Source organism: Bufo gargarizans, chromosome 1 (assembly GCF_014858855.1).
Source record: "Bufo gargarizans isolate SCDJY-AF-19 chromosome 1, ASM1485885v1, whole genome shotgun sequence".
Taxonomy (NCBI): Eukaryota; Metazoa; Chordata; class Amphibia; order Anura; family Bufonidae; genus Bufo; species Bufo gargarizans.
The window spans coordinates 703,743,787-703,866,569 of NC_058080.1; the positions used below are offsets into that span (position 1 = coordinate 703,743,787).

General features: G+C 45.0%; 1 protein-coding gene across 1 annotated transcript; it reads left to right on the top strand.

The window, feature by feature from the left end:
- The first annotated feature begins 61,022 nt into the window (after window positions 1–61,022).
- On the top strand, window positions 61,023–120,658 carry LOC122924823 (aquaporin-7-like). Its single transcript, XM_044276291.1, has 6 exons — window positions 61,023–61,318; window positions 97,894–98,020; window positions 98,463–98,600; window positions 104,786–104,904; window positions 108,362–108,579; window positions 119,626–120,658. The coding sequence occupies exons 1-6, from the start codon at window positions 61,211–61,213 to the stop codon at window positions 119,798–119,800; spliced, it is 885 nt and encodes a 294-aa protein (XP_044132226.1). The 5' UTR covers window positions 61,023–61,210; the 3' UTR covers window positions 119,801–120,658.
- Window positions 120,659–122,783: the final 2,125 nt, after the last annotated feature.

The following is a 122,783-nucleotide window of genomic DNA, read 5'->3' on the forward strand; positions in this document are numbered from 1 at the left end:
CATTCCCCATATGTCTACTTTGTGTTGGCATCATTTTGGAAATGTCATTTTATTTTTTTTAGGACGTTAGAAGGCTTAGAAGTTTAGAAGCAATTCTTCAAATTTTTAAGAAAATTGCCAAAACCCACTTTTTAAGGACCAGTTCAGGTCTGAAGTCACTTTGTGGGGCTTACATAGTGGATACCCCCATAAATGACCCCATTGTAGAAACTACACCCCTCAAGATATTCAAAACCGATTTTACAAACTTTGTTAACCCTTTAGGCGTTCCACAAGAATTAAAGGAAAATGGAGATCAAATTTTTAAATTTCACTTTTTGGGCAGATTTTCCATTTTAATCAAATTTTTTCTTTAACACATCAATGGTTAACAGCCAAACAAAACTCAATATTTATTACCCAGATTCTGCGGTTTACAGAAACACCCCACATGTGGTCATAAACTGCTGTATGGGCACACGGCAGGGCACAGAAGAAAAGTAACTCCACGTGGTTTTTAGATGCCATGTCCCATTTGAAGCCCCCTGATGCACCCTTACAGTAGAAACTCCCAAGAAGTGACCCCATTTTGGAAACTAGGGGATAAGGTGCCAGTTTTATTAGTACTATAGTTTTTTTTATTTTTATTAGCTATATTTTTTTTTATTTTTTGAGAGATTTTCTTATGTAGGGGCTCATTTTTTGCGGGATGTACCATTTTGTGGGACATACGCGTTTTTGATCACTTGGTGTTGCACCTTTTGTGATGTAAGGTGACAAAAATTGCTTGTTTTGACACAGTTTTTTTTTTTTTTTTACGGTGTTCACCCGAGGGGTCAGGTCATGTGATATTTTTATAGAGCTGGTTTTTACAGACGCGGCAATACATAATATGTATACTTTTTTTTATTTGTTTCACTTTAACACAATAATAGCATTTTTGAAACAAAAAAAATGATGTTTTAGTGTCTCCATGTTCTAAGAGCTATAGTTTTTTTAATTTTTGAGAGATTTTCTTATGTAGGGGCTCATTTTTTGCGGGATGAGGTGACGGTTTTATTGGTACCATTTTGTGGGACATACGCATTTTTGATCACTTGGTGTTGCACCTTTTGTGATGTAAGGTGACAGAAATTGCTTGTTTTAACAACGTTTTTTTTTTTTTACGGTGTTCACCCGAGGGGTTAGGTCATGTGATATTTTTATAGAGCTGGTTTTTATGGACGCAGCGAGCGCTGTGTATGCAGCGATCTAGAAGGCAGGGACACCTGGGCACTGTCCCTGCCACTGACAGCGGGCAACCCGATCAACAGCTGCACGATTAGCGTGCAGCTGCAGTTTCTGAACGGACGTTTTAACACGTCCATTCAGAAATAGAGATCCACCTCCCGGACGTTTATATCCTATGGGCGGACGGGAGGTGGTTAATGTAAACAGAAGACGGAGGGACGGTCCTTCACACTGCATGCCTGCATTAGGCTTCAGAGTGAGGAGGCGTGTTTTCAGTAACCTAATCTGATTGGCTGGCAGGGAACTGCTGGCTACAGAAAGTGTGCATGGGAAGTTAAGGGAAGGCAGTTTTGTCCTCAGAGAACTGGCAGAAGAGCCATTTTGAGAAGGTCCTTATATTTTAAATGTTTAAACAGCCGTAACTAAGAGGAAAACGCAAGGACAACAGTGGTATGTGAAGAAACTAAAGATTGCTTTATGCATAATGCTGCTGCAGCAGTAACATATGCAAACATTTATTTTTTGATTAAAACATGACAGTTACCCTTTAACTTTATGCCTTTTGGAGATCATTTCATCTTCAGCTTGTTTAACTGTTCACAGAAACAGTAATTTTCACCAGGGGTGCTTATACTTTTGCATGCCACTTGTATATGTGTTCTACCAAAAGTAGAACAGGGGTTTATTACACCACTGACCTCACACTGTTATTTGTTTTACTAGTCAGAGGTGCACCCTGCACCTATTGGACATTTATGGCATATCCTCTCGCTGTACTCCTCTGTAGATGTAAGGTAGGCACCCCATAAAAATAAACTAATATAGATAACCTTTCCAGCTTCAACATTCACAGGAGACTGGCTGGAATAATTAGAAAAGACAAATTCACGACATTTCTTTAAATAACCAGTAGATGGTTTAAAGCCTGAATACAAGCACAGTTCCTAATAACATGGGAACTTTAAAATAGAGATCTCTAGTTCCTAGGAGACAGTATAGACTGTTACCATCATGCCTCTTACACTCAAGGTCATGTAATTGTTTCTTGCAGGTAAGAGAACACACATTAAGAGTAATAAACAGGGTAAAATGATGATATTCAGGTCCCTGTAACCAGCTAAAGCTGCTGGTAATACAGTGTGAGTAGATAACACACTGCATAAATGTTAGTGAAGTACACAGACATGTCACATGGTACTAATGCATAGTGAATGCGATTGTTATAGGAGCTGATGCCCATATATATGATTATACTGCACTATTTGCTTATTGTGATGCAGGTTCAGTAATAACAGAGCTGCACACGATAATTATTATATCTTATAGGAAGGCTATATCCGTTAATGTCAGTATTGAATAGATAGATGTATATTAATATGTGTGGACAGGATAGACTGTTCCCATCCTGCCTCTTACACTCAAGGTCATGTAATTTTGTCTTGCAGAAAATGTTCAATAAAAACACTTCTGGTTTTACCCAGCCCGCTCCCTTCACACATTGGAATTAACCATACTTTCAGCATATGTGCAACATAGACTCTGTGCAGGAAATACCTATACTGTTTTCAACAGCCTTATGCTGTATCTTACAGTAAAAAGGGACTCAATTTTAGACAAAAAAAAACTTCTACAACTGCAGTATTCAACATATTAAAAATGAATAAACACTGCATACGGCTTATATGGAGACTACCGTATGGTTGCAGACTACAAACAAACACTGTATAGTCTAATTTTGCAAACTGAGACAGGTTTTTTTTATAGTTTGTTACATGGGGACACATAGGATTCCATAGGGGCAATGTCCACAACTATGGGACATATTTATAAAAAAAAAAAAAAAAAAAAAATTTTTTAAAGGATGCAAACTCTTGTAGTTACCTTTTTATTACATGCCATGTATTCCACTAAGTTTCTGGTGGTAGCCTAAAACTGTTCAATCAGTGCTTTTTCATAATCAGATTTTTTTCTATAGCTGTCTCAACATCTGTCTCAACATCTGTCTCATACCAGGAACCCAGCTCTTTCTGGGTAACTACCATTTAACAGAGCTGAGCAAAGAAAAATGGCTTATCTGCCTGAGAGACCTTGGTTGCGGTACTGTTTCTTCTTATAGAAGGCACAGAATATGCATGAGGCGTATTGTAAGCCAGTCAATGCTCCTCTGGGTTTCTGGGGAAAAAATATATGAAAATTAGCACATCTTACCTCTGCTGGCATCAGATAGACTTAGGAAAGTTATTTTGAATATCTTTGCCAGAAACCCAGGAGAGCGTTGGCTGGCCTGCAATACTCCGCACATGTACTATGCATACTAGGTGCTCTCTGTAATGAGAGTTTCCCCCAGACAATGCATACTGTATATATTGTCTAGAAACTCAGCGTATTCTTATTCTCGCTCTTACCTGTCCAAGCTCCAATGACGCAATCCTCAGCCTCGGCATGGCCGTCCCAGGAGAGACACCCTGCTGAGCCATGCCCCCTGGTGACGCAACAATATCTTTAGCAATAGGATGCAATGCTCTTTTTCTCTCTGCAGCGGGCATGTGCTGGAGGAGATTAGTAGTGGGTTGATTGCTCAGCTGCTCTATTCCTGTGTGCTAGTGTTTCTGACTAATGGAGTGCTGAGTCATGGACCTATCAGGTTCTGATCCAGGGACTCTGCGATCTATTTAAACCCTTTCCTGGCCATACATCAGTGCCAGTGATAGTCATGTTTGGGCTCACTAGCTAGGTTCCTGGTTCTTGTGCCTATGCTGATTTGGATTGCTTTCTGGCTTGTCTTTTGTCTCTGATTTGTACTGTGCATCCCATCTGGTTCTGACCTTGACTCGTCTTTTGACCATCCTCTGTCTTTCATTTTTGTATTGCATCATCCTCCTGGTTCTGACCCATCTATGTACGATTCTGTCTTTGTGTCGTTTGTCTCTAGGTGTTTGTCTGTCTCTGCACCTTAGTAACATAGGGACTGTCGACCAGTCGTAGTCTTTCTACCTCGGATTTGCACTGCAAGTAGGTAAGGAAAGCGGGCTGGATTCTAGGTTAGGGCTCACTATCCGTGTCTGTCCCTACCTACGGGTGTTACACTCTGATTCTGGATGATAAATCAGGCACACCTCTGCACTGTCTAATCTAGTTAATTTAGATGCATTTTTTGGAGTACATTGTCACACAACAAGGCACACTCCCTTTCTGATAAGCCACTCACGTTTTGGTTAAGCCACAACCCTTTGGACAGGCTGAAAAAAGTGTCCAAAATACTTAAAGGGGTTGTCTCATTTCAGCAAATGGCATTTATCATGTAGACAAAGTGAAGACAAGGCATTATCTAATGTATTGTTATTATACATATTGCTTCCTTTGCTGATTTTTCCATCCCATTATACACTGCTCATTTCCATGGTTACAACCACACTGCAATCCGGCATCGGTGACTGTGCTTGCACACTATAGAAAAAAGCACTGACCTCTCTGGTAGCTGGGACCATGGGAATGCTCATAGGCCAGCGCTTTTATTTTTATAGTGTGCAAGCACGGCCACCGATGCTGGATCGTAACCATGGAAACGAGCCATGTACAGTATATTGTGATGAAAAAATTAGTCTAGCCATCAAAGGAAGCAATATGGATAAGACCAATACATTAGTAAGAGGCTTAACTTCCTTACTTAAAGGGATTCTGTCACCTCCCCTAACCCAAAATCCGATTTTAAAGCAGCCATGCAGCACAGCTTACCTTGATTAGGCTGTGCTCTTTTATCTTGTAATCCGTCCAGTAGTTTCTGTAAAAAACGACTTTTATGGTTATGCAAATGAGTCCTGAATGTGCCCAGAGGGGCGTTTTGTTCCCCTTAGAGAGCCCAGTACCGCCCCTCTTACAGTGCCCAGCCCGCCTTCCTTGCGACTGTCTAACCGCCCCCAGCCTGCCACAGCCTCTCCTCCCTCTCCTCCCCCTCCCTCACGGCCGAACGAACTCTCGCACAGGCACAGTACCCACTGAGGGCTCGCTCTTCCCTCAGTCAGCAGGGAAGAGCGAGCATCGGACGTCACTGGGCTCGGCGCATGCCCAGTGACGAGGATGAATCTCCTGCCCTCAGTCTCCTGCAGATCGCACAGGCGCAGCCCTCAGTGGGTACTGCGCCTGTGCGAGAGTTCGTTCGGCCGTGAGGGAGGGGGAGGAGAGGCTGTGGCAGGCTGGAGGCGGTTAGACAGTGCAAGGAAGGCGGGCTGGGCACTGTAAGAGGGGCCGCGGTACTGGGCTCTCTAAGAGGAACAAAATGCCCCTCTGGGCACATTCAGGACTCATTTGCATAACCATAAAAGTCGTTTTTTACAGAAACTACTGGACGGATTACAAGATAAAAGAGCACAGCCTAATCAAGGTAAGCTGTGCTGCATGGCTGCTTTAAAATCGGATTTTGGGTTAGGGGAGGTGACAGAATCCCTTTAAAGGGGTTGTCCCATGAAAAATATTCAACAGTTTTGAAACCAGCACCTGGATATGAATACTTAATTGCATGTAGTTAAAAATTTGGTATAGCCACAGAGTTATTCAATAAAATGTATCTGTATAGCGCCATCTACTGTTTGTTCTTTTTCTTATTTCTTTGACCTGCTCACTGAGATGGCCGCACATGCTCAGTTTCATCCTTCAGCTGCCTCCTGGGCTGTGATAGGGAGAGCGTGGACACGCCCCCTAAACTGTGATAGGGGGAGAGCGTGGACACGCCCTCTTAGCTGCAGCAGAAAAAACACTCCCCTTGAGCTGTCAGCTTGATATAAATCTAGCAGAGCAATGCATGTCGAGATCTCTGGATCCATGTGAGGTGCAGGGCTGGTACTAGCTTTGTTAAAAAGAGATTGTCATGGACCATATGGTGTCGGATTTTTATTTTTTACATTAATCATGGGATAACCTCTTTAATGCCATTTGCTGAAGTGAGACAACCCCATTAATAAATGTGGTGCAAAGCATGTATGCCAGTTTTTAGAGGAAATTATGCCAAAATTGTTGTGCATTTTGATTAATAAATCCCCTCTATTGTGTATCAATTATAACTAAGCAATACCTTCCTGAGGATCCAGAGTCCTCATACAGCAAGCCCTTGAGGAGAATGGGAGTGGTAGTAGCTCTAACTATAGGATGTGCCACATTGGTTTTCCCTAGGCCATTGCTTCCTAGGGCAAAGCAGTGAGAGGAGGGTGCACCTTTTCTTCCCTCTGGCACCCCCTGTAGTTGGAGCTCCTGCCTGATGGTAATTTGGGATGCCCTTGATGTTGATGGTTGTACGGGTGCCTGGCAGGAGGTGTAGTAGAGCAATGGCCAGCGTATGGGGACGGGGGATGGGGGGGGGGGAATAAGTCAAGAAATCAAGTAGAACATCTCTTTTTACTTGAGTTCAGTACAGTTCAGTATAGGAGTTGTAGTACATCCAACCATAATCTGTACACAGTGCAAATCCTGTTCCTAGATGTCACGGTATGTAGGCTGGCAAAGTAGCAAGTAATTGCACCCTTGATATGCTATCTTGCTAAAAGTCTTTCTCTAGAATCTCTGGCAAGCAACTGTGATCTGGCAATTGTGGCTCTAGACGTTTAGAGGCATGTCTGGCTAGGGCTTAGTTAAGTGCGATGGGTGTCTTAACTGTAATCCCTCATAAGCAGCAAAATCTGCATAGCTGTAGTCACAGGTTACCTTGCTGACTCCTACACTTTAAGCATGCAGATTCTGAGGTCTTGTCTTTGCTTTTTCCTTTTTTTCTTTCTTGCTGTAGTAGAAGTGGTAAATCTCACAGAGATCTGTTGGAATAAAATGTATTATAGAATAGACCACCAGAGATATAAACATTCACCCCTACAAGACGCAAGATCACCATGGGCGGAAGGTTGGATATTATGTATGAACCCCTTATAGTGGGCATCTTCAGGATGTTGCTTTATTAAGCTATTACACTGACTAAGCCACATACAGAGAGCACTGGCTCATAAGATATATTACTGTAACAACAGGCAGCCACCGACTTAAAGCGTTTGTCCAGGATTCTGATAGTGATAACCTATTCTCAGCATACAGTATCAATATCAGATCGGCTGGGGTCTGACACCTGGCATCCCAGCCAATTAGCTGTTTCCAATTAGACATCCGGTGGAGGATGTCAAACCCCTGTCAATCTGATATTGACCTATCCTGAGGATAGGCCATCAATATCAAAATCCCGGACAACCCCTTTAAAGGGTTTCTGTCATCAGAAAAATCGTTATGTAACTGTATGACTATATCTCCCTGCCTGCCGCCATTCGCGCTAAATAATGACTTTTATAATATGCAAATGAGCCTCTAGGTGCTAGTGGGGCCTTGCTGCAGCACCTAGAGGCTCCGTTCTCTCACTGTTTGGCACGCCCTTATAAAGGTGATTGACATCCTCGGTCTCCTCCGTGCCGGCAAATCCCGCACCTGCGCCATCTATTTTAGTATTAGGCGCAGTGAGTCACCTGATTAAAGTGCTCGTTTCATTGATGCCAACTGTCCTAAATTTGCACGGAAGGTACCAGATTTTCAGAGACATTCCTGGCAAATTTGAGCTGTCCCGGGCTGAAAATGGGCGAGGCTAGTGCAAATCAAGTGCAAAAGTGGGTGTTCCAGGATGGGTTTGGGCTATTTCTGAAGACAAGGTTTAGATGCTTTAAAGGGAGTCTGTCACCTCCATATGGCCATATACAGCGCTTACATGGCTCTGTAGCACACCTATACAGGATTGTAATGGTACCTTTGTTCTTTTCTTTAGATTTGCACCAGCAGGAAAAATGAAGTTTAATTCATATGCAAATGAGCACTCGCAAGTGCCCAGGGGCGGCATTCAGTGTGTAAGTGCCCAGGCTGCTCTGCCTTCTTTTCACTTTACTCCTCCCTAGTCTCTGCCTTTGCCCGCCCTCCAAGTCTCTTGCCTCATCAATAGGTCTTGGAGGGCAGAGGCTGGGGAGGAGTAAAGTGAAAAGAAGGCAGAGCAGCCTGGGCACCTACACACTGAACGCCGCCCCTGGGCACTGCTGGTGCAAGTCTAAAGAAAAGAACAAAGGTACCGTTACAATCCTGTATAGGTGTGCTACAGAGCCATGTAAGCGCTGTATATGGCCATATGGAGGTGACAGACTCCCTTTAAATTTATCTCCAATAACAATTCATGCAAATAGGTAGCCGCAATTAAAACTTAACATTTAATTAAAGCTACGTTAAAAGATGTGGGCCCATGAATCAAAAATTATTTATTTTAAATTTTAGCATTCTTTCCTTTTTGTTTTCAAAAGGAATGTAGCCTAAAGCCTACTGGCTACCATACGGTAAATATCATATAAAGGTGACAGAGGGTTGCTGTCATACGCAGGACGCCACATCATGCTGCGGCCATAAGCAGGACTTTACACTACCTGCTGCCACATGCAGAATATCCACTGCTGAGCCATATTTGAGGAACTTTTGGACAGCTAAGTACACATTGTATATTGCCTTGTGAATTTTCCAGGGACCCCCGACTGGGTTCCTTGGTATAATAACATCCAGGGGCGTCGCTAGGTTAAAACATTCGGGGCCTGAGCCCCGGATGTTTTCTCCCATGCCCCGAATGTCCTGCCTGCCTGCTAGATACAACTGTATTGCCGTACACAGAACGGCAATACAATTGAATTTTACACTGGGAGGAGGTGAAGGACCTGTGGTGACATCACAGGTCATGTGATCAGCAAAACAGGCTGTGATAGGATGACCTGGATGATGTCACCATCATGTGACCAGTGCAGGATTGGACCGGAGTGAAGAGGAGAAGGAGCCTAATGGTGATGTCTGTACAGGAGAGGTAAGTGAAGGGAGAGGCAGAGCAATGCTGGGAGTTGTAGTTATTTAACTGGGATGTATTTTAGGGCTGAAGGGAGGGATGTTATTGACATGGAACTGTGTGCTTGAGGTGGCTGGGGGAGGGAGTGATGTTATTTACATGGGACTGTATGTTGAAAGTGGATGGTGGGGGAGAATGATGTTTATGTACATGGGACTTAATGTTTAGGCTACGTTCACACTTGCGTTTGGGGATCCGCTTGTGAGATCCGTTTCAGGTCTCTCACAATCAGCCCCAAATAGATCAGTTTAACCCCAATGCGTTCTGAATGGATGCGGATCCATTCAGAATGCATTCGTTCGGCTCCGTACGGTCCCCCGTTCCATTTTGCAAGCAGCGTTTTTGTGTCCGCATGGCCCCGCGGAGCCGAACGGATCTGTCCTGACTTACAATGTAAGTCAATAGGGACGGATCTCTTTGCCTTGACACAAAATGGTGCAATTGTAAACGGATCCGTCCCCCATTGACTTTTAATGTAAGTCAGGACGGATTCGTATTGGGACGAGTCGGTCCTGAACGGATGCATTAATTTGTATTATATCCGTGTGGATCCATCCTGTACAAGTACAGGACAGATCCGCACGAACGCAAGTGCGAAAGTAGCCTTAGGGGGTGATGTTTACATGGGATTGTGCCTTGGAGGCGGCTGGGGAGTATTTCTACTGGGGACTCTGTGAGGGTATTAATAATATGGGAGGGCTCTTCTAATAATGGGGGCATTGTTGAGGAGCATTATCACGGTTGGGGCAGTGTTACTAATGAGGGCATTCTAGAAGGGAATTAGTATTGGTGGGACTATGAGGGCAGTAATGTTTCTTTAGGATAGTATTTGGGGGTATTGGGGAGGGGTTGAGGTTTTGGCACAGCAAGCAGCAGGATAACACTGTGGGGACTCCAGTTAGGGGATAATGATAGAATGTGAGGAAGCTAAGATGTCTGTGTGTCACACTCTGCAGAGACGAGACGGCTGAGAGAAGTTGTCCAGACCGAGTGGAGAAGATGATGACAGAGAAGATCTACATCAGAGGAGACGTCACCTGGAGGCCCTGGATGTGACAGGTAAGTGCTGCTGTATAGCAAGTACAGCAGTACAGCATAGTGCGGGGGGGGGGGGGGGGGGCCCCACATATTTATTGGGGCTTGTGCCCCGGATCTTTTGAGACCCTAGCAACGCCCCTGATAACATCATTTTTTGAATTGGTCTCCTGAGGATTTGGGAGAAGCCAATGAAACACGTTGGGACAATTATGTTGCTTTTATTTAAGAGTCACTTCTTCTTGTCCCTGTTTCCGTATTACTTGACAAAACTGGGCAGTCATGGTTACTTTGGAAGAGGGATTTCAAGGGTCATCTAGAGGGTCTATTGGGTAGATACAGGGACACATAGGGCTAGCCACCCAGTATCCCTGTCTCTTAAATATCTATTCTTTTCTACCCTCTGTCACCTTTATATGATATTTACCGTATGGTAGCCAGTTGTCGCATCTCCTAGGCTTTAGGCTACATGCCTTTTGAAAAAAAAAGAAAAGAATGATAAAAATAAAAATAAATAATTTTTGATTTATGGGCCCACATCTTTTAATGTAGCTTTAATTAAATGTTAAGTTTTAATTGCGGTTACCCATTTGCGTGAATAGTTATTGGAGATACGGTTACCGCTTATAATACATAGCTCTGACTATAGCAATTTAGTTGTGTGATTTTCGCTTTAAATTTATCAAATAAATGTAAATAAGTATGTGTTTTTCTTTTGTTGATCCAAGGTTATTTTTCAGAGTTGTCACACTTTTTCCAAAAATGCAGATTAGTGTTTGATGCCGATGCAGTACCCCAGAAAGACTACTAAAAAGGGTTAATTACTATTGACAAAGTTAATGCAATGTTTCTTTGAGTTAACTGTTGTGATTTGTTATGTACATGCTCTGAATGGCATTTTAAGGACAACATAAGTTGATTAACAAATTCACAAATTGTTTTAGGTTGTCAGGAGATGGACTAGGTCCGCCTCCTGGCTAGTTAGTATTGAGGCAGTCTAGTTTGAACAATTCAAGCGAGAAGACATGTGTTACAGCTACTGTAGAGCAAGGCCCAAGCTCAGAGAAACCTACTTCTGAGACTACAACTGACTAGAAAGCAGCATACTACCAGAGTACTCCAGAGAGAAGGAGATTTGAAGAAATACAAGGCACTGGATTCAGAAAGCAAGGTATTGCACTCGTTTACAGAAGAAAGGCTTTCCTTCTGTGGAAGGGAATATTTCTTAAAGCACCTCCCATACTTTGAGACAGATTGATGGCCTGTATCTTATACTGTATCTGCACCCCTAAGTCTGGGAACTGCAGAAGGGCCTTAACAAGAATCGTATTGCCTGGCAATGGATCTGCTGAGAGACTGCAAAGTATCTTTAGCTAAGGAGTACTAGAACCACCATCATTGTCTTTGTCCATATACTGCTATTAAGAGAATATTGTACTGCTGCTATTTGTACTACAATCCCTATAATGAACTTAGTAAAGAGAGAATTTATCACAAGCAACAGGCCTGATCATTTTCTCCATCGTTCACTGGTCCTGCTTTGCACCCAGCAAATCATCCAACATCAAGGACCCCCTTATCAACACCAGGCAGGAGTCCCAGTATCAGGATGTGCTCCGCAGGAAGAAAGGGTATTCCCTCTAGTCACTGCATGGCCCCAGAAATCGCAAGAGTGGAGATTACCACTGTGATCTGTGAGTACTACCACCATCCTCATAGCCACAACTACCACTCCCCAGCGATTCATGCAGTGGCCAGTCGAGGTGTCACCATGTGTTACTGCTCTCCAGAAGGGGTGGTGCACCCCAATGGGAAATAAGTCCAGAAAGTCAGGGTCTGCAGTGAACCAGCGTGCATCTTTACTGGAGGAACTCAAGCGCAAAACAAAACCGACAAGACACCGGGCTGGCTTTGCCAGTCTCCACCCAGGCATAAGAAGGGTTCATGCTGAGAAAAGGCCTGAGCTAGCTGTCCTCTCTCTCTCTCTCTCTTTCTCTCTCTCAGAAGGCCGTTACCCTGGAAAAAGGCTGGAGCCCCACGGTCTGTGGCTCAGTATTCCGGCTGGCTTCTTGGTCACAAGGTTGGTGACCCATGGTCTGTGGCTCACTGTCCCCATCTCAGCGTCTTCCTCTGCTCACTCATGCAGTCTGGCATGAGTCTCTTCGATGCACTGATCCCTAACTGTAAAACTTTAGGGGCTCTGACTGCTCTCCTTATATACAGTTTGTGGCTAAACTAGAACCTTCTAGTGGGAGGGGTGGAGTGGAGAAACTCAGCACAAACAAACACAATGTTAAAATTCTGGTCTCTCGTAGACTTACATTAGAGCTTCAATAATACTCAATGGCAATGACACAGCAGTTTTTCCAGACAAAAACAGGTTTTCAGATATAATAACAAACTAAACCAGACATCCAAAAGGTCAGTCTGCCTAGTTTTGGTGGTAAACAAGTCTTGCTTTTTCCCACCAAAACATGATTTTCTTTAACCCTTACGGTACCAGTGGAAAATCACCAGTCTCTCAATATTAGCTAGAAAGTCCCAAAAGTCTCTCAGTGTTCCTTAACCCTTTCCATAGTGCCATGCAAACACAGTGCAAATGCAACAGGATATATAGCACAACATACATATAAAATGCTGTTACACAGTATTAAACAGTATAAAGCAGTGTAAGTTAACCCTTTAGAGTGAAAGTAAGGAGTACCCCTTATCCAGATCACTACAGTTTGCTGCATAACAAAGCCAAATCATAATTGCTCTAATTGCACCCCAACTCCACTCCTTTCTGTAGCCAGCCCCTCTCTTGCTGCTTTGACTGACAGGGATAAGCATTGGCAAAGCAGCGAGGAGGGCTAAGGGGGTATTTAAAATTACATTTTTTAATGCTGATTTGTACTGTAACAGCTGACTGACATATCTATGACCACATGAGGGTCATACATAATACAAAAAATTTAATTCATCAATATTAACTATACCACAGCTTCTAGCCTTTTCCCGATGATCATAAACTATATAACCCCCAAAATCAAAATTAATGCTGAGAAAAGGAGACATAATTATAATTTAGACAAGTATTTTAGTTGCTATAAAAAAATGAAAAATGGAAAAACATACTAGTTTTCCCTATATTTTACATTCTGACAAGTATAAAAAATAAAAATTCTAAAGTGAAATGAAGTATAACTGAAAAAGTGCGCAAAAATCACTGACATATCGGAATGGAATAAAGCTATGGATTTCAAAGATGCATGTACTAGAAAAAAATGGAAAATGCATCTGGTCAGGGGAGGGGGGGGGGGGGGGAGTTAAATGGCCTGGTCTTGTACTGGTTACCTGCTCAAAGTCATCCATTATCTGAAATATTGTGAGCGACTTCAATGGTGGATAGTGGGTGGCATTCATTAGCATGTCTCACATCCATGTAGGGATTCCTAAATTGTAGCCTTCGGATAAATACACAGTAGCCTTTAAGTGGTGGAAATCAAAGTAATAAACGTCTTTTATTGTTGGCACACCACAATTCAATAGGCAGCAGTGATCAGCTTACTTCAGCCGACACTTAAAGAAAAAACAATTCAGTCCCGAATCTGAACAAATCACATAGTACTATAACTGGCTATAACTTTAAAGGTAGCTTTTCTTAAGGGCACCGCCTCAGGGTATCGGGTAGCATAATCCATTACCACTTATATATATTGGTGCCCCCTAGCAGATTTTACCAAAGGCCCGACTAAATCCATCGCAATTCTCTCGAATGGTATCTTGATAATTGGTAATGGTATTAGAGGGCTGCAGAAGTTTGCGACTGGAGAGGTTATTTGGCACGTAGGGTAGGATTGGCAGTAATCCTTAATTTCTCTGTAACACCAACTAAAACCTCTGCAAAACCCTTTCAAGTGTTTTATCAGCCCCTAAGTGTCCCCCTAATACATGGCTATGTGCCAGGTCCATTACCATGCGTCACGATCTGTTCTACTAATTCTTCCCGGATTTTAGTCACCCAATACAACAAGTTTTCATTCATTGCAAAGTGAGGGTACCTTTTTATCTGCCCCTGGCTCTTGAGGTGCCCCATTGACTACCCCTACATTGTTTAAGGCCCCTTTTAGAGTCTCATCTCAGAACTGAGCAGTCCCAAAGTTTCCACAAGACACCTTTAAGTCAGGGACCATCTCCTCAAGGGCAGACTCCTCCTCATTCTCGCTTACCATGGCCGAGAACGGAAATTCAGAGACCCTCTCAGGGTCAAGGAGCATGGGGCTGTCTGTGGCCCCACGGCGTTGTTGCGGTACTGCCTTGGCCCACAGGTCCCAGAACACAGGACAGTCTTGGCCAATAATCATCTCGTGCATCAACCCCTGCACGACCCCTACCTGGTGGTATACCGTACCCTCTTCTGTTTTAAAGGTGACCTGGGCTATTGGGTAGATCTTGGTATCACCATGAATGCAGGTGACTCCCAAGGTCTTCCCAGGAACCAACTTATGAGGAATACGGGCCGTTAGGAGCGCAACCAGGCTCCTCGAGTCCAGAAGTCCCGTTATGGGGTTTTCATTCACATTAATTTGCACAAAAAGGAAGTCTTTCCTCAACATTAGGAACCGCACTACACGCAAACATTGAGGTTCGTCTCCCCACAGAACAGTCCATTTGTTCTGGGTGGATGGGACATTGGGCTGCCATATGTCCCAGGCCATAACCTCTCTTAAGGACGGTTGTGGCGTTGGTTCTGGTAGACTCTTGGCCTCATAACGTTTTAGTCCCTTTCTCTGCACTTCAGAGTCAACCCGCGCCTTCCAGTACGGGGAGTTCAAGGATCCTGAGGCAGCTAGGGTCGGGCTCTATGGCATAGTACCTCTCTACCAAGCCTATTAAGTCATCTGCAGTCTGCGGATTTCCTTGTGCAACCCAGCACTGTACCGGCTTAGTGAGAGCATGCATGAATCGGTCCATTGCGACCCGCTCCACCATTTTGGCTGGGGAACAGACATTCGGCTGTAGCCATTTTTTTGACGAAGTGCAGTAGATCAAACATTTGGGACCTGAAACCCCCACTAGTTACCCCCAGACGTGCCAATAGTTCTGCCTTTAGTCGGGAGTATTCCTGTGCATCCTGCAACGATAAGTCATAATACGCCTTCTGGGATTCACCTGAGAGAAAGGGGGCCAGCACCTCGTCCCATTGCTCAGCTGGTAGTCTCTCACACTCAGTGACCCACTCAAAGACTGTGAGGAAGGCTTTTACGTCATCCTCTGCGGTCATGTTTTTGTAAGGCAGATTGCACGTTTTTTCTTCCATCCACATTCTGTTCAGCCACATACCCCACTGGTTATGCTACCACCCTCTCTCTTAGGGTTGCAATTTGCTCCGACAGTAGGCGGTTCGTCTCCTGCTGTTGGGCATTAGCCTGCTGTTGAGCCAGCAAAGCCTCTGCATGAGCGCTTTGCTGCTGCAGATTGCTCTGCACCATCTGCTTGATAAGATCCTCCATTTTCACCGACTCTTGTTGAAGCTCTGCTGCTGCTTTAACCCAGGACATCAATTGGAAAACTTCCTTTCAACAAAAAAAGTCCATTCAGTCATTTAGGCTACTGGTCCTTTAAGAGTCCAAATAGAATTTTAAAAAAAACTACTTCTGACATTTAACTTGTTGCTGCTTCAAGCAATCCTGGGTGTGCCCGCATCCGACACCAATTGTAGGGATTTCCCAAATGGTAGCCTTCGGATAAATACACAGTAGCCTTTTAGTGGTGGAAATCAAAGTAATAAATGTCTCTTATTGTTGGCACACCACAATTCAACAGGCGGCAGTGATCAGCTTACTTCAGCCGACACTTAAAGAAAAAACAATTCAGTCCCGAATCTGAACAAATCACATAGGAAGGATTAGGGCACAGAACCGTAGAAGTGCAGTAGAAGTGAATAGGGCTGCGTGAAAAACTAATTGCATCCGCAAGCAAGTGCGTATACAAGGTGTTTTTCACTGATGGTTGCTAGGAGATGTTGTTTGTAAACCTTCAGTTTTTTATCATGCACGTGAAAAACGCATCAAAACGCATTGCCCTACCGCGGAAAGAAACTGAACGCAATCGCAGACAAAACTGACTGAACTTACTTCTTGCGAAATGGTGCGAGTTTCCCTGAACGCATCCAGACCTAATCCATATCGTTTGTGTGCAAGAGGCCTCATGCACACGACCGTTGTTCTGGTCCGCATCCGAGCTGCAGTTTTTGCGGCTCGGGTGCGGACCCATTCACTTCAATGGGGCCGCAAAAGATGCAGTCAGCCTGAATGTAAGGAAGCCTGAGTGTTGGGTGTGTAACAGGCCTTACATGGGGGTCAGTTTGAATTTCCAAATGAAAATCTTCAACTTTCCAAACCCACAGAAAAGCCCTTTTCAGAAGAGCAAGTTCCACGCATCAGACTCACAGTGTGAGTATGAGGTAGCTCCCGTCCTGATCTTCCAGCTGTCACAGTGAGCTCTGTGCTGAGTTGAGGACGGCCAGGGCGCGCTTGCGTCATCAGCCCGCCCGGCCTCGCCCGTTCCCATGGTAACCCCAATGGGCCTAACCGCCGAGCTGCTCACTTGGCGCTCGGCTGTATTAGAACTCAGGAGTCATGCGACGCTGGCCACGTCACATGACTTCACCAGCGCCCTATTTAAACAGGCAATCTGCTGGCCACAGATTGCCTGTTATTGAGGTCCTTCCTACGTTTATTTACCTGGTTTGCTGTTCTCCTGCTCGTGTTAGACTTCCATCCGTCTCATCCCTTGGTCTTGGCGTTCCCTCCTAGTTCTGACTTTGGCCTCCTCCTGACGATCCTCTGCTTGCTCCTCTGGTACCTTGCTGCTCTCCAGGTTTTGACTCGGCTCATTTGACTGCTCTGTTGTGTGTTTGTCTGTCTTCCCTGCACTTATCCTAGTTGAGGGTTTGTCGACCAGTTGTCCCTTGTCACTAGGACTTGCGAGGCAAGTAGGCAGGGACAGGGGTGCGGGTTGAGCTCAGTGGTCACTTCCCTACCCCCTGTGTGTGTGACACCAGCACTTACGAGGTCGCATAGCTTTATATTGATTTATGATGCTGTGTAACCCTTAGAAGTTTGGTTGTAAATTTTTGTTTTATTGAGAAATGTATTGGATAACACTGACATAATGCTGTTAGTGTTATTCTACATTCCAGAACTGTAAGGCTGTTTTCACACAGGTGCAATGCATGAGGTGAACGCATTGTACCCGGACTGAATCCAGACCCATTTATTTCAGTGCAGATGAGCGGTGATTTTCACGCATCACTTGTGCGTTGAGTGAAAATCGCAGCATGCTCTATATTGTGCGTTTTTCACGCAACGCAGGCCCCATAGAAGTGAATGGGGCTGCGTGAAAATAGCAAGCATCCGCAAGCAAGTGCGGATGCGGTGCGATTTTCATGCACGGTTGCTAGGAGACGATCTGGATGGAGAACGATCATTATTATTTTCCCTTATAACATGGTTATAAAGGGAAATAATAGCATTCTTAATACAGAATGCATAGTAGAATAGGGCTGGAGGGGTTAAAAAAAAAGAATTTTTTTAACTCACCTTAATCCACTTGCTCGCACAGCCCGGCTTCTCTTCTGTCTTCATCTTTGCTGTGCACAGGAAAAGGACCTGTGGTGACGTCACTACACTCATCACATGGTCCGTCACATGATCCATCACCGTGGTAAAAGATCATGTGATGGACAATGTGATGAGCGCAGTGACGTCATCAAAGGTCCTATTCCTCAAAGAAGAAGAGAGAAGCTTGGCTGCGCAAACAAGTGGATTAAGGTGAGTTAAATTATTATTTTTTAACCCCTCCAGCCCTATTGTACTATGCATTCTGTATTAAGAATGCTATTATTTTCCCTTATAACCATGTTATAAGGGAAAATAATACAATCTACAAAACACCGATCCCAAACCCAAACTTCTGTGAAGAAGTTTGGGTTTGGGTACCAAACATGGCGATTTTTCTCACGCGCGTGCAAAACACATTACAATGTTTCGCACTGGTGCGGAAAAATCACGCATGTTCCCGCAACGCACCCACATCTTTTTCCACAACGCCCGTGTGAAACCAGCCTAAGGGTTACATAGCATAATAAATCAATATAATGCTATGCGACTTCATCAGTGCTGGGAGGTCAGGACGGGAGCTCACCCTGCGAGTCCGATGCGTAGATCTCAAAGGGACCAAACAGTTTCTGAAAACCTCCTTTAATTTAGGAAGAGAATGAGGCAGCATGTTGATCTATGCATTGATCGTACCAGGTCCAAACCTCAGAGAATCAGAAATACTGTATATCACATCACATAAATTGATGCTTCACCACTAGCAGTGGCCTAGTCAGACACTGCAAGTACTTTAACCCCTTAGGGACTAGACTGTTTTGGGCCTTACTGACCAAGCGATTGCTTTTTATTTTTTTTATCATTGCCTTCCAAGAGCTATTACTTTTTCCATCTATGTAGCCATATAGGAGTATGTTTTTTGCGGGACAAGTTGTATTTAATGGTGCCATTTTGAAGTACACATAACTTACTCATTACCTTTTATTCAAGTCAATGGGTCCGCAAAAAAAATAAACTAACACATACGGAAATGCATCCGTATGTCTTCCGTATCCGTTCCATTTTTGGGAGAAGGAGAACAAAAGGGTGGTCCCTAAAGGGACCACCTGACAGACGCCGATACAATAGGCGGCTAGTCAAACTACACTGCCGTCTCCCATGGTACTGGCCACACGCGTTCCATGATCTCAATAGTATCCGGGCTGATTTGGACCACACTGGTCTAGTCAGGTCTGCGCAACCTTTATGGCTTCCCCTTTCCCATTGCTCCCCTTAGCCGTATAATCACCACAGTGGGTTAAGGGCAGAGACATTCTCCTCCACTCACGACCCCTGTCCCCTGAAGAGTTAGGGGGTCCCCATCCTGTTTTTGTGAAGTGGAGGTATCCTCTATAGTTTTGATATATTCTCTAATAAACGAAACGCGGAGGGACTTCGAATATATCCACCATACTAGTGTATTTTTACCCTATTAGCGACCATCACCCATGGGGCCAATCCCTTTGTCCCTATAGGGCCATTTAGGGTTCATTTATTAGGGTCAGGTTCCGGACGAGGCCACCCCTTGCGGGGAAAGGACCCCGTGTTAGGAGGCACCTAGGGATTCACAGGCCAAGTAGGGCATTAACAGGGACAGCTTCTCCCTGCAGCCCCTGGCACCAGGTGAAATTGAATAGAGGACGTGTTTTTCGGATCCAAGAAGCCCCTCCACCTCCAGGGTTTTGGACTATAAGGTCCTGACTGGCACCACCGGTAAGATCCACCCTTTTATTTGCCTTATGGCATTACCATTAGTCTGTTGCGTCTTGCCAAAAGACTGCATTTAGTGTTTATTTGTCGATCAGTTCCGCTTCTTTGTACAATTGTTAGCGGACTTGACCGTTGGCGACTCACCCACTTGGGTCTCATATTGTTGTTTGTTGTTTGTCTGGTTTGTCTGGTAGGGGCTTTTTCTTAAAACAGTCCAAATAAACTTTAGGTTTTAATACGTTACTGCCCCTCACTTTTTCTACATTTTTGGGAGAACCATCTATTGAAAATGTTATGCCCAGCCCAATATTTTCTATGTAATTACTGTATACTGTATATGCCATATGGAAAAACGGAACCAAAAATGGAAACAAAAAACTGAAAAATTGATCCGGAAAAAACACTGAAAAAGCCATACGGTCGTGTGCAGGAGACCTTACAATATGGATCCAGCGTAAAGGGAGGAAGTTTTTCTTTATAAACCAGTATTTAATATACTGCTCTACTTATCATAAAATCAATAATTAACAGGTAATAATCCATAAAAGATGATTGCTGTAGGATCCTACATAGTCTAGTGGTAATAAAAAAGTCCATTATATGTGTGTAATAAGTCCACATTCTGTAAACGTGAGGTCACAGGGCACAAAGCACGTTCAGACTTTTACTGCCACTCATTGCATTATGTTCACAGCATCTGTCAGATACAATGTAACAAGTCAACATTGTTTTATGTCTTTATGAGGAACAAGCGCTGACATATCCTGAGGTTACCTGTGGTTGAGTACCTCAGGGTCAGACGCTGTCACTTGTCACAATCACTTAGCTGTAAAACGATTGCGATAACATGTTTTTTCTTGCTTAGAGGCCAATATGACCCTGAACCCCAAGATTATCCTGCATAATTTAGAAGCTTATATGTCTTTTCTCAGGGAGCGTGTCCTTTCTGCTGCAGTTGAAGGATGGAACTGAGCATGTGCTTCCATCAGAGTGAGCAGAACAGAGAAATTAGAAAAAGAGTAAACAGCAGGTGGCGCTATACACATGGAGTATAGTGAGTAACTCAGTGGCTATACAAAATGTTTAATTACATGCAGTTACAAAAGTATTCAGATCCAGGGGCTGGTTTTCTTATGACACATTGTACTTCATGACAGTGGTAAATTTGGGTCAGTATATTTGTAAAAAAAAAATATATATACAGTACAGACCAAAAGTTTGGACACACCTTCTCATTCAGAGTTTTCTTTATTTTCATGACTATGAAAATTGTAGATTCACACTGAAGGCATCAAAACTATGAATTAACACATGTGGAATTATATACATAACAAAAAAGTGTGAAACAACTGAAAATATGTCATATTCTAGGTTCTTCAAAGTAGCCACCTTTTGCTTTGATTACTGCTTTGCACACTCTTGGCATTCTCTTGATGAGCTTCAAGAGGTAGTCACCTGAAATGGTCTTCCAACAGTCTTGAAGGAGTTCCCAGAGATGCTTAGCACTTGTTGGTCCTTTTGCCTTCACTCTGCGGTCCAGCTCACCCCAAACCATCTCGATTGGGTTCAGGTCCGGTGACTGTGAAGGGCAGGTCATCTGGCGCAGCACCCCATCACTCTCCTTCATAATCAAATAGCCCTGGAGGTGTGTTTGGGGTCATTGTCCTGTTGAAAAATAAATGATGGTCCAACTAAACGCAAACCGGATGGAATAGCATGCCGCTGCAAGATGCTGTGGTAGCCATGCTGGTTCAGTATGCCTTCAATTTTGAATAAATCCCCAACAGTGTGACCAGCAAAGCACCCCCACACCATCACACCTCCTCCTCCATGCTTCACGGTGGGAACCAGGCATGTAGAGTCCATCCGTTCACCTTTTCTGCGTCGCACAAAGACACGGTGGTTGGAACCAAAGATCTCAAATTTGGACTCATCAGACCAAAGCACAGATTTCCACTGGTCTAATGTCCATTCCTTGTGTTCTTTAGCCCAAACAAGTCTCTTCTGCTTGTTGCCTGTCCTTAGCAGTGGTTTCCTAGCAGATATTCTACCATGAAGGCCTGATTCACACAGTCTCCTCTTAACAGTTGTTCTAGAGATGTGTCTGCTGCTAGAACTCTGTGTGGCATTGACCTGGTCTCTAATCTGAGCTGCTGTTAACCTGCGATTTCTGAGGCTGGTGACTCGGATTAACTTATCCTCCGCAGCAGAGGTGACTCTTGGTCTTCCTTTCCTGGGGCGGTCCGCATGTGAGCCAGTTTCTTTGTAGCGCTTGATGGTTTTTGTGACTGCATTTGGGGACACTTTCAAAGTTTTCCCAATTTTTCGGACTGACTGACCTTCATTTCTTCAAGTAATGACGGCCACTCGTTTTTCTTTACTTAGCTGCTTTTTTCTTGCCATAATACAAATTCTAACAGTCTATTCAGTAGGACTATCAGCTGTGTATCCACCTGACTTCTCCACAATGCAATGATGGTCCCAACCCCATTTATAAGGCAAGAAATCCCACTTATTAAACCTGTCAGGGCACACCTGTGAAGTGAAAACCATTTCAGGTGACTACCTCTTGAAGCTCATCAAGAGAATGCCAAGAGTGTGCAAAGCAGTAATCAAAGCAAAGGGTGGCTACTTTGAAGAACCTAGAATATGACATATTTTCAGTTGTTTCACACTTTTTTGTTATGTATATAATTTCACATGTGTTAATTCATAGTTTTGATGCCTTCAGTGTGAATCTACAATTTTCATAGTCATGAAAATAAAGAAAACTCTTTGAATGAGAAGGTGTGTCCAAACTTTTGGTCTGTACTGTATATCCAAAATTTACAGAAAATTTGCCAAAATTAGCAATTTTCTAAATTAGAATTTCTCAGATTTTAAGACAGTGACTCACAAAATAATTAATTAATCAATCGGTTAACATTTCCCACATGTCTACTGAATGTTGACATCATTTTATAAATGTAATTTTTTTGGGGGGGAGGGGGACGCTTGAAGGTTTAAAATTTTGGAAACAATTTTTCTAATTTTCCAAAACATACTTTTTTAAGGCCCAATTTAGATCTGAAGTTACTTTGAAGGGCTTACATAATAGAAACCAGAAATATATGACCCCATTTTAGAAAAATACATATGTTAAATTATTCAAACCTGATAATTAAGCTGTTAATGAAATCAAAATGGAGGTGAAATTTAAAAAAAGAAATGTTTTTTTTTGCAGATTTTCCACTTTAATCTATTTTTTCCCTTTCATCCTCGAGGACAGCATACCATGAGAGATGACCCGCCTCCAACCAGGTAGGGACAGGAAGTATAAATTTGACCCTCCTTCAGCTCTTCCTCAGTGTCTTCCTGTCCCTCCAGGTAGGAGAAGGATCCTCCTCATGGCACATGCTATGAGCCCGTTCTGTTTCAGGCAGGCAGTGCGGTAAATAGAAAAGAATGCCTTATCTGCACATGAGGGAGCAACAGCACCCATGCCCTAGTTGGGTATTGAGGTACTGTGAAGATGGCCGGGATCGCTGCTCCTTACCTCCCGCTGTGTGCGTCGGACGCGGAAGTCCATGTGTGACCGGACACTCAGTGAGTCCCTCTGGTTTTCAAAGCTCCTCATCGCGATCCGATAGTTTCGGCTCTCGCGATGATGCCACCGTGCGTTCCAAACGGTACTTCCGCTCTGTGGAACGCACGCTGAGGAGGCGGAGCTACAAGTCGGCTCGCTGGATCATGGAGGAAGTTGCCCACTGATCTGAGATCTGCAGTTGAGAGTATTTAAGAGGGGATTTAGAGGGGATGGTGCAAACATGTCTGAACAAGCTGGTCAGATAGAATAGTCTCAGGGACCATCTATCAGTGAGAAGGATGTAGCTCAGAAAAAAGCTAGTCCAAAAATTAAAAAATGTGTTATGTGCTCAGCTAGACTGCCCTACACATATAATAAAAAGCTCTGCAAGAAATGTACCTCTAATATGGTGAAGGACTTAGTCCCATCAGTTAGAGAGGAGCTACGAGATGTAATAAGGGAAGAAATGAGATCTGCCATGGCAGAAAATCCTGTAGTTACCCCTGGGACATCTAGCTCAAAACACAGAGATACTAAAATGAGTATCTCCGGGTCATCATCCTTTGACTCAGAACTGGAATCGGAGTCAGAGGATCAGGATTCTGAGGTCTCTTCTGGGTCTGATTCAGAATATAAAAACATCCTTTTTTCCTCTGAGGACACAAAGGAGTTAGTAAAAAGCTATCAGGGCTACTATGGGGCTTTCCGACGAAAAAGTGCAGAGGTCCGTTCAGGACCAAATGTATAGCTGTCTAGAACAAAGAAAAAAGACAGTGTTTCCGGTCCATAAAAACATGATGGAACTAATTAAAAGAGAATGGAAATCTCCAGATAAAAAACTGTTTATTCCAAAGACGATTAAACGTCGCCTTCCCTTCTGTGAAGAAGATGAGACCCTATTAACAACTTGCCCCAAAGTTGACGTATCTCTATCCAAACTAGTTAAAGGGGCTAATGCTCTCCCATTCGAAGATATGGGGACTTTAAAAGACCCCATGGACAAAAAGCTGATCGGGTGCTAAAAAAAGGTCTGGGATGCTAGCACGGCGCTATTTAAGACCAATCTGGTGGCCACATCCATATTGAGATCTTTAAAAAGGTGGCTGTTACAGTTAGAGGTTCTCCTAAAGGAAGGAGCCTCTTATGATACACTAACATACTCCTTTCCCCTACTAGTGAAAGCCGTCGATTTCCTGTCGGACTCCACTGCAGAGTCAGTCAGAATGGCAGCTAAGACCTCGGGCCTAGCAGTAGTAGCTAGGAGAGATCTCTAGTTGAAATCCTGGTGTCACGGAAGGTGTACAGAAAACTAGAAGACACAAAATGAAGATCCGACTGACTGGATCCAAAACTAAGGAACCAAAGGGAGAGCCCTGCAACAGACCTGGCTCTCTCCCTAACTGCTCAGCCTATGCAAAAATCTCAATGGTAGATGATCGCATATCCTCGTTCCTCGACTGTATAACACCTGAACACCCTATAATAGTGAGGGGACACGACCACCGGCTCCCTACACTTGATACGGAAGGAGTCAGGGTCACCTGGGATCCAGCAAACAGGAAAACACAAATGAATGAACAAAACCTTTCTGTAGAAGACTCAGTAGTAGCATCCAGCATGCACACACTCCAGGAAGTTGTATAAACCGCAAAGTGATGCAGTATGGGAAGGGATTTAAAGGGATGCAATCAGTGCAACTACATGACAGCTGAGAGAGGCTAACAAGATGAGAAAACGAAAGCAAAACAAAAGGAACCTCAAGGAGGAGGTTCTGAAGAACGTCTGTCAGAGCTTCTCAGATGTCTGGTGGTGACACCTGGTCTATGGCGATACCAGTTCAAAGACGAGACTTTGTAGTTTACCCTTTCATGGGAACCTACTGTTTGTCCAAGACCTTGAATCTATTTTAGAGAAGGCCTCTGACTCAAAAAAGTCCTTCCCTAAAGATACAAACAAAAGGAAATTTCTAAAAGAATTGCAAAGGCTCTACTGACTTGTAAAACACGGCTAGGTGCTCTCTCCAAATAAGGCAGTACCAATTGCCAAAATGTTTGATAGGATATAGTATATAAAAGATGGAGGGCACTCAGATGTCTGTATACATAGAGAGAGAAAACAATAAGAATAAGGTATATCTCTTTTCTTTATTATTTCTAAAGTTATACCTTTCTATAAAAATATCAATATGTCAATAGAAAAATGTTCTTCAAGGATAGTAGGACATAGAGGAGTAAAATCTTAATTCACAACGGTACAGATTTCTCAATTTATGTCAGGAACACTATGGTCCTTCCTATTATGACAAAGTGTATCAAATAAAATATTTAAGATGCTTGGAATAGATAAAATAAGTCCTTATATGACTGAAAACCTACTCCTGCAGATGATCAGTCTGCCTGTAGGGGTCATATATCCTGTATTACAATCCTGGGGTAATAGGTCCGCTTATGTCCTGAGAACGTATTTACTTTTAGTAAAGAGCCGGAACAGTCTTACCCCGTATAGGTGAGTTCCAAGGCGCGGCTGTAGGGAGATCTCCTTACTGTGTTGTCCGGTCCTCTGTGGTATGTAGCGGTGGTGCGCACGTGTTCTCCGGCGTCTTCTGTATCTTCTTCTCAGATCGCTCTGTTCCTCTCCGCTGGACCGGAAGTGATGTTCCTATAACCGGAAGTCTGTTGTTCCGACCAGCTGACCGATTTAAACAGCGGAGTGCGGATACTGTTCACCTTTATGTTCTAGGATGGACTTTTTTCATTTGAAAAGTCAAAGTACTATTCTTATATAAAACCCAAACGCGTTTCGGTGCACTCTTGCACCTTCCTCAGTGGTGAATAGTACTGTTAATCTACCTCCTTTTATAGGGGAGGGATCATTAGAATGTCCAGGTTAAATCCAAGCTGTGGGACAGAATTCCATGAGTCATAAGATCATGTAGTGATACACATACTGAATTCCTTTCTAAGTAAAAATAATAGTGTTACGGAGCAATGGTTAAAACGGAGCAGTGTTTGAAATATACAACCTTACAACATCAGGGTATATAATCCTAAACAATAAAAATGTATCATTATAAATATTATTAAATATCTTAAATATTCGACACCAATGTTATTTTACTACAATGATATATATATATATATATATATATGTTTCCATATGTTACATTCATCTGACAGTCTAAAATTCATAAAACATGTTAAAAAATATGTTAAAAAAATAAATAGATAATAGGAAATCTATAGAATGTATAAAAATATAAAATGTAGAAATATGCTGTATTTGATAGAGTATAGGTTATTAGGATACTTTCTTCTTTTTGTTGGTCTGGATCTGGGTCTGAATCTGTTCATATGTCTGTCTTGATTATGTAAATATGCAGGAAATTTCCCTTTCGGAGAGTTAATAAAGGGAGTTCTTTCCAGGCCAAAAGAACATCTAGGGACACCTCCTTGGTCAAAAGGAAAAAATAAAAAAAGTGGTAACAGAGGTTTCCTATTTACCCCAAGAAATACAGACTCTACCAAACAATGACGCCAGGGAGGTAGGAGGAAGACTGAAGTTTTTCTTAAAAGAATGGAAAGATATCACAGTAAATCCCTGGGTGTTAAATATTATTTCAAAAGGTTACAACATTACCTTTCGCCTTCCTCCTCCCCATCCAAAGATCGTCTGTCTTACAGAAAAAATTGGAAGAGGGAATTCGGGATCTGTTGGCCCAAAAGGCCATTATTCCGGTTCCTCTCTCACAAACAGAGGAAAGGTTATTATTCGACTATTTTCCTTTAAAAAAAAAAAGGGACGGAAAATCTCGACTAATAATAAACTTTAAAAGATTAAACAAATTCATAAAATACGTCAGGTTCAAAATGGAAACGATAAGATCTATAATAAACCTGTTAAAAGATGGAGATTTTTTAGCATCAATAGACCTAAAAGATGCTTATTTCTATATTCCGTTTTGCGAAGAACTTCAAAAATTTCTCCGCATAGCGTTTTTTTAGGGAAAAATCTATGTCATTTCTATTTTCAAGTACTCCCATTTGGAATTACCTCCGCCCCAAGGGTTTTTACCAAGATAATGCTGGAGGTAGTGGCTCACTTAAGAAGACGAAACATCTTGATATTTCCCTACCTAGACGACCTGTTGATCGTAGGCAATTCAGAGACTGCTCTCGAAAACAATCTGTTTCTGACTTGCCAGACACTATATCGAACAGGGTGGCTAATAAACTGGAAAATGTCAAATCCCTGCCCATCTCAGAGTTTAACCTTCCTGGGGGTTTCATCTACATACGATTCACCAAGAGACAGTTCTTCCAACCCAGACGGTGATTGGCATAAGCGAAAAGGTAACAAATTTCCAAAATCAATCTGTATGTACAATCAGGGAAGCAATGAAGCTACTGGGCTCCCTGACCTCATGCATCCCGGCCGTAAGATGGGCACAGTTCCACACCCGGATCCTGCAACAATGGATTTTAGAGTGTTGGAACAGAAGCCCGGATTCTCTAGAGATAAAAATTCAAAAATTCAAATAAAAATTCAAGTTCTGCTGTTGGTGTATCTAGGAAAAAACTTCTTCTCATAAGTTCTCAGTCCAAGCAGTTCTAGGTTTTCTGCAGTCAGGCTTCGAAAAAGGATTACGCCCAAACACTTTAAGAGTGCACATATCAGCCTTAAGTGCAGTATTTGGAGAAAAAATTGCGGAACATCCATGGTTATCCGTTTTCTAAAGACTTTATTCTTGGTATCAATTACCTCAGCGCGTAGAGTGAGTGAAATTCAAGCTCTAAAAAAAGTGGAACCTTTCTGCTTCGTGTTCCCTGACAGAATTGCATTCAGATTGGACAATTCTTTTCTTCCTAAAGTGGTATCAAACTTCAACAGACAGGAGGAGATTATTGTCCCATCATTTCGCTCAAACCCAAAAACAGAAGGGGAAGTGAATTTCCACAAATTAGATGTACGTAGGGCCGTGTTACTCTATCTAGAGGTTACAAAAACGTTCAGGAAAACAGACTATCTATTCGTCCAATTCAGTGGAACACATAAAGGGCAGAAAGCCACAAAAAACTCTTTATCCAAATGGATAAAAATGGCGATTTCTGAGTCATTTAAAGTGTTAGATATTTCTTCACCAAAGTCCTTTACAGCACATTCCACAAGATCTGTGGCTGCATCCTGGGCTGAGAGGGCAAGTGCCTCATTAGAACAGATATGCAAAGCAGCAACATGGTCAAGTCCTCATACATTTAGTAAACATTATAGGAGCTCGCTTTCGGCAGGAAGGTGCTTCAGGCCATAGCCCCCCCCCCCCCCCTGAATAAGAGTATTAATCTGTTATATCTCATGGTATGCCATCATGGAGGATGAAAGGGAAAAACCAAATTACTTACCGGTAATTCCCTTTTCATGAATCCTCCATGACGGCACGGATTTCACACCCTAAAGTACGTATATGGATAAATATATGTAGGGATATGTATATATAGACACACATATAGGCCAATAAATAGGTGAAGGAGTGTGTGGGTGTGAATGCAAAAAAAAAGATACCCCCCATATGTAGTGATAAACTGCTGTATGGGCACATAGCAGGGCTCAGAAGGGAAGGAGCACCATATGGTTTTTGGAGGGCAGATTTTGCTAGAGTGGTTTCTGGCCATCGTGTCGCATTTGAAGAGACCTTGAGGTGCCCCTACAGTGGAAATCCTCAAAAAGTTACACCATTTTGTAGACTACACCCCCAAACAAATTTTCCAAGAGGTGTATTGAGCACTTTGACTCCACAGGTGTTTCATAGAATTTAAAAACAATTGCTTGTGAAAATGACAATTTTTATTTCTTCCAATAATTGCTTTAGCCCCAAAAGAGGTTATAGGAGAAAAAGCACCCCTGAATTTTGCTGCATATTCTTTTCCCCCAAGTTTAACAATACCACCTATGAGAGTAATGAAAAAGCCACCTATCTGGTCATACACAGCTGTTTGAGCACACTGCAGGGTTCAGAAGAGAAAGATGCCATGTGTATTTGAGGACTAGTTAGGTGATTTATATAGCACTGGCCAACAATTGTACAGGGTCTGTGGAAAAAGTAAACAAAAAAACCTCCCAAAGAAGTGACCCAATTTTAGGAACCTCACCCATCACAGAAATTACCAAGGGGTGTAGTGTACATTTTGACACACAGGTGTTTTGCAAAAATTAATGCACAGCAGATGATGCAAAGTGAAAACTGCAATTTTCCCCCAATTTTACTAATTCAGTGACCAATATGTTGTTTGATCAAAACATTTTTTTTTATTGTTTTTGTATCACCATTTTCTGACAAATTCTGTCGATAATCTTGTGTTTTTGCGGGATGAAGTGACGTTTTCATTGGTATCATTTTGGGGTACATAAGACTTTTTGATTCCTCAATAATTTTTTGGGAGGTGTTTAATGGTATTCACCTGACGGGGTAGATCATGTGATATTTTTTATACAGCAGGTGGTTATTGATATGGTGATACAAATAATAAATTGCTGATTTCTCCTGTAACTCCAGCATTGCACTTCCTCATCTGTATACCCAGCTCTCATTGAGGCTAATCTAGAATCTATGTAGAGGTGGGTTAGAGGAGTGAAGGTGCCTATGGACTCTGGGTACCAGAAGCTTAGGAGGAACCCTGCTGGCAGACTCAAAAAACTTAAATTCTCTGGAAATCAAAATAATATCTGAGTACGGAGTAACGAGCGAGCGAATGTGAAAAACAGGAATATGCCGCAGGAGTGGGGGTTGCATGGAAGTTGCTGGGATGGGGGTGGGGGGGTTCGAAAACTTGCTGTTGGGCCCAGTTGGCACCGATGTCAGCCGTTTAACCCCTTCCATGCTGCGGTCCATAGGGACCGCTGTATGGAAGTGGTTAAGAGATCGAGGGAGCTCCCTCCCTCACCCATCGGGCGCTGCGCTGCTGTGGCAGCGTCCCGATGGTTACCATGCTAAAGGCAGGAGCCTGATCAGGCTTACTGTGAGTGACAATGCACTGCAGTACACTATACAGTGTACTGCAGTGTATTGTAAACCATCATACCCACTGGATCTTCAAGAACCATGTGGGTCTGGGTAAAAAAAAATGTAAAAAAAAGTAAAAACAAAATCAAATTTCTTTTTATAGCCACACATTTTTAATTGATTAAAAAATAAAAATTTAAAAATACACTACACATGTTTGGTATCATCGCATCCGTAACGACTTGATCTATAAAAGGATCACGTTACTTTCCCCGCATGGTGACCGCCATAAAAAAAAAGAAAAACTATGAATATTTCCACCTCACTTAACAAAAAAAGGTATTAAAAGTGATCAAAAAAGTCCTATGTACCTCAAAATGGTAACAATCAAACCGTCACCGCATCCTGCAAAAAATGAGCCCCTACATGAGACAATCGCTGAAAAAAACTGAAAAAAATATGGCTTTCAGAAAATGGAGACACAAAAACATGTATTTTTTGTTTCTAAAATGCTTTTATTGTGTTAAAGTGAAATAAATTTTAAAAAGTATACATATTAGGTATTGCCGTGTCTGTAACAACCGGCTCTATAAAAATATCACATGACCTAACCCCTCAGGTGAACGCCATAAAAAATAAAAACTGTGGCAAAAAAGCAATTTTTTATCACCTTACATCACAAAAATTGTAATAGCGAGCGATCAAAAAGTCATATGCACCCCAAAATAGTACCAATCAAACCGTCACCTCATCCTGCAAAAAAAATAATATATGGCTTTCAGAAAATGGAGACACAAAAACATGATTTTTTTTTCTAAATGTTTTATTATGTAAAAGTGAAACAAAGAAAGTAGACAAATTTGATATCATCACATCCGCAACAACCTTTTCTATAAAAATATCACATGATCTAACCAGTCAGATGAACGTTGTAAAAAACAAAAAAATAAAAACTGTGCCAGAACAGCCATTTTTGGTAACCTTGCCTAACAAAAAATTTAACATAGAGCGATTAAAAATCATATGTAGCCCAGAATTGTATCAATAAAACTGTCACCTTATCCCATAGTTTCGAAAGTAGGGTCACTTCAGGGGCGCTTCAAATGGGACATGGTGTCCAAAAACCATTATGCTGACTTGTCTGCGATGAAATGACACCTGAGGCGCTGCTGTTACTATGGTATCACAGTTGGCCAGGGATGTCATGTGACCGCTCCTCTGAAGATGCTTGCTGTGATGCATGCTGGGATTTTTACTTTCACTTTGCAGCTGCTCCGCCCACACTGCCTCTCATCTATGGGAGCATGCTTTGCTGAATTATACATACACAGTATATCTCTCATTATACTAATACCTCGTGGCTTTAGTTATTATCTGGGGCCATTTTTTTTTTTTCCTATGCCTATGGTGGGCAACCCCTTTAACGCTTTCCTATAATTAAATAAATCTAGGGCATGTAATGAGATGTGGCTATAGTAAATAACACAGCCTTTGCCGCCATCTAGTGTTCATTTTAAGGTAATGCCAGCTAAAGATTAATCAATGCATTTGTTCTACTGAAACTTCTATTAATTGCTTTAAAAAAAAAAAAAAAAATTCACAGCTTTCAAAATCTTTATTATTAATTTTTTTTTTTAAGTCATGTAATACAGAAATGTCTTGTTTCTCCTGCATTGGTGGTGCAAGGAAATTAAATGGCTGTGCAATGGCATAATACGGATGACCTACTCTCAGGATAGGTCACAATATCAGATTCGTAGCCACCGCTACAAAGGAGACGTCATGCAGGTAAACATTGAAGAGGTCACAAGGCTTGTGTGAGTGCTGCATCCTCTTCAATCAGCTGATCAGCGGGGCTGCCGAGAGTCCAACTCCCATTGATCTTAAACTGATTATCTATCCTGAGGGTAGATCATCAATATTATACCACTGCCTAGCTGCTTTAACCCTTTGGATACTGGAGTTTTTATTTTTCTTCCCTATCTTGCTGGAGCTATAACTTTTTTATTTTTCCGTTCACATATCCAAGGGCTTGTTTTTTGCGGAACAAGTTGTACTTTCTAATGCCACCATTTAATATGTAGTGGGTAAAAAAATTCCAAATGGGGTGGAAAAATAAATAAATTCCTGCACTGTTTTATCCCTACGGAGTGACCATTGTGGCAAAACTGACCCATGCCCTTTGTTCTCTGGGTAAGTACAATTACAATGATACCACATATGTATAGGCTTTTCATGTCTAAATACTGCAAAATAAATTAAAACTTTGAAAACTTTTTTTTTTTTTAATGACCATCTTCTGACCACCATAACCTTTTGATAGTTATGTCTACTGAGCTGGTGCTAATTTTTTATTGATACCATTTTGGAGTGTGTGTGCCTTTCTGATCACATTTTATTAAATTTTTTGGGGTAAGAAAAGTGATGAGAAAATGGTGAATCGGCTATTTTTTAACATTTTACGTTATGTCATTCGCCGTATTTTTTATTTTAATAGTACGGGCATTTTCGGATGTGGTAATGCCCATGATGTTTATATATATATATATAACACCACAGATGATGCAGCAGCACAGTCAGACGTTGTGCACTGGGTGCAATGTTCTTCAGAGAGGCTGGCTTGTCCTCCAACATATATATTCACCGAATGAAGAGGCAGCACTTCCAGTTATGGGTGATAGGGTGACGACCCCAAACTTTATTCCCAGCAACGTTTCGCCTTTCTCACTGAGGCCTTTGTCAAGCTCCATATGCTATATATTTTTTATTTATTTTTATTTATTTTTTTATTCTACGGAAAGGGGCGTGATTAAAATTTTTATATTGTTTTACTTTTCTTTTTTTTTCTATTAAAGTCAATTGCTGGCATCCCCATTGGCCACAGGGGGATGCCAGTGTTAGATGTCACGGCATCAAAAGGCTGTAATGACCGCAATCAACATTATTACCGATCGCGGTCATTAGCCGTAGCTCCACGTCTGAGTGGGCGCTATATTTACCCATTGCTCCAGCGCCATACATGTCCGGCGCTGGTAGCAAAATGTTTAAACACTTGAGGGGTCATTTATTATGACCGGCATTTTAAACGTTAGTCTTAATGAGCTCCTGCACTGGCGGTGGATCCATCGATGTAAGGTAGAGTAGTCGGCCTCTATCCTGCACCAGTGTAAGGCCTCATGCATCATGCATGGGCCGTTCACTTGAATGGGTCCGCAATTCCAGAGATGCGGAACAGAGGAACGGAACACCGGAAGCACTTACGTGGTGTTTCTTTCCGTTGTTCCGCACCGCAAATAAATATGGGTCCGGCCTGCTGCACGGATGTTGCCCGTGCATTGGGGACCGCAATTGCGGTCCCCAACGCACAGAACGGCTGCACAACGGCTGTGTGCATGAGGCCTAAATGTAAGACAGCTTCCTTGCTGGCTTAAATTTAGACCATTTTCTACGCCTAATGACCGCCTGGTTCCTCCACAGACTACAACTGACTACTGGGAGTCCTAACAGCAAGTCATCATGGGGGGAATTTATCCTGAACTCCAGGATTCTAGCTTCAAAAAGTCACAAAAGTAGGGCTTTGCAACTTTTGGGCTTATTTGTGAATAGTGATGAGCGTCAGGAGTCATATATTCGAATTCGTGATATTTTGCAAATATTTTGTAGAATATTCGTTGAATATTTGCGAATTTGAATATTCGTTATATTCTACATTCTTTTTTTTTACTCGAAAATCGGCAAGGTAATGATCGCGTAATATGCGAATAATTCGCGATCAATACAGGCGTGGGTCAAAAACGAATATATAGCACTATAGAATATAGTGCTATATATTAGTTTTTTAGAATATTCGTCATTTTTTCCCATCTGAAGTCATGATTCCTCCCTGCTTAAGTTGCTTGTGGGCCAATGAGTCATTGGCCCACAAGCAAGAAGTAGGGAGGAATCATGTGTTCAGATGGAAAAAATGACGAATATTCGATATAGCGAATATATAGCACTATATTCGAAATATTCGCTAATTCTCGAAGTTGCGATATTCGAGATAAAAATTTGTAATTCGAATATTCGCGCTCAACACTAATTGTAACATTTTGGGATGTTTTTCACTTTTACACCACTCACACACAAGTTGGAATTTTGCACGAGTCACGGTCGCAGCATGTCGCAGTCTGACACCATAGACTATCATTACAATAAATATTGCGCAACGCATGTTGCAGTGTAGCTGTACCCCTCTGTCGCCGAGTAGCCCTAGACTTACACCCCCCACACTTCTTTTAAAGGATAACTGTCACACTTAGACCCTAATTTCAATTTTCATATATGTAGTTACTAATAACATACTATTCCAGAATCAGTTACTATTAGACTGACTTACCCCATATTTAATAAGATTCAGCCCTTAGCAACCAGTCTGCATAAAACTGCAATCTCACTATTCAGTTAAGATGGCCGCCACTGCCCTCACCCTGAGGCTAATCCCGCCTGCCCTCACTAGCCAGTAACAATTGCCCCCCAAAAGTGTCAGCAACCAGATCCCTCCCCCCTAAAGGGTTAATCTCCTGCAGCAGAAAGGGGTCCTCTTACCACATGTTGCTTTCATTTATACTCTGAGCAGACGGCAGATCTCCCTTCCCTGGTCTGCGCTGCTTCGGCTCTGCATTGTCCAGCTCTGCTAAGTGAGGGAGCGTCTGCCAAGCGCAGGGACAGGGAGAAGTGCACACAGCCCAGGCACTGTTATCAGCTGCTGGGGAGGACCTGGCTTTAATCATTTACACACAGTCCCTGGCTGTCTGTAATCTTACCTTGCACGCTGAGTGCCTCTGCGTCCTCCGTCCTTCCCCTGCATAGCAACCTGATTTTAAGCACAGGTAAAAGTAGGCAGTACAGGGATCAAAACTGTGGAATTAAGGGGTAATTGAATACACAGTGAAAAGTTGAAATAGGGCCACCAAGGAGATATTAATCACCACAATCCAATACTCCAAAAAAAAAAAAGATGACAGTTATACTTTAACACCCTCTCCCCCCCCCCCCCCCTTAGGCCTCCAACTCATACTGATTAGCCTGAGTTCATTTAAGCAAAAAATACTGTTTTAGTGAGTGCTGCTCGGGCTGAGTTTTTTTCCGTTTTGCATAATGGAAACCAGACTGATCTGTTATGATTCCCATAGAATTCTATTATGACGGATCAAAACAGAATGCCTCTTAAAGGCTTACGTTTTGACTTCCGTCCTATGTATTCCATTATTTTCTGTTATAACCATGTTATAGCGGAAAACAAAAATGGAAACCATAATGTGATGTGAACCCGGCCTAAATAACATAATCCCCTCCCACAGTCCCATTCAATATTCAGTCCCATGTAAATAACATCACTCCCTCCAACAGCTGCCATCAACACACAGTTCCATGTAAATAACATCCCTCCCTTCAGCACTAACATACAGTTACCGTTAAATAACCACAACTCCCAGCATTGTATAAAAGGAGGGCACTCTGCTATCTGGTGTTGCACAGATTAATTTATATAGTAAAAAATATAGCAAACAGAAATATTTGCTATATTTACTCTATATTCAACTTTTAATTTTAATTTTCAGTTTCTATTTTATTGGCTGATAATAAATATTTGTTTATTTGTTTATAAATACGCATTTGATTAATCTGTGCAACACCAGCTAGCAGAGTGCCCTCCTTTTTATACATTTCTAAATTACTAGGTGGACGGTGGGTGTGTCGTGTAGTGTGCACCTGGACCATAATTTTACGCTGGTTCAGCCACTGTCACTTTGACTCATTCATTGTGCAATGAGCAGGACACTGGGTCCGTGGGGTTGCTATGCAGTGGGTCAGTATATATTGTAATAGTTTGTGATGCCAATTGCAGCTTGCGCAGGTACTGTAGCAGGGCCCTTTAAGATGTTATAGCCCATATACCAGGTGAGGAATGCCAGGTGCTCATATACCAGGTGAGGAATGTATTGCTCACTTGCAATACAATTGAGTGTGGTTAGTAGGAGTAATTGGGAAACTTTAGTAGCAGTAAATGAGATCCAGACGGGTGATCTGATCCAACTTGTCTTTACTGAATGGCAGCTTTATATCCATACAAGTTACAGCTTTAGTCTTGGGTCCCAGCAGGTTTTGGCAATATGTGGCAGGAATTTATATATATATTCTGCTTCTTGTACATAGGCCTAGTAGAATCTGGCAGGTAATCGATCTTTCGAACAGAGATCGGCCACGCTACACTAGAGGTGGAGGTGGGAGTAGAATGAGAGTGACAAGGGGGGAGGGAGGGGGGGGGGGGGGAATAATGAGAGTGACAAGGGGGGGGGGGTGGAATAATGAGAGTGACAAGGGATGGGGGGGTGGAATAATGAGAGTGACAAGGGAGGGGGGGTGGAATAATGAGAGTGACAAGGGAGGGGGGTGGAATAATGAGAGTGACAAGGGGGAGGGAGGGGGGTGGAATAATGAGAGTGACAAGGGGGGAGGGAGGGGGGTGGAATAATGAGAGTGACAAGGGGGGAGGGAGGGGGGTGGAATAATGAGAGTGACAAGGGGGGAGGGAGGGGGGTGGAATAATGAGTGACAAGGGGGAGGGAGGGGGGGGGGAATAATGAGTGACAAGGGGGGAGGGAGGGGGGGGGGGAAATAATGAGAGTGACAAGGGGGGAGGGAGGAGGGGGAATAATGAGAGTGACAAGGGGGAGGGAGGGGGGGAATATTAGAGTGACAAGGGGGGAGGGAGGAGGGGGAAAATAATTAGAGTGACAAGGGGGGAGGGAGGAGGGGGAATAATGAGTGACAAGGGAGAGGGAGGAGGGGGAATAATGAGAGTGACAAGGGAGAGGGAGGAGGGGGAATAATGAGAGTGACAAGGGAGAGGGAGGAGGGGGAATAATGAGAGTGACAAGGGAGAGGGGGGGAATAATGAGAGTGACAAGGGAGAGGGGTGGAATAATGAGAGTGATGGGGGGGGGGAATAATGAGAGTGACAAGGGAGAGGGGGGAATAATGAGAGTGACAAGGGACAGGGGGTGGAGAGAGTGACAAGGGACAGGGGGTGGAGAGAGTGACAATGGAGTCCCCAGAGCCAGATTGCAGCCAGAGACCAGATCATCTTATTGTCCTGGTGGTAAGTAGACAATGCAATATGTTTATTATTTAATTGTTTAGTTATTAATACTACATTGGAAACTAATTTTCTCAGCTGGACACCGGCCGACACTGTGCATGCGCTGGGAACCTCACCAGCGGTTAGGGTAGGGAAAAAGCACTGGCCCGTACGTAATTTTTCCCTTCCCTAACCGCTGGTGAGGCTCCCGATGCATGCACAGTGTCGGCCGGTGTTCAGCTGAGAACATCCATCCGATCACTGCGCCTGCGCATTGGCCCATAGTTTTTCCCTACCCTAGCCGCCGGCGAGGCTCTTGGTGCATGCGCACTCTGCTGTGAAATTTCCCTAACCTGTCGTTGTGCGCCTCCTCACGTCATGTCCGGTGTGACCAGAAGTGACGAGGGTAGGGAAATCTCACGAAGTAGGGAAGTATAACATTACACCGGCCTTTGGGGTGTGTGGGCTGGTAACTACTTGGTTGGATAGTCAGCCAGCCTATGGCACGATGCCAGCAAGAAGCAGTGTTTTTTTTTTTGTTTTTTTTTTGGGGGGGGGGGGGGCCACAAGGTTAGCTCGCACAGGGCGCCTGAACACCTAAGGCCGGCCCTGCTGGCAGGTATCTATCTTCTGCTCTGTCTTTAGTCTGCTTATAATGGGCCTGACTAGCTGAGAAGGAATTCGGCTTCTCCTGGACTTGGGATAAGTACTCACAGGGTATGCTTCTTCCTGGAGGCTGGAGGTGGCTGCTTCTCTTGTCGTCCAGCTGAGGCTGATAGCTCAAGCTGGGAAGATGGATCATTGCCTCAGCCGAGGCGGGATCCAGGGTTGGGATCCCTGGTTCTGGGAGCTCCTACTAACACAACCTACCCCAGCAGGAGGTGGCTGGTACACTGCCTAGAACTTTCCTTCATCCCCATGAGGTAGGAAGTGGGAACATTCCACTCCTCCTCAGAAAGGGGGGAGCTAGCCTGGAATGAACTATTCCAGGCTAGAGATACTAACTATGACCTGCTACATACTGCTGCCACCTGCTGGTGTACATGGAAAATTACAGCAATAATATAAAGCAGACATAGAAAATACATAGAATGGAAAATGCAAAGCAAGATTACACAGGATGATAATAAATATACACTTAACATATTATAAGTTTAGTGACATACTTCAGGATGTTACAATTGTAAACTCCCACTATTGCTCTGCCTCTCCCTTCACGTACCTCGCCTCATATACAGACCTCACCATAGCTTCTTCTCCTCTTCACTGCTGTCCTCTCTTGAACTGGTCACATGATGGTGACATTGTCGCAGGTCCTTCTCAACCACTGCCTGTTTTACTGGTCACATGACCTGTGTTGTCATCACAGGTCCTTCAGCTCTTCCAGTGCATTAGATTCAACTGTATTACCGCTCTGAACACTTACAGTTGTATCTAGCAGGACATTCAGGGCTCAGGACAAATAAACAGGGCCCAGGACCCAAATGTTTTAACCTAGCAATGCCCCTGGTGGTAAAAGTATGTGAACCTTTGCCTTCAGTATCTGGTGTGGCCCCCTTGTGCAGCAATAACTGCAGCTAAATGTTTCAGGTAATTGCTGATTAGTCCTGCACATCTGCCGGGAGGAATTTTACTCTATTCCTCCATACAAAACAGCTTCACCTCTCTTATGTTGGTGCTTTCCTAACATGAACTGCTCACTTCAGGATCTTGAACAACATTTCTACTGAATTAAGGTCAGGACTTTGACTTGGCCATTCCAAACTTAAAGGGGTATTCCCATCACATACAATGGGGGCATATCGCCACCCCTGGGACCTACACCTACAACGTGAACATAGTGGGGAGAGAGGTGGCTGGAGGACCCCGGATTTCCTGGGTTCCATCCACCACCAAGCACTGCTCCCTGCTGCTCCCATAGAAGTAAATGGTAGCGCACCGCTAGCGCCACTGCTTCCATTCATTTCTATGGGGCAGAGGGAAATAGCCGAGCCAGCGCTCAGCTATTTTTAGCGGCCCCATAGAAGTAAATGCGCATGCGCAGTGCGCCCTACATTTATTTCCCCACTCCGTTCTCATTGTAGGTGCGGGTCCCAGAGATAGTGATATGCCACCATTGTCTGTGATAGGAATGCCCTTTTAAACTTGATTCTTCTTTAACCATTCTTTGGTAGAACGACTTGTGCTTAGGATGGTTGTCTTGCTGCATGACCTATGTTCTCTTGAGATGCAGCTCATGGACAGATGTCCTGACATTTTCCTTCAGAATTTTCTGGTATAATTCAGATTTCATTGTTCCATCAAGGATGAAAAGCGTTCCTGGCCAGGTGCAGCAAAACAAGCCCAAACCATCATGTTTCACAGATAGGATGAGGTTTTTATGCTGGAATGCAATGTTTTCATTTCACCAAACATAACGCTTCTCATTTAAACTAAAAAGTTATTTTTTGGTCTCATCTGTCCATAAAACTTTGTTCCAATAGCCTTCTGACTTGTCCAGGTGACGTTTAGCAAACTGTAGATGAGCAGTAATGTTCTTTTTTGAAAGCAATGGTGTCACAGTGCTGTTCGTGTTTGTCACGAGGGTGTCACATCCTATCGCTGACCCTGTGGTGCCTGGGGTCAGAAGGTCGCAGCGGGTGGCTACTCACCCGATTTCAAGGGATCGCTCCATGACCTAGTTGTGGGAATGGATTCCGGTCCAGGTTTTCCTGTTTTGGTTTACTACCCTTTTTGTCCTACCTAGGTCTTGGTAGTCTTCCTTTCAGCTGTTCTGGGTCTGCCACTCCCAGCCACTATTTAGTCTCTCTTCCTACTTCCCTTGTTGCCAGCTATAGACCTTCCTTTCAGGTTATCTATTCCGACCTCAGGTGGTGTTGCTGGAGCAGTTGGAACCAGTGCAGTTGGATCTCCGGTCCTCTTAAGTTTTTGTATACTGTTTGTTGTCTCCCTTCGGTGTTATATGTGGTATTTTTACACTCCCTGTTGTTACCCTAGGTGTCAGTGGTGAGGACTAGTGCTCCCACCACCCTACTCACTACCTCTGGCTTCTTCCAGGGTAAGTCAGGGACGAGGCACGTGATCGGCGTACGGGTGAGCAACCCGTCTAGGAACATCAGGGTAGCCAGGTGCCAGTGCTAGGTGAGTTAGGGGGTCACCCTAGGTGTCAATAGTGAGGACTAGTGCTTCCACCGCCCTACTCACTACCTAGGGCTTCTTCCAGGGCAAGTCAGGGATGAGGCACGTGATCGGTGTATGGGTTAGCAACCCGTCTAGGGACATCAGGGTAGCCAGGTGCCAGTGCTAGGTGAGTTAGGGGTCACCACTCCTCCCTCTCCCTTGTGTTAGGGCACTCGGTTTCCTGGAACCTAAGGTTGCTCTCCCTGACAGATTTTCTGGAGGAAGAGACAAATTTGTGGTGTTCCATGAAGCCTGTAAATTGTATTTCAGGCTGCGGCCAAATTCCTCAGGTAATGAGGAACAGCGGGTGGGGATTGTTATCTCCCTTCTTCAAGGGGATCCTCAATCCTGGGCTTTTTTGCTGCCAGCTGGTACCCAGGCCCTGCAGTCGGTAGAGTTTTTTTTGAGGCCGTGGGTCTCATATACGATGACCCTGACCAAGTCTCTCTAGCTGAGTCCAGATTACGGTGGCTTCAGCAGGGAGATCAGTCAGCAGAGGTTTATTGTTTTGAATTTTGAAGGTGGGCCACGCATACTAAGTGGAATGACCCGGTCAGTCAGTTTTGCCAAGGGTTGTCAGAAAAGGTAAAAGATGCGCTTGCGCTGTACGAGACTCCTATATCCCTGGATGCCGCTATGTCGCTATCTATAAGAAGTGATAGCTGAGGAGTTCTTGTCCCCCACCAACTTTTCTCAAGCAGGAGTCAGCTGGTTCTATGCAACTAGGGGGATCCACTCGTCAGGTTGGTCCTCCTGGGGCTCGTCGTAAATCTGGGGTTTGTTTTTTCTGTGGTTAGAGTGGTCATTTCATTGGTGTTTGTCCATCTGTACCTAAGAAAAAGAAACAACTGTCAGAAAACTACTGACCCCAGGTTGTGCGGAGGATGACAACCTGGGTGTATACATTTCCTCCATACGTACGTCTCAGTTTGTTTTGCCAGCTACGGTAGTTTCAGGTAATAAAACTGAGAAGATTTCTGTTTTCTTAGACAGTGGGGCGGGGGTCAATTTGGTGGATGCTCACTTTGCTCAGACTTTGGGTTTTACTTAGATAAATCCCCATATTTGCTATTGACTCTGCTCCTCTTACTCAGGGGAACCTGACACACATTGTACATAACATTTGTCTTCGGGTGGGGGTCCTCCATAATGAGGTTATTTCTTTCTATGTCCTGGAAGGGCTTCCTACTCCTATGGTATTAGGTCTTCCCTGGTTGGTAGCGCACAATCCTGTTGTTGATTGGCAGGACAAAAGAGATATTGGAGTGGAGTGAGCATTGTAGGGACAATTGCTTAAGTAGCAGTTGCTCGGTCACCTTCATTACAACCTTACCAACATTCATAAACGATTTTGAAGATGTTTTCTCTGAGAAGGGTTGTCAAGAGTTACCACCCCATCATCCGTATGATTGCCCGGTTAACCTGCTCCCTGGAGCAAATTTACCTAAGACCAGGTTATATAATCTTTCTGGCCCCGAAAGACAAACCATGAAGGTTTATATTTCCAAGAGTCTGGCTAAAGGACAGATCAGACCCTCTTCTTCACCCATGGCTGCAGGGTTCTTCTTTGTGAAGAAGAAAGATGGGTGCCTGCGTCCGTGCCTAGATTTTCGTGAGCTAAATCGGATAGCTATCCGAGACCCCTATCCCCTCCCTTTCATTCCCGACCTATTTAATCAGATTGCTGGTGCAAAGTATTTTTCCTAGATGGATTTGAGGGGAGCCTACAGACTATTAAGAGACTTTATTAAGATTTTTTTATTTTATGTATTAAAAACCCATACAACTTAAAAAAATAAAAAGTTTATGTTTTTTTCTATGAAAAATTATCCAGCTGATCGCTTTTAGTCTGATCATAATGAAGCAACGGCCTTATCATATGGGGTGTGGCAAAATTGCCAACACACTCATAGAGGTTATGATCGCTTCATTGTGATACGCAAACCCCTTCACCACAACAAGGTACCGATCACGAAGGGGAATTGACACATGTGTGTGCCTTTTTTTTTGTTTGTTTTTGCAGCCACAGTGCAGCACCAGAGGCCAGAAAAATGAGGCATGTACACATGCCTGAAAAACTAGGTATTGTTGCAGCCGCTGCTGTAGCAGCGGCCGGAAAAATTAATGTTTTCCAGGCAGAAAGGTGACTAAAATATTGCGGCTTGGACCCTAGTTGGTGGCGGAGAATTCACGAAAGTCATCCGGTATGCAGACATTAAATACATCAGCGTGGGGACCATTTTGAGGCCAAGGCAGGTCATTTAGGCCTTTTGTTAGTCAAGCGTATTCCCCACTGTCAGTCCCTTCTGGATCCATGCCTCATTCATCTTAATAAAGGGGGAGGTAATCAACACTTTTTTGACCGAGGCGACTTCTTTTGTCAGTGACAATGCCTCCTGCTGCACTAGGTCCTTTCTGACGGGACACTTGAAGCGGGGCAGGCCAGAAGTTCTATCGCAAACTGGGATAGCTCAGGCCACAGGTCAAGCCTGCACACCCAGTAGTCAAGGTGTTCATCGCTCCTCAGAGTGTCGATATCTGCAGTTAAGGCGAGGTAGTCTGCTACCTGTCGGTCGAGTCGTTCTCTAAGGCTGGATCCCGAAGGGCTGTGGCGATGTGTAGGACTGAAAAATCTCTGCATGTCCTCCATCAACAACACATCTGTAAAGCGTCCTGTCCTTGCCGTCGTGGTCGTGGTAGGAGGAGGATTACTTTCACCTCTTCCCCAGTTAGATTCCCGTTGTGCTGTGACATCCCCCTTATAAGCTGTGTAAAGCATATTTTTTAGTTTGGTTTTGAACTGCTGCATCCTTTCTGACTTTCTGTAATTTGGTAACATTTCCGCCACTTTCTGCTTATACCGGGGGTCTAGTAGCGTGGCCACCCAGTATAGGTCGTTCTTCTTCATCCTTTTTATACGAGGGTCCCTCAACAGACATGACAGCATAAAAGTCTCCATTTGCACAAGGTTGGATGCCGAGCTACTCATTTCCCGTTCCTCCTCCTCACTGATGTCATTGACGGTCTGTTCTTCCCCCCAGCCACGTACAACACCACGGGTCCCAGATAGGTGACAACAACGAGCACCCTGGGATGCCTGCTGTGGTTGGTCTTTGTCCTCCTCAAAGCCACATTCCTCCTCTGACTCCTCTTCCTCATACTCCTCTTGCAGCATTGCCGCAGGTCCAGCAAGCGATGATGACAAGGCTGTTGGTGGTGATGGTGACCACAACTCTTCCTCTTCACGCTCATTTACAGCCTGATCCAGCACTCTTCGCAGGGCATGCTCCAGGAAGAAAACAAATGGGATGAGGTCGCTGATGATGCCTTCAGTGCAACTGACTAGGTTTGTCACCTCCTCAAAAGGACGCATAAGCCTATAGGCATTGTGCATGAGCATCCAGTAACGTGGCAAAAAAATTCCCAGCTCCACAGAGGCTGTTCTAGCACCCCGGTCATACAAATACTCGTTGACAGCTTATTCTTGTTGGAGCAGGCGGTCGAACATTAAGAGTGTTGAATTCCAACGTGTCGGGCTGTCGCAAATCAAGCTCCTCACTGGCATGTTGTTTCGGCGCTAAATGTCTGCAAAGTGCGCCATGGCCGTGTAGGAACGCCTGAAATGGCCACACACCTTCCTGGCCTGCTTGAGGACGTCCTGTAAGCCTGGGTACTTAGACACAAAGCGTTGTACGATGAGATTCAACACATGTGCCATGCACGGCACATGTGACAACTTGCCCAAATTCAATGCCGCCAACAAATTGCTTCCATTGTCACACACCACTTTGCCGATCTCCAGTTGGTGCGGGGTCAGCCACTGATCCACCTGTGCGTTCAGGGCAGACAGGAGTGCTGGCCCGGTGTGGCACTCTGCTTTCAGGCAAGTCAACCCCAAGACAGCGTGGCACTGTCGTATCAGGGATGTGGACTAGACCCTGGGGATCTGGGGGGATTCAGTTGATGTGCAGTCAGACGCCGCTGCAGAAGAGGACTCAGCCGAGGAGGCTATCGAAGAGGATGGAGTAGGAGGAATAGAGGAGGTGGCAGTAGGCCTGCCTGCAAGTCGTGGCGGTGTCACCAACTCCGCTGCAGAGCTACGCATTACATGCTTGGCAGCACTCAGCAGGTTGACCCAATGCGCAGTGTAGGTGATATACCTGCCCTGACCGTGCTTTGCAGACCAGGTATCAGTGGTCAGATGTATCCTTGCCCCAACACTGTATGCCAGAGATGCCATGACTTCCTTTTCAATCACTGAGTACAGGTTTGGGATTGCCTTTTTTGAAATAAAATTTAGTCCGGGTACCTTTCTCTGTGGTGTCCCAATAGCGACAAATTTTTTGAAGGCCTCAGACTCCACCAGCTGGTATGGTAAAAGCTGGCGGGCTAAGAGTTCCGTCAAGCCAGCTGTCAGACGCCGGGCAAGGGGGTGACTCTGTGACATTGGCTTCTTACGCTCAAACATTTCCTTTACAGACACCTGACTGTGGGCAGATGAGATGGAACTGCTGAAGGTGAGAGGCGGAGTGGCGGGTAGTTGAGAGGATGCAAGGAGGACAGCAGTGGTTGACGTGGCTGAAGATGCTGGACCAGGAGGAGGATGGTGGTTTTGAGCTTGTGTGCTGCTTGTACTTATGTGTTGATCCCATTGGCGTTTGTGATGTGAGATCATGTGCCTTCGCAAAGCAGTTGTACCGAGGTGGGTGTTGGACTTCCCATGACTCAGTTTCTTTTGGCACATATGGTTGCAAATGGCATTGCTGTTATCCGAGGCAGACACACACAAAAAATGCCACACTGCTGAGCTTTGCAATGATGGCATTCTGTTGGTGGCAACAGTGGCATACTGTACGTCCATGTGTGTAATGCTGCCTGACTGAAACATATCCATGTTATCTACATCCTCTGACAATAATGGTTGCGCATCACTAATTTCATCCAACTGATGTGTAAATAACTCCTCTGAGAGATCAAGTGAAGCGGCTGTGGTGGCTGTGGTGGTAGTGGTGTTGGTGGCGGCGGCGGGAGAGTGGTAACTTGAGAGCAGGTGACCAAAGCTGAGCTGGAGGAGAATGGTGCGTCAAGGTTCTTAGCGGAAGCTGTTGAAGATTGGGTGTCCTGTGTAAGCCCGTCAACTATTTTCTCAGAATTTTTGGGGTTCAGTGTACGTGGCCTCTGAACACTGGGCATTATTCCAGGGCCAGTGGAAATCACAGCACCACGACCGTGACGGCCCCTGCGGGGTGGCCTGCCTCTGCCTGTCATTTTTTTTTTAGATAAGTGGTACTATGCGTGCAAGGTACTGTGCCACCCTATATAAGTGGTGGGCAGTGGGCACAGTACAGTCTGTGTGGGCCTGACACACACTGGCTTGCAACTGGGATTATATCACAGAAAAATCTTAAATATCATTTTTTTTATCTGAAAGGTATTTGTGAGTGAGTGACACCCTGTAATGGTATGAGTGGAGGCCTAGCCAGTGGCCACAGTACAGTCTGGGGCCAGACACACACTGGCTTGCAACTGGGATTATATCACAGAAAAATATTAAATAGAATTTTTTTTATCTGTAAGGTATTTTCTGTCACACCCTGTATGAATGGTGTGCACACATTACTGTCTGTGACTGAGCCTGCAGCCTCTCACACACAGGCAGGCAACTGCAATTCAATATATATATACAGTACAGACCAAAAGTTTGGACACACCTTCTCATTCAAAGAGTTTTATTTATTAATATGACATATTTTCAGTTGTTTTACACTTTTTTGTTATGTATATAATTCATAGTTTTGATGCCTTCAGTGTGAATCTACACTTTTCATAGTCATGAAAATAAAGAAAACTCTTTGAATGAGAAGGTGCGTCCAAACTTTTAGTCCGTACTGTATATAAAAAAAAAAAAAAGAAGCAGACTGATGTACCAGCCCTGAAAAGGGCTTTTTGGGGTGCTGTCAGGACGCTGTCCTTACAGCAGATGAGTCTGTGGACACAGAACACTGCCCTAGATAACGCTTTCCCTATTAGATCAGCAGCAGCACTGTCCCTCCCCTCACTGAGAATGCAGCTTCCGAATGAATCTAAAATGGATGCTGTTCAGGAGGTGGAAGGGTCTGGGAGGGAGGGTCTGCTGCTGATTGGCTGGAATGTGTCTGCTGACTGTGAGGTACAGGGTCAAAGTTTACTCTATGATGATGTATAGGGGGCGGACCAAACATCGCATATGTTCGCCCGCTGCGGCGAACGCGAACAAGCTATGTTCGCCAAGAACTGTTCACCAGCGAATACAAACCGGATTCCAAAAAAGTTGGGACACTATACAAATCGTGAATAAAAACTGAATGCAATGATGTGGAGGTGCCAACTTCTAATATTTTATTCAGAATAGAACATAAATCACGGAACAAAAGTTTAAACTGAGAAAATGTACCATTTTAAGGGAAAAACATGTTAAAATCAGAATTTCATGGTGTCAACAAATCCCCAAAAAGTTGGGACAAGGCCATTTTCACCACTGTGTGGCATCTCCCCTTCTTACAACACTCAACAGACGTCTGGGGACCGAGGAGACCAGTTTCTCAAGTTTAGAAATAGGAATGCTCTCCCATTCTTGTCTAATACAGGCCTCTAACTGTTCAATCATCTTGGGCCTTCTTTGTTGCACCTTCCTCTTTATGATGCGCCAAATGTTCTCTATAGGGGAAAGATCTGGACTGCAGACTGGCCATTTCAGTACCCGGATCCTTCTCCTACGCAGCCATGATGTTGTGATTGATGCAGAATGTGGTCTGGCATTATCTTGTTGAAAAATGCAGGGTCTTCACTGAAAGAGATGACGTCTGGATGGGAGCGTATGTTGTTCTAGAACCTGAATATATTTCTCTGCATTGATGGTGCCTTTCCAGACACGCAAGCTGCCCATGCCACACGCACTCATGCAACCCCATACCATCAGAGATGCAGGCTTCTGAACTGAGCGTTGATAACAACTTGGGTTGTCCTTGTCCTCTTTGGTCCGGATGACATGGCGTCCCAGATTTCCAAAAAGAACTTCGAATCGTGACTCGTCTGACCACAGAACAGTCTTCCATTTTGCCACACTCCATTTTAAATGATCCCTGGCCCAGTGAAAACGCCTGAGCTTGTGGATCTTGCTTAGAAATGGCTTCTTCTTTGCACTGTAGAGTTTCAGCTGGCAACGGCGGATGGCACGGTGGATTGTGTTCACTGACAATGGTTTCTGGAAGTATTCCTGAGCCCATTCTGTGATTTCCCTTACAGTAGCATTCCTGTTTGTGGTGCAGTGTCGTTTAAGGGCCCGGAGATCACGGGCATCCAGTATGGTTTTACGGCCTTGACCCTTACGCACAGAGATTGTTCCAGATTCTCTAAATCTTCGGATGATGTTATGCACAGTTGATAATGATAGATGCAAAGTCTTTGCAATTTTTCGCTGGGTAACACCTTTCTGATATTGCTCCACTATCTTTCTGCGCAACATTGTGGGAATTGGTGATCCTCTACCCATCTTGGCTTCTGAGAGACACTGCCACTTTGAGAAGCTCTTTTTATACCCAATCATGTTGCCAATTGACCTAATTAGTGTTAATTGGTCTTCCAGTTCTTCGTTATGCTCAAATTTACTTTTTCCAGCCTCTTATTGCTACTTGTCCCAACTCTTTTGGGATTTGTTGACACCGTGAAAATTTGAATCAATGTATTTTTCCTTTAAAATGATACATTTACTTGGATTAAATGTTTGATCTGTCATCTACGTTCTATTACAAATAAAATATTGACATTTGCCATCTCCACATCATTGCATTTAGTTTTTATTCACAATTTGTTTAGTGTCCCAACTTTTTTGGAATCCGGTTTGTAGTTCGGGCCATCACTATTCGCCATACAGGAGGTACAATTCCTGGGGTATCTGCTATTGGCTTCGGGGTTCCATATGGATCCAGAGAAGGTCTGTGCCATTCTAGAATGGGATCTTCCAGAGAACCTGAAAGCGCTGCAGCATTTTTGGGGTTTTGCCAATTTCTTTAGAAAATGTTTTAGAACTATTCAGTGATTGTCAAACCCCTTACTGACATGACTAAAAAGGGGACTGATTTTTCTAAATGGTCTGACACTGCTAAACTGGCTTTTTCCTCTCTGAAGGAGAGGTTCACCACGGCACCAGCCGGATGTTTCTCAACCTTTTATTGTGGAGGTTGATGCATCAGAGGTGGGGGCTGTACTGTCTTAGGGTCCAGTCTCCAAGGAAATGGCGTCCTTGTGCTTTCTTTTCTAAGAAATTGTCGACAGCTGAGCGAAATTATGATATAGGCAAAAGGGAACTTTTAGCTATTAAATCAGCATTTGAGGAATGGTGTCCTTTTTAGAGGGGGCAGCTCATCCTGTCATGGTGATTACAGATCATAATAACCTGTTGTACCTTAAATCTGCTAAACGTCTTACCCCTAGACAAGCTAGGTGGTCTTTGTTTTTTACCAGGTTTAATTTTGTTATCACCTATCATCCGGGGGCAAAAAACACCAAAGCTGATGCGTTATCCCAAAGTTTTCCTGGAGGGGGTGAGGTTGTTGATCCGGTGCCGATTTTACAATACGGGGTGGTTGTCTCTGAGTTACATTCAGAACTAGAGGGGAGGGTGTTGGAAGCTCAGGGGGACACCCCGGTCTCCTGCCCCCCAGGAAAGTTTTTTATGCCTTCAAACTTCCGCCTTGAAATATTAAGAGAACATCATACCTCTACACTCTCTGGGCACCCAGGTAGTAGGGCAACCTATTGTCTCGTCGTTTTTGGTGGCCGAGGTTGCATCAGGATGTAGTTGATTTAGTGTCCACCTTTACAACCTATACACGCACTAAAGTCTCTCATACTCATCTGGCAGGGCCCCTGTTACCACTGGTCATTCCCAACAGGTCGTGGACACACCTGTCAATGGACTTTATCACTGACCTACCTGTATCTGCGGGTAAAACTGTTATTCTGGTGGTTGCAGAAAGGTTCAGTAAAATGGTGCATTTCTTTGCTTTACCTGCGTTGCCAAATGCTAAAACCCTGGCTCAGGTTTTTATCAGTGAAATTGTGAAGCTTCACGGGGTCCCATCTGATATTTCGGTTCGGGGAACCCAGTTTATTTGTAAATTCTGGAGAGCTTTTTGTTCTCGTCTGGGGGTACATTTGTCTTTTTCCTCAGCCTTCCATCCGCAGTCAAAAGGCCAGACTGAACGCACCAACCGAAACCTAGAGACTTACCTTAGGTGTTTTGTGTCTGAAAATCAGGAGGAATAGTCATCTTACTGTACTTACCTTTAGCAGAGTTTGCTATAAACAATCGCTGTCAAGAATCAATGGGTAAGTCACCATTTTTTGGTGCATATGGTTTTCATCCTCAATTTTGTACTTTCAGTGAGGGGGAGCCTTCTGGGATTCCTGAAGAAGAACGGTTTACGTCGTCACTCTCCTCTGTATGGCAGAAGGTTCAAAGCAATTTGAAAAATATGGGAGGCAGATATAAACGTATGGCTGATGTAAGAAGGTACAAGGAATCATCGTGGAGAGGAGGATTACCTCTGTCTGACAATGGAGCTCAGGAGGTCTGTGTGCTGGGATCTGAGGCCTGTGCTGGGCTGGAGAGAGGAGACCCGTGTGTCAGGGGAACAGGCCGTCTAAAGCCTGTATTTGAACTTTCTGAAGCAGAACTGCCACCAAGGTGACTTTTGTTATATTAACTTGCCATTGGATGTGAAGTAACAGCAACACTGTGAAAGTGACGTTTTGTTTTTGGCATCATGTGTGAATAAACACTGACGTTTGACTTACGAACTTGTATTTTGCCTCTGTACTGCCCCCGCTTACCCTAACGACCAGAGCAAATCCCCACACTGATAAGAAATGTTCGCCAGGTTCGGACCTAGGGCTGAATTACTATGTGTGGTTGTCGACTAGAAATATTAAGTTAAAAGTTCCCTCTTGGAAACTGGATCCTAGGTTTATTGGTCGTTACAAAATAGTCGCTGTCATTAACCCTGTGGCTTTTCGCTTGGAGCTACCTCAAACATTGAAAATTCATAACGTATTTCATAAATCGTTGCTCAAAAAGTATGTCACATCTCCATAACCATCACTGTTACCGCCCCCTCCAGTTATTGTCGATGGCAATTTGGAGTTTCAGGTAGCAGAAATTGTTGATTCTCGCTTTGTCCGTCGCACCCTTCAATTTCTGGTGCATTGGAAGGGTTTTGGTTCCGGAGGAAAGAATGTGAGTGCCAGCGTCTGAGTAAACGCCAGCAGATTAATCCGTTCTTTTCATTTCGTCCACCATGACGGCTCTATTATGACCCCTTGACCTCTGTAGGGGCAGGAACACAGAGAGTTTAAAAGGCCACCACCCACTCTCACCCTCAGTGTTTCCTGAACCTACGGGGGCACCTCACAGAGAGCCATACTGATGGAGGTGAAGACCTTTTTATTGGGGATTTGTGTCCTCTTCCTCTGCCCTCCTGCGGTCGAGTCCAAAGCTGGGCAGAGGATACATGTGGAGCTGATCTCGTTCCTGTCTGCAGGAGCCTGCATCTCTCCCCACAGCATCAGTCCCCCTTCCCTGCATTGAGGAATTTGACCACCCGTAGCAGAGAATGCTGCTTGCCGACTGCTGGATGAAGCCTCAGCGCTACATTCTGCTCCGGGCCCGCAGGAGGCTGAAGGGGCGGAGCTTGGACCGGGGCGCACCGGGATGACGTCAGACGCCGCACTGAGTATTAGAAGCGGCAAGTTTGAATAGCTGTGGCATACAACCGGTCTTCCTCCTTGAGCAGACAAACCACAGATGTCTGTCCCTGACGCCCCTTACGCCCTTGCAGTCCAGATGGAATCTGAAGCCCCCTCGGCTACTCCAACCGTGAGTTCCCCTGTGGGGAGAGAGAAAATGATGTATCATATTGACTTGTTTCATTATCATGTCTATTGATACCTGGTTGCTCCTCTCTTATAGGGAGTTAAATAGCTCAGAACAAGAACTAAAGTTCATAGGTGTGCGACTTGTAGCAAGAGACTTCCTGAGAATCATAAAAAGAAACTCTGCCAAGTTTTGGAGGTCAAATCACTAATTCAGATTGAAATAAAGTCCTCCCTGGCCTCTCTCAGATCAGTCCCTCCTACACCTCCGGCGAAAAAACCTAGAATGTCTGTCCCATCCTCCTCTGATTCAGAGGATAGGGACGAGGAGGCCTCCACCTCTAGACAGAACGTTGATATTGACGCTCTATCAGAGGGTGAAATTGTGGAAGATAGTAAAAAATATTTTTTCTCTTCCGAGGACATGGAGGAGCTATTGGGCGCTGTCAGAGCAACCATGGGTATTGAGGAGGTGAAAAAAACACGATCTGTCCTGGATGAGATGTTTGGGGGACTAAGAGCCAAAAAACTAAAAGTATTTCCAGTGAACGAAAACATAAAAGATATGATACTGGATGAGTGGACGGACCCTGAGAGAAGACTGGGGGTATCCAGGGAATTCAGGAATAGGCTATTATTCGATCCGACAGATGTCAAACTGTTTAATGAAACCCCAAAAATTTACATCCAGGTAGCTAAGGTAGTCAAGAAGACCTCCCTCCCATTCGAAGACTCGTCACAACTACAGGACCCAATGGAAAGGAAGGCCGACTCACTTCTAAAAAAATCCTAGGGAGGCATCTATGTTTGGTATTTAAACCGACATAGCTGCGACGTCGGTTGCTAGGTCTATGTGTTTCTGGCTCAATGAGTTGGAAGACCATATCAAAAACAAGACCCCAAGAGAGGAAATATTAAACTCTATTCCACTCCTCAGATCAGCCACTGCCTTCTTGGCGGATGCCTCAGCGGAGTCGGTGAGGTTCGCAGCCAAGGATGCTGCCCTTTACCAATTCAGCTAGAAGGGCATTGTGGATGAAAGCCTGGGGAGGGGATAGAACATCAAAAGCCAAGCTATGGGGAATACGTGTTAGACTCCATTCTTGAATAGGCTGCTGATAAAAAAAAGGGGTTTCCAGAGGAAAATAAAAAGAAGCCCTTTCGTTCCTTCAATTCCCAGACTAGACCCTATAGGGGCAAAGGGAAGTCGGATAGGTGGAGTTAGCAGAAGGGGGGAAAGGCAGAGGTTTCCTTCTCAACCCCCAGAATAAACAGTCAGATAAACAATGACGCCAGAGTAGGGGGAAGACTGAGGAATTTTCTGTCCCGGTGGGAATCCGTCACCAAAAATCCGTGGGCCTTAGACATCATACGAAATGGCTACCGGATAGAATTTTCCTCAGCCCCTCCAAAAAAGTTCAAAATAACATCACACAGCCCTAAAACTCTAGAAAAAATCTGGCATGGGGTCCTTCAGCTTATAGATTCAGGAGTGGTAACAGAAGTCCCCAGTATGGAAAGAGGAAGGGGTTACTATTCCAGTTTATTTCTGTTGCAGAAACAAGACGGTACCTTCCGCACTATTATAAATTTAAAGGGACTAAACAAAGCTGTCACATACAGAAAGTTCAGGATGGAATCCATAACATCCATCATTCCTTTGATCAAAGCCGGAGACTTCATGACGTCCATAGACTTAAAGGAAGCTTACTATCACGTCCCCATAAACAAGACATCTCGGAAGTACCTCAGATTCGCCCTAGTGGACAGCTTGGGAGAAATAAAACACTTCTAGTTCACCATGTTACCCTTTGGAATCTCCTCTGCCCCAAGGGTATTCACGAAGCTCGTAGTGGAAATGATATCCCCCCTGAGAGCAGAAGGAATAAAAATATTTCCATACTTGGACGATTTCCTGGTTGTAGGATCCTCGGAACTGGAAACAACCAGCCTTACCAACGACCTGATACGCTGGTTCTCAGACCTAGGCTGGATAATAAACCTAAAGAAATCATGCATAATCCCATCAACCAGAATGACATCTTTAGGAGTGATCCTGGACTCAGTTTCCCAGATTACATCCCTCCCTCAGGAGAAAATAACATCCTTTGTGGACAAAACAAAAAAGTTCCAGAGTCAGTCTTAGTGCTCCATACACAGTGCCATGAGCCTCTTGGGTATGATGACTTCCTGTATAACGGCAGTATCTTGGTCCCAGGCTCATATCAGGATTGTCCAGTCGTGGATCCTGAGAAATTGGGACAAGAGGCAGTGCTCTCTAGAAAAAAGAATCCCCATTCCAAACCATGTAAGATCAGATTTAAACTGGTGGACGAAAAACAGAAACTTGCTAAGAGGTGTACCCTGGATAAAAAATTCAGAAATACAAATATATACAGATGCAAGCGGCACAGGATGGGGAGCAAAAATAGGCTCGCTAAGCTACCAGGGCACGTGGTTGGACATCATAAGAACAAAGTCATCAAACCACAGAGAACTGAGGGCGATCTGGGAGGTTCTGAAGGCGTCACAAGACAAGGTATCCGAAAACACCTGAAAATCCTTTCAGACAATGTAACAGCAGTCGCATATCTGAAACATCAGGGGGGCACAAGATCCCCAAGCTTAAAAATCTGGTGGAAAAAATATTCTTCTGGGCAGAAAGAAATGTTCCTTCCATCACATCTATGCATTTAAAGGGTACAGAAAATATACAGGCGGACTTCCTCAGCAGGATGACCATAGATCCAGGAGACTGGGCCCTAGACTCAGAGGTATTCCATCAATTCACCAGGAGATGGGGGACCCCCCAGATAGACCTGTTTGCGTCAAGAAAAACGCAAAAGTCCATCCTTTCTGCTCTCTAAACCCCAGGCACAACCCTTGGGCAGTGGACGCATTCTCAATTAGGTGGTCTAGCCTATGCCTTTCCCCCTTGGCCGCTAATACCCAGAGTGCTGCAAAAAATAAGATCGGACCCAGTAACAGTAATACTGGTTGTTCCATACTGGACAAAAATAAATTTGTTCCCAGTACTAAGGGAACTAGCTCTGGAAGAACGCTGGAGAATTCCCCCCACAGGAGAACATTATTTCTCAGGGCCCAATTCTTCACCAGAATCCAGGTCTGTTCAAATTATCAGCCTGGATCCTGAACGCGAGGTCCTAAAAAGCAGGGGGCTATCTGAGAAGGTTATAAATACCCTCAAATCCAGCAGGAAAGAAGTCACCTCTGCGATCTATCTTACAATCTGGAAGAAATACTGTAGCTGGCTAGGCCAGAGCCCGTCGGTAGACTCTAGCCCAAATATTGAGAAAGTACTGGACTTTCTTCAACGAGGATTAGATGTGGGCCTGAGACCAAGTACTCTTAGAGTACAGGCCTCGGCCTTGGGGGCTTTCTATGATATGGACCTAGCCAGTCATAGGTGGATAAGGAGGTTTATAAGAGCTGCCTCCAGGTTAAGGCCATCCTTAACCCCTAGGATGCCTCAATGGGACTTGAACTGGGTCCTGAGAAGTCTTACAAGATCACCATTTTCTCCTATTCAGGATATCTCACTCAAACACCTATCATTAAAAGCGGCCTTCCTAGTAGCCATAACTTCAGCCAGACGATTGGCCGAAATCCAGGCACTGTCCTGCCGGGAACCATACCTCACTATCTTTCCAGACAGAATAGTTTTATGTCTGGATCCGGGTTTCCTGCCGATGGTCATGTCAGACTTTCACAGAGATCAGGAAATTGTCCTTCCATCTTTTCCCAAAGATTGTCCATCACATGATCAGTTCCAGCTCCTGGATGTTCAGGATACTATCATACAGTACCTAGATTCAACAAAGGAATTTAGAAAGGATGATAATCTTCTTGTTTAATATGCAGGTCCAAACAAGGGAAAAAAGGCATCCAAAGCCACCATTGGACGATGGATTAGGTCTACCATTGTCTGTTGCTATAAAAAATCGGGTCTAAACAGCCCTACAACTATAAAAGCCCACACTACAAGAGCTATGGCTTCTTCGTGGGCGTAAAAAGGGGGTGTCTCCTTAGACAAAATTTGTAGAGTGGCCACCTGGTCAAGCATAAATACTTTTATCAAACATTACCGCATTAATGTTTTGGCTTCTGCTGACTTGGCCTTCAGTCAAGGTTCTGCAAAAAGTTGCCCACCCTATTTAGTAATCTGGTAGCTCTCATAGTAGAGCCGTCATGGTGGACGAAATGGAAAAACCGTAATTAGACTTACCAGTAATTCTGTTTCCTTGAGTCCATCATGACGGCCCAGATATTCCCCCCCTGAAAAGTAAGGAGGGGTTGAGTATGAATTAATACAAAAAAAATAAAAAAAAATATATATATATATAGCCTAAATTAAGGCTGCACCCACTTGGTAATTTGGAAAGCACTGAGGGTGCGAGTGGGTGGTGGCCTTTTAAACTCTGTGTTCCTGTCCCTACAGAGGTCAAGGGGTCAATCTCATAGTAGAGCCGTCATGGTGGACTCAAGGAAACAGAATTACCAATAAGTCTAATTATGTTTTTTTCACATCTCTCAACTAAAGAGACCTGGTCCAGAGTGTCCGGTGGCCCCTCGTAGAAAGGGGAGTACAGTCACGAGGGTGTCAAAAACCTGTCACGAGGGTGTCAAAATCGCTGACCCTGTGTTGCCCGGGGTCAGAAGGTTGCAGCAGATGGCTACTCGCCCGATTTCAAGGGATCGCTCCATGACCTAGTTGTGGGAATGGATTCTGGTCCAGGTTTTCCTGTTTTGGTTTACTATCCTTTTTGTCCTATCTAGGTATCGGTAGTTTTTCTTTCAGCTGTTCTGGGTCTGCCACTCCCAGACACGATTTAGTCTCTCTTCCTACTTCCCTTGTTGCCAGCTATAGACCTTCTTTTAACGTTATCTTTTCTGACCTCAGGTGGTGTTGCTGTGGTTGCTGGAGCAGTTGGAACCAGTGCTGTTGGATCTCCGGTCCTCTTCAGTTTTTGTATACTGTTTGGTTGTCTCCCTTCGGGGTTATATGTGGTGTTTGTGTTGTTTGTACACTTCCTGTTGTTACCCTAGGAGTCAGTGGTGAAAACTAGTGACTCACTACCTAGGGCTTCTTCCAGGGTAAGTCAGGGACGAGGCATGTGATCGGTGTACTGGTGAGCAACCCGTCTAGCGACGTCAGGGTTGCCAGGTGCCAGTGCTAGGTGAGTTAGGGGTCACCACTGCTCCCTCTCCCTTGTGTTAGGGCACCCGGTTTCCCTTCCATCTGTGCCGCACATCTGGTACCTGCCATACCAGACGTGATAGTGTTGCCATTTACTGGCTGTGGACTTCGGTGGGTGTGTGAACTGTTACCTGTAACTTGTATGCTCCCTGTGTTTGATTATGTAAGGGTTGATGTTTCCTTGGTCTGAGTGTCTGAACATCAGGTGATCATTTGTCATAATTACTCTGCTATTAAGGTTAGGGCTACACAGCGACACATGTCATGGCCAGGTTCGCTGAGTAGCGGTCATCCCATAGAAATGCATGGGAAATCCAGTCGTGTTGGATTTCTTGTGAATGTCGCAGTGATCCCATGCATTTCTATCGGATCACTGCTGCTAAGCGATTCTGGACACCATCTACAGTAGGTCTAGCCTTAGACCTGTGGGTAGTGTGCAGAAAAGCTGTATTCTGGGTTCTTGCTAACCTGACTAGAGTGTTTGACTTCGACCCTGACTCATGTGGTCAGACTGATTGTTCATCAATGTCTGATAGGTCTTCGTCATGTCTTTAGTTATGTCCTGGTCTGCCCATGAATGCCATGCTTCCTGTGTGTGATCTGTATGGGTTCTGGTTTATGCTTTGATCCTAATTCTGTTGATCCTGATACAGTCTTTGGTCTGGTTTGCTGGTGATCTTGATTCATGTCTGTTTAGTATGCTTGGATTACTTCTGTGTGAATAGGTCCCTACAGTGCTTGGACTAGGTCCCTGCACTTAGCCAGCATAGGGACTGTCGACCAGTTGGGGGTTGTCGTTTAGGACAGATCGTCAAAGCAGGTAGGGACAGGGGTCGGGTGATATTAAGTCAGCACTGTTCCCTTCCAGTTTCATTCTGATTCTGCTTATGTAACCATTATTAAATAAACCATTCATTTTTTCCCTATTGTGTGTCCTGAACTCTTTTCCGCGACCACTCTTGATATGTTCACACTTTTCTGAAATTTGGAGAGACTTCAAAGGGCCTCCAAGTCTGTCAGCATGGTTCAAAGTGATTCCTTTACGATGCATCGAAGAGAAGGAAAGACATAGATATGATGTTTCCAGGTATCTTTCTATGGAGAGCAACGCCCTACAGAGAATGTTATTATCAGAAGACCTAATTAGGTGGGATTACATTCATCACATCAGTGTGAAGCAAAACTTCACATTTACCTATTACTGTGAAGTTTAGACATGACGCAAATTACATAGGGTACAGGAAACATTGCACATGTGTGTACATACGGAAGTTCTCCTGCCCTCCAATACTATATCAGTATGAACTGGTTTTGTCCAGTTTGAACATCTTATGGACATAGCTTATGAATAGAGATGAATGAAAATTTGATTTGGCTGGTTCGCCGAATTTTACAAAAACATTTGCTTTGTGACAAACGCCGCTCCCATTCTTTGTACCCCTCAGATGCTGCGTTCTTCGCTGATCGTGGCCTCTGACATTAATATTAAGGTCTATAATAATAATAAAAAAAAATAATACTTACCTCATCCGTTTGAGCGCAAAGTACCTGCCTCAGCCATCTTGATTGAAGATCCAGCGTGAAACTTCGCGCTGCCTGGTGTGGTGACGTCATATGTCACTGTGCACGACATTTCGCACTGGATCTTCATTTAAGATGGTGGTGGCAGGCTCTTCGCGCTCAAACAGATGAGGTTAGTATGTTGTTTTTTACGCCTTTTCAGGAAAAATCGATTTGTTACCACAAAGCACGAGGAAATTCAGCTTCTTGAATTTTCCCTGAAATTTGGATTGAAGTCCACTTCGGACACTTCCATTCACTCAACACTACTTATGAACTCTAAATGACCCTACAATGAGATGAAGGGGGATGTGTAAGATGTATTGTAAATGCCATACTTATCTTTATGACTGTGTATTGGTGGAGTCCAAACTCTTTAGAGATGGTTTTATAACCTTTTCCAACCTGATGAGCATCAGCAACTCTTCTTCTGAGGTCTTCAGAAATCTCTTTTGTTCATGCCATGATACACATCCACAAACGTGTTGTGAAGATCAGACTTTCATAGATCCCTGTTCTTTAAATAGACCAGGTCACCCTCTCACACCTGAATGTCATCCCAATGACTGAAAGCACCTGACACTTCTCCTTCAAATTATCTGCTAATTGTAAAGGTTCACATACTTTTGCCACTGTGATATTGGATAATTTTCCTCAATAAATACAGAGTGCCCCTCATTTTCTTATTATACACTTTTTACCTTTCGTGCAGTCTGGGTGGACCGAGAGGTGAGCACCCTGTCCATTCAGTACATAGGGTGAGCCGCTGATTTATATATAATAAATAAATTAAGTCTAATATTTTGACTTGGTTTGATTTGCTTTCAGGACTTGTGTAAAATCTGATGTAGTTTTAGGTTAATTTTATGCAGAAATATAGAGAAAGGATTCACAAAATTTCAAGCACTTCTGTAGCTTTTTCACCAGGAGTCACCTGTGTAACATGTTTGTGGGTTTTCTGTAATATTTCAGAAAGTAATTTGGAAATTATCAAGAGTAGATGGATCTTCTCCAAGGACCATTGCATATATTCATGTAACAAATGCGGTGAGTTGTGAGGTGTGACACAACGTGCCATCCAACTATGTAGGTGAGGTCAGGGGTGCACCACCCATGAGGCCAGGTGAGGCGATTGCCTAAGGCAGCACCAGGTAGGGGCGAGAAGGGGGTAGCGGAAAGGTGATGGGCAATGAGCGCTTTCATTGTGGCAAAGGGATTAGGTTAAGAAATTGGTATGGGGGTGGGACGCCGTTTCAGTTTTCACCTCAGGCACCAGAAAGGCTAGGTGCACCCCTGGGTGAGGTTCCTGAGATAATTACTGGGGAGATCTCATCGCAAGCCCCATGATGACCTCTGTCATCATGCTGAGCATTTTCCAAACTGCTTCACAACCTACTGTACATCAGGTCCAGGTAAATGACTCCTGGATTGCATGCTCAGCTCCTGCATCTTCGACATTGTCCTGTACCACAAGCGTCAGTGTTAGTGTTGAGCGAACTTGTGTTTTAAAGAGGACCTTTCACCGATTATGACACTGTGAACTAAGTATACAGACATGGAAAGCGGCGCCCGGGGATCTCACTGCACTTACTATTATCCCTGGGCGCCGCTCCGTTCTCCCGCTATGCCCGCCGGTATCTCCGCTCACTAAGTTATGGTAGGCGGAGTCTGCCCTTGTTCTGCTCTAGCGCTGGCCAATCGCAGCGCAGAGCTCACAGCCTGGGAGTTTATTTTCTCCCAGGCTGTGAGCTCTGCAATGCGATTGGCCAGCGCTACAGCAGAACAAGGGCAGACTCCGCCTACCATAACTTAGTGACTGAAATCTCCGCCTACTATAACTTAGTGACCGGAGATACCGGAGGGCATAGCAGGAGAACGGAGCGGAGCCCAGGGATAATACTAAGTGCAGTGAGATCCCCGGGCGCCGCTCTCCATGTCTGTATTCTTAGTTCACAGTGTCATAATCGGTGAAAGGTCCTCTTTAAGTTCGGCGTCTAAAGTTCCAGTTCAGGTTATCGAAGTATCCCGTTGTGGATTCTAAACTCCGTTACGCTGGGTTCACACCTGAGCGTTCGCGATGGAGCGCTCTGTATGCGCGATTCTCCAGGCGTCTCACAAACGCGGCTTCGGAACAAGCGAGCGTCGGGCGTTTTACAGCGCGATCATACGCGCTGTAAAACGCTCAGGTGTGAACCCAGCCTTATGGTCCATGGTAGCGGAATCCATAACGGGATACTTCGATAACCTGAACCCGAACTTTAGATGCCGAACTTAAAACACAAGTTCGCTCAACACTAGTCAGTGTGTCATTATCCTGTACCCCAAGTGTCAGTGTGTCACTGTCCTGTACCCCAAGTGTCAGTTTGTCACTGTCCTGTACCCCAAGTGTCAGTGTGTCATTATCCTGTACCCCAAGTGTCAGTGTGTCCTTGTCCTGTACCCCGTGTCAGTGTGTCATTGTCCTTTACCCCAAGTGTCAGTGTGTAATTATACTATACCCCAAGTGTCAGTGTGTCATTGTCCTTTACCCCAAGTGTCAGTGTGTAATTATACTATACCCCAAGTGTCAGTGTGTCATTGTCCTTTACCCCAAGTGTCAATGTGTCATTGTCCTGTACCCCAAGTGTCAGTGTGTCATTATCCTGGCCCCCAAGTGTCAGTGTCATTGTACTGTACTCCAAATGTCAGTGTGTCTTTATCTTGTACCCAAAGTGTCAGTGTCATTGTACTGTACTCCAAATGTCAGTGTCTCATTGTCCTGTACTCCAAGTGTCAGTGTGTCACAGATTTTGAGGAATGATCCAGTAATATGTGGCGAGGAGTCTCACAGTAGCCCCTTTATATGATGGCTGGTAAATTTGGGCACAGTGCCCGCGGTTGGCCAGGAGCAGTAAATCTATATTTATACTTGTGCTGGATCCAGGAGGGAGTGATCGGGTTTTGTCACCGCGGTGTGTCATTATAAGTGTTTCCAGGTTGTGGAGAGCTGTGTGTCTGTCACTAGAAGGAGCCCTGACTGAACCTTGGAGCTATCAGCGTCGGCAGGTGGAGCTTTACAGCCCGATCAGCATATTGATTGCACTAATCATTTTCCTTCCAGTAACTTTTTAAGCAGCGCTGAGTCTCAGAGATTAACCCAAAGTATACCATCACCTCAGCCGGAGCAGAGCCATCACCATGAAAAGTGGGCGCTTTATCGCCAACAAGATCCGCTCAGCTATATCTATCCGCAACCAGTGGGTGCGAGAGTCCATGGCCGAGCTGCTGTCTACCTTTGTGATGATGGTAAGAAATACAGAAAGGAGTTAAAACCATGGTGTAACTTTTCGGGTTTAGCTTCCACAGAGTTGGAAGAGGTTTGGAGGCAGATCTGCCTGCAGGATTTTTTGCCAAAGTCAGAAGTAGATTGGAAAAGAATCAGAAATATAAAGGAAGGATTTATACTTCTCCTTCCTGGCGGATCCACTTCTGACTTCGGCTGAAACTCCTGCAGATCTGCCTTAAAACCTCCTCCAAAAATCTCTGTGTGGCCGCACCCTTACTGTCTATCACCATCTCCAAACCGTACGACACTACTACCCTCATTATGTAATGGTGCTGAGCTTTATTATGTAACAGTCCACAAGGACAATGGGCTGCACAGCTGGTGTATCTAAGCCTTTAGTGGTACTGTATGCTGGGCTGTTGTATCCTAGCCTATGCCATATGATACTGTCTGATGAATTGCTATATCTAAGCCTATCATATGTGAAACTGTCTAATGAGCTGGTGTATCTAAGCCTATCACATGTGAAACTGTCTGATGAGCTGCTGTATCTAAGCCTATCACATGTGTCACTGTCTAATAAGCTGGTGTATCTAAGTCTATCACATGTGATACTGTCCGATGAGCTGCTGTATCTAAGCCTATCAAATGTGATACTGTCTGATGATCTGCTGTATCTAAGCCTATCACATGTGATACTGTCCAATAATCTGGTGTATCTAAGCCTATCACACGTGATACTGTCTGATGAGCTGCTGTATCTACTAAGCCTATAACATGTGACACTGTCCGATGAGCTGGTGTATCTAAGCCGATCAAATGCAATACTGTCTGATGAGCTGCTGTATCTAAGCCTATCACATGTGATACTGTCTGATGAGCTGCAGTATCTACTAAGCCTATCACATGTGATACTGTCTGATGAGCTGCAGTATCTACTAAGCCTATCACATGCAATACATTCTGATGAGCTGGTGTATCTGAGTCTTTGGTGTGTTATAATGTGCTGTTCATTCCACGTATCTAAGCTTCTCATGTCTGATAATTGATCTGTATCTAAGTCTAACCCATGTGATACTTGTTGATCAGCCGGTCTATGATGTGTGGTACCTTGCTGCCGAGCGAGCTTGTGTAAGCTTATTATGTACTATACTGTCTATTGAACCACTGTATCTAAGCCTATCATGTGTGATACTGTATGATAATCTAGTGCAGGGTAGGCCGACCTTACAGACACAAAGAGCTAGGGAAAAAAAACGCATGACTGCCAGGAGCCACAAGCTATCCGTTTACACAAATATGCGTGCACACGACTGTATTACTGCAATTGAGTTCTCAAACATTTAAAAGTGTATTTAAACCACCTTTCCTACCTGTAATGTAGACAGCTTTAGGGTCCATTCACACGTCCGCAAATGGGTCCGCATCCGTTCCATTAATATCGGGAACGGGTCCGGACCCATTCATTCTCAATAGGGCAGGAATTGATGCGGAGAGCACACTATGTGCTCTCCGTATCCGCATTGCATTGCAGACAAGAATAGGCATTTCTATGGGGGTGCCGGCCGGGTGTATTGCAGATCCGCAATACACCACGGACGTGTGAATGGACCCTTAGTGAGACTTCTGGCAATCTTTGTTTTTCACAATGTGTTTCAAATCTGGCTTGTATTCAGTTGTTGCTACTCAAGGCAGTTCTTTAAGTGTACTTTCACACTAGCGTCAACGTTTTTCGGTATTAAGTTCCATCATAGGGTCTCAATACCAGGGAAAAAAAAGTTTTGTCCCCATTCATTGTCAATGGGGACAAAACTGAACTGAACTGAACGGAATGGAATGCTTCAAAATGCATGCTGCGGTTTGCTTTCCGTCCTGGGATGCGGAGCATGACCCCCAATGCAAGTCAATGGGGACGGATCCGTTTTTACTGCCACAATAGAAAACTGATCCGTCCCTCATTGACTTTCAATGGAGTTCATGACGGATCCGTCCTTGCTATGTTAAAAATATGTTACAGATAATACAACCGGATGCGTTCATAACGGATGCAGATGGCTGTATTATCAGTAACCCTTCCGGATCCAAGAAAAACGCTAGTGTGAAAGTAGCCTAACATGTGTGTCACTAAGAATCATCCGTAAGTTATCATCTCAATTTGAGTTGTTGCTTTATCTGTGACCAGTGGAGGGTTTCAAACAAATTATGTGAGAGGGTACTTTGGGGGTCACTCACTATTAATGGGGTCCAGTCCAAATGGGGTCCAGTCCAAAAGCATGTGCCCAGCCTGACATTAAAAATAAATCACCCCCATCATGTTTAAAACATGGCAGTGGCAAGATTGGGGTTAATGAGTCACATTAACCCAAATCTTACTGGCTGCCTGATACATATGTTTTTTGCCTGCCTCTATTTTGAGGCAAGCTCCTCTTGCACTGTGTGGGGGTGGGGTGCACACTGACTCCGGGGCTGAGGACAGGACACTCAGGAGGAGGAGGTTGCTGCTGCTGCTGCTGTTTACCGAGCTCACTAGCTCAGACGGCACAGCAGTTTATTCCCTCCCCTGTCCCTCCTCCTGCTTTAATTAGCCGCCCATTCATTGGTGGCAGTGGTGCGGGCAGCTTCAGAGCCTGCTCTTTCCATTGTGCTCAGCGGTGGCCACATCATAGGAGGGAGGGACTCCATCCCTCCCTCCCTCCGTCCCTCCCTCCGTCCCTCCCTCTGTCCCTCCCTCCGTCCCTCCCTCCCTCCGTCCCTCCCTCTGTCCCTCCCTCCTTCTCCACTGTCTGGCTGAAGAGAACACGCCATGTTCTCTTATAAGAGGAGATACTAGGCTGTGCAGCCTAGATAGTAAGAGTTGGCCAGAATGCTCCCTTGCGAGCTGCAAATGAAGGAGCAAGGAGCCGCGGGTTGGCCACCCCGGATCTAGTGTATCTCTGTCTAGTGTGTAATACTGTCTGCTGAGCTTGGTGTGTGTAATCATGTATTATAATATGAGGCAGTGTATCTAAGCCTATCATGTGTGATACTGTATGATGACCTAGTGTATCTATCCCTTTAATGTGTTATCATGTTTGTTTAGCTGGTATATCTAAGATTATCATGTGTGATACTGTATGATGACCTAGTGCAGTGATGGCTAACCTCCAGCACTCCAGCTGTGGTAAAACCGCCACTCCCAAGATGCATTCTTGCTTGGCTATTCTCACAACTCTACATAAATAAATGGAGCATGCTGGAAGTTGTAGTATCACCACAGCTGGAGTGCCAGAGGTTAGCCATCACTGACCTAGTGTATTGAACCCTTTAATGTGTTATCATGTTTGCTGAGCTAGTATATCTAAGATTATCATGTGTGATACTGTCTGCTCACATCCTGTACGAGGAGAGACTGCCCGCTGAGCTAGTGTATCTCAGCCTATTGAATGTGGTACTATTTGATGAGCTGGTGTATCTAAGCTTAGCACATGCGATACTGTCTGATACATCACAATCAGATGAATATGATGTGATGATGTGTTGATCTGGTATATCTAATCTTCACTGATAAACCAGGCATGGTGCATTGTAGCACTAGCTCAGCTGAATGTAATGATACCTTGCACTTTGCAATCTGTTGCTTCATTCTGGAGAAAAAGTACTTTTAATCCATATGCAAATGAGCAGTTAAGTGCACTGAGGGCGGGCCCAAACCACACTGTGCACCCTTAGTCCTCCTGCTTCCTCTGCCAGCTCCTCCCTCTTCTTCTTGATTGACAGGGCAAGAAGAGTTGACTATGCAGGAACCTGGCCTTGTCAATCAAGATGAAGAGGGAGGAGGTTGCAAAGGAAGTAGGAGGAGCAAGGGTGCACAGAGTGGCTTGGACCCACCCTCAGTGCACTTAACAGCTCATTTGCATATGGTTTAGTAGTGTTTTTTCTCCAGAATAAAGCAAAGGATCACTGCATTTAGCTGAGCTAGTCCTACAAGGCATTTTGCCTGGTTTATTGGGGAATTTTCTGGTGACAGGCAGATGTGTTATACTGGTGTATCTAACTCTATCATGTGTGATACTGTCTGCTGGTGTATCTAAGCCTTTCCTTTAGCTGTCAGGGTGCATTGCCCTTATCTCTTCTTTACATTGTAATTTATTAACCTTTGTGGTTATCCTTTACATTGTTGCCTGTCCTACGTTTTTACAAGCAGATAAATGTTTTCCCTGCTGGAGGCTGTGTGTATGTAAACAGGGGCACGTGTGCCGTCGATTGCCATATCCCTGCCATGGACATCCCTCGGTGTCCCCTTATGTACAGTAGATGACAACCATTACTTACAGAGGAGCGGTCTCCTATCCTGACATGTCTGGTTTAGTAATAACCTACTGTATATAGAGAGTGACACCTGAGTCTTTATAGCTCAAAGGATATAACAATACTTATTGAATAAATATACATGACATAATAAAAAGAGATAAATCACATCAATATGAAGTACGGTACTACCCAAGGGAAGAATATGGGAATATAATCGCAGTGGAGGGTGGCTATAGACAATGATCATTAGGTTACAAAGTATACAATAAATACTAAATAGCAAATAATACTGTGAAATCAATAGTCAGTGCTAGACCATAGTACATCCGCCTTTTTTTAAATGGGCCTCCTCTCCTGCAATATTAATCAATAGACAAATCGTAAAAATCATAACATACCCATAATATGTATTCACCTCAGGAGAATGGCATACCACACCTGGTTTAGTAACTACTTGCATTCCCCATATAATAACAAATCTAGGGCATCTATTCTTATGACTCTATGTTGTGTCATTCCTCTGTTATTTCTAATAGAAGTTAGGAATGAATTGCCAGCATTTGCATTAAAGGCACAGATGGGTATTACCAGTTGGGGGTGTGTCCCTATAAAGTCTGACACTAGCAGCACTGATTGGAGAGAGTCAGACACACCCACTACTGGTAACACCCTTTACTTTACTGCAGACTGCTGGCAATTTATCTGTAAACTTCTAGCAGGAATAATACATTAATGGCACAACATAGCGTCATAAGAATATGCTCCAGAATTGGTATTACATGGGAAATGCAAGTAGTTACTGATACAGACATGTCAGGAGAGGTGCCAGCTACTCTTTAAAGAATAACTCCCGCAAAAAAATGTATTCTCTGCCCTGCTAGAAAGGTCCGTGATGTAATCTGTGGTGAATGTAATCTTCTTGCCAGTGTCTGTAATGGTGAGTTATCCCCTCCCTCCTGATCCTCAGCTGTGTTATATGACCATCAATCAAACTTTCCAAATAACACAGCATTTTATGTGTGGACAGGAAATCAGTTTCTCTGTATTCCTATGGAAGCCTCAATGTCAGCCTCATAGGAATGAAGAGAGAAGTAACTGACTTCCTGTCCTGTGTCATTTGGAGATCAGAGAGTTGGTCACTAGAGATGGCCTTGCGGTTCGCCCGGCGGTATTTTCGCTGCGAACTTTACGCTTTCGCGATTTGCCGAACATGCGAACATATGGCGATGTTCGCATGTGCCTTATTCTTTTGCATTGCGCCGAACTTTGACCCATGACACATCCATCAGATGGGACAGGACAGCCAATTGAGACGTTTCAGCACATGGACATACCCCCACCCTATAACAGAACCCGATCTGGCTGCCATTTTACATTCTGTGTTTTGCCAGTGTAGGGAGAGGTTGCTTTGTGAATGCAGGAACAGGCTGTTAGGGACACCAAACGCTAGCTAATAGGGCCACAAAAGTCCTTTTAAGGACTGGTATAGGTGTGCTATCGATAGGTGTGATATACTGAGGGGTGTGATATACTTATAATATACTTTCTAACATAGAAAGTATATTATAGTGCATTTGTATTGTGTAGCAGATGTGTGCGGTTCTGCTGCGATACCGCAGGTATATAGAGGGACAAGCGCTATTGGAACAGATGTGATATACCTGTTGCCCCCCAAAAAACTGATTGAGACGTGCAATATACCTGCTTCCACAAAATACCAATTAAGGGGTTTGATATACCTGCTTCCACAAAATACTGATTGAGGCCTGCGATATACCTGCTTCTACAAAATACTGATTGAGGGTTGCGATATACCTGCTTCCACCAAATATTGATTGAGGCCTGCGATATACCTGCTTCTACAAAATACTGATTGAGGGGTGCGATATACCTGCTTCCACCAAATTTTGATTAAGGGGTTCTATATACCTGCTTCCACAAAATACAGATTGAGGGGAGCGATATACCTGCTTCCACAAAATACTGATTAAGGGGTTTTTATATACCTGCTTCCACAAAATACTGATTGAGGGGTGCGACATACCTGCTTCCACAAAATATTGATTAAGGGGTTCTATATACCTGTTTCCACAAAATACTGATTGAGGAGTGCGATATACCTGCTTCCAAAAAATACTGAATAAGGGGTTTGATATACCTGCTTCCACAAAATACTGATTAAGGGAAATTATATACCTGCTTCCACCAAATATTGATTGAGGCCTGCGATACACCTGCTTCCAAAAAATACTAATTAAGGGGATTGATATACCTGCTTCCGCAAAATACTGATTGAGGGGTGCGATATACCTGCTTCCACAAAATACAGATTGAGGGGTGCGATATACCTGGTTCCACAAAATATTGATTGAGGGGTGCGATATACCTGCTTCCACAAAATATTTATTGAGGTCTGCGATATACCTGCTTCCACAAAATACTGATAGAGGGTTGCGATATACCTGCTTCCACCAAATACTGATTGAGGTCTGCAATACACCTGCTTCTACAAAATACTGATTGAGGGGTGCGATATACCTGGTCCTACCAAATATTGATTGAGGGGTGTGATATACCTGCTTCCACCAAATATTGATTGAGGCCTGCGATACACCTGCTTCCACAAAATATTGATTAAGGGGTTCCATATACCTGCTTCCACAAAATACTGATTGAGGGGTGCGATATACCGGCTTCCACCAAATATTGATTAAGGGGTTCTATATACCAGTTTCCACAAAATATTGATTGAGGGGTGCGATATACCTGCTTCCACAAAATATTTATTGAGGCCTGCGATACACCTGCTTCCACAAAATACTGATTAAGTGGATTGATATACCTGCTTCCATTAAATATTGAATGAGGCCTGCTTCCACAAATACTGCTCTACTCTAGGGACTTTGGCACAGGGTCATTTTTAAAATAACAGGCAGAGGAGGAGGCAAGCCGTTCCGATGGGTGGTAGGGGTCGGGCAGGTGCACCAGGCCGGAGCCTAAGTGGGAAGTTGGAGAAGGTGCGTGCGATTACGTTAATGGACACACCAGAGTTGGTTGAGTGGCTCACTCAGCCTTCCACTTCTGCACCCTCCTCACTCTCTGCTGTGTGCACCCCGAAAGACACCACCACCACCACCACCACCATAGCCCCTCCACTCGAGTCAGAGGAATTATTTTCCCATCCATTCCCAGACCTTACCGATGCGCAGCCATTCTAGGCATCGGATAAGGAAAAGGATGTAGCAACGGCCGCCACTCAGCGGTCTGACGACAGTACCCAGATCAGCCCAAGGGAGGTGGTCCCCGTTGTTGCTGCCTGCTCCAAGATCTCTAATGTCAGTGGTGGTGAAGGTGACGATGATGACGTGTCGATGGACGTCATGTAGGTGCCCACAAGAGAGGAAGAGGAGGGGAGTTCAGAGGTAGAGATGGAGCAGCAGATAGGGAGGAGAAGCAGGCAGAACTCGCAGTGCACCGGAGGCAAAAAGCAGACTGCAAATGTATTTGGAGCGAGCCATCCACTATGCATGGTCACATCTTGCGCTCCCAGGACACCAGCACATGGCTCCGCAGTGTGGGCTCTTTTTAACGTGTCAGCTGCTGACAATAGTATTGCCATCTGCAGGCTGTGCTGTCAAGGCATAAGTCATGGTAAGCCCAACACTCACCTAGGGACGACCGCCTTAAGAAGGCACCTGGCCTCTCATCACCGAGCCCAGTGGGAGCAACGCCATCAGAACCCACAAAGCCACACTCCCGGCGCTCCACGTCCTGCCTCTTCTCCTTCTCCTCTCTCCTTCCATTTGTCCTCCACCTTCCATCGTGCCGTCGTCGTGTTCATATGGCAGAAGTCAGGCTTCCGTGGCCCAAATGTTTGAGCGTAAAAAGGTGATGACGCCGGATAACCCTCTTGCCCAACGGCTGACCGCTGGCTTGTCGGAACTGCTAGCCCGCCAACTACTGCCATATAAACTGGTGGACTCGGAAGCCTTTAGAAAATGTGTGGCCATTGGCACACCGCAATGGAAAGTAGATTCACAGAAGGAAATATTTCTCCCAGAAGGGCATCCCAGAGCTATATGGCCATGTTCAGTGGCAAAGAGAATATATCTCTGGCACACAGTGTCGCTGCCAAGATACATCTCACCACAGACACGTGGTCTAGCAAACACGGGCAGGGAAGGTACATAACTTTACGTCTTGCGGCAGGCCAGGAAAGTCTAATTTTAGAAGATCTTACACGGCCATGGCTCGCCTTGCTGAAGTTCAGGGGTGACATCAACTGCCCATCAGACGTCTGATTTGTGACAGCCCGACATACAGGGCGCTCCACCACTACCAATTGGGGGCCTTCTTGCTCCAGTGTTTGAAGAGGGACCCCCGTATAAAAAGCAAAAAAAGGGCAAAGACTAGTACTGGATGGCAACGTACTTAGACCCCCGATACAAACACAAAATGGCCGACGTGTTACCAGCATCACAGAGGGCTGTCAGAATGCAGCATTTCCAGGCCTTGCTGCGAGAGATGCTGCATTCTGCTGTAGAGGAATTTCCACCCACAGCAAAACAGGTGCGAGTACCAATCCTACCGCGCCTGCAAGAAGAGGGCGGTTTGAAGATGTGTTGGTCATTTCGGATATGAGATCATTCTTGCAGACAACCCATCGACAGCTGCCCTCCGGATCCAGCCTCAGGGAACGCCCAGACCGTCAGGTGTCCGACTACATCGGGTTAACAGCTGATGTGGACGCTCTGAGAGATGAGGAACCCCTGGACTACTGGGTGTGCAGGCTTGACCTGTGGCCAGAGCTAGCACAATTTGCCATGGAATTCTTGGCTTGCCCCTTGTCAATCGTCCTGTCCAAAAGGACGTTAAGCGCCGCAGGGGGGACTGTGACCGATAAGCGCACTCGCCTATCTCACGACAGTGTGGACTAACTCACATTTCTAAAAATGAATAAGGCATGGATCTCTGAGGAATTCAACACCTGTGATGACCACGTGTAATTGAATTTCCTCATGCCAGCCCACACATATCTGCCACCACCCAGAACAAAGAATGGTCCTTGTCTTATGTATATACAGCGGCATAAAAGGCCTTTTCTGTCAGGTGAATGCCTACTTTTTGGGGCCTCTATTCCAGTGGCCTACAGTCAAATTTTTATCCAGTGACCGTCTAATGTACCTGCAGCCACATCATCACAAGTTCTTTTCTGTCAGGTGAATGGCTAATTTTTGGGGCCTGTACTCCCATGGCCTAAAATCAAAATTTTCTATGCTCCAGGGGCACATTTTTGAGAGTTTCCCTTTAAGACGCATAAAAATAGCCTTGGATAAAAATACATATTTTTTGTGGGAATTTTTGCCATTGATCCCCCTCTGGTATGTCACTGTCCATGTTGTGGGACTATTTGTGCACTTTTAGTAAGTATTTGGTGGCTGCAAATATGACCTGAAGGTTTTTCAGGTTCACCTGCAATTAAAGTTAATGGGGCCCGCCACAAACGCACGGTTCGCGAACATGTGAACTGGATAGTTCACAAATCCAGTCACTTCTTTAAACTCTTGGGCTCCATTGCAAAATCTATAGCAGGCCTCCACCAACCATCACAAACCATTTGTATTCCTAGACTCCTCTTATGTTACAGAGAGTCTTTTGGGCCTCCAGACATTCAGATATGATGACTCTCCCTTAGTACTCCCTATAGCCACACTACAGCTAACCGGAGAGGAATAAGGTTATTATGGAACTTTTACCTTTATTATTCCTTATAACCAGTAGCTTTAATGGCAGTGTGCCGCTTATATTTTGTTCTGCAGGTTAATGTTTTTATTTTTTGATCTTTTCAGATTTTTAAATTCTATTTCCTGATCTTGGTTGTGGGAACAGCCATTTTGGCTAAACTGTTGTTAACAGCATTTAGAGAGAAGCTTACAGTACAGTAGCCACCATGGGACATAAACTAAAGCCTGGCTCGGCCAATAACCTCACTTGTCCCAGATAATAAAACTTAACTTTTAATGTCTGTGTTTTTTTGAATACTAGTAGAGTGAATGTGAGCTAAAGAAAGTTAAAACTATCTAATGCCTTGTCAGTAGCGAGACTGGTTTGTTGTAATTGCAATGACCAGCGGGGGTGCACTCCCCAAGTCACACACATGCATCATCTTATATAGTTTGGTGATGCGATGTATCAACCATTGTTCGCTCTTTAACAGATTTCGCTGACGCTATGCTGCACTATTGACTCAAACTGACATCAGAGGCTAAAACACTAAACTCTGTCCCCCAACATGTTTCGCCAGCTTATCTGGCTTCATCAGGGGTTCCGGACAGCATTAAATTAAAACGCTGCTCCTAGACCTTATAAAGGCTGTCTCCACCTTTACCGCCGATTGGAGAGCCAATGAGTACAAAGGATAGGAAGAGGTAAGTATATTATATGTTGCGCTGCCAATAAGAAGCCTAAACATCACAGTGACAACCACCACCGTCATCCAGGTGGGTGTATTATGGGTGTACTCATGCGCGCCCGATATCTGCGCCTGGACTTACCTTCTCCAAGCGCTAGTATGCTGCACTGCGGCTGCGCGAAAACTTTAAAGCGCCCTCGGAATGAACGCTCACAAAGTCACAATGCACCTGCGTGAACAAAAATGGAGCTGCGCCTGGACTCACCTACTACAGGCACTTGGACTGAGACTGCGCAAGAACTTAAGGATGACTCCGGAGCCTCTGACCTCAGTGCGCCTGCGTGCACACTTCGTCTGAAATCGCACCACTACGCCTCAGTGCGGCTGCGCAAATACTTAGCCTCATAGTAAAATAGGTTTCAGATACATCCACAGCGCCACGATAAATTGCGGCTGCTTGAGGACTTAGGTTTTTAAGCGAACAATAGTCACAATAGTCATTGTGCGCCTGCGTGCACACTTGGTCTGAGAACGCACCACTTCATCTAAGTCTCGCAGTGTGATAGGTTTCGGGTGCATCCATAGTACCGCAATAGATTGTGGCTGCATGAGGACTTGGACATATGGGCGAACATTGGTCACTGTCAGGTACCTTCGCCATCTCTTAAACTCCAGGGTTACCACTATTGATGCCCTATTGGCTTGAGCATGATTGTAAGAATCTACAAAGTTGCTTCTAAATTAAAGGCTTGACCATCAGCTCATTGCTGATGTGATACCATGGTAGCACTGTATCTTAATTAACAAATCATCCTTTGGACTTCAAACCTTGATAAATATGGCATAAGGGTTGTAGTTACTATAGTATCCCTTGATCACACATAGAATTATGCATCCCTGACAGGGTATGCATTGTATCCTGTAGGGCCATGTAGTATAAGGTTTCGCAAATTTAACAAATGGTAGCAGTGTTCCATAATGCTCACAAGTTAACAAAATTTCTTTCAAAATGAATAACTGAAATGTGCAGCTTAGTGTACTTTCACACTTGCGGCAGGACGGATCCGACATGGTGAACAGCGGCTATTTCACCGTGCCGCCGCTCCGTCCCCATTAACTATAATGGGGATGGGGGCGGAGCTCCGGCGCAGCACGGAGGTGCACGTCGAAAGCCGCCGGACTAAAAAGTCGGACATGCAGGACTTTTTAGTCCGGCGCCTTTCGCCGTGCACCGCCGTGCTGCGCCGGAGCTCCGCCCCCATCCCCATTATAGTCAATGGGGCTGGAGCGGCGGCACGGCGAAATAGCCGCAGGACGGATCCGACATGGTGAAAAGCCTGTCGGATCCGTCCTGCCACAAGTGTGAAAGTACCCTTAGTTATTCTAAAAAAGAAGAGAATGTAAAGCCTTCATTTAGGCCTTTCGGGCTGAGATTATTAAGGCGGTAAATCCACCTGGTCTCCTCTTGTAGAAGAATCCTGTCCAGGTCACCTCTTCGTGCACCTAACGTCTTTTTACACAGGCCCCAAAATCTCAGACAGCCAGGATCTCCCCCATGGAAGGTTCTAACATGCCAGGCAATAGTGGTATCTGATTTAGTATTAATACTACTTATATGTTGGCAAATACGTCGTCTAAATTCTTGGGACGTCTTGCCAACATACAGTTTTAAACAAGGGCATTGAGCCACATATATTATACCCAATTTTTGGCAGGTAATAAATTGCCTGATCTCGTACTTTTTTTCATTCACAGGATTGACAAACTCTTTGATCTTTTTAATGTAAGGGCAAAAACTACATCTTTCACATGGATGACTACCCACTACGTTAGATCTGAGCCACATTGTTTTAGGGGGGTATTTTCTATAAAAACTCTGCACTAGATGGTCCTTAAGATTTTTACCCCTACGGTAGGTGATACTGGGTTTATTCAATAACACCTCCCTGAGATCAATATCCGTCTGCAAAACGTGCCAATGCTTTTGTAGGATTTGAAAGACACTATGATGCTTTACATCAAAGGTGCCAATACACCTAATAGTAGCAGGAGTGGCACTTTTCTCTCTTTTGCTTAAAAGATCAGAGCACTGAGTACTCTTTGCTCTATGAAACACTTTATGTAGGGTCTTCTTAGGGTACCCTCTTTGATGGAATCTTTCAAACAAGGTGTCACATTCCCGAAGGAACGCAGGGTCATCTGAGCAATTACGGTGCGCTCTTATGTACTGCCCAGAAGGTATTCCTCTTCTGAGGGGTAAAGGGTGATGACTCATTCTTTGCTGGACCTGGTGATATGTCCTGCCAGAGGTGTCTAGCGGTTGGTAATTTCCTTTACTAGTAGCAATGAACATGGTTGGTTACAGAATGTCTTCTAGCTAGACGTGTAGGTAGGGGAATAGAGTTCTGACCTAAATAATAGTTAGAAAAATTGGATAATTAATCTTTGCTGGGTAATGTAGGCCCTTATGTGCAGGAGGTCCATGGGCATCTGCCCCATATGCTTTACTATAATCTGGCACTACTATTAGTTTTTATCAACGTAGCATAGTATTTCCACATCGAGAAATGTGTCAACCGCCTGTTAGCTTTTCTTACTTAGAATGGTATCAGCTGGCAAGTATACATGATCACATGGACTCTGCCCAGTTTACTAAAGATAAAAATAAAAAAATGCAGCGGCACACAGTATATTACAGTGCAATATTCTTTCAATAGCAGCATATAGACAGCAACAATGATGGTGGTTATAGTACTCCTCTTTCTCTCAGCAGAATCACAGGCATGCTGTCACAAGATGGTAGTGCTAAGTGCACCCATTAGTCTCCAACCCACCACTTTCCCACGACCTAAATGGCATCTCCGAACTGGGCAACGGTCCCTACCCTGCTAAGTGCATGGAACTTGGGAGGGTAGTAAGACAGTACCAACACAGAACCAGAAGAAACAACAAGAACAAATGCCAAACTAGAAGCAATCCAAAGTCAAAACCAGAGAAAAATACCAGACCAAACACAAGACAATCACAGACTCAATGCTGTCGTAGTCAGATATGTACCAGGAGGATACAAGCTAGTGAGTGTGGCAGGAGTACTCATCATATGCGACTGTGACCAGCAGTCTCCCATTTAAGCATGCCACCAGCAGTAATATGAAACACCGGCGCAGAATCTGATTACCTGGTGTCCCAAATGCCCCCATGAGTGACGTCAGTGCGCTGGCGCTGAACCTAATTGGCCCGGCACACCATGTGCCCCCTCAGTGTGCATGGTACGCTGGTACCTAGCCTGATTAGCCCGGCATCCCTGCACGCGGGCACTCCCAGAAGTACTGCCTCCAGGACAGGTCTCCCTGGTGATGGCATGGCATCAAGGGCACCACTACACATGGAACATGCCGGTTGTGTGAATGCGGACCGGTAAATACATTACACATGCAGTATGGTTCTTATTAAGTCCTTCTGAAGTTCACATACTGAGTGGTGCAGAAATTTTTTAATGGGTGGCCAATAATCATTCCACAGCAGCAACGCCTTTCCACCTTGCTGTCTGAAGCTTGCACATCCTTGTTAGTTCTAGACGTTCTTAGATGTCTGGCCTATCTTTCTTTCTGGAGTACAAAGGTAGTATGGCTGCATGGGACCTAAAGAGGGATTGGGACTGGCTTAATAATGGAGGATTATTACTGTGGAGGTTTAATGGAATCTGTCAGCTCCGAAACACCATCCAAACTAGAGTAAGGGGTGTACGATGTAAATAGTGCTTACGTTTTGACACTGTACTCCCACAAACCAGCAATAAAATACATTGAGGCGACTCCTCTCTGAGTCCTCTCCATTATGTGTGTGAGCTCAGGAGTCCTCTCATTGCACTTTACTGCAGCCTTGTGGGAGCATAGTGTTATGAAGTGAGTATGAAGATAAAAATTACATATTGAATACTACGATACTGCGCTTTGGGACAAATTAAGATTAATATTGGTGTACAGGTTTCACAGATGAGCTCTATCTAGCACATGGATGTACAAACCGGATTCCAAAAAAGTTGGGACACTAAACAAATTGTGAATAAAAACTGAATGCAATGATGTGGAGATGGCAAATGTCAATATTTTATTTGTAATAGAACGTAGATGACAGATCAAACGTTTAATCCAAGTAAATGTATCATTTTAAAGGAAAAATACGTTGATTAAAATTTTCACTGTGTCAACAAATCCCCAAAAAGTTGGGACAAGTAGCAATAAGAGGCTGGAAAAAGTAAATTTGAGCATAACGAAGAGCTGGAAGACCAATTAACACTAATTAGGTCAATTGGCAACATGATTGGGTATAAAAAGAGCTTCTCAGAGTGGCAGTGTCTCTCAGAAGCCAAGATGGGTAGAGGATCACCAATTCCCACAATGTTGCGCAGAAAGATAGTGGAACAATATCAGAAAGGTGTTACCCAGCGGAAGACTGCAAAGACTTTGCATCTATCATCATCAACTGTGCATAACATCATCCGAAGATTCAGAGAATCTGGAGCAATCTCTGTGCGTAAGGGTCAAGGCCGTAAAACCATACTGAATGCCCGTGATCTCCGGGCCCTTAAACGACACTGCACCACAAACAGGAATGCTACTGTAAAGGAAATCACAGAATGGGCTCAGGAATACTTCCAGAAACCATTGTCAGTGAACACAATCCACTGTGCCATCCGCCGTTGCCAGCTGAAACTCTACAGTGCAAAGAAGAAGCCATTTCTAAGCAAGATCCACAAGCTCAGGCGTTTTCACTGGGCCAGGGATCATTTAAAATGGAGTGTGGCAAAATGGAAGACTGTTCTGTGGTCAGACGAGTCACGATTCAAAGTTCTTTTTGGAAATCTGGGACGCCATGTCATCCGGACCAAAGAGGACAAGGACAACCCAAGTTGTTATCAACGCTCAGTTCAGAAGCCTGCATCTCTGATGGTATGGGGTTGCATGAGTGCGTGTGGCATGGGCAGCTTGCATGTCTGGAAAGGCACCATCAATGCAGAAAATATATTCAGGTTCTAGAACAACATATGCTCCCATCCAGAAGTCCTCTCTTTCAGGGAAGACCCTGCATTTTTCAACAAGATAATGCCAGACCACATTCTGCATCAATCACAACTTCATGGCTGCGTAGGAGAAGGATCCGGGTACTGAAATGGCCAGTCTGCAGTCCAGATCTTTCACCTATAGAGAACATTTGGCGCATCATAAAGAGGAAGGTGCAACAAAGAAGGCCCAAGACGATTGAACAGTTAGAGGCCTGTATTAGACAAGAATGGGAGAGCATTCCTATTTCTAAACTTGAGAAACTGGTCTCCTCGGTCCCCAGACGTCTGTTGAGTGTTGTAAGAAGAAGGGGAGATGCCACACAGTGGTGAAAATGGCCTTGTCCCAACTTTTTGGGGATTTGTTGACACAATGAAATTCTGATTCAACATATTTTTCCCTTAAAATGGTACATTTTCTCAGTTTAAACTTTTGTTCCGTGATTTATGTTCTATTCTGAAAAAATATTAGAAGTTGGCACCTCCACATCATTGCATTCAGTTTTTATTCATGATTTGTATAGTGTCCCAACTTTTTTGGAATCCGGTTTGTATATCAGTGTACAAGTATTTAGCTGGCTTAACCAGTATACCTGCAATGAAGGTTCCTATTCGTGCGCTGATATTTCCGCTCCCGCTTCTGTACTTGGTGTGAAAATTTTCCTTTTCTGCAGTTAGTCCTTCTCGATGCTGGAGTTCAGGATCAGTCCAGGTATTGTGTAGCTTGGCGTGCTGCCTCGCGCCCCGGCCGGTGGCGCGCTGCTGCAGCAGGTGGAGGTGTACACAGGATGTGATTAGCGCTCGCTCGGAGCTGCTGTGAGTGACGTCACTGCAGCGGTCATCAATGACCACCGGTGACAGGTATCTCTTCTCTAACGCGTTTCGAACAGACGCTATTCTTCCCAATGGGAATTTTACTTGTACTACTCTGTGGGGCTGGTTGGGGGCAGGGAGACCAAATTGGGGATTGAGAATGGAACCCCTTCCTGACCTCTGATGTAACAGTATGTCAGCAGAGGCCGAGAAATGTAAGGAGCGGTGTCATTTGCTGATCCCGCTCCATACACAGCTGGTACTGGCTGTGATGAAGCTGACACCTGGCCCCAATGACCGGAGATAACGCCAAACATTTAACCCCTCAGATAGCGACTGCAGCATCTGAGCAGTTAGATATAGGGAGGAGGCTCCCTCTGCCCTCCAATCGGAGCTCCAGCAGCAAAAATACTGTGGTATACTGTGGGGCATGGTTCTATAAAAAAGGGCTTGTTCACGGGTTAGGGGGCGCAATACTGGGCTTGCCCCGGGCACTGGAAAATACATGCTATGCCACTGTGTGCCACTTAGGACATGTCACTGCTGCAGCCAGTAATTGGCTGCAACGGCACCCCGTCCATGCCGGAGGTTTACATGCAATGACTGAAGTGCAGTGAAGACGGCGATGGGCCACGGTGAAGCAGAGCAGGTAAATATGCTTCCCCTGACAGGTCTTGCTGGTTGGGTATTTAAAAAAACGATATGAAGTTGTACAACCCCTTTAAAGCAGTACTCCCATGTCAGCCATTCATGTCTGATATTGATATCCTATGCAGCAGACAGGTTGGCAGGGGTTATGGAAACAACCAAGCGGGCTGTGCTATGCTGTTTTTATAGAAGTCATAGGAGCTATGAATTTGTACTCACATTTGGCATGTGGTTACATTCTCTATGTGTCCAATTTATTTTTAGGATCCCTCTCCCTTTCACATGTAAAGCTCAAGCTTGGGTAAAAATCTGGCAGCTGCAAAATGCAGCCTCGTGGTGACCAACCAGCCGTCACAGGCTGTTCTTAGTCTGATAGTATGACGTATGCAGAACCCTTGGCTCTATACAGGAGTTTCCCAAAAATATGGCTGGATGGACTTTGATTTCCAAATCTATTTTACTTAATTGGAGCATTGACCTTCTTAGGCCTCGTCCACACTTCCGTTTTTCATGGATGTGTGCTGTCCGCATTTTCCACGGACAGCACACGTACCCATTGCTTTAAATATGACTGTTCACATTTCAGTATTTTTTACTGACCATGGGTCATTAAAAAAATCACGGGGACATGCACTACTTTAATCCATGATGCGGACCAAACATGCCCATTGAAGTCTATGGGTTCGTAACAACCACGGACACAACACGGATGGCATCCGTGGCGCGTCCGTTTTTCAATAAAGACAGATAGAAAATACTCTGGAAATTAATTTTCAGCTAAGCAACATCTATGGATTATGGACGGCCACAAAGGGTAAAAAATGGACACTCAGACCCATCACGGATCCTTCACGGACATCGTCACGGGTGATACACGGACGCTTTTTTGCTCATGGACGTGACACGGAAATGTGGACGAGGCTACGTTGGAGAGACTACAGGCAATGCTCTGTGGGAAAAATATGCGAATAGATCTTCTTTGACAGAAAGAAAAACTTTCTTTGCAAAATAAAAAAACTAGGGCCAAGGAGGTGATTATTAGGGAGAGGGAGGGTCATTCATCTCTCTGCAGCAGACGTCCCATCAAGTCACCTAACCAAACCACCCCATACATACATCTGCCAGATCCTGACCGCCATCGACCATGAGAAAGACAGCACTCTCTGCACCAGCTCATCTCACCAAATTTGGCAATAAGAAGCAAAGTACTTGCAGTAAGGCCTCTTTCCCATGTCTATGGTGACATCGACAAGATGGGCAGTGGTTTATCCATTCCAACACACTTCCGTCAGAAAGGGGTATTTTTTAAAAACCCAATATTCAGAATTTTTGAATTTTTGGGTCCATCTAAGCATTTCTAAAGGGAATCCATCTTCAGCATGAACTTTACACTGAAGATTGCTAACTGTAACACACACACACAGCCTGTCTCTCATCTCCCTTCTTGCCTACATGCATAGAAGACAGTTTACTAAATATTTTACTAAATTGGCATTGGCAGCCCTGCATACCTCTATTTGCCCATTGCAGCTCTGGTTAGTGAGCACCTGGAGGACAGAGGTGAGCTGGGTCTGACCCTAAGTGTACAGGAACACAGAAGGCTTTGGCTTTTTACCGCCTTTGTGCTTGTGTGTAACACTTAAAGGCTCTTTTATACAGACTGACAATTGCGCAGTTATTAGGCATGAGTGTGCCTAGAAATGATTGTTTCCAATAATTGCTCTATACTCCCAATAGTTGTCCTTTGTAAGGGTATGTTCACACAGATTATTTTCTGAGCTGAAACCACCTCCCATTGTTTTCATTGGGAGGCCATACCTCCATCAAGGATTTTTGCATGTGGTTTTACAGATTGCGCCAAGAGTGCGCCTCGGAAATCTGATGTGGGAGCCTGCTTGTGGTTTAGCTCCATTCCATGGAGCTAATGGACTTTATAAAAGAGCGAGTCCACACTAAGTCCACAATCTAAATTAAAACCCAAAATTAAAACTCAAAATTAAAACCCACGGCAGAAACCGCTGTCTTTTCTGCAGTGGGATACACAGTGTTGTGTGTCACAGACAAAATCCTGTTTCTGATTTATAATGCTGTGTGCCTCTGCTTAACCTTACTTCTACAGGATCATACTGACATGAAGCTGTTAGTATGATCCTGTAGAAGTAAGGTCAAGCAGAGACACACAGCATTATAAATCAGTATAATGCCGTGTTCTCCTGCCGGTCCAGAACGAGGATCACGCTCACACACAGAGTGTGATTCCCGCAATGGACTCATTCTTGTGAAATAGCCCCCAGTGTGCCACCTAACATTAAAGGTTTTTTTATGCAGTTTTTGAAAACAAAACCAGGAGTGGATTGAAAAAAGTCCTTAAAGGGGTTGTCTCACTTCAGCAAATGGCATTCACCATGTAGAGAAAGTTAATACAAGGCCCTTACTAGCGTATTGTGATTTGTCCATATTGTCTCCTTTGCTGGCTGGATTCATTGTCCCATCACATTATACACTGCTCGTTTCCATGGTTACGACCACCCTGCAATCCAGCAGTGGTGGTTGTGCTTGCACAATATAGGAAAAGGTGCCGGCCTCTCTGGTGGCAAGGACTGTGGAAGCAAGCACTGCCACCGGATACAAGCAGTGTATAATGTGAGGCAAAAATGAATCCAGCCAGCAAAGGAGTCAATATGGGCAATCACAATACATTAGTAAGTGTTTGTGCAATACGCCAGTCCTGTAGGGTGAGCGATTGTGAGGTCACAGGGGACAGTTAACAGACCGAGGGTTGCTATTGGTACTCACAGTTTTTAATATACCCTGGGCAGGCGTACAGCAGTGATGGAGAGGCTGGCACATAGATCCTCTGGGGCACTCTCTGGGTATAGGGACCAGGCCTGGTGGTAGGTGAGTAACACTTGTGTGTAACACTTAAAGGCTCTTTTATACAGACTGACATTTGCGCAGTTATTAGGCATGAGTGTTCCTAGAAATGATTTTTTCTAATAATTGCTCTATACTCCCAATAGTTGCCCTGGGTGTTGCCCTGGGTGTTGTAGATTTAGTGTGTCGGTAGAGAGATCCATTATAGTTCGTGAAGCCAGTGCCGGTAACGGTGGCACACCGATTTATTGTAGGAATAATTGAGGTACACACAGTTGTAGTGAACCATGACTCCTTTTTACTGAACAGTTCAACTATATACAGGTTTCAGTTAGTTTCATATGCAGGGTCTTGGTAACAGGCAGGCTTCACATAAATGGCAGGCAAAGTCTTTGCAAGATACTCAGAGGGAATAACACTCACAGATCAGGCTGTACTTTCTTCAGATCCTGTCTGGCTTTCTCCAAGGCCCGTATGCCCTATAGCTGGCTTTATCCTTGGGTAGGGAAACCTTCCTCTGGTATAAATCCTCTTGCTGTCGATATCCTTCTGGCCTTCAGCTTTCTACTTAGCTGGTTAACACTGGCTCTGCTCTGTACTTGGCAAGATGCAGGGAACTTCAGGAGGCAACCTCTTCTCCTGGGTGCAAGCTAGAAACCTAGGCTATCTAGCTGCATGTTAGAAGCTGAACTTCAGCTGCTCTCTAGCTAAAGTGCACACTGGCTTCTAACTACACACTCCCGTACTCCCTGGACTGGACCTGTCTATATATACTAGAGCACGGGTGTCAAACACAAGGCCCGCGGGCCGAATCCGGCCCGCCAGACCTTGTCATGTGGCCCGCGTAGCCGCCGGCCGGCCGCCAGCCTTCACCTTTTTATTATCATTATCACTTACACCCGATACAGGAGCCGGGAGGATCAGCTGTGAGGGAGGCGGTACTTACATCTACAATCGCTCGCCGAGAGGAGGGAGGAGGCAGGCTGGGAGGATGGGCGCTGGCAGTGTGAGTCATACGTCACGCGCCTGCGCCGCCCACTTTATGAATGAAGCAGGCGGCGTGGGCGCATGTTGTATGACTCACACTGCCAGCGCCTGTCCTCCCGGCCTGCCTCCTCCCTCCTCTCGGCGAGCGCTTGTAGATGTAAGTACCGCCTCCCTCACAGCTGATCCTCCCGGCTCCTGTATAAGTGATAATGATAATAAAAAGGTGAAGGCTGGTGATTGTGAAACTTGAAAGGGGGGAAAGACCGTATGTGAATGGCTACTGGGCTGGCGCTGCTGAAAGGGGTTAATTATAACTACTGTGGGAGCAAAGGGGGGAATAATTAGCTACACTGAAGAGGGGACTGAAAGGGGTTAATAAATACTGTGAATGGGGGACTGCTGAAAAAGGGGTTAATAACTACTGTGAAGCCCCTTCACAGTAGTTAACCCCTTTCAGCAGTCTTCACAGTATTTATTAAACTCAGCAGTCCCCCTTCAGTGAAGGGGGGACTGCTGGGGTTAATAACTACTGTGAAGGGGGACTGCTGAAAGGGGGAAATAACTATGAAGAGGGGGCTGCTGAAAGGGGTTAATAACTACTGTGAAGGGGGACTGCTGAAAGGGGTTAATAACTACTGTGAAGGGGGCTGCTGAAAGGGGTTAATAACTACTGTGAAGCCCCTTCACAGTAGTTATTAATCTCTTTCAGCAGTCCCTCCTTAACAGTATTTATTAACCCCTTTCAGTCCCCTCTTCAGTGTAGTTATTTATTCCCTCTTTTGCTCCCACAGTAGTTATAATTAACCCCTTTCAGCAGTCCCAGCAGGGGACTGCTAAAAGGGGTTAATAACTACTAGGGGAGGGGGGGGGGCTTGGGGGGTGACACCATTTTCTACTGCACCGGGTGACACCAGCCCTAGCAACGCCACTGTCAGCGCTCCTTATGCGATTATATACATACGGTAACCATTAACTATTAGAGATACGATTATACAGTGAGTGGACACATAGTCCTACAGATACAATCGGCCCTTTGAGGGTGACCAAACTGCTGATGCGGCCCCCGATGCATTTGAGTTTGACACCCCTGTACTAGAGGGTTCCCCAGCTCCCTCTACTGCCTAGGAGGAGGAACTACACCCCTAACAGGCCTGGTACAGGAGATAACAGGAAAATACACATTAAAATACAATACAAAATACCATGACCATGTTCCACAAAAGGTGGGGAACAACGTGACCCAATTGACCCTTGTGTAGTGCCCACATTTACATAGTGGGACACTACATTTGTAGTAACTTTCTCTACATGATCAATGCTATTTGCTGAAGTGACACAACCCCTTTAATAGTTTCTCTGCTTTCATAATTCACTCCTGATTCTGTGTTCAAAAACTGCATAAAAAAACCTGAATGTGTGGCAGCACCCTAAGTGTGTTGCCACACGTGCGGCCAAAAGATGCACCAAAAAATATGTAAAGGGAAAAAACCATCTGATATGACGCAAGCCATCCACTCATTTTTTAAATTAAAAAAAATATGGAATATGCACATATACAGGTGAAACTCGAAAAAGTTCATTTATTTCAGTAATACAACTTAAAATTAGAATATTGTGAAAAGGTTCAATATTCTAGGCTCAAAGTGTCAGACTCTAGTCAGCTAATTAATCCATACCCCCTAAGGGTACCTGGGATTGTGACTTTGGGGTTTCATAAGCTGTAAGCCATAATCATCCAAATTATAACAAATAAAGGATTGAAATATCTCGCTTTGCCTGTAATGAGTCTATCTCATATGTTATCTGGTTTTATCTGGAAAACCTACGACACGTTCTGAAGAGAGGTTAATAGACGCCTCGGTTGTAGTCGTGTTGAGTGTGCGGTACCAATGTAATTACCCCTATAGTATTATTGCACTTGAGGTTTATACAGACGAAGAACAAATGTCACAGCGCTACACAATGTGTTTGGAGTTGTGCTTTATCTCCAGTGATTGAGTCCATTAACCTTTCCCCAAGATGTGTAATTTCCTGGCATTTTTCTTCATTAAAAGACAATATTTTGTCCTTGTTACGGTCTGGTTTCCCCGATGGGACATGTTTTGTATTTGCCTATATGTCACATAGTGCTCATTAGGTCGACTCCAGATCTCGGAGTGGAATCTTCTGCTTGATCAGGTGAACGTGTAAATAAAAGGTTTGCAGAGGAGGATACAGTGGCATAAAATAAATCATGATGATTACCAAACCTTTTTGTTACTTGTGCATTGAAACTAGAATAAAAAAAAAAAGCAAATGAAAAGTAGATTGGGGGGTTGCGAAGTGGGTTACAAATACCCCCAAAAGTCTATATATGGACACCAGACCAGACAACTATGCATATGAGCTTGTTGGACATGTCCATGGGCATTGATATAGAGTAGAGCACCCTTTGTGTCTCTAACAGTCTCTCCGCTCTCCTGGGAAGGCGTTACAAAAGATTTTGGATTATGTTTGTATGAATTTGTGGCTGTTCAGTCATTACAGCATTCATGAGGCCATCCACTAATGTTGCATACAATGAATTATCTCAGCCGTGGCCTTTTTTTCTAGGCACTTTTCAAAAGTGATGATTTTTGCTGATTGGTGAAAGATGCAATCACTCAACAAAAAACAGGTGATCGAAGGCACATTTACACAGGTCATTTATTGGGAACGAGCTTTCGCCGATCCTCGGCCAGTGTAAAAGGGCCATAATAGAGTTTGGAGAAATGATAGAATACAGATACTCTGTCAGAGACCCGGGAGTGACAGGGGAGATGCATACAGAGACATATTTGTCCACTATGTAATACCGTGATACAGCTGAGACCAGTGATTGGCTGCAGCAGTCATTTAATTAGACAGCATGCAAGCATGCAACCGAGACCGATGGGACCAGAGTGCTGGTGGCAATTATTGTAACGCACTCCCATCGTTTAAGAAAAAAATGCCTAAACCTTTAAGATGACCATATACACTAGACAGGACTCGGCCAATCCCTCAGATTTCATCAGGATTGGCCAATGTGTATACTAACCACCTGACTCTCCCCAAAGGCAAATGTTGTGAGGAAAGAGGTATCCTGTATGTTGGATTTCAACATGTCCAATAATTTGCTCCCATGCAAGATGGAAGGTGAATGGAGGTGGCTTATGCCCCTCTAGCTTTTGAACATAACATACCAAGGCCAAGCCAAGAGTGTGTGCATTTGAGGAAGTCAGGTGTACATACTGTAGGAAGGCGCAGGGGTCCGTCATTGACAGAAGGTACGTGTCACCGAGGTTCCTTGCCTCGGTGAGCTAAGAACCAGCAATTTTGTGTGTCAGCGGCAGCTAGTGCTCGCTGACACTGTTTTACTTAGTGTGGCCGGTTCTTATTGGGAGCAGCCAAAGAGCAGGGCTGACTGTCCCTATAAGGTGGAACCCATGGATACTAACTATGGCTACCGTCAGTTGCTATATGCGAGGAAGTTGTGTGCAGCAGGTACCCCCAAAACTCTAAACCACCTGTGCCAGGTGGAGGTAGGAGACACTCCAGCGGAGGCTCTGCTGGACTCAGAGAGTCTGGTGTCCTAGTAAGGGCTACCCTGGTACGGTCAGCAGAGTATACTGGCCGGAAAGTCAGGGTCATTTGCATCCATGGAGACTTAAAAGACTATCCCACCGCCCTGGTGTCTCTAACCACAGGGACAGGCAGATGACCTCACGAAGTGGCAGTTGCCCCAAATTTACACTACGAACTTATAATAGGGAGAGACTTCCTTGGCTTCCCGGCACTGTGGCCTGCTATGAGAGTGACTGATACCCATGAGACAGGGGTAACCCTAGCAGAGTGGCCCGGCTCAGGGGGGAAACCAGAACCCTGGGAACCTGAGATCGAAGGTCCAGCGGTAGGGGTGACCGCCACTTCTGTGTAAGAGGGGGAGACAACCCCGCTAAGTGTGATGGTGGGAGATGTGGAGGACTTGCCACCAGGTCCTGAATTAGCAGACCTCAATGTCTCCAGGGATAATTTTGGTACCGCCCAATGTCAGGACCCAACCCTATCCCACACCTGGGAAAATGTGTTAATAGTAGATGGTGAACCACAGCAACCTGAGGCAGAGTCAATGTTTCACAGTTTTCTGGTTCATCAGGATATGTTGTATCGGGTAAACCAACAACGGGGTGAGCCTATTGAACAGTTGGTTGTCCCCAAGGCTTATCGCAAGCTTGTGTTAGATCTAGCCCACCAACACGTTCTCGGCGTCACCTGGGGCTGCAGAAAACTCAGGATCGTATTTTACAGCGTTTTTACTGACCAAGCATATTCAAAGAAGTGGGACAGTTTTGTAAGTCTTGTCCGACCTGCCAGATAACTAGCCCCCATCCACATTTCTGTAGTCCCCTAGTACCTCTCCCGATTATCAAAGTAATGTTTGACTGAATAGCTATGGACCTCATAGGCCCAGTACCGAAGTCCTCCAGAGGGCATCAACACATCTTAGTCATTCTAGACTACGCCACTCGGTACCCGGAGGTGGTGCCACTGTGACATACCTCGGCCAAACTCATAGCTAATGAGACTACCTAAAGAGGTTCTCACCGACCAAGGGACCCCTTTTATGTCCAAGGTGATGAGGGAACTCTGTAAGTTGCTGCACAGAAAACAACTATGGACATCCGTTTACCATCCGCAAACGGACGGTCTGGTAGAACGGTTCAAACAAACATTAAAAAATATGTTGAAAAAGGTAGTGTCTAAAGATGGGAAGGACTGGGACCTCCTTCTGCCCTATCTCATGTTCGCAGTGCGAGAGGTGCCCCAGGCCTCTACTGGGTTCTCGAACTTCGAACTGCTATATGGCAGACACCCTCGCGGTCTCTTGAGCCATGCCTAAGACAGGAATGCCCAGGTCACCAGATGGTTTTTGTTTCTGCAGAATTTTAAGTTCTCAGTAGTACACAGAGCAGGCCGGTTGCAGGGAAACGCGGATGCCCTGTCCTGGGTGCATTGTCTGGCGTGTCCCCCCCCCCCCTCAGGGTTGAACAAAGGGGGGGGGGGGTATGTGACACAGTAAGGTGTTGTATCTGGCAAGGCAGGTATTTGCCTCCCAGCATGTGCGGCTGGGCTGGCTTCCACCCAGGTGAGGTCAAATACCGGACCGGAGTTTAAGTGCCAGTCCGGGTTTTGGCAGCACATGGCTGTCCTTAAATAGGCAGCTGAACTCAGCAGAGTGTAGTGTCCCACTAGGTAAATGTGGGCACTACACAAGGGTTAATATGCCTATTGTATTAATGTAATGTTTTTATGTTCATTTCCCTGTGTTATCTGGGTAGCAGGCCTATTAGGTTGTAGCTTAGCCTCCTAGACATTAGAGGGAGCTAGAGAGCCCTGAGTATATATAGGTAGGCCCAGACAGGGAGTGGTTTGCAGTCCAGGTGGCTAGTAGTGCAGTTTAGCCAGCCTGAAGTCTCTGAGCCTATGTTAGCTCAGAAGAGTCACCCCAAGAGAAGAGTTTGCCTCCTGGGAGAAACCTGCAGTACCCACAATCCGAGCAGAGCCAGTGTACCAGCTAATCAAGTAAGCTGAAGGGCAGAAGGATTATAAGTGTAAAGCAAGGACATATACCTGATGAAGATTTTCAACCAAGGATAAAGCCAGTATTAGGGCATACGGGCCTTGGAATACAGCCAGACAAAATAACTAAAGAATAGTGCAGCCTGATCTGGGAGTGTTGATTTTACCCTTTGAGTATCTTGCAAGGAACCGTACACCTGCCATTATTGTGAAAGACCTGCTTGTGAAGTGAACCTGATATATGGAACTGTATTGACACCCAACTGAACAAAGTTGAACTGTTTTCACCAGTAAAGCAAAGTTTGGTTCACCATACCATCGTGTTCCTCATTTACTACAACTAAAAATCGGTGTGCCACTGTTACAGGCACTGGCGTCACATTTCTTAAAGGGACCTTGCCCCAGTCACATTAAACACCTGCAACATCCAGGGCACCTCATCCACCATCAGGCCTGGTCCCAAAATACAGAGTGTGCCCCAGAGGTCTCCTGTGCCAGCCTCTCCTTCACTGCCGTATGCCTGCCCAGGGTTTTCCTACAAAACTGTGAGTAACCCTCACTTGCCCGTTAACCATGACCTCACTATCGCAATACCCTGCGGGTCTGGCGTACTGCATAAATTGGCGTCATGAACAGGATTTATGGATTATTCCTGCGCCATTGTGGAATTAAAACTGTGTGCCGTTATTTGCCCATAAAGTGACTAAGCCCTACTTGTTTATTGAAAAATTGCTGGGCCAAAGAACTGTAATAATTTGCGGTGTGAAGATTATATTACATGGACTGTTTTGCTGCTTATTTAGTCACCGCTTGCTGTCAGTGAATAGACAGCTCAAAGATGGCCGCTTAACCTGACTGGATTATTAGTGCGCCTCGTTGTGCCCGTTTGGTGCGAAAAAGATAAAGAGAAGGTACCGCCCAGCCTGCAAGGAGGAAAAACGCCGCCCTGTCTGGAAAGAGGATACCGCCTACCTGGAATCCCGGAGCTCCAAGAGGCCGCGCCTACCTTCTGATGCTGTGTGTGGGACTCCCGTCTGACGTAGCCACGCATCTCGCGAGATTTGGAGCGAGCACCGCCGGAGTAAGTACAAACTTTACCATTCACCGGCCCCTTCATATAACTGTACCGGGGAGGTCCCGACCCTTGCCAGGAGACCGGGGAGGGTCCCCCACTAGCGATAAGAGACTTGACCCAAAAAAATAAAAAATCTGTCATCTTAGCTCCGGTCCGCTCCGCAGTTCCTTAAAGGGCCATACCCATTTAGCAACGCTATGTCCGCACCAGAAGAAGCAGGGCAGGTGGCCCCTGATGTGCCTACCGAAGTGCCCGCAGTTGATCATAGGGCGTCTGCCGCCGCGGCAGCATCAAGCCTGATGCCACTGACCATGCCGTATTATTTTGGGGCCCCCTGGTTTCCACGATATTCAGGGGAAGCCCATAAATTAAAGGATTTTAGAGACCAGATACTGGCCTTATTCCGGCTCTACCCTATCTCTGCTGAACAACAAATGTTGATCCTCCTAGCTCAGTTGGAAGGGGCCGCCCACAGGGAAGTCATGTCATGGCCCCGTTCTGAAAAGAGTAGCCTGGAGCAGATTTTTGATTGCCTCGGGACCATATTTGAAGCCAGAACGGTGTCCAAAGTTAAAATGCGATTTTTCAGCAGGAAGCAGCAGTCTGGGGAGTTGCTCTGCAATTTTGCTCTGTCCTTGCAAGAGACCCTGCGGGCTGTGGTCCAGGTGGACCCCAAGGAAGCTGAAGACCAGGACAGAACTCTTAGAGAGCAGTTCATTGCGGGTATAAGTACTGAACATTTAAAGGGCCAGCTGAGGATGCTGTCAGCTCAACACCCCAATAGTGCATTTTTGGACTTTAAAGAGCTGGCCATCAGTATCCTAGGCCAAAACCCGGCCGCAGGGCCAGCAGCATCCCCTGAACCTCAGGCTTGTCAGCCAAAGACTGTCAATGTGGGGCCGGCTGGAGTCAGTCAGGCCACTCAGGCTCCAGTGACAGATGTAGTGGCAGCACTAATGGAGCAAGTAAACCATCTCACTATAAGCTTAGAGAAAGTATGCAAGAAAATAGAGGAATGGGAGAGACCATTGTTACTGGAAGATGAAGGCCCTTTTCCTCCAAGGCTCCCGCCTGCATATAGAGGTTTATACCCCAAGGAACCTGATGGACGACCGAGTTATCGGTCTAGAAATCGCAAACAGCCTGTCTGTCACTATACTAAAAAAATATGGACATACTGGATCAATGTGCTGGCAGTTTAAACGGGCAACCCCTGAGGCAGAGGACCGCCCCTCGGGAGGTAGAACAGTAGGTGCAAAGGATCCAAGCTGGATGCCTAAATACGTAGGATCCCGTCCAAAAATTAACATATGTATCAACGGGATACCTTTTGAAGCCCTGCTGGATACTGGGTCTCATGTCACCACCATCCAACGACCTGCCTTTGACAAGTTCTGGGATTCAATTCTCCTCACCCAGCCACCAGAGTCCTGGCTAGATATTATTGCCAGCAACGGTAAGCCAGTAAAAGTCCATGGGTACTGGGAACCTACCCTTCAGGTGGGAGACGCCACCTTACCACAGCAAGGTGTGATCGTGGTACAAGCAGGAGATAAAGGAGGACACCCTGTGATCCTAGGGACTAATGTCTTTAAAATTTGTTACTCCGAAGTGCTTGAAACTTTGAACCAAACTATATCCTTCGGCCTCACCTGCTTCCAAAGAGGTCATTCAAAAGACTATCAGTGTCCTGTGTGCTCAGCAAAGGTTCGCCAATGGAAAAGGAGAAATCTGTACTGTCCGGATCCGGGATAACCGGCCAGTAATTCTGCCTCCAAATTCCCAGATCATCCTGTGGTGCCGTGCTGTGTTAGGGGTCCAGGGCTAGGACTATCAAGCCCTAGTGGAACCTATTCAAATTGAGAATCATCCCTTCGTGCGAACAGCCAAGAGTCTGGTGACCGTGTCTCAAGGTAAAGTGCCTGTCCGTTTGATTAATTTTGGTGATCACCCCGTTACTCTTTTTAAGCACTGCCCCGTTGCTCAGCTTATCCAAGTCTTTCCAGGATGTGATCCGTCTGCCTGCCACGGAGACGTTCCAGACCACACAGAGCAGCAGCGCGCCTGCCAGCGCCTCTTCAGTATCCTGGTGGGAAAAACTTCTTGTGGGGAACGAATCCACCCCGAAGGAGCAAATAGAGGGAGTCCTAAGTCTGGTGAAAGAGCACCACAAGGCCTTTAGCAAGCACTCCACGGACTACGGAGAGGTCAGTGTAATCAAACACACCATACCCACTGGCTCTCATCCTCCTATCAAGGAGAGATACAGACCCATACCACCTATTACCTATCAGTCTGTGAAAGAGATGATACAAGAGATGAAGGACTCTAACATAATCTGGGACAATCATAGTCCCTGGGCTGCGCACCTAGTTCTTGTCCGGAAAAAAGATGGCAGCATAAGGTTCTGCGTGGATTATAGAAAAATCAATCAAATCACCCACAAAGATGCTTATCCGTTACCGCGCATTGAGGAGTCCTTGACTGCCCTGGGGTCATCAGCCTACTTCTCCACTTTGGACTTAACTAGCGGGTACTGGCAGGTACCTATGGCCCCAGAAGATCGAGAGAAGACCACTTTCACTACGCCTATGGGCCTGTTTGAATTTAATTATATGCCGTTCGGACTGTGTAACGCTCCAGGGACATTCCAGTGGATGATGGAGCGTTGTTTAGGCCATAGGAACTTCGAGACTGTACTATTATACCTAGATGAAGTCATTATCTACTCTAAGACGTATGAGGACCATTTAAAACACCTGGATGAAGTGTTTTAAGTCCTTGTTAAATATGGCCTTAAAATCAAGCCGTCCAAGTGCCACCTGCTGAAACCAGCAGTAAAGTATCTAGGGCACGTTGTTAGTGCCGAAGGAGTCCAGCCTGATCCTGATAAACTTGCTGCTGTCCGTAATTGGCCTACTCCCACCACCGTGAAAGAGGTGAGAAGTTTCCTCAGCTTTGCAGGATATTATAGATGCTTCATCCCGCATTTTGCACAAATTGCGGATCCGATCCAGGAACTCCTAAGGGGGCATCCTAAGAAGAGTCCAGAGACTCCTATCCCTGTTGAATGGAATGAAGAACGGGAGATTGCCTTCCAGCTCCTAAAGAAGAAGCTGACTGAACCCCCTGTCCTGGGTTACCCGGATTATCAGAAGCCGTTTCACCTCTACACGGATGCCAGTAAAAGAGGCCTGGGAGCCGTGTTGGCTCAGGTGCAAGACAACAAAGAGAGGGTGATTGCCTACGCCAGCAGATCCCTAAGGGGAGCCGCGAAAAATTATCAGAATTATAGTTCCTTCAAGCTGGAGTTCCTTGCTTTAGTGTGGGCTGTGACCGAAAAATTCAAAGACTATCTTGCTGCCACTCCCTTTGTCGCCTTCACGGACAACAACCCCCTGGCGCATCTGAATACAGCCAAGTTAGGGGCGCTGGAGCAAAGATGGGCCTCCCGCCTTGCCAACTATGCTGATGCCCTGTCTCGGCTCCCCACTACAGAAGCTCCAGATGAACTAAAGGATACCTGGGAAGAAGTGGAAATGCCAGCGTTTTACAATGAATTTGCTCAGCAGAATAATCTCTGCACTGAAAACCACTCTGCTGCTGATCCTTCCTCATCAGATATATTCCTGAGTCCAGGGGCAACCAAGAAAGGTGGATTAAGCTCCAGTCCGAAAGTAGAGTCCTTGGTGAACTGCTCGACTTCCTTACCAGTGGGAGAACTCCTGAGAGAGTCCGCAGGAAGAGTGCAGACCCAGAACTAATGAGACTGTGGAGACATCGCCACCAACTCTTCCTTCAAAAAGGCCTGTTGCTCAGAGGGAGGCTGGATCCAGTGTCCTGTGATAGGATATATCAGATCCTCATACCACGTCGAGATGCCAGGTTGGTGTTAGAAATGTATCACAACCAGTCCGGACACTTCGGCGTGCAGAAGACTGAGGCCACCATTTGCAGGAGATTCTATTGGATCGGGATGAGAGAAGACATTGAAAAATGGTGCCGAGAATGCACTGCCTGTGCCGTGGGGCGAAGTGAACGCCATGACCAGAGGGCGCCTCTCCATCCTATCGTGAGTAAAACTCCTTTAGAACTTGTTGCTATTGATCATGTGAAGTTGGAGCCCAGTCATTCAGGGTATACTTATGCCATGACCATTATTGATCACTTCACTAAGTTTGTCGTAGCAGTGCCTCTGAAAGACCTGACAGCTAAGACTACAGCGGAGGCGTTCTGGAAGCATTTCCTCCTGCCCTACGGCTGCCCAGAGAGGATTCTCACCGACCAAGGGTCTGCGTTTGAGTCACAGCTGTTCCAAGAGATGTGCCTGCTGCACAATTGCCAGAAAGTCCGGACTACCGCCTATCATCCGCAACGTAACGGACTCTGTGAAAAGATTAATCAAACTCTCATTGAAATGCTGAGAGCAGTACCCCCTGAGACGAGGGGTGATTGGCCTACTCTGCTGCCACAACTAATGTATACCTATAACAACACAATTCACTGCTCCACCGGGTACACACCTTTCTATCTGATGTTCGGCCGTCAAGGGAGGTTGCCTGCTGACCACTCCCTGGATGTACAAGTGCCTGATGTCATCAATCCTGATTGGGTGGTGGAGCATCAAAGACGTCTCCTCAATGCTAAGGAGATTGTTCAGGAGCGCATGAAGAATGCCCGAGAATGACAACAAAGAGACTATGACCTGGCTGCTCATGCGGAAGCTCTAGGAGACATGGTGTGGTTGAAGAACAACCATCGCACCAGTAAGTTGGACAGTAAGTGGGAAAGGATCCCATATGTCATTTCTGCCATCCCTAATGCTGAGGCTCACATTTATCAAATCTCCAGGGAAGGTAAAGGTTCCCAAGTTGTACATAGAAATCATTTGAAACCCTGCATAGAAGGAGAACCTGCAGCAGAGGACATTGAGCCGGAGTCTCCTGAGCACGAGTTGCCAGCCCAACCTGCTGATCCTATGCAGGCTGTTGAGAACCTGATACATGACAAAGATCCACTTCATTGGTTTCTCACGCCCTGGTTGAACTTGTTGGTACCAGCTGCAGTTCCTGCTAGTCCTCAACCCCAGGACAACCTGTCCCAGAGCGTACCTGAAACAGCCCCAGAACCTGTGAACTCCTTTGACCCTCCTGAGCCAAAGCAGGAAGAACCTTTGCCAGTAAGGAGGTCCACACGGTCTACCAAGGGGCACCCACCTGTGAGATTTGGGGACTACATTATGGGGCCAGGTAGCCCCTCCCGGGAAACCCCTGTTTAACCATTTACAAGACCCGGGTACGGACTCATTTTGTTCTTTGAGCCTCCAGGAACTTATGTTATCTTGACATTTTTCTATCATTATCATTATGGAATATCCTGGTTATCCTTGACACGCTGTACCAGGTCAGCGCCCCCTGTTCCCTTTTACTATCCTGAGAGAAGAGAACGACGCCCCTTTTCACCGCACTTTCCAGTGGAGCTGCTTGATATGTTTCTACTGCTAAAGTGGTGATTACTATGTATGCCTGTTTTCCGTTCTGTCTTTCAGGCTGCAGTTTCCAGCTGGGCGGGCCCCTTTATGTTGCACCGAGGATGGGTAACGTCACAGCAACGGTATATGTAGTGTCCCACTAGGTAAATGTGGGCACTACACAAGGGTTAATATGCCTATTGTATTACTGTAATGTTTTTATGTTCATTTCCCTGTGTTATCTGGGTAGCAGGCCTATTAGGTTGTAGTTTAGCCTCCTAGACATTAGAGGGAGCTAGAGAGCCCTGAGTATATATAGGTAGGCCCAGACAGGGGAGTGGAGTGCACTGCAGTCCAGGTGGCTAGTAGTGCAGTTTAGCCAGCCTGAAGTCCCTGAGCCTATGTTAGCTCAGAAGAGTCACCCCAAGAGAAGAGTTTGCCTCCTGGGAGAAACCTACAGTTCCCACAATCCGAGCAGAGCCAGTGTACCAGCTAATCAAGTAAGCTAAAGGGCAGAAGGATTATAAGTGTAAAGCAAGGACAGATACCTGAGGAAGATTTTCTACCAAGGAAAAAGCCAGTATTAGGGCATACAGGCCTTGGAATACAGCCAGCCAGAATAACTAAAGAATAGTGCAGCCTGGTCTGGGAGTGTTGATTTTACCCTCTGAGTATCTTGCAAGGAACCGTACACCTGCCATTATTGTGAAAGCCTGCTTGTGAAGTGAACCTGATATATGGAACTGTATTGACACCCAACTGTACAAAGTTGAACTGTTTTCACCAGTAAAGCAAAGTTTGGTTCACCATACCATCGTGTTCCTCATTTACTACAACTATAAATCGGTGTGCCACTGTTACAGGCACTGGCGTCAAGTTTCTTAAAGGTACCTTGCCCCAGGCACATTAAACACCTGCAACATCCAGGGCACCTCATCCACCATCAGACCTGGTCCCAAAATACAGAGTGTGCCCCAGAGGTCTCCTGTGCCAGCCTCTCCTTCACTGCCGTATGCCTGCCCAGGGTTTTCCTACAAAACTGTGAGTAACCCTCGCTTGCCCGTTAACCGTGACCTCACAATCGCAATACCCCGCGGGTCTGGCGTACTGCAAGAGGTCTCTGTTTTTGGGATCTGAGGCTTTCTGCCGTGCTGGAGGGCTGAGAGCCCCATGCTAGGGAAACAGGCCCCCTAAAGCCTGCTGTGGACTACTGGAGGCAGAACTGCCAGCAAGTTGACTTGCGTTATATGAACTTTCCATTTTGTGTGAATTAACACCAAGACTGCAAAGTCACGTGCTGTTTTGTGCAATTGCCTCTAGTGTGAATAAACACTGACGTTTTGAGTTAAGAACTTGTATTTTGCCTCTGTACTGCGCCCGCTTACCCTATCTACCAGAGCGAAACCCCACAATAGATAGATAAATAAATAGATAGATAGATATGGTTTACAAGCAGTGTTTACAACAAAATTTACAACTTTTGGGGTTTTGTGCCCTGCCTTCCAAAAATTGGGTAGAGCGGAGAGGGGGCAGTGCTGGGCCGGGACAGCACATTTATTATAGTTTATACCGGAAAATGGGTGTAAATGATGGCTGAAATCAACATCAGCTTCTGACAAGCAGTGATCTCAGTCCTGGCGCACGAGTGGCCTGAGATGTCCTCAGGTACAGTGGGGAAAATAAGTATTTGATACACTGGCGATTTTGCAAGTTTTCCCACCTACAAAGAATGGAGAGGTCTGTATTTTTATCGTAGGTACACTTCAACTGTGAGAGATAGAATCTAAAAAAAAATCTAGAAAATCACATTGTATGATTTTTAAATAATTAATGTGCATTTTATTCCATGAAATATGTATTTGATACAATAGAAAAACTGAATTAAATATTTGGCACAGAAACCTTTGTTTGCAATTACAGAGGTCAGACCTTTCCTGTAGTTCTTGACCAATCAGCAGGGATTTTGGCCCACTCCTCCATACAAATCTTGTCCAGAACTTTCAGGTTCCGGGACTGTCGCTGCGTTACATTGAGTTTCAGCCCGCTCCAAAGATTTTCAATTGGGTTCAGGTCTGGAGACTGGCTAGGCCACTCCAGGACCTTGAAATGGTTCTTATGGAGCCACTCCTTAGTTGCCCTGGCTGTGTGTTTCAGGTCATTGTCATGCTGGAAGACCCAGCCACGACCCATCTTCCATGCTCTTACTGAGGTAAGGTGGTTATTGGCCAAAATCTCACGATACGTGGCCCCATCCATCCTTCCTTCAATATGGTGAAGTTGTCCTGTCCCCTTTGCAGCGAAGCACCACGAAAGTATGATGTTTCCACCCCCATGCTTCACGGTTGGGACAGTGTTCTTGGGGTTGTACTCATCCTTCTTGTTCCTCCAAACACGGCGAGTGAAGTTGATATCAAAAAGTTCTATTTTGTTCTCATCTGACCACACGACTTTTTCGTCTGGATCATCCAGATGGTCATTGGCGAACTTCAAAGGGCCTGGACATGTGCTGGCGTGAGCAGGGAAACCTTGCGTGCCCTGCAGGATTTTAATCCATGACGGCGTAGTGTGTTACTAATGGAAATCTTTGAGACAGTGGTCCCATCTCTCTTCAGGTCAATGACAAGGTCCTCCCATGTAGTTCTGGACCGATTCCTGAACTTTCTCACAATCATCCTTATCCCGTAAGGTGAGATCTTGCATGGAGCTGCAGACTGAGGAAGATTGACAGATATCTTGCACTTCTTCTATTTTCTAGAATTGTGCCAACAGTTGCCTTGTCACCAAGCTGCTTGCCTATTGTCCTGTAGCCCATCCCAGCCTTGTGCAGGTCTACAATTTTGTCGCTGGTGTCCTTAGACTGCTCTTTAGTCTCAGCCGTGGTGAGGAGGTTGGTGTGTGATTGATTGAGTGTGTGGATAGGTGTGTTTTATAGAGGTAACGAGTTCAAACAGATGCAATTAATACAGGTAATGAGTGCAGAGTAGGAGGGCTTCTTAACGGAATCTATGAGAGCCAGAATTCTTGCTGGTTGGTAGGGGATCAAATACTTATTTCATGCAATAAATGCAAATTAATTATTTACAAATCATACAATGTGATTTTCTGGATTTTTTTTTAGATTCTTTCTCTTACAGCAGTTGAAGTGTACCTACGATAAAAATTACAGACCTTTCCATTCTTGTAGGTGGGAAAACTAGCAAAATTGCCAGTGTATCAAATACTTATTTTCCTCACTGTATTAAGAGGCACATGACCGTGGTGCATCAGGTCACACCAGCAGATTGTGACCGGTCTTAACATATCTCCCCCATGTATTTTTGCTTCATTTTTTGTGCCGTAATTTGAATATTAATTAATGGCCGCCTCTGTTGCTCTTCTCCTCAGATGTTCGGCCTGGGAGCGGTAGCTCAGGTGGTTTTGGGTAAGAACGAGTTCGGACAATACCTGAGCATTAACTTATCTTTCGGAATTGGAGTGACAATGGGAATCCATGTGGCCGGAGGAGTGTCTGGTGAGTGCCGCCGTGAAGAGGGAGGCTCGCTCAGCGGGGACATGCATGACGGGAGACGGTGACAACATCTGTCTCCATTCCTGCAGGGAATTAACTCTAAAACTGAATCATCCTTAAATCTCTACTGGTTAGAAGGGTCACTTGCTAAAAGCTAATGATAAAGGTTTCCACTGCTGGGACCCCAGCGATCAGCTATAAAACATGTGGGGAAACCAGGCAGTAAGTGTTCAATTTCCCTGCAGCGCCACCACAGGGCAGGGCAGGAGAGGTCCTCCACAACGAGAGACACTCTTTCTCCATTCTGGCCCTTAGATCCTGATACTGAACCTGAGATGCACGCCCCCATTACCTCTGAATTCACTAATTGGGTGTAAAAAATGAGTCTTGAAAGAAAATAGGTCTGATTCTGTGCTCACTTGACATTACATGTGTTCTGTTTCAGGCGCTCACATGAACTGCGCTGTGTCACTAGTCAACTGCGTTCTGGGGAAACTGCCATGGAGAAAACTACCAATTTACATGATTTCTCAAATTGCAGGAGCGTTCCTGGCTGCTGTCACTATATACTTTCTATACTATGGTAATAAACATTGTTAACATTTGTGTCATGAGTATTACACCCATAAGGTAGAGCCTCAAGAATGCAATCAATTAATTCTGCAGTCACCGGTGAAAGCAATAATAGATTTATATTTTTGTCAATGAGATCAGTATTATAGTAGTAATATTATTGTACATAGGAGGCAGTATTATAGTAGTAATATTATTGTACATAGGAGGCAGTATTATAGTAGTAATATTCTTGTACAAAAGGGCAGTATTATAGCAGTTATACAGTATTCTTGTACATAGGAGCAGTATTATAGTAGTTATATTCTTGTAAATAGGAGGTAGTATTATAGTAATAATATTCTTGTACATAGGAGCAGTATTATAGTAGTTATATTCTTGTACATAGGAGGTAGTACTATAGTAGTTATATTCTTGTACATAGGAGCAGTATTATAGTAGTTATTTTCTTGTACATAGGAGCAGTATTATAGTAGTTATATTCTTGTACATAGGAGCAGTATTATAGTAGTTATTTTCTTGTACATAGGAGCAGTATTATAGTAGTTATATTCTTGTACATAGGGGCAGTATTATAGTAGTAATATTCTTGTACATAAGAGCAGTATTATAGCAGTTATACAGTATTCTTGTACACAGGAGCAGTATTATAGTAGTTATATTCTTGTACATAGGAGACAGTATTATAGTAGTTATATTCTTGTACATAGGAGCAGTATTATAGTAGTTATATTCTTGTACATAGGAGACAGTATTATAGTAGTTATATTCTTGTACATAGGAGCAGTATTATTGTAGTTATATTCTTTGTCAAATTTATTTTTATTGGAGAATGACAACATCGGGTGGGAGGATCCAACCCCTTACCACTTTTGCACATACAGAGTAACAGCAAGTCACAGAAATGCATGTATAAAGCAGGCGAATGCAACATATACATGTGAACACATGACAATGTACACTGAAGCTAACATCGGAATGTCGACAAATCTGATGATAACAAGCAAATCTTTGCAAAATTATATTATACATTGTAAGGTGCTATCGAGTGCTGTCAACTAAAGGACAAATTGTGCAAAAGACGCAGGAAGACTTTATTTAGTAGATATCTGTTAAGTGCAGGTTGTGCAAACCATATCTGTCCCTATGTCAGCCAAATAGGAACAACCTTAGGCATCATTGGTAAGGAGAAGGTCAAAACATTAACTAGGGTAGGGAAGGGGGCGGGGGGGGGGGGGAAACTACATTCCTGCAACTTGGATTGAGTTGGGAGGAGAGACGGGGTGAACAGGCCCCAAAATGAGGCCCTCCTGTACACGCATGTTAACGGTGCTTCTCGTTTAAGCATTCTAAACTAAGCATTGTCCTAGCAGATGTAATGGAGATCAAATGGCATTGTGGTGAGACCATAGGGGGATCACAGGTTATGTCAGGCTAACTTGCCTCACTAATGCTCGGGGGATCCGTGCCGCCCTCTCTGTTGTTACGAAATGTCAGCCATGGTTCCCAAACTTTTAAATATTTCTCGTGTTGTCTGGCCTCCCAACCAGCCAACTCCTCCAATCTGCATATCTGATCTACTTTCTGCTCCCAATGTGGAAGTGTCGGTGGATCCTCGCTGAGCCATTTCTGTGGTATGAGTAGCCTCACTGCCTGTATCAAATGTGTTGCTAAATTCTTTTTGGATGGTGTGAAGGTCGGTGTGGGAAGCCAGAGAAGCACCAGTTCAGGCGATAGCTGAATACAAGCAGGGCCGATCCTAGGGTCACAGGCGCCTGGGTGCAGAAATATTTCTGGCGCCCCCACATGGGCGTGGTTATCTTACTAACTCCTCCCCTTTACAATGTTTCTATGGCAACAACTTCAGCCCCCAACTTCAGCCCCACAAATCGGCGGCTCGGCTTAAAAAAAAAAAAAGTCAAAAAAAAAAAAGTCAAAAAAAAAAAAGTCAAAAAAAAAAAAGTCAAAAAAAAAAAGTCAAAAAAAAAAAGTCCCGGCGGCTCGCTCGGCCAGGGCCGGACTGGGGATAAAAACCAGCCCTGGAAAAAGTTGCACACCAGCCCCACAGCATTGCATCATTATTTACTTGTTTATAATAGGAGAAAGCATTCATTTTAAAACACGTGTGTAAACACGAATATGAACTTTGCCCCACGATAGCTCTTTTGTAGAACCCCCATAAAAACTTACAGTTACTTGACTTGGCCCTTGGGGATCTCGGACGCCACTTCCACACTTTGGCCGGGGGCTCGGCGGAGCTGATGTTGTGCTTTAACCTAATGAGAAAGATTTCATAATAAGGATTTGGAGAAAGGGCAGAGGGATAGCAGAGCAGGGAGAGGCTGGTGCTGCTACTAGGGGGTCATACCATGGGGGAGTAATAAAGCCCACCATAATGCCCCCCCAGTAGTAATAATTCTCCTTATAATATGCAAAACATTTGTAATGCCCCCAGTTGAGCTAATGTTCCCATAATGTGCCAATATAAAATACCCCTTCTCAGTGCCCCCGTAGATGACCCCCCATAGTGCCCCCCCCCTTCCCCATAGTACCCACCATAATGTGTCCCAGTATAAAATGCCCCTATACAGAGCCCCCATATAAAATATCTTCTTTTTTTAGCCTCAGTAGATGCCCCTATAGTGCCCCCCAATAATCTGCAGTAAGATGTGCCCCCATAGATGCCCCCAATCATGTGCCAGTAATAAGAGCCCCCCCACCATCATGTGCCAGTAGCCAGAGCCCCCCCATCTCATGTCAGTAGCCAGAGCCCCCCCATATCATGTGTCAGTAGCCAGAGCCCCCCATATCATGTGCCAGTAGCCAGAGTGCCCCCAATCATGTGCCAGAAATAAGAGCCCCCCCACCATCATGTGCCAGTAGCCAGAGCCCCCCATATCATATGCCAGTAGCCAGAGCCCCCCCATATCATGTGCCAGTAGCCAGAGTGCCCCCATATCATGTGCCAGTAGCCCCCCATATCATGTGCCAGTAGCCCCCCTTATCATGTGCCAGCCCAGCCCAGTAGTCCCCCCTTATGTGCCAGCCCAGTAGCCCCCCTTATGTGCCAGCCCAGTAGCCCCCCTTATCATGTGCCAGCCCAGTATTGTACCTATATAAAAAAATTAAAAAAAATAATACACTTATACTTACCTCCAGCAATGTGTCCCTCGCTATACGGCTCAGGCGACGCGATGACGTCATCGCGCCGCCTGCACCGGCCTGAGCTCTGATAGGCTGCCAGCACTAAGCCGGCAGCCTATCAGAGGAACAGGAGGGGACACACCTCTCCCTCCTCTGCCGCAGCACAGGCATCTGTATTGCCGTCCTGAGGACGGCAATACAGATGACTATGGAGATGAGCGCTTCCGCAATGGAGGCGCTCATCTCCTGCTCTGCCCTGCCGCCGGCCGCGGCCGCCCCCACTTGTCACCAGGGCCGCGGCCTTGCGGCACTCAGGCTTGCCGGCCCAACGGGAAATTTCCCGCTATCCCGGCAGGCCAGTCCGGCCCTGCGCTCTGCGCCTTTCGGGTGACAGCGCTGGGGTGCGGGGCACCCACTGCACCCCGTGTAGGATCGGCCCTGAATACAAGTATTCATTACTTTATTTATCGTAGCTGAAACCCCGTCCCAGTACTGTCAATGTCTGGGTCTTGTCTGATCTTGCATAGTAGGGTTTCCATTACTATGACAAAAAAGGGACGGGGAGAGGGGGTATCCCTGTCTAGTGCCATTGGATATGGCAAAGGCAGGTGAAAGAGTACCGTTGACTTTGACCCTGGCAGAGGGGGACGAGTACAAGGAGAAGATAGCCGCAATAAACTGAAGCCAAATTTCGACAGGGCCGCAGACATATACTGCCAGCTAACCCTGTCAAAGGCCTTTTCCGCGTCGTTCCTTGTTCCCCTGTCTGCCAGAGACAAACCCAACTTGCTCCCTATGGATGATGTCTGGGAGGATCTGCTGTATCCGCTGAGCCAAGATCTTAGCCCACCATTTTACGTCCGTATTAAGGAGGGAGATTGGGCGATAACTACCACAGTTTAGGGGGTCTTTGTTCTCTTTATGAATAATCGTAATGTGGGCCGATAGCGATTGGGGAGGGAGTTGGCCTCCGTTCAGAAGGTGATTACACATGGAGCGGAAGTGGGGGACTAGGATATCTTGAAAATTTTTATAGTACGTAATGGGGAAGCCGTCAGGTCCAGGGCTCTTCCCTGAGGAAATAGGGGCCAGTACTTTCCGCGCTTCAGAGTCTGTAATTAGGGCTACTAGATGAGTAGCCTGGGCCTGGGTGATATTAGGGAGATGTAGGGAGGAGAGGAATTTTTCCGTGGCATCCGTGAGGGTGTTAAGTGACTGATTCGAGGGGGGTGGAAGATTGTAGAGCTCCGTATAAAAGGTGCTAAAGGCCTTCGCAATGTCAGGGGTGGACTTCAGGTGGGTTCCTTTAGCATCTTTGATAGCAGAGATAAAAGAGTCTGAGTATTGTTTTTTAACTAGCGCTGCCATAAAGTTTGTTCCCTTTATCGCCATGAGCGTATGATTTAAACCTGGAGCGTAGGAGCAGTTTGGCCGACGTTACATTTAGTAAGTTCTTAAGCTTAGTTCTTGCGTCATTGAGTTCAGTGGCACAACTAAGTGCCTGGGATTGTTTGTGCGTAAGCTCGAGCGTCTCAATTTGGGACAAAAGGGCAGCAATGGCTTAAGAGCGCTGGTTTTTAACACAGGAGCCGAGGGCGATAAGTTCACCACGGATCACTGCTTTATGGGTTTCCCAGACAATGGGTGGAGAAGGAGGTGTGTGGCCTGCATTGTTCCGCTGACAAGTCCGCCACCCGCTGCCCCATGCTGCGCAGATCTACCTTGATCTCTGCTAGGTCTTGTCGCAGTTGAGCCAGAGCGGAGTCCAGGACCTCCCGAAGTGCCTTCTTTGAAAGTGTTCCACTCCGTTTTCGGGCTCTGTAGTCTGAGATATCAGAAGCGCTTCCTGCTTCAGAATATTCTTCTCCCTCAGAATGCTGAGATGCAGCCGGTGCCATCTTGGGAGTCTCAGCCACATGGGTCTTGGGCTGCTTTTTCAGGTATTGCTCCATATCTGGCTGTTTGGAGCGGACCTGGGTGGGTTCTGCAGGGTCCTTGGTGCGATCTCTCCCCACTTTGCCCATTTGATGGGGTTAATCACCAGCTAGTTGGAGGAGCTCAGCAACAGGCAGCCATTCAGCAAGGCGGCCAAGCTCTTCCCCAGTATTTATATTCTTGTACATAGGAGCAGTATTATAGTAGTTATATTCTTGTACACAGGAGGCAGTATTATAGTAGTTATATTCTTGTACATAGGAGCAGTATTATAGTAGTTATATTCTTGTACATAGGAGCAGTATTATAGTAGTTATATTCTTGTACATAGAAGGTAGTATTCTAGTAGTTATATTCTTGTACATAGAAGGTAGTATTATAGTAATTATATTCTTGTACACAGGAGGCAGTATTATAGTAGTTATATTCTTGTACATAGGAGCAGTATTATAGTAGTTATATTCTTGTACATAGGAGCAGTATTATAGTAGTTATATTCTTGTACATAGGAGCAGTATTATAGTAGTTATATTCTTGTACATAGGAGCAGTATTATAGTAGTTATATTCTTATACATAGGAGGCAGTATTATAGTAGTTATATTCTTGTACATAGGAGCAGTATTATAGTAGTTATATTCTTGTACACAGGAGGCAGTATTATAGTAGTTATAGTCTTGTACATAGGAGGCAGTATTATAGTAGTTATATTCTTGTACACAGGAGGCAGTATTATAGTAGTTATAGTCTTGTACATAGGAGCAGTATTATAGTAGTTATATTCTTGTACATAGGAGCAGTATTATAGTAGTTATATTCTTATACATAGGAGCAGTATTATAGTAGTTATATTTTTGTACATAGGAGACAGTATTATAGTAGTTATATTCCTGTACATATGAGGCAGTATTATAGTAGTTATATTCCTGTACATAGGAGGCAGTATTATAGTAGTTATATTCTTGTACATAGGAGACAGTATTATAGTAGTTATATTCCTGTACATAGGAGGCAGTATTACAGTAGTTATATTCCTGTACATAGGAGACAGTAATTTGGTAGTTATGAATGTGCCACAACAGTATTTGACCAGAAGACAATTCTCTTTCTCTGACAGAGGCTCTGTTTAATTACTGCCAAGGAAACTTCACTGTGACAGGTCCTTTGGAAACAGCCAGCATATTTGCCACCTACCCGCAGCCTTACCTGTCTATAGGTGGTGGCTTTCTAGATCAAGTGAGTGAATAACCCATTAGTTAATTATATTTACTACATTCATTTTATGCAAATAGACTACAATTTATGGTCCAATTATGTGATGTAATGTAATGCCGGAATGCAGCCTCTACCAGTAGGCAAAATACAGTATATTGATCTAAATAGAGATACCTCATACTGCAGTCCCATCCAAATCTGCATCTACAATCTGTTATTTTTCACTCTAAGTCCTATAGCACTGTTCTTAAAAACACCCCCTAGAACCTTAGATCTTAGAAGGCCTATTATTCCCTGCTTGTACTATCCACTATATAGAAAAACGCATTAGGACACCTACACATTACACCCGCAGGAGCTTTTATGACTTCCCATTCTAAATCCATAGGCATTAATGTGGAGTCCGCAATGCCCCCCTCCCCCCAGGAGCGTATTAAGTGCATGAAAGGCCCGGGGCTGTCTACCCAACTTGGGCCCCTCCCTCCATTTTAGTTTATTTTATTTTTTGTAAGAGGCTGCGGTGCTTCATGAGCGCCACAGTCTCTTCCTAGGCCATATGACATCTTCAGACTAAAAATACCCTAAATTACCCCAAATTGGGTCCTAAACTGAAAAATTTGGTCGCCAAATTTAAAATACATATAATTATAATAAAAAAGACATGGAGGAGAATATAGCACGACATTCCTCTTACATCCAGTGACATCTCCTGTCATGTAGACCTTCTCTTTCCTCTTCTCCTCCATTTGACCCAGACCACCATGGCAAATTCTTTCAGCCACATCTCATCTCTACAGTTTGTAACACAGACACGTTAGATTTCTCAATTTTTCCATTAACCTCCCCATCCTGGTGTCCCCACAGTGTCCTCCTGCTGCCACCCCCAATACTGTTCCCGTTGTGCCTCCCACTGCCCCAGGAACTATACTGCTGAAAAAAGTGACCCTAATAGACATAATTGGAGTTATTTATCAAACTGGTGTAAAGTAGAACTGGATTTCCAAAAGAGCAGTCAAAAATGAAAGGTGGAACCTGATTGGCTGCTATGGGCAACTAAGCCAGTTCTACTTTACACCAGTTTGATAAATTACCCCAAATGTTCCTATAGTGTCCACAGCAGCTATAATGTCCCCTAGAGACCCCCAGTAATAATACCACCCTCTATTGTGCTCCAGGCAATAATCCCTGTATAGTGTCCCCAAAAATAATAGAATTGCCCCTACAGTGCCTCCCCAATAGCAGCACCCCATATAGTAATTTCCACCACACTGCCCCCACATAGTAATCCCCCAATAGTAATTTCCCCCAAATTGCCCGCATATAGTAGTTTGCCCCCACACAGTAATTTCCTTTACATAGTAATTTCCCCCACACTGCCCAATATAGTAATTTTCCCCCACATAGCAATTCCCCAACGCTGTCCTCACATAGCAATTTACCCCACACAATAGTTTCCCCCACACTGCCCCCCACATAGTAATTTGCCCCCACACTGCCCCCCACATAGTAATTTGCCCCCACATAGTAATTTGCCCCCACACAGTAATTTGCCCCCACACTGCCCCCCCACATAGTAATTTGCCCCCACACTGCCCCCACATAGTAATTTGCCCCCACACTGCCCCCACATAGTAATTTGCCCCCACGTAGTAATTTGCCCCCACATAGTAATTTGCCCCCACACTGCCCCCACATAGTAATTTGCCCCCACACTGCCCCCCCACATAGTAATTTGCCCCCACACTGCCCCCCACATAGTAATTTGCCCCCACATAGTAATTTGCCCCCACACTGCTCCCACATATTAATTTGCCCCCACGTAGTAATTTGCCCCCACACTGCCCCCGCATAGTAATTTCCCCCACACTGCCCACATATAGTAATTTCCCCCACACTGCCCACATATAGTAATTTGCCCCCACACTGCCCCATATAGTAATTTGCCCCCACACTGCCCCCACATAGTAATTTGCCCCCACATAATAGTCCCTCACATAATAATTTGGCCCCACACAGCCTTCACATTCGCCTTCCCTCGATGTACTTGATGTCACTACCGCATAGGCCTCAGGCCTACTATGGCGGTGATCGGCGATGGGACAGGGAGCTATGCGCTCCCGTGCCCCTGCCGCAGTATGTGGGCATTCGGGTAGGCGTTGGGCCCCCCAGCGGTGCTGAGCCCGGGGCTGCCGACCCGAACGTCCCTATTGTAATCCACCACTGCCCCCTCCCTTTTGCAGCAAAAAATGTTTTCGCTCCTCTGGAAACGCTTTCTACAAGATTTTGGAGGAAGTCTGTGGGGATTTATGACCATTCATCCTGAAGAGCATTTGTGAGGTCAGGCACTGATGTTGGAGGAGAGGACCTGGCTCTCAGTCTCTGTCTTCATCTCAAAGGTGTTGGTGGCGGTTGAGGTCAGGGCTCTGTGCAAACAGACAAGGTCTTCAACACCAAACTCACACAACCATGCCTTTATAGACTTTGCTTTGCACGTTCCAGAAAAGGGACATTCCCAAACTGCTCCCACAAAAGTGGAAGCATACAATTATCCAAAATGTCCTAGTATGCTAAAACATTAAGACCTCCTTCACTGGAACTAAAAGGCCTAGACCGACCCTGTAAGAACACCCCCATAGCATTATCCCTCCTCTGGCATTCACCAAACCCAGACTCATCCATCAGACCAACAGATATAGGATCATGATTCATCACAGCACAGAACACATTTCCACTAGTCCAGAGTTCAGACACTTGGCATTGTGCTTGGTGATGTAAGGCTTGCATGCACCTGCTCGGCCAAAGGAAACCCGTGCCATGAAGCTGCTGGCACAGCACAGTTTGCTGATGTGAATTCCAGAGGATGCATGGACTTTGCAATTATGGAGTCAGCAGAGCGTTGGTGACTTTTACGCATTATGCTCCTAAGCACTTGGTGACGCCGCTCTGTAACTTTACACGGTCTCCACTTCATGGCTGAGTTGTTCTGGTTCCTAAACATTTCTACTTTAAAATAATATCATTGATAGTTGATGGTGGGAAATCTAGGAGGGACGGAATTTCATGAACTTTTTTACAGGACTACGCTGGATTTCAATCAGCTCTTTACAATGAGCCATTCTTTCACAAGTGTTTGTAAAGGCAGGGTGCGCGGCTAGAGGCTGGATTTTATACACCTGTGCCAATGGGACTGAATATAGAGGTGTGTCCCAGTACTTTTCTCCATCTAGTGTACACTACCAGCCACATCCAGAGCCGAGGGCACATTCTTATTTGCCACTTGAAATCCTCTAGTTCTGTTTAATAAGGTTTTCCCCCTTCCTAAAATTTATGCTGAGACTGCCATGAATTAGCAGGGGCAGAGGTCAGATTGTGCAGCCTGAGAGGCAACAGGAGAACTTTGAATGAGGCTCTGGATGTGAGTGGATTGTAGATTAGTATTGTCAGGGGGTCGGTAATCTTCTAACTGTTGTGTTTGCAGGTGATTGGCACAGGAGCCCTGCTGCTCTGTATCCTGGCCATAAATGATAAGAAAAACTTTGGCGCTCTGGATGGGACACAATCTGTGGTTGTCGGTCTCCTGGTTACAGTGGTTGGGATGTCTATGGGCATGAATTCGGGATATGCTATCAACCCCGCCAGGGATTTGGGGCCACGTCTCTTCACTGCAGCTGCCGGATGGGGAGTAGAAGTGTTCAGGTAAAATCTAAGCTACTGTTGTTTGGTAATAGATGTAGCAGTGCCCAAAAACAACTCAGCTCTGCTACACCTATGAATGTCCATCCTCAGCATATGAATGCTAGCAAGAGCAGAGCTTTTATACCCACAATTTGAATCACATAGGATTTAAAGGGGTTATCCAGGACTAGGAAAAAATGTCTGCACCACACCTATCCACAGGTTGGTTGTAGTATTACAGCTCGCCCCCATTCACTTTAATGGAGCTGAGCGGCAATAACAGATACCACCCATGGACAGGTGTAGGGCTGTTTTTTTGGGGGGGAATAAAGCAGGCATGTGTTTCTATTCCTGGACAATCCCTTTAAATAAATGCTGTTGGTGCCGTGGTCAGGCCAGGATCCGGCTCAGAACTGCACCTGTATTACACTTAGGTGTAAATCTCCACAGTGATCTACACAAATTACAGCCATTAAAGGGAAGGTCCACCTTAACAACCATTTTTTAAAGCTCCAGTGCATCTAAAATGACTAAAGAAGCCGTTCTGCATGTAGTCTCGTTTTGTGTTTACAGCTCCCATGCCGAGCGATATAGTTCAATAGTAACAGACAATCAACAAACTGCAAAGCCCAATTGCCAACCATGGTTCTTGCTAAACTACCAAATGTATATTCATAAGCATTAGGGGGCACACAGGGGTGCACAGGAGCTGTAGAAACAAAACAGTGTTTTTTTTTTTCTCTTTAAGGCCCCTTTCACACGGGCGAGTATTCCGCGCGGATGCGATGCGTGAGGTGAACGCATTGCACCCGCACTGAATCCCGACCCATTCATTTCTATGGGGCTGTTCACATGAGCGGCGATTTTCACGCAGCATGCTCTATTTTGTGCGTTTTTCACGTAAACGCAGGCCCCATAGAAATGAATGGGGTTGCGTGAAAATCGCAAGCAAGTGCGGATGCGGTGCGATTTTCACGCACGGTTGCTAGGAGACGATCGGGATGGAGACCCGATCATTATTATTTTCCCTTATAACATGGTTATAAGGGAAAATAATAGCATTCTGAATATAGAATGCATAGTAAAATAGCGCTGGAGGGGTTAAAAAATAAATAAATAAAATTTAACTCACCTTAGTCCATTTGATCGCGCTGCCCGGCATCTCGCCTGTCTCCTTTGCTGAACAGGACCTGTGGTGATGTCACTCCAGTCATCACATGTTCCATCACATGATCTTTTTACCATGGTGATGGATCATGTGATGGAACATGTGATGACCGAAGTGACGTCACCACAGGTCCTGTTCAGCAAAGGAGACAGACGAGATGCCGGGCAGCGCGATCAAGTGGACTAAGGTGAGTTAAATAGTTTTTTATTTTTTTTAACCCCTCCAGCGCTATTGTACTATGCATTCTGTATTCAGAATGCTATTATTTTCCCTTATAACCATGTTATAAGGGGAAATAATGCAATCTACAGAACACCGATCCCAAGCCCGAACTTCTGTGAAGAAGTTCGGGTTTGGGTACCAAACATGCGTGGTTTTTCTCACGTGAGTGCAAAACGCATTACAATGTTTTGCACTCGCACGGAAAAATCGCGGGTGTTCCCGCAACGCACCCGCACATTTTCCCGCAACGCCCGTGTGAAAGAGGCCTAAGGGTACGTTTTTGTTTTCCGGCATAGAGTTCCGTCACAGGGGCTCTATGCCGGAAAAAAAAACCTGATCAGTTTTATCCCCATGCATTCTGAATGGAGAGCAATCTGTTCAGAATGCATCAGTTTAGTCCCTTTTACGTTTTTGGACGGAGAAAATACCGTAGCATGCTGCAGTTTTATCTCCGGCCAAAAAAATACTGAACACTTGCATTCGGATCTGGCATTCATTTACATTGAAGTGTATTAGTGCCGGATCCGGCATTAAGTGTTCCAGCAAAATGGATCCGGCTTTTCGCAGACCTTTTAAAAATGCAAAAAAAAAATTGCTGCTCATTTCAGCCCTATCGCCTCACCTAGTTTATCGACCCTGCTCTCGTGACCAAACGGCCCTGCTACCAGCAGCACTTGGGGCTCATGGTGTCATATACCAACCCTTTCTCAATCTGTACTGCAACATGTTTCATTAAAGGAATCTGTCACATAGATTTTTTAATTACTGGTCAATATGATTTTTTTTGTTCATTTTTTTTTATCTTCTGGCAGATTTTTATCTTGCCTGACCTAGTGTTAACAGCATTCATTAACCTCTATGAGACAGCGCTGTGGGCATGCTCTGTGAGGTCATTGTGCAGGGAGGGGGAGTAGCTGAGCTCTGATCATCACCTACTGTCAATGGTGGATGCGGTAATTTAAAAACAGGTGATAGGTTTGATGATTAGGGAAGAGCTATCCCAACGTTTTCAGGGTTCGGGTTCGGGTTCTGGTGGAATTCCATTATGGATTTTGTTATCACGGAATATAACAGAATTCTATGGCAGAATGCAAAACGGAAGCCTTTAAGAGGCATGGTCAAGCATAATGGATCCGTTATGCTGCCCATAGACTTCTATTATGATGGATCAAAACTGGAACGCCTCTTAAATTCCGTTATATTCCATGATAACGGAATCCATAACGGAATTCCACCAGAACCCGTACGTGATGATCATGAGATGACTGCTGAGAAGTGAACTTTGCAGAACTGGAAGTGCTGTGAAAACGGCAAGATTTTGGGATTTTCACCTATAGTGACATGAAAAGTTAAAATAAAAAGTCATCAAAAATTCCTTTAAGATTGTACTGAACATAAAAAACTTTATTTTAACCATAGGTTATTTTCTGTTGACACAATCCCTTTCAGCCATATAACACAGTATAATATCATACAATTAATGACAAAATAGTAACATAAGAACATATTGGAGCACCGTGATAACACTGCCTGGCTAAAGTTCCCCTTAGTAAATCATGACTTTGCATTGTGTTTATTGGGTAGTTAATAACAATTACCTGAGTTCACGCCATGACAGATATTACACAGCTGACACACGGCCGAAGGATAAGGAGCAGCGGCGCCTGCACGATGCGTGGTCCCATGAATCTGTGGTCACGCCTGCGTTATCAGACATGTATGATTAGACTCTGCCAGCAAAATATTGTGTTTCCATTTACTAGAGAAGGGTTGACATAGATTTACTTTAAGGAGCTATAATCGAGTCTTATACGATCCTACATGAAATCAGACTGAGATAAGGCGCGTCTGATAGTAGAGGCGTATGCACAGAGATATCGCTGCAACCTAGGAAGACTGGAGGCCAAAAATATTTGCGGCAAATATCCTATCAGGTGATTCATTTTTGGGATTCTGACTTCAGATTTGCAGACTATTAACATGGAGAGGTAGGACTGAAGGGGGGGCATAGAAATGTATGAAGATCAATACAACGTGATCAGTGATGGCCAGTTCGCCGAGTTCGCCCGTCAACACATGCGGGCTGCCATCTTAACTCACAAGCCCAGCGATGCACAGGTAAGCCCTTACCTGTGCCTGTGCCGCGAGACTGTCTGAAACAAATGCGGTCACCGGGAGCAGGCAGTTCTGAGAACAGCCCAATGAAGGCCCCCGGCGGCTGTTCTCAGAACTGCCTGCTCCCGGTGACCGCATTTGATTTCAGACCGGCTCGCGGCACAGGCACAGGTAAGGGCTTACCTGTGCATCGCCGGACTTGGGAGTTAAGATGGCAGCCCGCATGTGTTTGGGGGGCGAACACGGCGAACTGGCCATCACTAAACAAGAATACACAAGATGAAAAAAGATTGAGGTTCCACAGTGGTTGATACTTTTTAATGGCTAACTGAAAAGATGATGACACAATTGTGAGCTTTCGAGGCTACATGGGCCTTTTCATCAGGCGTCTCTTACAGTGTCTGAAGATTCACATATTTATACATCAAAGTACATAGGAATAAAGCAGATCAGTATGATGGAGGAGGAAACAAATAGTTGTAACAGTAAATTGTTGGAGCAATTATAGACAAGAAGTGTGAACGTTTTATTGTCTTCAAATTGATGTTCTGTCCATGAATGCAATGAACCCAAGAGATCTGAGGGCCACATTCCTTAAGAGATATAGACGGACATAAATCCATGAGACACATTTGTAACGACCAGGCCGCAGGGGCAACACTTGAAGGTATGGTGGTCCGATGGGGGTAGTAGTTTATTTACTCACGGTTAGCAGAGCCTCCCTGGGCCGGCGTACAGTGATGGGGAAGACGGCACTAAATTCTCCGGGGCACTCTCTATTGCAGGGAACACCAGCCAGATAGAAGTGGAGGTGCCCTTGATGCTATAGGTGTTTAAGGTGCTTTGGTGGCTGGGCCCCTGTGTCCGTGACGCCAGCACCGTAAGGTGCAAATGTTGAGTGTAGTAGTAGAAATGATGAGGAGTCGGTTGTAATCAAACAGTTGAACATTTACTGAATCAATTGTCGTCAGGTAGTCAGTACATTTGTATGGCTTGAGTGATGACTCAGAAATAGGTTCAGTAGTATTCCTTTTATCAGGTTTAGGCAATTGCCAGTTAGGGAGTTCTCTAGTACTTTAGCTTTACAGGCGAAGAATAATTAGATTTACTTTAAGTCCACTTTCCATAGCACTCAGGTACTAAATATACAGTTTTCTACTTATCTTGAGCTTTCCAATAAGGGCGTTTCTCCCTCGTGGCAGGCAAACTCTCTGCAACATTATTTGCAGGATGCTCTCCTGAAGTATTCAGGTTCACTATATCCCAGAAGGCTTCTAGGGAATAAGGACAACTTGGCGCCTTGGTCATCCGGCTGTGTCCAGGAACTTGGAAAGTTACTCTTGGTCACTTATGCTTGTGAAGTCCATAGGCCAGACTCAGCTCTAACCTTCACTAGGCTTGCTTCATATTTAGACATAGACTTACTGTCCAGTGCAAAGCTGCTGTAACTACTCTTAGTTTGTCCTCTTCAGGAGGGATCAGGTCCCAGAGGAAAGAAATTGTAACTACATTGTTTCTCACCCTGCAAACACTTGCTTTCCTCTCTCACTACAATATACTACACTGGAATGCCCCTGAGCTAGACACACCCCAAGCTATATAAATGAGTGGTGCCAGCACCACCTAGGGGCGAATGGGTGCAATGACAATGCCAGCCTGATAATAGGAAATACCATACATTGATAATAAACAGATATTTAAATTGTCCCTTTTAGGCTACATGCACACAACTGTATGTGTTTTGGGTCCGCAAATTGCAGATCCCCCAACAAAACGGATGACGTTCCGTATGGCATCCGTCTTTTTGGCGGATCCATTGTAATAATGCCTATCCTTGTCCGCAAACTAGAAAAAAATAGGATATGCACTATTTTTTTGGCGGAGCAACAGAACGGACATACTGATGTGGATAGCACACGGTGTCCGCATCCTATCTGCAAAAAAAACGGAACGGACACAGAAACAAAATACGGTGGTGTGCATGAGGCCTAAAACACATATGTGGGACGCTGCACATTCATTCCTGATCTGAGTGTGTCAAAGGTTATCATGAACTTGTATTCCCATATTCTCCTGTCCCTCTGTGTCTTGAAATTCCCCTTTAATATCAATACTTTCATGACTGTAATGTTTTGGTCATGGTTGCAAAAGTGTTTAGGTACGGGCAGATCTTACCTTTCTTCTTTTATTGTGTGGTGATGAGAGTTCCTTCTTGATCTTAGTTTTTGGCCAGTTTCACCGACATAGAGATTTCCAGCAGGACATTTTGTACTTACAATCAAATAGGCCACGTTTGACGTGGTGCTGGGGAACGTACCTGGGATCTTGAAGTCCTGATCTGTATTTGGGACCTGCACCTTGTTCGTGGTCATTATGTATGGACAGGTCTTACATCTGGTCTGTTTTCATGGGAATGTTCCTGTTGTTGTTGGAGAGGACAGTGAGCTTCTGACAGGAGTTGGGGTCCAGAAATATGGATTTCAAACGGCCATCTTTTTGTAGCATTGGATTTAGTCTCCGAGCAACCCTTCTTAGAATTTCCAGACTTGGGTTGTAGGTGACTACTAGAGGTACCTGATTATTTTCTTGATTTGCTTTGTATTTTAAGAGCTCACTGTGAACTTGCCATGAACACACTATGCATGCTTGACTGTTTTCTGAATGGGAGAGAGGAGTAAGACACCTCTAGTGGTACGGTATTATCACAAGAACAAAAAGATTAGGCATGGTGAAATCAAACAGCCCGATCTTGCAGTTAGACAGAGTCTGGACACCACTAAGCACTATAGGCGGTCCTGCCCAAATTGGCAGTTTCGGCTGATATACATCTAGTGGATCGTCAACTTTGGAGTAAATGCAGATGAATGATTTTTAAGTCTGGGTCCCGTCTGACTTTAAATCGTGGAGCAGCCAGACTGAACACTAAAGGTAGGTTCACACTGAGTTTTTTGGAGGTTTTGAGGCAGGTTTTTCAGCCAAAGCCAGAAATGGATTAAAAAGGAAATGGAAATATAAAGCAAGGACTTATACAGCTGGATCCACTTCTGGCTTTGGCTGAAAAACCTGCAGGAAAATCTGCCTCAAAACCTCCTCCAAAAAACTCTGTGTGAACCTACCCTTATCCATTATAGTGAATGGGCACATTTACATGAGTAGACCTTCGGTCCATGGCAAGAAAATCTGAACATGCTCCATCCATCTCCAATATTCCTTCCGGCCGGCATTTGGCAGTGTTCTTCTGAATCCACCCTTACTTTTAAATCCTGTCTGACTGAAAGCTGCAGTATCACTTCGAGATGAGTCACTATTGCACAACCTGAAAACTGGGGCATTGCCTATGATCACTGTAAATGGTTTCACATTGTGACACTCCAATCACCAAAAATCCAAACCTGACAGTTTTTTGGTTGCATGTCACAAGTTGCCCTGTGCCGCCATACACTTCAATGTACCGTAAGTTCTATATGACCGTGGCTCAGTTGCGACATTTCTAGTAGGTGTTGCAAAGCTTAACTGCATGAGTTCCCAGCCTGAAAACACAGTCTAAGCCCCAGGGGCGTTGCTAGGGTCTTAAAAGATTCAGGGCCCAAGCCCCAATGAATATGGCCCAGTTCTCTAAGTTGACCCTCCCCCCGCACACCATATTTTCCTGTACTTGCTATACAGCAGCACATACTTGTCATATCCAGGACCTCCCAGGTAACAACTCCTCGGATGTAGATCTTCTCTGTCATCATCTTCTCCATTCGGTCCGGACACTTCTTTCAGCCGCGCCTCGTCTCTGCAGAGTGTGACACACGGACATCTTCGCTTCCTCACATTTTTATCATCATCCCCCAACCTAGAGCCACCACAGTGTTATCCTCCTGCTCGCTGTGCTCACCAATACCCCAAATACTATCCTGAAGAAAAATTAGTGCCCCCCATAGTAATAGTGCTCCTCATAGTCCCACCAATAATAATTCCCTTCTAGAATGCCCTCATTAGTAATACTGCCTCCTACAGTGCTCCCAACAGAGGTAATGCTCCCCAAGAATGCCCCCATTAGTAATACTGCCCCCTCCAGTATTAATAATACCCTCACAGAGCCCCCAGAGGAAATAAGGCCCCCTATAGTTGCCCCAGTGGTAATAAAGCGCTCTACAGACCCCTCAGTAGTAATAAGGCCCCCATAATGCTCTTAGTAGAAATAAGACAGATCTATAAGTCCCTCCTATGGAGCCCCCAGTAGTAATAAGAACGCCTATAATGTCCCCTGGATTTATAATACCCCTACAGTACCTCCAGTAATTATACTGCCCCCTACTGTTATAATGCTCTCCCTGAAGTGCCCCCAGTATTTATAATGCCCCCTGTAGTTATATTCCTCCCTCCACAATACAGTCCCATGTAAATAACATCACAGCATCTCTCCTGCCCCCTCCAAAATACAGTCCCATGTATAACATCACTCTCCTCCCTCCAGCCACTCCAATATACAGTCCCATGTAAATAACACTATTTCCCTCCCTCCGCCATAGAGTCTCATGTAAATAACATCACACCATTGCTCCAGCCCCCTCCAATATATAGTCCCATGTAAATAACATCACTTCCTTCCCAGCCGCCTTCAACATACAGTCCCATGTAAATAATATCATCCCTCCCCAGCCGCCTCCAACATGCAATCCCATGTAAACATCGCCCCCTCAACATTCAGTTCCATGTAAATAACATCACTCCCTCCCACAGCCGCCTCCAACATACAGTCCTATGTAAATAACATCCCGTTCTATATACAGCCCCTCCAAATTACAGTCCCATGTAAATAACATCACTTCCTTCCCAGCCGCCTTCAACATACAGTCCCATGTAAATAATATCACTCCTCCCCAGCCGCCGCCAACATGCAATCCCATGTAAACATCACCCTCTCAACATTCAGTTCCATGTAAATAACATCACTCCCTCCCACAGCCGCCTCCAACATACAGTCCTATGTAAATGACATCACTCCCTCCCACAGCCGCCATCAACATACAGTCCCATGTAAATAACATCACTCCCTCCCACAGCCGCCATCAACATACAGTCCTATGTAAATGACATCACTCCTTCCACAGCCGCCTCCAACATACAGTCCCATTTAAATAACATCACTCCCTCTCACAACCGCCATCAACATACATTCCTATGTAGATAACATCATCCCCTCCCACAGCCGCTTGGCTTCAACATACAGTCCCATGTAAATAACATCACCCTGCCCCAGCCCCCTCCAACATGCAGTCCTATATAAATAACATCACTCCCCCCACAGCCACCATCAACATACAGTCCCATGTAAATAACATCACTCCCTCCCCCAGCCCCCTCCAACATACAGTCCCATGTAAACATTACTCCCTCTAACATACAGTCCCACGTAAATAACATCAATCCCTCCTACAGCCACCATCAAAATACAGTCCCATGTAAATAACATCACCCCCTCCCCAGCCACCTCCAACACACAGTCCCATGTAAATAACATCCCTCCCTTCACTTCCCTCTCCTCATGTAGCAGACCTCACCACAGCTTCTTCCCCCAGGACTTCTCCTCTTCACTGCCGTCCTCTCCTGCAATGGTCACATGATGGTGACATCATCGCAGGTCCTTCTCAACCACTGCCTGTTTTACTGGTCACATGACCTGTGATGTCACCACAGGTCCTTCAGCTCTTCTAGTGCATTAGATTCAATTGTATTGCCGTCCTGAGTATGGCAATACAGTTGTATCTAGCTGGCAGGCAGGGCATTCGGGGCCTGGGACAAAACATCAGGGGCCCAGGCCCCGAATGTTTTAACCTAGCAACGCCCCTGCTAAGGCCTTATGCACACGACCGTCTCTGTATTGTGGTCTTCAAACTGGGGTCCGCAAAATATGGAGACCTTCTGTGTGCATTCTGCATTCTTCTCACTTCCATGACTCTGATTATTCTTATATGCAGTATGGACAAGAATATGACATGTTCTATAATTTGCAGAATGGAAATATGGATGTGAACAGCACAAGGATGGACCCATAAAAAAAAAGGGTCTGTATGCGATCCTCAAAAAATGTGGATTTAAAACAGATGCAAAATACAGTTGTGTGCATGAGGCTTTAAAGGGCATCTGTCAGCAGTTTTGTACCTATGACACTGGCTGACCTGTTACATGTGCGCTTAGCAGCTGAAAACATCTGTGTTGGTCCCATGTTCATTTGTGCCCCCATTGCTGAGAAAAATGATGTTTTATTATACGCAATGAACCTCTTGGAGCAACGGGGGCGTTGCCATTACACCTAGAGGCTCTGCTCTCTCGGCAACTGCTATGCACTCTGCATTTTGAGTAACAGAGCCAGGCGGTGTAAATGTGATCACGCCTGGCCCTGACTTCTCCTACAGTCTCGCGCTGCGCCGTGCACTTCAGTATCTGGCACAGGCTTATCTCCTTCAGTTCTCTTCTGCACGCCGAGTCTCTTTCCTGTACTGCGCCAGTGCCGGACACTGAAGTGCGTGGTGCAGCACAACATGTTGGAGAAGTCAAGGCCAAGCGTGATCACATTTACACCGCCTGGCTCTGTTACTCAAAGTGCAGAGGGTGTGGCAGTTGCTGAGAGATCAGAGCCTCTAGGTGTAACGGCAACGCCCTTGTTGCTCCAAGAGGTTCATTTGCATATATAAAAACTTAATTTCTTGCGGTGGGACTAAAACAGATGACTTCAGGTCTGCCAGTCTTATACAAAATGTTTCATACAAAACTGCTGACAGATGCTTTAAACAGCTGCACAGCTCCAGTGCTATAGAAGGTTGCAGACATACACTTGTCTGCTATTTAGCCCTTGCCTTATGCTGATTGCTAGAACTGGGGCCGGATAGGACTTTTTTGCCTTCCTCTGGATCAACACAGGATTATTGTAGGTCGGACTTGACAGACCTGTGTTTTTTTTCATCCTCATTCTCTGTGTGAGGGCTCATGCACACGACCGTATGTATTCTGCGGTCCGCAAAACACGGATCCGCATAAAATACGGATGATGTCCATGTGCATTCCGTATTTTGCGGAACAGAACAGCCGCCCCCTAATAGAACAGTCTTATCCTTGTCTGTAATGCGGACAATAATCGGACATGTTCTATTTTCTTTGCGCAACGGACATACGCATTTCTGGGTTTTTTTTTGCGAACAGACATGGAAACAGAAACAGAACAGACATGGAAACAAAATACGCTCATGTGCATGAGCCCTAACACAGAGTTCAGCAGCTTTATAATATACCTTTGTAAGAGCTCTGCTTTCTGCCAGTGAATAGAAACAGTCTTCTTCACCTCCAGACTGGCTGATAGTCCATCCGCCTCTTACAGCCATGACGCACTGTTACAAGACTTGCGAGTCGGTTGGACAGGTTTTAATTGAGAGTTACGTTAGGAGGAGCTGAAATGCAAAATATGGTGAAAAGTGGCAGAGCTTTTTAATTATGCAATAATCAAGCTAAATTTATATTGTTAACCCTGTCCGGGCTGAATCATGTAATCATATCATGCTTGTCGTGTCTTCCAGGGCTGGGAATTACTGGTGCTGGGTGCCAATTGTGGCCCCCATGGTGGGTGGCCTGACCGGAGCCTTCCTATATAAGCTGCTGGTGGGACTACATCTTCAGCCCAACGAGGAAGAGAAGAAGCTATGTGAGATGGAGAAAGGGAATCCAGAGATGGTGGCCACTGAATATATGTGACCCCTGGCCTAACCTTGTGACCACAGGACGTTAATACCGCGACGATGTGGCGTACTGTAATACAGGGAGGCAGTGTGCATACTGTGTAAATACAATCATCTTGAAGGAAGTTTTTCAATGCATTTCCCTAGGACATTCATCGTTAATTATTAGTTTTTTCAGTTTTTTTGAAAAGCTGGGTGACAACCAGTAGGGTCGTCATTACAGCTCCCGCCAGGGTTGTCACCCAACGGAAATAAGAATGGTTAAGTGGAATTATCTCTGACCAGAGACTTTTATTTACTGGAGAGTCCATCTCATGGAAATGCTTTTCAGTGCCTCTTCTCTCTTTCAAGCACTGGCCTCAAATGGGACTTTTGTTTAAAGTTGCAACGAGGAACGGCAGGGAAATTCTCCCTTTTTGTCACAAAGGACGACTATCACTCCATGGTTTATTTCAGTTTCATTGATGGGGAGACGCATGGAGCACAGTCCATACCGAGGACTATTTGCATCAGACTGACTTTTACCTACATATAACTGTAACATCATGAACTGTGTAAAATAGAATGTAATTACTGTATTGCGGTGGGATCCTGTGTGTGGGGGGCATGTGCTGCATTTCCTTCTCATATATATGTAATTCACCTTTATTGATTACAGTGTAGACAACATTCAGTCCCCTTTCATCCAGTTTACATATGGGATTAGGCGGAGGAAAAAGTTGAGACACTTTGTAAATACTTTACATTATCTATCTTGTCCTGATCCTGAGTTACATCCTGTATTATACTCCAGAGCTGCACTCACTATTCTGCTGGTGGAGTCACTGTGTACATACATTATATTACTTGTCCTGTACTGATCCTGAGTTACATCCTGTATTATACTCCAGAGCTGCACTCACTATTCTGCTGGTGCAGTCACTGTGTACATACATTACATTACTCATCCTGTACTGATCCTGAGTTACCTCCTGTATTATACTCCAGAGCTGCACTCACTATTCTGCAGGTGCAGTCACTGTGCACATACATTACATTACTTATCCTGTACTGATCCTGAGTTACATCCTGTAATATACTTCAGAGCTGCACTCACTATTCTGCAGGTGAAGTCACTGTGCACATACATAACTTATCTTTTACTGATCCTGAGTTACATCCTGTAATATACTTCAGAGCTGCACTCACTATTCTGCAGGTGAAGTCACTGTGCACATACATAACTTATCTTTTACTGATCCTGAGTTACATCCTGTATTATACTTCAGAGCTGCACTCACTATTCTGCAGGTGAAGTCACTGTGCACATACATTACTTATCTTTTACTGATCCTGAGTTACATCCTGTATTATACTTCAGAGCTGCACTCACTATTCTGCTGGTGGAGTCACTGTGTACATACATTACTTATCTTTTACTGATCCTGAGTTACATCCTGTATTATACTTCAGAGCTACAATCACAATTCTACTGGCTGTTCTTGAAAACAGTCAGCAAACTTGTCAATATCCCCTCCCAAACACTTTACTGTAGCTGAGGAACAGTTATTCTTTTTCTACTGTGTCTGGTGTAGAGACCACGGCTCCCAGACTGGTAATCACCGTACCAAGCCCTATGCAGACACTGAACACGCAGGGGATGCTGACAGACACAGTTACATATTAGGAGACATATTTCAAATGAGGAGCAACATGTTGTCACTCATGGACGTGCACAGAAATCATTGGACTCATAGCAAGAATTAGGGGATTCATGGCCGACCCATTTCCCCCATGGGCTGCATAGCTGCTGTGGGGTCTACGTGTATTAGGGGGACCCCACTGTTGTCAGTACATTTCAAGTTCTCTCTTTAGTCTGTGTTCACCTGTTCTGTTAACCTGGCGGTGTTAAGAACCTCCTTATATCTGACGGAAAGAATAGCGCAGCACGCAGCACTATGCTTCCTATCAAAATGATGGACACCTGACGGAGCCCATCATAAGTCAACTGGGTTCATCAAGCGCCGGTGTCAGTCATGTGATGGATTCGACGCTCCATTATTTCCATGTGAACAGAGCCTAAGGCTAGAATTGCATTCTGCATCTACGCAGTTGATACAACAGTAACAGCTCTTAAAGGCAATCTGTCACCACTGAGCCAGCGCTTCGCTCCGGGTTTCTGTCACCAGTTTATGCCGCGTTCAGATAACTGGTGTGAGTTTCCCTTTAAGGGGTATACAACCGACAGGAGATCTTAAGATTCCCACCACCGTTAAATTCTGGCTCAATTTGTGCAAAAAAAATTGGCTAATGTCGCTTGCACTGGATTTATTATGTGTTTTACACACTTTTGGTGCCCAGCTAGCCAGTATCAAGAAAAGGGGAGTGGCTTCAAATGCGCCAAAATATTGGCGTAAAACAACCAAACCAAGAGATAGTGCAAGAACTGAGAAACTAGGCAAGTGTCTAGAAAGATGCATCAAAAATACACATCATCATGATCCGCTATGATAAATGTGGCGCATCCTCTGCCTGGTCTAGTTGTATAATATCCAAATCGATAGTAATAAATCTGTAGCAGTATCCCAATGTGCTCATTTACACCAACTGCTCGGCCAAAAACTGCACAGAAAAACCGTGACACTTAGGCCTCGTGCACACCAACGTTGTTGTGTTCAGTTCCGCAAAATGGGGTTCCGTTGTTCCGTTTCCGTGTGTCTTCCTTTATTTTTGGAGGATCACCAGACATGAAGGAAAGTTAAAAAAAATCTAAGACAGATTTGCCATGCAAATGATAGGAAAAAAAGGGACGCGGGGACGCGGATGACAATCTTTTGTGCCTCCATGTTTTTTTAGCGGTCCCATTGACTTGACCGGGTCCGCAAACCGTTTTCCGCGAAAATAATAGGACAGGTTATATTTTTTTGACAGACTGGAACCACGGATCACGGACGCGGATGACAAACGGTGCATTAGCCGAGTTTTCAACAGACTCATTGAAAGTCAATGGTCCTCAGAAA

Bases quoted from the DNA above. Each gene is read 5' to 3' on its own strand.
- LOC122924823 (XM_044276291.1), top strand. From the start codon at position 61,211: ATGAAAAGTGGGCGCTTTATCGCCAACAAGATCCGCTCAGCTATATCT. The intron at 98,601-104,785 runs GTAATAAACATT...TTTCTCTGACAG, and splicing joins TATATACTTTCTATACTATG to AGGCTCTGTTTAATTACTGC. The intron at 108,580-119,625 runs GTAAAATCTAAG...CGTGTCTTCCAG, and splicing joins TGGGGAGTAGAAGTGTTCAG to GGCTGGGAATTACTGGTGCT.